This window comes from Tamandua tetradactyla, chromosome 1 (genome assembly GCF_023851605.1).
Source record: "Tamandua tetradactyla isolate mTamTet1 chromosome 1, mTamTet1.pri, whole genome shotgun sequence".
NCBI classification, from domain to species: Eukaryota; Metazoa; Chordata; class Mammalia; order Pilosa; family Myrmecophagidae; genus Tamandua; species Tamandua tetradactyla.
Genome location: NC_135327.1, coordinates 42,417,687 through 42,561,865, shown reverse-complemented (window position 1 = coordinate 42,561,865; position 144,179 = coordinate 42,417,687). Strand labels below are relative to the sequence as shown.

Here is a 144,179-nt window from a genome sequence, read left to right as displayed (position 1 = left end):
GAGGTGGTGGTACATGGGCCAGGTATCAAACCAAGGTATTCTGCATCACAGGTGAGAATTCTACCATATCATTCACTCTTATGGCTTTATGTTCCATGTACATAACAATTCACAAATTTATATACCCCATCCAGACTTCAATTCTGAATTCCAGACTTGTGTACCCTAATGTTTACTTGACATCTCACTTAGATGTATAACACATGCTTCACACTTAACCTGTACAAGGTGAACCACTTATCTTCCCCCCAAGCTCCTGCAACCATGGCCTTTACCATCCCAGTGGATAGTGACCTCATTCTTATAATTTCTCTAGTCAAAATCCTGGGAATTGGGCAGGCCACGGTGGCTCAGCAGGCAGAGTTCTTGCCTGCCATACCAGAGACCCAGATTTGATTCCCAGTGCCTGCCTATGCAAAAAAAAAGAAAAAAAAAATCAAAACTAAAATCCTGGGAGTCATCCTTGATGCTCTCTTTTTCTCACATCCCATATCAATCCATTAGCAAATCTTGTTAGTTCCAATTTCAAAACTTGCTTAGAATTCCCATGCTTCTCATCATCTCCACTGCTGCTGCCTTGGAGCCAGCCATCACCATATGTGGACTGGATTTCTCAAATAGCCTCCTCCTAACTGGTCTTTCTGCTACTACCATTACTCCCTATACTCAATTCTCTGACCAATTGCCAGAGTGATATTTTTAAAAGGTAAATCAGATCGGATCAGCCCTCTTCCCAAAACTCTGTAATGGCACCCATTTAATTCAGAGTAAAAGCCACAGTCCTTAATATGCTCCTCAAGGTCCTAAATGATCTGGCCCCGCAATTACCTCTATGACTGATCCTCTCATACCATTCTCTACCCTGATAACTCTAGCCACACTGCCCTCTTTATTAGGCATGTTCCCTCCCCAGAGCCTTTCCGCTGGCTGTTTCCTCTGCCTGGAACATTATTCTTCCACATATCAATACAGTCAACTCCCTCCACTCATTTAAGTCTTTGCTAAAATAGCATATTATCAATGAGGCCTATCCCGACCATCTGTGGTCGTTAGATTCAGTTGTCAACTTGGCCAGGTGAAGGCACCTAGTTCTGTTGCTGTGGACATGAGCCAATGGTATGTGAACCTCATCTGTTGCTGATTACATCTGCAGTCGGCTAGGCGTGCCTGCTGCAATGAATGACGTTTGAGTTAATTGGCTGGTGCTTAAATGAGAGAGCTCAACATAGCACAGAAAAAGCAGCTCAGCATACCTCATCTCAGCATTCGCAGCTCAGCCCAGGCTGGATGCAGAAAGAAATCACCCTGGGGAAAGTTGTTGGAACCCAGAGGCCTGGAGAGAAGGCCAGCAGAGACCATCCTGTGCCTTCCCATGTAAGAAAGAACCTCAGTGGAAAGTTACTGCCTTTCCTCTGAAGAACTAACTAAATAAATTCCCTTTTATTAAAAGTCAATCCGTCTCTGGTGTGTTGCATTCCGGCAGCTAGCAAACTAGAACACTATCATTTTATAATTGCAATCTGATTTCTCATCCCCAGTCCCTCCTGGCACTCGCAATCTTCCAACCCTGCTCTACTTTTCCTTATCACTTTCTAACACAAAGTACCATACATTTATCAGGTCTATTAATGCTATCTCTTTTGTCTCCCACTAGAATCCATGAAACAGGGTTTCTTTCTGTTTTATAAAAACAATGCATGGAACATTGCAGGCACCAAACAAATAATTGTTGAATGAATGAATGAATAAAGGTAAGACTGAATGAGAAATCCCCAGAGAATCTGTACTTGTAGAAGTAGTCTATCAGCAAGCTGGGATAATAGGGGGACAAGAAGACATTACCAATTGTGAGCAGTGTCGATTGCGTTTGGTTGGAAAAAGCCAAAATAATTTAACTAGCCATGAGCCCTATGTCATAAATAGAATTCCTGATATCACAGAACATGGAAGATGTAGAGTTCTCACTAGAAAAATGTTGTCCAGGAATAGATGAAAATTTGACCAAACATATTGTCATGACTTTAAACAGTTTCCGTAATAAAACAAGAACAGAAATTAAAGCTACAAAAGACTAAGGATGCTATATTGAGACAACAAGAAAAGAGGAAATGTGAGCTAGTAGCATTACAAAACTAGATTTTAAAAAAAGCATCCCCCAAATTAATGTCAAATGAAATTTGAAAGTGCAGCATGTAAAATGCTGAAAATAAAGCAAGAGACCTAGTGAATAGAGGTGAGCACAGTTTAAAATAATTAGAAAAGAAATTAGAGATGTGAAAAGCAGACAAGGAGAGCCAACATACACTCAGTTGGTGCCCCTGAAGAAGAAAATGGAATAACAGAGTAGAAAGATTTTTAAAGATGTAATTTAAGAAATAGCAGAAATAAAAGAAATATGACTAAAAATTAAATAGGTAAATCATCATGTCCAAGAAAAAATGGACTGAAAGCACATTCTAGTAAAGTTATTAGTCTACAAAGATAAAGAAGATATTCTTTCAGTATGCATGCAAATATATAAATACCTGAATAGGAATAATTAGGCTGGCCTTCAAGTCCCCACAGCTATGTTTAATGTTATAAGACAGATGAGAAAAATCTGTAAAGTCCTTGTTTTGGTTTGCAATGTTGCTGGAATGCAATATAACTCTATAATCAGGATTTATTAAGTTACAAGTTTACAATTCTAAGGCCATAAAAATGTACTAACTAAGGCATCCAGAGATAGATACCTTGACTCAAGAAAGGCTGAAGGCATCTGGAACACCTCTATCAGCTAGGAAAGGCTGGCATCTGCTGGTCCTTTGGCACCTGATTTCAAACAGATTTCCCAGGGGCATTTTCTTTCTGCATCTCCAAATATCTCTGTCTGTGTTGTCTCTGAAACTCTTTCCAAAACTGTTCCCTCTCAAAGGACTTCAGTAAGCAGATTAAGACCCACCTTGAATGGGCAGAGACACATCTCCATGGAAATCACCTAATCAAAAGGTTCCACCCACAATTGGGTAGGTCGCACCTCCATGGAAACAACTTAATAAAAAAAGTCCCACCCTGAACAATTGGTCTGCTTCCACAAGACTGAATTAGGAAAAAGAACATAGCTTTTCTGAGGTACTTAACAGTTTCAAAATAGCACAGTCTTCATGGAAAGAAAGTGTGAACTGATGTTGTAGTTAGGGTACTCTAGGGAAACAGAACTAACAAGAGATAACTGTAAAGATGAGTTTTATAAAAATATATCATGCAACTATGAGGATGCACGAGTCCAATTCCATATGGCAGGCTGTAAGCTGGCAACTCCAATGAAGATCTTTGATGGATTCTCCAGGAAAGGCTGACTGGTTGAAGTACAGATGAAAATTCTCTCTTCTGTGTGTATTGACACTCTCACCTCTCCCTTAAAAGTCTTCAACTGACTAGATTAAATTCAACTGATTGGATTCTCTTATTGCAGAAGACATTCCTCTTAGCTGGTTGTAGATGTAATCAGCCATAGTTGCAATCAACAGACTGATGATATAATAAACCAGCCTTCTGGTTTATTAACCAGCCATGAATTGTCCTTGAAGTAACAATTAGGCCAGTGCTTGCCTGACTAGACAACTGGGTCCCATGACCTGGCCAAGTCGACACATGAACCTAATCATAACACCTGGCCAAACTGTGCCTTAATTGCAAAGGCAGCACACACACACACACACACACACACATACACAAATAGTTTTGAATATGCAAGAATGCAATAGAATATATTTCTATAATCCCTTCTTAAAGTCCTAATAGAGGATAAATGAAGAAATGACACTGAAAGGACCAGAAATAAGCAATGACTCCATTCAAATCATTTAAATGTGGGACTAAGATTAAAACAAGTGGGAAATTATGGTTACAGAACAAAATGTAAATATTTTAAAAATCTGACACTGAAGGAATGACATAACTGGTAGAAGACAAAAGTTGAGAGAGAAAGAGAAGGTGGGAAGTAGAGTAAGAATGCTGATTTCCTCAGGGTTTAGAGCTACAGCCAGAAAATATCATTTAAAGCTGATAAATCAAGTACAGAGGTCTAGATATATGTAAAGATGTAAAGGTAAAGAATAAAAACAATATAATTCACTACAGCTGGGTGGTGTGAGAGTGGCTATATGCTGGTTCTCTCATATTTATAGAAAGGAGCCAAAATATTGTCAGGAAGATCCCAGGAAAGAATGCAGATTGTGAGAAGAGGATACAACAGTTTTACCAATATATGAAGCAACCTCACTGAAGGGGGTGGGGGAAAAGATGCTGACTTAAGGAACTTTGAAAATGAATAAAGTCTATAAGACTAAAGGCGAAAGAACTGCATGAAATTATAGTGCTCTAGTTGATATTGTTTCCCAATGGGGTACAGGATAGCAATCTGATGCTGCTATATATGTATACTGGAATTGAACAGTTAGGTAAATGGATGGTGGATGGTGGGATCCAGGTTTCTTACAGTTAGAGTGGGAGTTTACAGATAAGTAAGGGGAGAAGGTTAGAATGATCCATGTGTGAATGGATTATATTTTGAGATGTCAGTAAGAATTCATGCTTAATTTAATTAGATACAGATGTCACATATAGAAATATTTATTGATGTGTGTATATATATGGTATACAAACATTTCTTCGCTATGTCAGCTGGAAGGGTCCAGAAGAAACAACTTCCCAGTAGCACTGAACACACCTATTGCCCAGATCTTGTTTCTGATACTATTCTCTGATAAAAGGAGCCAGAACTCTTTGGAGAAATGGTTGAGTCTAGGACTGGGGCAGGAAACATGTAAGATGAGCCTGGAACATCCTGTAGTGCCAGAGAGTGAGTGTTCAAAAATTAAAAAAAATAAATAACCCTACTACGACGGCATAGGTGAAGGGCACACAGGAGCCAATTGAAAGATCTCCCAATAGCCAAAGCAGGAATAATTTGAGCATCACAGAAAAAGTACTGTTGGTTTATAACCCCAAATATAAAAAACACCCTTAAGTCCATAGTGAAATAAATTTAGGGGAGCAGAGACAAATCTTCTGTGCAGAAGAATTCACCCTAAAGAAGGAGAATCAAAATTGTCCATTGCTTAAGTGTGGGCTATGCATCGCGACTTCCTTCAAAAAAAGTTCAGCACAGAAAGAAAAACGAATTATTTTACAGTGAAGAAACCTGGCAAGCACTATCTCAACCAGGTGATTAACATCAAAAGTGATACTGCACACTGTGTTGCTAGTGTGCAGTAAGATAAAAAGTTGAGAAGATGCAATAGAAATGGCACTTTACCTCTGTGGTCTTCCCCCCAAATCCATAACCACAGTCTAATAATGAGAAAAACATTGGGTAAATCCAAGTTGAGGAATATTCTATAAAATACCTGACCAGTATTTTACTGGTCACTTATAATAAACAAGGTAAAGCTGAGAAATTGTCCCAGCCAAGAGGAAGGAGCCTAAGGAGACATGATGACAAAATGTTATGTGGTGCCCCAGATTCGATCCTGGAATTGAAAAGGGACATTAGATGAAAAGTAAGGAAATCTGAAAAATTATGAATTTCAGTTAATAGTGATGTATTTTTGATGGACACTTGGACTGATTCCATCTCTTGGCAATTGTAAATAATGCTGCTATAAACATTGGTGTGCAAATGTCCGTTTGTGTCCTTGCCCTCGTGTCCTCTGAGTAGATACCTACCAAAGGTATTGCCAGATCATATTGCCTATTAAGTTTTTGCCCTTCCTTTTATCATCAAACTTTTTTGGTCATTTTTTGGGAATGTATCTCTGGCATTCCCAAAAAATCAGTTCATTAATTGTAGCAAATGAACCATACTAGTGTAAGTTGCTGATGACAGGGGAAACTGAATGGAAGTTATATGGGAACCCTCTGTACTATCTGTTCATATGTTCTGTAAGTCCAAAACTGTTCTGAAAATAAAGCCTATTTAAAAGAGAAAGAAAGAAACAGGAAAAAAATACTGTCAGTAGAAACTGCTAGTTTCCAATCAAAATCTGGTCTTCCTTCTTCCACAGTGTAGCTGGGCAAGTGACCAACCCAAGTAGAGATTACATTTCCCAGCCCTCTCTGTAATTAGGTGTGGCCATATCGCTAAGATTTGGCCGTGCAAGTGAAGCATGCTGAAGGCCTGGGTCTTAAAATACAAAACAGCTTCGACTTTGCAGAAAAATGATATTGAAAATGTCAGAGCTGCCCACCTAGACTGGATGACTTTTAGGAGCATATCCTAGCAATGTACTTTGTGCTGTTACATGGCAAATAAACAAGTAAGTGTCAGTTCAGTTTGAGTGATTGAATGTTTGAGTTTGTTTCTACAGTTTAGTCTTTATCCTAAGTGACATACTGTCAAGATAAATGGAGGACCAAGAGTTTTATATAAAGTTATAGTCTCTTTTATAGGTAATTTATAGACAAGAGTACAAACCTTCCAAATTATCAGAGTATGTAAATCAAATTTAAAAATAAAATTAAAATATTTTGGTAAATTATAAATATATAAAAATATTAAGAAGCAAAACATAATAGGTGATAAAACTAAGACCAACCATACATTGCATCAATAAATACATTTACTCTTTAAAATATAAAGGCTCTCTGATTGGATTCCAAAGTAACATTCAAACAAACAGTGCATGCCAGAGACACATTCCCAAAAAATGAGAAAAAAGGTTGATGATAAAAGGAAGGGCAAAAACTTCATAATAGGCAATATGATCTGGCAATACCTTTGGTAGGTATCTACTCAGAGGACACGAGGGCAAGGACACAAACGGACATTTGCACACCAATGTTTATAGCAGCATTATTTACAATTGCAAAGAGATGGAATCAGTCCAAGTGTCCATCAACAGACAAGTGGCTAAACAAACTGTGGTATACACATACGACGGAATATTATGCAGTTGTAAAACAGAATAAAGTCAAGAAGTATGTAACAACATCTTCAAGAATGGACCTTAAGGACATTATGCTAAGTGAGATTAGCCAGAAACAAAATGACAAATGCTGTATGGTCTCACTGATATGAACTAACATTAATGAATGAATTTGGAGAATTTCAGTTAAGAACAGAGGCCATCAAGAGATAGATATATGGTAGATATTGGGTAATTGGAGCTGAAGGGATACAGATTGTGCAACAGGACGCTGTAAAAATTCAGAAATGGATAGTACAATACTTCCTAATTGTAGCACAAAACGTTAGTACACTGAATGAAGCTGAATGTGAGAACGATAGAGGGAGGATGGCTGAGGGCACAAATGAAACCTGAAGAAAAAATGATGATAAAGACTGATACGGTATAATCTAGGAATGCCTAGAGTGTACAATGATAGTGACTAACTGTACAACTTAAAAAATGTTTTGCATGAGGAAAAATAAAAATAAAAAATTAATCAAAATTCTCTATACTAGCAATGAATAACCAGAAGATGAAATACAAAAATAACATTCATAAAAGCATCAAAAAATGTTAAAACACAGGGATAAATCTCATAAAACTTGTTTAAGGCCTATTGTGCTGGTTTGAAAAGGTTTATGTACCCTAGAAAAGCCATTTTAATCCTAATTAATCTTGTGGGAGGAACGGTTTCTTCTAATCCCTATTCAGTACCATAGGTTGGAAACTTGATTAGGTTATCTCCATGGAGATGTGACTCAATGAACTGTGGGTATAAACTTGATTAGATGGAGACATGTCTCCACCCATTCTGTGTGGGTCTTGATTAATTTACTGGAATCCTATAAAAGAAGTATTTCTTTTATTAATAAAAACAATCAACATACAGATACGAACATTCTTAATGTATGAACATTCCATACCTGGTGTGCAATCAATGGCTCACAACATCTTCACATAGCTGTATATTCATCACCATGATCATTTCTCAGAACATCTACATCACTCCAGAAAAAGAAAAAAAAAGAAAAAAAAAAAACCCACACATACCATATCCCCACTCCTTCCCTTCACTGATCACTATTATTTTCCTCTATCCAATTGTCATAGCCAGGTTCATGTGTCAACTTGGCCAAGTGGTGGTACCTGTTTGTTTGGTTGGGCAAGTGGTGGTCTGTCTGTTGCAATGAGGACATTTCATAGAATTACATCATGATCACGTCAGCTGCATCCACAGCTGATTCCATTTGTAATCAGCTAAGGGGAGTGTCTTCTGCAATGAGTGATGCTCAATCTAATCACTGGAAGCCTTTTAAGGAGGATTCAGAAGAGACAGCCTCTCTTCCTGCTTTGGCTGCTGAGCCTCTCCTGTGGAGTTCGTCCAGACCCTTCATCGGAATCGTGGGCTTCACAGCCTGCCCTGCGGATTTTGGACTCTGCATTCCCATGGTCACGTGAGACACTTTTATAAATTTTATATTTGTGAGTGTTCCCTGTTTTATTCTGTTTCTCTAGAGAACTCTAATTAATACACCAATGTACTCTCAACATTTGTTCCCCTATTATCCATCCATTTTTAGCAGTTGTTCTAGTTTGCTAGCTGCCAGAGTGCAATATACCAGAAACAGAATGGCTTTTAAAAGGGAGAATTTAATGAGTTGCAAGTTTAAAGATCTAAGGCCGAGAAAATGTCCCAATTGAAACAAGTCTATAGAAATGTCCAATCAAAGGCATCCGGGGAAAGATACCTTGGTTCAAGAAGGCCGATGAAGTTCAGGGTTTCTCTCTCATCTGGAAAGGTACATGGCGAACGCAGTCAGGGCTTCTCTCTCAGCTGGAAGGGCACATGGCAGACATGGTGTCATCTGCTAGCTTACTCTCCTGGCTTCTGGTTTCATGAAGCTCCCCGGGAGGCGTTTTCCTTCTTCATCTCCAATGGACTCTCCACTTCGTGGTGCTGTAACATTCTCCACTCTCTCTGAATCTCTCATTCTCCTCTTTTATAGGACTTCAGAAACTAATCAAGACCCACTCAAATGGGTGGAGACATGTCATCCCCTAATCCAGTTTAACGACCACTCTTGACTAAATCACATCATCGGGGAGATAATCTCATTACAGTTTCAAATATACAGTATTGAATAGAGATTATTCTACCTTTATGAAATGGGATTTATATTAAAACATGGCTTTTCTTAGGGGGCATACTTCCTTTCAAACTAGCACAGTAGTGCTCTTTTTTTATCTTTATTTTTTTGCATATGCAGGCACTGGGAAATGATCTGGGGTCTCTGGCGTGGCAGGCTGAGAATTCTGTCACTGAGCCACTGTTGCACCATTTAAAAAATAATTTTTTTTAAATACCAAAAAACACCAAACAAACACAAACATTCTTAACTTTTGACCATTCCGTTCTACATATATAATCAGGAATTCACAATATCATCACATAGTTGCATATTTATCATCATGATAATTTCTTGGAACATTTTCATCTATTCAGAAAAAGAAATAAAAAGAAAACAGAAAAAAAATTCTTACATACCATACCCCTTACACCTCTCTTTCATTGACCACTAGCATTTCAATCTAAATTTATTTATTTATTTTTTTCCATTTTTTAATTTATTAATTAAAAAATTAACGACAAACAAAAACTTTAACATATTCCATTCTATATATATATAATCAGTAAATTCTTAATATCATCACATAGTTGCATATTCATCATCTCTTAGAACATTTGCATCGATTTAGAAAAAGAAATAAAAAGACAACAGGAAAGAAATAAAACAATAACAGAAAAAAAAGATTATACATACCATACCCCTTACCCCTCGCTTTCATTTATCACTAGCATTTCAATCTAAATTTATTTTAACATTTGTTCCCCCTATTATTTATTTTTATTCCATATGTTTTACTCATCTGTTAATAAAGTAGATAAAAGGAGCATCAGACACAAGATTTTCACAATCACACATCACATTGGGTAAGCTATATCATTATACAGTCATCTTTAAGAAACATGGCTACTGGAACACAGCTCTACATTTTTAGGCAGTTCCCCCCAGCCTCTCCATTACATCTTTTTTTATTATTATTAATTTTTAAATTAAAAAATATAAGAAAGAAACAAAAACATTCTTAACATAGGATCATTCTGTTCTACATACACAATCAGTAATTCACAATATCATCACATAGTTGCATATTGATCATTATGATCATTTCTTAGAACATTTGCATCAATTCAGAAAAAGAAATGAAAAGACAACAGAAAAAATGAAAACAGAAAACAAAATTATACATACTATACCCCTTACCCTTCCCTTTCATTGATCACTAGGATTTCAAACTAAATTTATTTGCTACCCCTATTATTTATTTTTATTCCATATGTTCTACTCATCTGTTGACAAGGTAGATAAAAGGAGCATCAGACACAAGGTTTTCACAATCACACATCACATTGTGAAAGCTATATCATTATACAATCATCATCAAGAAACATGGCTACTAGAACCCAGCTCTACATTTTCAGGCAGTTCCCACCAGCCTCTCCACTACATCTTGACTAGCAAGGTGATATCTACTTAATGTGTAAGAATAACCTCCAGGATAACCTCTCGACTCTGTTTGGAATCTCTCAGCCATTGACACTTTGTCTCATTTCATTCTCCCCCCTTTTGGTTGAGAAGGTTTTCTCAATCCCTTGATGCTGAGTCTCAGCTCATTCTAGGATTTCTGTCCCACGTTGCCAGGAAGAGCCACACCCCTGGGAGTCATGTCCCGCATAGACATGGGGAGGGTGGTGAGTTTGCTTGTTGTGTTGGCTGGAGAGAGAGGCCACATCTGAGCAGCAAAAGAGGTACTCTTGGGGGTGACTCTTAGGCTTAATTTTAAGTATGCTTGACCTATCCTTTGTGGGGTTAAATTTCATATGAACAAACTCCAAGATTGGGGGCTCAGCCTATAGCTTTGGTTGTCCACACTGCTTGTGAGAATATCAAGAATTCAACTTGGGGAAGTTGAATTTTCCCCCTTTTTCACCATTCCCCGAAGGGGACTTTGCAAATACTTTTTTATTCATTGTTCAAATCACTCTGGGATTTATCGGGGCATCACTCTGGACAAATCAACAAAATCTCATGTCCTATTCAAGGTTCCATGTACTTATGGTGTTGCACCATTTTTAATCCACATTTTTTTTACTCATCTGTCCACACCATGGACAAAAGGAGCATCAGAACAAGGTTTTCACAATCACACAGTCACTTTGCAAAAGCTACATTATTATACAATCATTTTAAAGAAACATGGCAACTGAAACACAACTCTACAGTTTCAGTCACTTCCTCCAGCCTCTCTAATACAGCTTAAACTATAAAGGGGATATCTACATAATGTGTAAGAACAACTTCCAGGATACCCTCTCAACTCTATTCAAAATCTCCCAGCTACTGACACTCTACCTTGTCTCATTTCCCCTTGATGCTGAGTCCCAGCTCTAGGATTTCTGTCCCATGTTGCCTGGGAGGTTCACACCCCTGGGAGTCATGTCCCCAGCGAAGGGGAGGGCAGCAAGTTTGCTTCTCATGTTGGCTGAGATATAGGCCACATCTGAGCAACAAAGAGGTTCTCTGGGGGTGACTCTTAAGCCTAATTTTAGTAGGCTTAGTTTATCCTTTGTGGGGATAAGTTTCATATGAAAAAATCCCAAGATTGAGGGCTTGGCCTTGATTTTGTTGTCCTTACTGATTGCGAGAAATCAGGCCTTCTCCAAATAGGGAAGTTGAATCTTCCCCCTTTCTCACTATTCCCCCAAGGGGACTTCACAAATACTTTGTTATTCACTGTTCAAATCACTCTGAGATTTATTGGGGTGGACAATCTTACACTATCTCATGCCCTACTCAAGTTTCCATGTACTTATGGTATTCAGTTAAACTGTCCACATAAGTTATAGTAGGAGATGCACTAGTCAAAATATAAATTTTGTACCAAGTAAACATTTCTTGCTTTAGTCCCACACATAAGTTAAAGTTTTAAAATATCAATTACCATCTACTTTCAATACCCTGCAATATTGACATTTCTTTGTTCTTCCTCATTCAAAAACATTTTTTAATTTATACATTTAGTCACTATCATTGTACACTCTAGGCATTCCTAGATTATACCATCTCAGTCTTTATCGTCTATTTTTCCTCTGGTTTCATTTGTGCCCCCAGCCGTCCTCCCTCTGTCATTCTCATATTCAGCTTCATTCGGTATACTAACATTATTGTAATACAGTTAGGTAATATTGTGCTATTCATTTCTGAATTTTTAATATCGGTCTTGTTGCACAATCTGTATCCATTCAGCTCCAAGTACCCAATTTATACCCTATTTCTATCTCCTGATGGCCTCTGTTCTTAACTGAAATTTTCCAAGTTCTTTAGTTAATGTTAGTTCACATCAGTGAGACCATGCAGTATTTGTCCTTTTGTTTCTGGCTAATCTCACTTAGCATAATGTCCTTAAGGTCCATCCATGTTGTTACATCCTTCATACCTTTATTCTGTCTTACAGATGCGTAAAATTCCATCAAATGTATGTACACAGCTTGTTTAGCCACTTGTCTGTTGATGGACATTTGGGCTGTTTCCATCTCTTCACAATTGTAAATAATGCTGCTATAAATATCAGTGTGAAAATGTCTGTTTGTGTCCTTGCCCTCATGTCCTCTGAGTAGATACCTAGCAATGGTATTACCGGGTCATATGGCAATTCTATACTTAGTTTCCTGAGGAACTTCCAAACTGCCTTCCACAGTGGTTGTACCATTTTACATTCCCAACAACAGTGGATAAGTGTGCCTCTTTTTCCACATCCTCTCCAACACTTGTCATTTTCTGTTTTATTGATAATGGTCATTTGGTGGGTGTGAGATGATATCTCATTGTGGTTTTGATTTGCATTTCCCTAACAGCAAGGGAAGTTGAGCATCTTTTCATGTACCCTTTAGCCATTTGTATTTCCTCTTCTGAAACCTGTCTATTCATGTCTTTTGCCCATTTTGTTATTGGATTGTTTGTCTTTTTGTTGTTGAGCTGAACAATCTCTTCATATATTCTGGATACTAGACACTTATCTGATATGTTGTTTCCAAACATGGTCTCCCATTGTGTAGGCTGCCTTTTTACTTTCTTGACGAAGTTCTTTGATGCACAAAAGTGTTTAATTTTGAGGAGTTCCCATTTATCTATTTCTTTCTTCAATGCTCGTGCTTTGGGTATAAGATCTAGGCAACTACCTCCTGTTAAAAGATTTATAAGATATTTCCCTTCATTTTCTTTGAAAAGTTTTATGGTCTTATATCTAATGTTTAGGTCTTTGATCCATTTTGAATTAATTTTTGTATAGTGTGTGAGATATGGATCCTCTTTCATTCTTTTGCATGTGGACATCCAGTTCTCCAAGTACCATTTATTGAAGAGACTGTTCTGTCCCAGATAAGTTGGCTTGCCCGCCTTATCAAAGATCAATTGTCCATAGATGAAAGTGTCTATAACTGAATGCTTTATTTGATTCCATTGGTCAGTATATCTATCTTTATGGCAGTACCATACTGTTTTGACCTTCATAATATGCCTTAAAGTCAAGTAGTGCGAGACCTCCACCTTCATTTTTCTTTCTCAGGATATTTTTAGCTATTTGGGGTACCCTGCCTGTCATGGTGAGGTTCATGTGTCAACTTGGCCAAGTGGTGGTACCTGTTTGTCTGGTTGGGCAAGTGCTGGTCTGTCTGTTTTAATGAGGACATTTCATAGAATTAGATCATGATCATGTCAGCTGCATCCCCAGCTGATTCCATTTGGAATTGGCCAAAGGGAGTGTCTTCTGCAATGAGTGATGCTTAATCTAATCACTGGAAGCCTTTTAAGGAGGATTCAGAAGAGACAGGCTCTTCCTTCCTGCTTTGGCTGGTGAGCCTCTCCTGTGGAGCTCATCCAGACCCTCCATCGGAATCGTCTTCACAGCCTGCCCAGCGAATTTTGGACTCTGCATTCTCAGGGTCACATGAGACACTTGTATAAATTTTATATTTGTGAGTGTTCCCTGTTGATTCTGTTTCTCTAAAGAACCCTAACTAATGCACTGCCCTTCCAGATAAATTTGGTTATTGTTTTTTTCTATTTCTGAAAAGTGACTTTTTGGATTGTAATTGATATTAAATTGAATCTATAAATCAATTTAGGTAGAACTGACATCTGAACTATATTTAGTTTTCCAATCCATGACACAGTATGCCCTTCCATTTATTTAAGTCTTCTGTGATTTCTTTTAGCAATTTCTTGTAGTTTTCTTTGTATAGGTCTTTTGTAAACTTAGTTAAATTCATTCCTAAATATTTTATTCTTTTGGTTGCAATTGTAAATGGAAGTTTTTTCTTGCTTTCCCCCTCAGATTGCTCATTACTAGTGTATAGAAACACTACAGATTTTTGAGTGTTGATCTTGTAATCTGCCACTTTGCTGTACTCATGTATTAGGTCTAGTAATTTTGCTGTGGATTTTTCAGGATTTTTGACACATAGTATCATATCATATGTAAACAGGGAGAGTTTTACTTCTCCTTTCCAATTTTGATGACTTGTGTTTCTTTTTCTTGTCTAATTGCTCTGGCTAGAACTTCTGACACAATATTGAATAACAATATGACAGTGGACATCTTTGTCTTGTTCCTGATCTTTGGGGGAAGGTTTTCAACTTTTCCCCATTGGGGATGATGTTAACTGTGGGTTTTTCATATATTCCCTTTACCATGTTGAAGAAGTTCCGTTCTATTCCTATACATAGAAGTGTTTTCAAAAAGAAAGGATGTGAATTTTGTCAAATGCCTTTTCTGCATCAATTGAGATGATCATGTGGTTTTTTTTGCTTTGATTTGTTGATATGGTGTATTATATTAATTGATTTTCTTATGATGAACCATCCTTACATACCTGGAATAAATCCCACTTAGTCAAGGTGTATAATTCTTTTAATGTGCTTCTGGATTCGATTTGCAAGAATTTTGTTGAGGATTTTTGCATCTATATTGATGAGAGAGATTGGTCTGTAATTTTCTTTTCTTGGAGTATCTTTGTCTGGCTTTGGCATGAGGGAATGTTGGCTGCACAGAATGAGTTATATAGCCTTCCCTCCTGTTCAATTTTTTTGAAAGATTTGAGCAGGATTGGCACTAATTCATTCTTGAATTTTGGTATTATTCACATCTGAAGCCATCTGGTCCTGCACTTTTCTTTTTTGAGAGCTTCTTAATGACTAATTCAATTTCTTCACTTGTGATTGGTTTGTTGAGGTCATCTATTTCTTCTTGAGTCAATGTTGGTTGTTCACGCCTTTCTGGGAGGTTGTCCTTTTCATCTACATTGTCTAGTTAATTAACATAAAGTTGTTCATAATATCCTCTCATTATCTCCTTTATTTCTGCGGGGTCAGTGGTTAGGTCTCCTCTTCTGTTTCTGATTTTAGTTATTTGCATCCTCTCTCTTCTTCTTTTTGTTAACCTCACTAAGGGCCCATCAATCTTATTGATTTTCTCATAGAACCATCTTCTGGTTTTGTTGATTTTCTTGATTGTTTTCGTGTTCTCAATTTCATTTATTTCTGCTCTAACCTTCATTATTCATTATTTCTTTCCTTTTGCTTGCTTTGAGGTTAGTTTGCTGTTCTTTCTCTAATTCTTTCAAGTAGACAGTCAATTCCTCGATTTTTGTCCTTTCTTCTTTTTTGATATAGGCATTTAGGGCAGTATATTTCCCTCTTAACACTGCCTTTGCTGCATCCCATAAATTTTGATATGTTGTGTTTTCATTTTCATTTGCCTTGAGATATTTACTGATTTCTCTTGTAATTTCTTCCTTGACCCACTGCTTGTTTGAGTGTGTTGTTGAGCCTCCATATATTTGTGAATTTAATGGCCCTCTGCCTATTACTGATTTCCAACTTCATTCCTTTAAGATCTGAAAAAGTGTTTTGTATGATTTCAATCTTTTTAAATTTATTGAGACTTGCTTTGTGAGCAAGACCCACATATGACCTATCCTTGAGAATGATCCATGAGCACTTGAGACATAGGTGTATCCTGCTATTGTGGGGTGAAATGTTCTATAAATGTCTGGTAAGTCTAGTTCACTTATTGCATTATTCAAATTCTCTGTTCTTTATCCATCCTCTGTCTAGATATTCTGTCCATTGATGAGAGTGGGAAATTGATGCTTCCAACTATTATGGTAGATGTGTCTATTTCTCTTTTCAGTAATCTCAGTGTTTGCCTCTTGTATTTTGGAGCACTCTGGCTCAGTGCATAAATATTTATGATTGTTACTTCTTCTTGCTGAATTGTTCCTTTAATTAATACATGGTGTCCTTCTTTGTCTCTTTTGTTTTAATTTGATGTCTAATTTGTTGGATATTAGTATAGCTACTCCTGCTATTTTCTGATTGTTGTTTGCATGAAATATCTTTTCCCAATCTTTCACTTTCAACCTATGTTTATCCTTGGTTCTAAAATGCATCTCCTGTAGACAGTATATAGATGGGTCCTGTTTTTTTTTTTATCCATTCTGCCAGTCTGTCTTTTGACTGGGGAGTTTAATCCATTAACATTTAGTGTCATTACTGTAAGGGCAGTACTTTTCTCAACAATTTTGCCTTTTGGATTTTATATGTCAAATCTAATTTTTCTTCTTTTTACCTTTACCTTTACTGATACACTCTTCTCCACACCTCTCTCTGCTGTCTTTTCCTATCTGTCCCTAGTGCTCCCTTTAATATTTCTTGCAAAGCCAGTCTCTTGGTCACAAATTCTTTCAGTGATTTTTTTGTCTGAAAATGTTTTAATTTCCCCCTCATTTTTGAAGGACAATTTTGCTGGATATAGAATTTTTGGTTGGCAGTTTTTCTCTTTTAGTATCTTAAATATATCACACCACTGTCTTCTTGCCTCCATAGTTTCTATGTGCGGTTTTTTTTAAGTTTTTATTAATTAAAAAAAATTACAAGAAAGAAACACAAACATTCCCAACACATGCACTCAGCAATTCACAATATCATCACATAGTTGCATATTTATCATCATGATCATTTCCCAGAACATTTGCATCAATTCAGAAAAAGAAATGAAAAGACAACAGAAAAAAATGAAAACAGAAAACAAAATTATACATACTATACCCCTTACCCTTCCCTTTCATTGATCACTAGGATTTCAAACTAAATTTATTTGCTACCCCTATTATTTATTTTTATTCCATATGTTCTACTCATCTGTTGACAAGGTAGATAAAAGGAGCATCAGACACAAGGCTTTCACAATCACACATCACATTGTGAAAGCTATATCATTATACAATCATCATCAAGAAACATGGCTACTAGAACCCAGCTCTACATTTTCAGGCAGTTCCCTCCAGCCTCTCCATTACATCTTAGTTAACAAGGTGATATCTACTTAATGCATAAGAATAACCTCCAAGATAACCTCTCGACTCTGTTTGGAATCTCTCACACATTGACACTTTGTCTCATTTTACTCTTCCCCCTTTTGGTTGAGAAGGTTTTCTCAATCCCTTCATGCTGGGTCTCAGTTCCTTCTAGAGTTTTCCTCAATCCCTTGATGCTAAATCTCAGCTCATTCTGGGATTTCTGTCCCGCATTGCCAGGAAGATCCACACCCCTGGGAGTCATGTCCCACATAGACGGGGAGGGTGGTGAGTTTGCTTGCTATGTTGGCTGGAGAGAGAGGCCATATCTGAGCAACAAAAGAGGTTCTCTTGGGGGTGACTCTTAGGCCTAATTTTAAGTAGGCTTGACCTATCCCCTGTGGGGTTAAGTTTCATATGAACAAACCCAAGACTGGGGGCTCAGCCTATAGCTTTGGTTGTCCACACTGCTTGTGAGAATATGAAGAATTCAACTTGGGGAAGTTGAGTTTTCCCCCATTCTCACCATTCCCCGAAGGGGACTTTGCAAATACTCTTCCACTCACTGATCAAATCACTCTGGGATTCATCAGGGCATCACCTGGACAAACCAACAAAATCTCATGTCTTGTACAAAGTTCCATGTGCTTGAGGTGTTCAACCAACTATCTACATAAGTTATATTAGGAGATGCACTAGTCAAAGTATAAATTTGTACCAAATAAACATTTTTTTCTATGCGCAGTTTTATTGGGCTTTCCTTTTATGTGCTGGATTGCTTTTCTCTTGCTGCTTTCAAAATTCTCTCTTTTTTCTTTGACATCTGACATTTTGATTAGTAAGTGTCTTGGAGTACATCTATTTGGATGTATAATGTTTGGGGTAAGCTGAACTTCTTGGATCTGTAATTTTAAGTCTTTCATAAGAGTTGGGAAATTTTCAGCGATAATTTCCTCTGTTAGTTTTTCTCCTCCTTTTCCCTTCTCTTCTCCTTCTGGGACACCCACAACACATATATTCATGTGGTTCATGTTGTCATTCAATTCTCTGAGTCCCTGCTCATATTTTTCCTTTTTTTCCTTGCATTTTCTTCTGCTTGTTGGATATCAGATATCCCATTCTCCAGTTCACTAATCCTATCTTCTGACTTGAAATCTAACATTATAGGTTTCCATTTTTTTTTATCTCTTCTACTGTGCCTTTCATTCCCATATGTTCTGTGATTTGTTTTGTCAGACTTTTGATTTCTTCTTTTTGTTCATCTCTTGCCTTCTTTATATCCTCTCTCAACTCATTGATTTGATTTTTGGTGAGGTTTTCCATGTCTGTTCAAAAATCCTGAATCAATTGTTTTAACTTCTGCATCTCATTTGTTGGTTTGTTCCTTTGACTGGGTCATATCTTCAATTTCCCTAGTATCATTTATTATTTTTTGCTGGCATCTAGACATTTAATTTTCTTAATTAATTTATTCTGGAGATTGTTTTCATTTTTTTTTTACCTAGGATTTTCTTGCTGGATGGCTTTTTTCTCTATCTGTTCTTTGACATTCAGTTCAGTTTATTCTAGTCCTCTAGCTTAGGCTTTGTTTAACAGATCACATTTTTCAGTTCTTGTTTTGTTGTTTCTTGCCCTGCCTGTGTGGTGCTTTTTTTCCCCCTTAGGAGGGTGTACTTAGGTATTATAGACCCCAGTCAGATTTTCCCAGACCAAACTGGCCTTCTCTCAGGAGGAAAGAGTCACCTGTGTCAGTTTTCCCTCAGGATGAGACTCAGCAGGTTGAAAGACTTTCCTGTAAGGCCTCTAGACTCTATGTTTTTCCTACCCTGCCCAGTATGTAGTGCTTGTCTGTCAGTTGGTCCCACCAGCATAAAGTGATGTGGTACCTTTAACTTTCAGTGGACTCTCCCTGCTAGGGGTGTGGTTGAGACAGAAGAGAGGTTGTAGGTTGGGCTTAATTGCTTCAGTTTTCCAGACCCTGGGGTCTGAATTCCTTGAGGGAGGAATTCCACCTGAGCTGGGCCCCACCCCTCTCCTGGGGAAGGCACAACCTCCAGATAAGCTCTCAGACAGGATTAATTCTGCCCTTGCCTGGGGCAGTTGGAGCCTGAGAAGCCTTGCAGTTGTATGCAAGAGCAGTCAAGCCGTAGAAACACAGCCACAAAAAAGAAAAGAAAAAAATCATCTTCAGAGCAGGACCCCCATTCCTTGGGTCTGCCAATGAAGAGCTTAAGTTGGTACATTGCTCTGTGTATCTTCGGGTCCTATGTTCCCCCTCCTTTCCTTCAGGGCCCAGACCCTTTCAAGTATTTTGTGCCACTTGATCCAAAACAACCTGTTTTTTGTTTTTTCTTTTTTTTTTTTCTGTCAGCCCTACCCCCTCTGTGGGGCAAAACCAGCAACCTCAGCTTTTACTCCAGGTTCAGCTGAGCTGGGGCTTATTTTTAATAATCATAATTTGTTAGTTAATTCCACAATTGGAGCTTGGTTGAGCTCAGCCCCTTCTTGTTAGTAAAGTCTCTTTCCTTCCCCCTCTGGGAACCAGCCTGTAGGGGAACAGCACTGGCCCCCATGTCTTGGGGGAATCATGGTTCTTGGAGGGATGGCAGCTGGTCCAGCTTGTCCAGACTGGGGTACGCTGTGTGTCCAGTCAGTGATGTTGCCCCAGCAGTTGTTGTGTACTATTCCTGGCTATTTATTAGCTGCTCTGGAGGACAAACTAAATTCCACACCTCACTAAGCCGTGATCTTAGACCATAAGAAGAAATATTTTGGAGAAAGCTAGAGCACAACAAAGAACCACAAAGCAGAGAGTAAACCAGCCAGCAACTTTTCGAGATGAAGAAGGAACACCTCCTGGGGAGCTTTATGAAACAAGAAGCTGGAAAAGAAAGCTAGCACACTTCACTATGTGCCCTTCCAGCTGAGAGAGGAACCCTGAACATCATCGGCCTTCTTGAATCAAGGTGTCTTTCCCTGGATGCCTTAGGTTGGGCATTTCTATAGACTTGTTTTAACTGGGAAATTTTCTCAGCCTTAGAACTGTAAACTAGCAACTTATTAAATTTCCCTTTTTAAAAAGTCAAAACAACAACAAAACTTATTAGGCAAATGCTAAAAAAATTTTTTAAATCCTGGTTTCTATCTTAATAGGACAAAGTTGAATTTGGAACTAAAACTACAAAATGAAAAAAAGAAGGGTATTTTTTTATTTTTATTTTTATTTTTTTTAGACAGGTATTTTTTTAATGCTAAAGCATGCAGTATACAATGGGACTCCAATGGCTATACATATGTAAGAACCCCCCAAAATAAAGTCTATAAGAAGTATGAGACTATTTGAACAGACACTTTACTACTAGGTAAATTAAATTCATTTGCAATCTGTAAATTTTAAAAAAACAGAAATAGTATAAAAACCTTCTCAATCATGATGTGTAACTAGACATTCATAATAAATCTAAAATAAACAAATTAAAAGCAACAACCAAGAAATTTTAAAGCTCTGTCTTAAATAACTCTAAGTGAAAACAGTCAGAGCCTATCAAAATTGAAATTCCAAAGCATGTAAAAAATAAGATTAATGAACATAGTTAGAAAGTAGCAGATATGGCCAAAGCAGAGCTCAAAGGAAAATTCATAGACCTAAATACATATAATAGTTAACAAGAAAATAAAAATAAATGAATTAAGCTTCCAAATGAAGAAATTGAATAACAAAGTAAACCTAAAAAAGGAAAAAAAGAAATATGGCAGAAATCATAGCAGAACAAACAAATAATACTAAGAATTTGTTCTTTGATGAAAAGATATTTTTTTAAGCAGAGAAGAGTAATGAGTTATAAGGACTTCTGGAAGGAGGTATCATTTAAACATGTAGCCTGCTTAGGAGCAGGAGAAAGACTTAAATATCTTTTTCAAGGCAATTTCCAGCTCTACAGTGCTAACTCCCACCGCCAACTTTCTTGTTTAATTTTTTCTCTTAATATACCTCTCCGAAGTCATGGTATTTTGCTCCTAAACCATCCCTCTATTATAACCTAAGAAAAGAGAAACCGTTCTTTTCCTTATGGCATGCATTTTCAACAGTGGCAGTATTCCCAAGTGGGTCCAAACAGGTTCCTTTTTTTTGTAGGCTGTATGGCGAGGTCAGATTTCATTCTTTTTCCATGTGAGTATCCTGTTATTGCAGCACTGTTTGTTAAGTTTTTGTTCGTTTTTTTGTTTGTTTATTTGCTTGTTTGTTTTGGATAGTGCATGTCCAAATAGGTCCTTAAGGGGTGGTCAAAAAAATCTTAGATATTGCAATGCTTTGTGACCTGTCAAAGGGCCATGGCATATGACAGGTATAAAGTATATCTACGGTGTAAAATGTCATTGGGAGTGGGGGAGCAAGACAATTCAATGGGAAAAGAATATTCTTCTCAACAAATGGTGCTAGGACAACTGGAAGATGGACCCTTACCTCACCTCACATAAAAACAACCCCTAATAGGTAAAAAACATAAATGCAAGGCCAAAACTAAAACTATAAATGTTTAAAAGTAAAATACAAAAATATAACTATAAAAATTCATAGAAGAAAATACAGAGGCAAATTTTTGTGATTTTATGTTAGGCAATGGTTTCTTAGATATGACAAAAGCACAAACAACAAAAGAAAAAAGAGATAAATTGTACTTCATCAAAAGTTCACTCTCTTTTTTTTTTTTTTTTTTTTTTTTTTTAAAGAGAGAGGGAGGAAGGGAAGGAAAGACAGAGAAGGAAGGAAGGATGGAAGGAAGAAAGGGAAACATCTTTAAACATTTTCTTGTTTTATTATATTTTGTTTGTTTGTTTGTTTTTTTTACATGGGCTGGGGCCGGGAATCGAACCGAGGTCCTCCGGCACGGCAGGCAAGCACTCTTGCCCGCTGAGCCACCGCGACCCGCCCAAAAGTTCACTCTCTTGATCTTCAAAGGACACCATCAAGAAAGTGAAAAATAGGCAGGCCATGGTGGCTCAGCAGGCAGAATTCTTGCCTGCCATGCCAGAGAACTGGGTTTGATTCCCAGTGCCTGCCCATGCAAAAATAAAAAGTGAAAAACAATCCACAGAATTGGAGAAAATATTTGCAATTCATATACCTAAAGGATTTATATCCAGAATATACAAAGAATTATTACAATTCAATAAAAAGACTAACACCCCAATTTTTAAATGGGCAAAGGATTTGAATAAGCATTTATTTAAAGAAGATATTACAACTGGCCAATAAGGACATGTGCTGGCTTGAAAGGATTTATGTACCTTAGAAAAGCCATGTTTTAATCCTAATCTATCTTGTGGGGGGCAACTATTTCTTCTAATTCCTCTTCAGCACTGTATGTCGGAAGCTTGATTAGTTTATCTCCATGGAGACGTGACTTACCCAATCATGGGTATGAACTTTTGAATAGAGAGAGATGCAACTCCACCCATTTTAGGTGGGTCTTGATTATTCTACTGGAATCCTTTAAAAGAGGAAGTATTTTGGAAAAGTTTTGAGATTTTGAGAGAGCAGAGAATGACAACAAAATGACGAGAGCCACAGACACAAGAACTACAGAGTCCTCCAGCCTTTGGAGATGAAGGAGAATGCCCCGGGGTTGTTTCATGAAGCAAGAGGCACGGAGAGGAATCTAGAAGACGTTGCCATGTTCACCATGTGCCTCTCAAGTTGAGAGAAAAACACTGACCATCATTAGCCTTCTTAAACCAAGGTATCTTTACCTGGATGTCTTAGATTGGACATTTCTATAGACTTGTTTTAATTTGAACATTTTCACGACTTTATAACTATAAACTTGTAACTTACCAAATTCCCCTTTTTAAAAGCCATTCCAGTTCTCATATTTCATATTCCACCAGCTAGCAAGCTAGAACAGCACATGACAAGATGTTCAACATCATAGACGTTTGGGAAATGCAAATTGAAACTACCCTGTCACACCAAATAGGTTGACTAAAAATAAAGAAATAAATAAAAAACAGAAAATTACAAGTGTTAGGGAGGATGTGGAGAATCAGAAAGCTCATTCAATGCTGGTGGGATTGTAAAATGGTACAGCCACTTTGAAAACAATCTGGTGGTTCCTCAAAGAGTTAAACATAGAATTACCATATAAGTTATCAATTCTACATATATACACAAGAAAAATGGAAACACATGTCCACACTAAAATCTGTACGTGAATATTCATGGCAGCATTATTCATCATTGCCAAAAGGTGGAAACAACCCAAATGTCCAATAACCAATAAACTGATAAACAAAATGTGATATATAAATACAATGGTTACTACTCAGCAAAAAAAAAGAAAGTACTGATACATGCCATGACATGGATGAACCTTGAAACCATTATGCTAAGTGAAAGAAGCTAGTCACAAAAGATCACGTAGGGTATGATTCCATTAATATGAAATGTCCATAGAGACAGAAAATGGATCAGTTGTTATCAGGGATTGGGGGTGGGTAACGAGAAACAACTGCTAATGGACACAGGGCTTCTTTGTGGGTAATAAAAATGCTCTAAAATTGATTGTGGTGGTGGTTGCACAACTGTGAATATACTAACAGCCGCTAAAATTGTACACTTTTTTAAAGGGTGAGTTTTATGGTATGTAAATTATATAAATAAAACATATTAAAAAGTGTTACACTAAAGATTAGGAAGACAATTCCCCAGGGAGAGGGGGTCAACAATGGAATAAAATATTAATATCGTCTTTCTGTGATGAGTAAAGTTCAGAACCTTATACTAAATAAAGCTCAGCTATGCCTGCTTGGATTCTCGCCATCATGATGAGGGGGTTGCATAGACCTGTCCCGGTTTCTAGTGGCTTTCTTGGGAAAGGGTCTGTGTTAGTTTCCTGCTGCTGCGATAACAAACCACCACAAACTTGGTGGCTTATAACAACAGAAATGGATTCCTCATAGTTCTGGTAACAGTCTCAGGTTTGGGGAGTAGATCATGAATATTACATGATTCAGCCTACCTGAACTTTTGAGTGGGTGGGCCAGATATGGGGGATGTAATTTGAGGAGGATTCCATTATTTATATAGCCTTGAGACATATAAATAGAAACATAATATATTTCATTTTGAAAAGCAGAAAAAAAATTAAAATATTAACCATCGATGAATTATGTATTTTATTTCTGTGATTTTTATGTGCCCTATTTTTCTTTTTCCCTTTTGGAGAAAGTTGCTTGAGGAGAAGGACTAAGCTTTTACATTTGAGGTGTGCAACACATGCATTTACTTTTTGTGACTTCAACATTAATTTGATGCTAGGAGAGAAACAGAAAACAATAGCAACCTAAATGGTGCTGAAAACCCTTTGCCCTTGCAACAAGCTAAGCCTCCTGGTGGGTGTGAGTGGGGACAGGGCATCCAATGTTTCCTTAGTGCCTATCTATCTTTCATTCTCTGGGCATCTCTGGGCTCTGACATGCCTCTCAGAACTCCAACATAAGCAATTTATGTAAATTAGTTCATTTGATCCTTACACAAGCCCATGGAGGTGGGCACTCTTATTATCCCATTTTAGAGAGGAAACTGAGGAACAGATAGGATTAAGTGCACAAATTTCACAACTAGTAAGTCCAGCGGTTCTCAGCTAGTGACTATTTTGTACCCTCAGGGCACATTTGGCTGTCTGGAGAAATACTGGACTGTCAAAACTACAGGGACTGCTACTGACATCTAGAAGATAGAGGCCAGGGATGATGACAAACATCATACAATGCCAAGGACAGCTCCTCATAACAAAGAATTATCCAGCCCAGTATCAATAGTGCCAATGTGAGAAACCCCACTCTACTAGAATGAAGGCCTCATTCTCACTGCTGCTGCAGAGACCTGCCTCATCCTCGGTCATGTCCACTTCATGGGGTGGCCCGTCCAGTGACTGATAGACAAGGGAATGCAGAAGCCAAGTCCACTCACCTCAATTCACATCAGCTTAGAAGGGCCATCCTCTCTCCAGAACTTCCCAGGGGATTCCTGAGACTTCCGATGAGAAGACACTTCTCCTTCTGCCTTCCCTTCTCCTCTCCCCTCCCTTTCACAGATGTGTTTCCCAAAAACACTCCCAACAGACCTCCTGCAAGCTCATCTCCACCTCAGAGTCTGCCTCCTGAGAACCCAACCTGAAGCAGCAGCGTGTCTCTGAACCAAACGTGAATCTTTTTTTTTCCTGTATAAAATGAACACTAAACCCAAGACAATGACATCATTTGGTGCGCCAATGATTTGAATTGACAGTGATTAATTCCAGTGCCTGGGGAAAAACTAGCTGCAGTGGATTTACTGAGAGAAAGTTCATTTGTCTTCAACATGCCACCTTCCTAAGGGATTATAGATCTTTGTGACTTTGGTACCTGACTCTGAAGAAGATGGGGCTGGCTCCATCCAAGGCCTGCTTGTAGAGCCCACTAAATGACCACACCCAAGGCAGGGCCACTGGTCTGCTTTTCTAATGTCACATGTACTATGCAGAGTGCTCTGTGGCATGACGTTCCCACAATCATTTATGGCTAGGAATGAAACATTTACACAAAAAAATCAATGAATGGTGCCAATTAGCTGCCACCCTCCACCTTCTTCCTAAACAAACCTCCCCCTCCCGGCCTCCTTCCTTTCTTTCTCAGCTCCACCCCACACAACCTTAACTTGTAACCTTCCACCCTCACCTGTAACGTTAAACCTATCCATGTTAGACCTGTGCCTCCCAAGTAATACCTCTCAGTAGGGTACTGAGGGTCACTCCTCCTTGGGACAGAAATGGTTTTGAAAGCTAGATCTTCCATAATGCCTGCAAGGACTTGGCCCCTTTTCAGCCCACATAGTGCAGCCAAATTATACACTTGGTGAATGCATTTTTTTCCAAGTCCGCACCCTCGGATAAGTGAACAATGTAGAACAAGCATTATGTGACCACGTTGTTCAAATACAGGGAGAGAGAAGACTGTGCTCACCTCCACTTAGCTTTCATCTCTTGATTCTTCTCCAGGGACCTGATTTCCAACTGTTCTTTTGGACATTACCTCTTACTTGGAGGAAGCTGAGGGACATGCAGAGAGTGCTACACTATTCTAGAGAGTTTGGGACTTTTTAACCTATTGGCAAAGGGGAGCCACTGCAAAGTTTTGTTGTTGTAATTGTATTGTTTCTTTTTTTTACATTTTCATGGTGCTAACATACAAACACAAAATTTCCCATTTTAACCACTTACAGGTATATTATTCACAATAATGTGCTAAACCATTATTATCTTCATCATCAAAACTTTTTCATTACTCCAAATGAAACTTTGTACCCATGAAGCAATAACTCCCCATTCTGTCTCCTCCTCCCCTTCTAAACCCATGATAACCTATAATCTTTCTGTCTCCATGAATTTGCTTATTCTAAATATTTCATATGTGAAGTCATACAATATTTGTCCTTTTATGCCTGGTTTATTACATTCAACATGTCTTTAAAATTTATCCATTTTGTAGCCATGTGTCAGAACTTTATGCCTTATATGGCTGAATACTGTTCCACTGTATGGATATACCACACTTGTTTATCCACTCATCTACTGACTGGCACTTGGGTTGCTTCTACCTTTTGGTTATTGTGAATGATGCTACTATGAATATTGGTGTATAAGTATTTGAACCCCTGTTTTCAATTCATTGGAGTGCAATTGCCAGGTCATATGGTAATTCTGTGTTTAACTTTTTAAGAACCACAAAATGTACTAGCAGGTTTTAAGGATAGTTTCACATTTTTTTGCCTTAGAGGGTAAGTTCACTCTGATGGCAGTGCAGGGGTTATGCCTCCCCATGATTTTACATATAGAAAGAATTATCTTTTCTAGCCATTAATTTATAAGGAGCTTCTAGCCATTAATTTATAAGGTGTGAAAACAACTCAGCAGAGGCAAATGACCTTGAAGGCCCAGGCTCTCAGTGCACCTGGATTTAAGCAAGTTTACTTCTGGGGCCTCTGGTTCTAATGTCACCACTGGACCCTTCTCGATCTCACCATCAGAACTGAGATTGAAATGGTGGGAGTATGGCTGGAGCATCCCTTGTGCCCTCCTCGAGGAGAGCAGCTGCCACTCTGGGCATATCTGGACAGGGCAACGCTGAGAAGGGCAGGAGCTGATGTGATCTTGGGACACCAAGCAGAAACACACAGTTCAGAAGTTCTGTCCTAAAAGGCAAATTGTGTTCAGGACAACTGTTGATGCCATATTGAATGGAATTTAATAAATAAATTGCTCTGGAAATCAAAACATAAAAAAATTTTTTTTTAATCAGTCATGCTTCCTAATCTTTGTCCTGTGCTAGTAATCATAAACAGGGATGATATTTGTGTAGTTCTCTGGATTCAACTGGAGAGAATTTGTACATTTCTAAATGGAGCTTGGTGGAAAATAATTACAATTTTTTTATATGTGACAGACTTATAAAGAAAACAAAAAGTATACGATACAATATAATTATGAGAAGAATTTATGTAAAATTTCCTGATAACATGCCTGTGATTTTTTAATGCAACTTTATGGATATATATTCACATACCATGTAATCATCCAAAGTGTACAATCAATGGTTCACTGTATCATCATATAGCTGTGCATTTATCATGTGATTTTTGTTTTTAGATGAAAATCTAGAGCTTCCTCCACCAAGTCTCACTTTTTTATATCAGATCTTATGTTTAACATATATGCACACAGTTCCTGAGCAAGACATTTTTAATTGGAATATCTTTAATTCTTGATAATCATCATAGGGAGGAAAATTTCTTGGCATGAGAATGGATGAAAAAATGTAAATCCTTTTTTTCTGTTCATATTTTAAGTGAGATTTTGTATTGAAGTATATCAGGTATATAGATATCAACATGAAACATAAGCATGCCACTCAATTCTCATGATTCTCCAGTGCCAGTCCAGGGCAAGGTACAGGACCACCCCAGTACCCTAGATTCCCTATTCATGCCTTTTCCCTGCATTGCCGAGGTAACTGCCATCGTGACTTCTATTAAGTGGAATGTATACACATGTAGACTTCTATAGAATTTATGCACATAGTCTTCTAGAAGAAGTGCTTGGCTTCTTTCTCCTACCATGCTGAGATGAATCCACATATTGTTTCCTTTGCAACAGTTCATTCGTTTGCAAGATTGTATAGTATTTTATTGTATGAAAACACCACAATTTATCTGTTCATTCTTCTGCAGATAGATATTTGGGGTGGGTGAGTGGTATTATGGGTTAAATCGCGTCCCCCCAAAAGATCTGCTGAAGTCCTAACACCTGGTTCCTGTGAATGTGACCTTATTTGGAAATCGGGTCTTTGGAGGTGTAATCCAGTTAAGATGAGGTTATATTGGATTAAGGTAGGGCCTGATCCACTATGATTGGTGTCTTTATAAGAGGGAAATTTGGACAAAGAGAGAGGAGGTGACAATGCCATGTGAGAGGCAGAGATTAGTGTGATGCAGCCACAGACAGAAATGTCCAGGATTCCTGAGTCACTGGAACCTGGAAGAGGCAAGGAAGGAGTCTTTCCTAGAGCCTTTGGAGGGAGCACAGCCCTACTAACACCTTGATTTTGAACTTCTGGCCTCTGGAATGTGCGAGAATGCATTTCTGTTATTTAAGCCTCCCAGTCTGTGGGACTTTGTTACTGCTGCCCTTGGAAGATGTCACAGGTGGTTTTTGGATATTGCCTACTGGGGTTGTATAGTTCTGCACACTCTATGCATCTTTTTGCTGCACACATGTGCGCAGCTCTACTTGGCATGTATCTGGGGGTAAAATTTCTGGGTTACAGGGTATGTAAACATGCAGCTCCGCAGACAGTGCTAAAGTGGTTCCACTTGACACTCCCACCAGGAGTACAGAGAGTTCCAGCTGTCCCACATCTTTGCCAACACATTGTATTGTCAAAGTAATGCTTTTTAACAATTTAAAAATTTATAACAGTGGAAATTATATTTAAAGGATCTGACAGCTCTTTTCTTCTATTAACAATAGTGATGTTGAAATTTTTTATCTGACAATGGCAATGAATTTTGAATACAAAAGAACTTAGTCACATCAAGCGTGCTGGTTTGAATCTATTACATACCCCGGAAAAGCCGTGTTTTAATCCAGAACCAATCTTGTGGGGATAGTGCTTTCTTTTAATCCTGATTCCATATTGTAGGGCAAAAAACTTTTAATTAGGTTATCTCCAGGGAGAGATGACACACCCACTTGTGATTAGATGGAGATGTGACTCCACCCATTCCAGTTGGGTCTTGATTAGATTACTGGAATCCTTTAAAAGAGGAAACATTTTGGAAAGAGCCAGAAACGATAGAAACCTCAGAGCCAACAGAGAGAGCAGAGCTGACACAGATGCCGACTACTGGACAAGAGACATGGATGTGTGGAGATGCTTAAGCATCGCTATAAGATGTTAAGCAAGTCAGAACCTGGAGAGAGCCTATGGAAGCCAAGAGATGAAAGCCAAACCTAGAGAAACAAAGTGAGGAACTCCCACAGTAACAGAGGCTGAAAACAACAGAGCCCAGAAGCAAGGAACAAGCAGAAGCCAGCCACATGACTTCCCAGCTGACAGGTGTTTCAGACCCATTGGTCTTCTTTGAATTAAAGTATCTTCTTCTGGCTGCCTTAGTTTGGACAGTTTTTATAGGCTTAGAACTGTAAAACTGCAACTTAATAAATTCCCCTTTTGAAAGCCATTCCATTTCTGGAAGATTGCATTCCAGCAGCTTAGCAAACTAATAGACCCAAATTTTCAAAATAATTATGAAGCTCATAGCATGAATCATTAGAGTGATTATCCTGTTGCCAGTTTGAATGTCACCAAGGCCCACCTAGCTGCAGAGACACATTTCCAAAATATGTGGAGACTAGTAGTGATAGACACCCTCTCCTTAATTCTCCCATTGTCCTGCCCCCAGGGTTAGGGGGTCTATTCCTTGTGACTCATTGGTGATCCCCACTGGTTAGGATCCTCCAAGATCAGTTATTGCCACATGCCTTACTTTGGAATAGTCATGCTCTTAATCAACTCAACCAGCACATCAAAGAATTAGAAGGCATATTATTATTCCCATAGTCTAGAGGAGAAAACAGAAAACAAAGGTGAAGGACTGTCCCCAAATCATGCAGCAAATGAGCTGCTGAGTGAAGCCAAAAGCCCAGCGTCCCACCATTTTCTTGAAACAGAGCTTGGCTTACAGTGATCAACTTCTGAAAGTAATATCCCACGGGAGGGCTGCCGTCTCTCTTCTACTCAAAGGGAGAAATTAAAGACATGAAAACAATTTCACAGGGCAGATCTCTTGAAGTCCACTTTCAGGATAGCAACCCTGTGAGGTGTATGTTACTATTTCAGAACCTACCAAGCATTTCTGTTAGTTTTTCTGTTCTCTTCTATTTCTCTCTCTCTCTCCTCTTTGATCTAGTCATGTCCCTCTCCCTCCTCTTTTCTGTCCAATTTTTTAAGGAAACAAAATTGCATGAACGTGCTAAATATAGATATTCTCTTGTATTTATTGACTAAAGCAATATGTTCCTTTTCTTAATCTCAAACCAGGTGACTTTAATCTTTTATGCTTTCTAAAACCAAAACTAAAATTAAGTCCTCCAGCTCTATAGCTTTCTGCGTTTGTTTCTTCGCCCGTCAAATGGGAATAATGACAGCACCTACTTCATAAGGTCATCGTGGAGATTAAACGATGTGATGCATATAAACAGCTTAAAAATGTGCCTGGCACCTGAATGAGCTCCTTAAGTTTTTGATAGCACCTTGGCACCTTCACCCCACAAGGGGCAATAAGGGGCTACGTTTAAAGGGAAAGGCGGTTTTAGGCAGAACACCGGCGTCAGCCAGGCGCTCAGAAGCAATGCGGGTGGCAAAGGGGCCAGCAAAAGAACCCCAGTGGGAATCTCGCCCCCGCCCGCCCCAAAACATCTAGGCCCTTTGTGTATGCGGGTGGCGATGCTAGACTGAGGCCGCTCAAACCTGGAAGCCCCCTCCCGGCTAGGTGTTGCGGCCAGTCTGGGCCCGGCTTTTTAGAGACTTAACTGGGAGAGCTTCGCCCGTAGGAGGGGCAAGGGTGGGATGTTCCAGCGCTCCTCGCCCCCCGCAAGTAGAGACAGGGGACCCTTCTGTCCTAGGGCCGCTTGGGATAACCAGCGCTCCCACCTCCTAGCTAGTTCGGGAATCGCTGCTCGGCTCTCCATTGCTCATGCCTGGGGACCGCAGGCGACACGCGGACCGCTGCGGTTCTGCGCTCGAGAGGTAGAGCCTGGCGCGAACAGGCGGCGTCGCGCGTTTAGTGACTGCCCGAGCGAAGACGTCGGGCAGCCGGGAGGAGGCCGGGAGGGCCGGCGCGGGGATGTCGAGGAGCTCGAAGGCGGTGTTGGGCCTTTCCGTGCTACTGACGGCGGCCACTGTGGCCGGCGTGCACCTGAGGCAGCGGCAGGACCGGCAGGTCGGTGTCACGTGACCATCTCTTCCGAGGCCCGCGCCGCGGCTGCGGCAGCCTGGGACCTTCTTCCAGTCTCCGCTTGGTTCCCCTGCCCCTTCTCGTGGGTTTTTCCCTTGGTCTCTTCTCCCCTCTCGCGACGGCGACGCTCAGCACCTTCATTCACTCGCGACTGCGGCCCGGCCGCCGCCCCCTCCTCCGCCCTGCGTTCAGCAGGTCCCGCTGCGACCCGTGTACATCCTGGAGGCCCGGGGTGACCCGCCCCAGCCGAGCTAGCGCCGGGAGCCCAGGCGCTCCGGGCAAAAGTTGTCTTACTTCCCGCGAACGCTAGTTCTTGGTGGGGAGTAAGGGGTTCTGCTTTAAAATTGCAGCCCACATGCAGTAATATGGATCTTTCAGCATCTCACTTGAATCGCTAGGAAATAAAGGGCCGAGAAGGTGTTCCCTTGTGGTGCATTCAGCAAGTTAGCGGTCTCTCCCCAACCCCACGCCCAAGGTTGGGGCTAAAGCTAATGAGTTCAAGTCCTAATGGTTATTTCTCATGATAAATGAGGCTTCCCTCCACTCACCTTACATTTCTTTTTAGTCAAGGAGATTTGGTAAGATAATTTAATTTCGTTTTCTTAAAGGAACGCCTTGCTGTGGAAACTAGTTTGGAAACGATAGCAGTGTCAGCCTCCCAATTTTGTTTTTGGTACGTCTATATCTGGACATATCCATACTCACTGATCAGTGCTGACTGTCCGTTCTGTCTCTAATTTCATATTAGCTTTCTTGTTCAAATTGGCCAGTAATGACTGACTACTTCGGGAATACGAAAATATTTGGAAATACAAAGTGGGTCCCATACACCTTGCTTTGGGAGTACAAAGATATGGAAATTGAGACTGTACATAATTCATAACAGTGCTGAATGTTGAGTGTGAAAACGGACAACTAGGTCTTTGGTGAACTTTGAAAGCACGTCTTTGCAGGTATTGGAGTTGAACCGTTTTAAAATGGAAGTAATGAAATGGATTAATCAAGACTAAAAGTCTTCCTTAGAATGGCTTGCTCAGTGCTTTGGACTACGTATGTGCTCATTATGCAGAGATGAAGCAGATAAGATCTTTGTCCTAAGGGTGGACAATCTGTAAAAATCAGGGGAGAGGAAGCTGTGGGTACAAGAATATTGTGGAGGGGTGAATAAGATGATTATGATGAAAGGGCACGGAAAAGGTGAGTTTCAAGTACAGCCTGGGAGGGGACAACTCTTGGAATAGAAGAGGGGGACTTGCTCCTCTAAAAAAGAGAAAAGAAAAGATGGTGATCCAGAGAAAAGTTAAGATGGAGTAGAGAACGGTGCAGATGTGTCAGATGAAGTTCTGAGGTTAGTGATGTCAGTGATTTTCACACAGTATGGGGTAGGTCAGGGTTAGAGCTTGGTTCTGAAACTTGCTACTTATGGGATGTTCCTGGAAAGTTTTTAACAGTATGTCTAAGGCTTGGGTTTCACTCCAGATCTATTAAATCATAATTTCTTGGGGACCTGGTCTAGGTATGCTTTAAAAGTGAGCTATGTCATTCTTACATGCAGCTGGGATTGAGAACCACTCTGTTAGAGAGCCATAGAACAGAAAGACTTAACACCCTGCTGTGAGATATTTGGAAGTTGGAGACGAAGAAGAGATTGAACCTGTGTTTATTTTACATCTAATCTTTTATTACGGACGTATTTTCTGGCAGTGGAAAAAAGAGTAAGACAAATGATTGGCAGTGTGGCAGTATCAGAAGGCTCGAGGAAGCAAATATAATGATGACTGTCTTGCCCCTTGTTTCTTGATTTTTTACCATGTGCCAGGCACTGTACTAAACACTTTGGAGGAATGATTTTTAATCCTCAGGTAAGTCCTACGTGAGGAGCCAGAGTTCAAGATGTTGGAGTTGTAATGGTGAAGAGGTCTTGGTTGGTTGGTGAGGGAAGCGAGGTGGTGTTCAATGGGAAGAGTGCATGAGACTGTCAGCATAAACTCTGAGACCTGGAGGAAGGTTGCAGATGATGGAAAAGAAGAGCAAGAGAGTAAGTGCCAAAAGCTCTGAGGAGGGAAGGGTAAAGTCCAAGGCAGATGAGGAAGAGCAATTCCAGTGGGCCTGGGGTGGGGTGGGGTGGGGTAAGTATGTCATGGTGTAAGGTATACTGGACAGGAAGAAATGTGGATTGAGCAGGCTGGAATATAAGCCTCTCCATTTCTTGTCTCTGCTAGGGGAGATTTTTCAAGGACATAGGGTTCGAGAAAGTTGGTTTTCAATTGAATTGTCTGTCTTGGGATCCTTAAATATCTCGCTCTCCCATGATATCAAGGAGTCCAGTAAGTTCTTGTTGAGTCTTAAAAATAATGTAATAACAATAAAAAGGAGACAAAGAACACCCATGCTTTGGCCCCCAGTCCCAGTAATTCCACCTCAGAGCCACTGTTAAAGAGGTATTAGATAATTCTGTGAGCTATAAACTATGAAGTATTATTAGTAATTATTGAATTACTGTTTTAAAATTTTTCATCTTAGGTACCAGGTCCACATTCTAGAATTTTCTACCTGTCTTTTTAGTGCTTATCAAGGTAACTGCCATTAATTGGCCTTTATTTTTTTCCCCTAATAGGAGCAATCTTTTTTTTTTCCTTCTCTCCCTGTTATGTAATTGATTAGTAACTTTTGTATAATTCTTTACTTTTAATCTCTGTATAGTAGAAGAAGCTAAGTTCTTTATTTTCTTGCATCTTCATAGGTTATTCAGATTTTAATAATCTGCTTCTCTCTCTCAATGTTTACTATTCAGCTAGGATAATTGCTGACAAGAAAGTAGTTAACAATTACTGTATTAACTCTCTTCAAGTATTAAAGCATCATGTATCCATTAAACGTTTTTTAAAATTCAACATAGAACCAGGTTTTTCTTTTCTAATTGTTATTTCTCATTAACTTCTGTGTACTAAATGTCCAGGAATTTCCTAAAATACGGTGATTTCATTTTACATTTGTACAGAAAGTTAAAATAGTAATTCAGTATTTGGAATCTGAAAGTTTTAAATGTATTTTGGTAGCACTGTTACTTGGATTCGAATGGCACAAGGATGGGAACCACCTGTTCAGGGTGTTGCTGAAATCTGTTTCTTACGTTTTTAGAGGCTTCGTGACGGAGTGATCAGAGACATTGAAAGACAAAATCGGAAAAAAGAAAACATCCGTCTTTTGGGAGAACAGATTATTTTGACTGAGCAACTTGAAGCAGAAAGAGAAACGATGTTATTAACAAAAGCATCTCCAAAAACATGACTTGAAATGAATATTACAGATTGAGGGGACAGACATGATCGAAAGAGTATGTGTGTTATGTTGATGAATAGCTTAGTGGAATGGTCAGCGTTTCTTTTGTTGCTGTCCTTTTAAACTTGATCAAATAAATAAAGGACAATGTATCATATATTCTAAATTACTGCTTTAAAAGTCCCATAGTCCAAATAAAGAAGTCGAGGCAGGTGCTCTTCTAAAGATTTATCACAGTAGAAGCCCCTTAGAGCTTGGCATCTAGAGCTTGGGATTGTTACTTCTGAGCCTGTGAGAAGGGATGGATAGTAACATCCATCTGAGTAGTTTGATAAGTCGGCATGATGATGAAGCCACAAGAACTTCTGCCTCAGAAGGGCTGGAGGAGGGCGAAGTGGAGGGGGAGACCCTCCTGATTGTCGAATCGGAGGACCAGGCCTCCGTGGACTTGTCTCACGATCACAGCGGGGATTCCCTCAACAGTGACGAAGGAGATGTGTCTTGGATGGAGGAACAGCTGTCCTACTTCTGTGACAAATGCCAGAAATGGATACCAGCCAGTAAGGAACATCTCGATTCCTTTGATTTGTCAATTCCTGTGTGAAGTTTGTTTTTCCATCCTGTGAAGCAACATGAATGGAAAATAGACTTAAGTTGAGAAATATATTTATTATTATCAATTTAGTTGAGCAACTACAAATTCATATAAAACATGGCCAGATTTGTACTAATAAAAATTACTGTTAACCTCTAGCATTTTGTTAAATTAATGTTCTTGATGGTAACCCTATAAAAATCAGAAAATTGGAAATCCAATGTGTTACTAAAGAATTAGCCACATTTTCTAACACAATCATGCTATTAAGGATTTGGGGCCAACTTCTAGCCCCAGGGTTGAATTCAAGTTCATAAAAATTACCCTGTTAATATTTAATTTATTTGGAAAACTGCTGCTCTTATATGGTGAAATGAGGTTGAAATAAGCAGGTTGAAGGTTTATTGAGCCCTTTTTCTAGGTCTAGTCTTATTTTCCACTATTTTGCTGATCTGATCAGGTACACAACATGATCACTTGAGGTTTTCAGCTGCCAGCTTTCCGGCTCTCGAGGAGGAATGCTCTGCCAGCAGTCATATGATTCTGACTAAGACGAGATTTTTCTAACAGGCAGAGACTGAGTAGTAGAGATAGATCTACTAGAGGAATTCTTTAATAGATTTCGTAACTAGGTCAGAAAATTTTGTATGTATTTTGCTGTTGAGTCTTTTTCTGGTATGTGGAAATGTTTTTGTTAAAATAAATTCAACTGCTTCTACCAATAACTTAATAGTAATGTTTTCATGGAAAACAAATCTAAAATTTACTCTTTATTAGCTAGTTTTTGCTTCTGAGCTATCTTTTTCTGCTTGTTAATCACTTGTTAATCACTCTAAAGTTCTACTTGAACAGTTCAGTGATTTTTCACTTGTTCTCACAGGATCAATTCTAAACTGCCTTATTGTCATTTAAAAAACCCTCTGTGATCAGACCCCTACTAACTTTTTTAGCCTCTCTTCCCTGTACCCTTTCCCATCCCCAGCATAAGCCAAACTTTGTATTCAGATGGAACATGTAATTCCCCGCAAATGACTTTCTTTCTATGCATTTGCACATTTTTATTTCCTCTCCGGAATCTGCATCTCCTGCTCGTGCACACAGGCACCCCTCTTCACCTGTCCAGTTCCTAGTCATCCTTCAGGTCTTCCTGGAGATCCTACCTGCCCTTCTTATATGGGTTGGGTGCCCTTTTATGTCCCCTCGATTACCCTGTGGCACCCATCACATGCCACTGTGGCATTTTCAGTTCTCAGAGCAGCAGCATTGCCTGGGAACTCTCAACAATACAGAGGCCCAGGACCCGCTCCCAGAGCTTGAGTCACTTCATCTGGGGTGGACCCAGGCATATTAGAAAAAGCAAAGGGAACCCACTGCTGGGGTGATCCTGATGCTCAGTGAGGTGGGAGATCCACTGGGCTATTGAGATCACTGATTTTCTTCTAAGTGGCCCCATAACTTATAAACCGGTGAGAACAGGCACTGTGTCTTGTGCATTGTATTCCCAGTTTCTAGCCCAGTGCCTGGCAGCAGGGAAGGTTTCAGATATTTTTTGAATGAATGTATGAAGAAACTGGAATATAACCATTGACAAGTTCAGTTAGAGCAAGAATGCCTACTCTTCCTGTACCATTCTCTCAGAAATTAAGGAACTGTAGCTCTTCGCGGACATTATACTTGGTGTTAGAATAAAAATATTCTTTTTCTTACTTCCTTCCCCATCCCCATCCCCTAACATGGATTGGCTTAAAGAGGAAAACCACATCATGGAACCTTTGGGAAGTCTGGTTGATAAACTGATTAGTCCTCTGGGTTATGCTGATCTAGATAAATCTGTGATGTGACTTTTTGTTTTTCTCCTAGGTCAGCTGAGGGAACAGCTCAGTTACCTTAAGGGTGATAATTTTTTTAGGTTTACTTGTTCAGATTGCTCAGAAGATGGCAAGGAGCAGTTTGAAAGGCTGAAGTTGACATGGCAGCAAGTAAGTAAAAAGCTCTTCTCTAGAATTCATGTAGTTGATCCCCAAAGGAATTTGTTCGAATAACTATCTAGAGAATAAGAAATTTACATATAAGCTTTTGAATTGTTTTGAGAGACAATTTTTATTTCACAATGAAAATTGTATATTGAATATGTGGAGAAAGGAGTTCTTAGTAAAAATGCTTGCTGCTAAAATAGTGAATTGGGTTTGAGAGTCTTGAAAATATTACATGCAAGATTTCATTTATATGTAATACCAAGCTCTGATTTTAATTAAAATGCAGTTCACATTTTTCTGGCAACCATTTTTAGAACAATAAAACCAATATTAAAAATCTGAAGAATACCACATTGGAAATGGATTTGGAAGAAGTAATATGGCTGATGGCAAAAACCAAGTAACTTAGCTCTTCTGCATACGAACTCAGAGATGTTTGAATATTTTTTGTTTGATGAATAATGTTCTAGTTTGCTGCCTGCTGGAATGAAATATACCAGAAACAGATGGCTTTTAAAAAGGGGAATTTAATAAGTTGCTAGTTTACAGTTCTAAGGCTGAGAAAATGTCCCAAGAAAATGTCCCAAGTCTATAGAAATGTCCAATTTAAGGCACCCAGGAAAAGATACCTTGATTCAAGAAGGCCAGTGATGTTCAGCGTTTTTCTCTCAGCTGGAAGGGCACATGGCGAAAATGGAGGTGTCTGCTGGCTTTCTCCTGGCTCTACGAAAAGGACTCTCTCCAAAATGTTTCCTCTTTTAAAGGATTCCAGCAAGCAACTCCACCTTCAATGGGTGAAGACACCTCTATGGAAATCATCTAATCAGAAGTTAGCACCCGCAGTTGGGTGGGTCACATCTCTATGGGAACAATCAAAATGCTCCCACCCAGCAATATTGAATGAGGATTAAAGGACATGATTTTTCTGGGGTCCACCACAGATTCAACCCAGCACAAATACTTATATCTACTTTTAACCTTTAATATCAGCACTCTAATACAAACCAGCTATAGCCTTGACAATAGTTTTTTACTACTTTCCAGTTATATTAATTTTTTTTATATTGCTGTGTATACTGACAAGCTACCAGTGTATATAGTCTTTAACTTCAAGAAACAAGTGAAGTACACCTAACAAACTTGGTTTTTTTGATCATCCATTTAACAAATACTGAGTACCTATAATGGACCATTGTACCACTCGAGGCCTGGAGACTACTCTGGTGAACACGACAGTAAGGCCTTGGACCCCAGGCAGGTGATACTCTAGACACTACATGGAGAGATAAAATAATTGCCCATAGCACGTTGAAGGAGATAAACAGGATAATGAGAAAAAGATTTTACATGATACTATTTTAGTCACTTAACATATTCCTTGTAAATTATAGGTGTTCTAGCAGACTTCGACTGTTGTCTCAATTATCAGTGCTTTATTGGGATAATTTCTAATGAAATCTGTTAACAGTGAATTCAGGGAATTTTTTTTTTTGGCTTGTCTGAAAATACATAAAAAGTGAAGGAAAGTTTGTACTGAGCATATGTCGTGAATATTATAACTGGGCTATTTTTCTTAATGTGTACATGAGATAGATTGCCTAGCAAGGGCAAATTAATATCGATAGATGATGCTAAATTGTGCACACAGGGGCACATTTGCATTTGACATGTGGGCAACTTCTCACGAAAGCTGTAAAATGGAAGAAGAGCAAATGTCTGTAATTTATTTATTTATTTATTTTTGTTTGTCTGTCTGTTTGTCTTTTTTCTTTTTCCTTTTCTTTTTTTTTACTATTATTATTATTTTTATTTTTTTCTCTATATTAACATTCTATATCTCTTTCTGTTGTTTTGCTAGTTCTTTTCCTAATTTATTATTTTTGAGAAAGAGAGTTTTTCTGTGGAGGTTCTCTTTAAAAGATGAGCTAGCTTTTAATGCTGTCACTCAGAACACATAATACTGGCTCAGTTTGCATATTTAATTAGACTAACGTCACTCAAAAATTCTTTTTTCACTTCCAAAAGATATGTTGGTTTTGGATAATACTCTGGTCGAATAAAGTTGATATCTGAAATCAAACAGGCTGGGTTCTCAGTAAACTACTGAGCAGTGTGTTTCCAGTTGGGTCTGAAGAAGAACCAGTCCCTCACTGAAGCCCTGAAGTAAGCACTTGGTTTTGATTAAACTCTGTTGATGTCTCCAAATACTTAGCCCATTGGTATGTGGTTTTCCTGTCTTCTTAAATCTTAAACTTAATATTCATTGATTTACCAAAGTAAAACCTAGAAATGTAATAGAAATAGTATTTAGTTTGTATTACAAAATACAGACCTCAAAGAAGTCTTGTTTCCTAACAAAGGCCCCTCCTATCGTGCCCTCTTTCTGTGTCCTTTTCTCCCTGTTGGCGACTCTTGTGAAGAACAGTTTGCTACGTAGGGGAAGTTGCCAAGAGTTTGGGAAGTATAGGGGAGTTGAAACCCACCTTTTTTTTTTTTTAACGTTCTTGTCCAGGAGACTCATTCTCATGCCTCAAGGTGCAGATATCCTGACATGCACTCATTATTTTTTTCTAGATGTTCTTCCAGAGGCACTCATCAACTGCCTGGTGCAGCCCTGAGCTAGACCCTGTGGGAATCTTGGCCTTGATGGGCTGGGGCTGGTAGTAGGATCCTGGCCCTTTAGAACAGAAAACTAGAAAAAATCCCAAGTTCCAGGAGAGAAGGAAAACTATGTCCTTTATATATTGGGTATATAGTTTGTCCAGTAAATATTAAGTGATAGTGGAAAAAGTTACTTTTAGATAAATATGTGAATTTCTTTGACTCTTTAAACTTATGAAATGTTCAAATATATAGAAAAATATGGAAATAATATAGTAGATTCTGTACCTACCACTGAGATTAACAGTAAATATATGTTCTTGAGGGGCTCTGGGTGTTTGAGAGAAGAAGAATGAATCATATCACTCTTTTCTTCTTAAAGTATTTATTGAACAATAACTGTTTCAAGGAAGACTTGTTGACTAATATAGACCTGATGCAGGAATAAGTGGAAGACATTTGAAAAATCTGTTGATGGGATTAATTGTATGGTTGACTGTCTGTAATAGAGGTCTAAGGATGGGAAGAGTGAAACTTGGTTCATACATGTACCAGAATTTCTTGGAGTGATGTAGTCATAGGCCTTTCCACGTTACCAGAGACGATTTAATGCTGGAAGCACAGATGCCGAGGGCATGGTTGCAGTTTACAAGACTCCTGCAGCTTCAGGATGCCCCTTATAGAAAGAAGAGTTATTTAAGAAATATTTTCTTGGATTCTCTGACCTCTTTTTAGTTTCATTGGCCAAACAAATAATTATTTTTATTAGGTTTAAAATGGGCTTTTGAACTGCTTGTATAGTTTTTGTCCATTTATCTGAGACCACATATATAAACTATATGTGTGCATATATATGCAAAGAGAAATGTCTGAAAGGACAGTCACCAAAAAGTATTTCTTGATGGTGAGATTTCAAGTGATTTTATTTTCTTCTTTTCTCTTTTCTATATTATTGAAGTTTGTTTGTTTTACATTGGCAGGCACCGGAAATCGAACCCGGGTTTCCGGCATGGGTTTCAGGCAAGAACTCTGCCACTGAGCCACCGTTTCCCACCCTATATTATTGAAGCTTTTTGCAAAGAGCTTGTGTTAGTTATATTTCTGGAAAATCCCTCCCCATTTCGGGCCATGCATTCCTCATGTGTAGAATAACAAGGTGGGACCAGATGAGATTTCAGACTGAGCTTGGGGGAGGTTGTGTGTGTGTGTGTGTGTGTCTTGGAGCCCTCAGGGTGGGTGGAGCCTTTGCCCTTTCAGTACCTTGACCCTTTGTCTAACCCTGATTTCAATTTAAGAAAGGTTTCCATAGCTAAATCACTGAGTAGTTGGTTTCTAACATTATCTTCACCTCTGAAATTCTTAGAGTCTTTGATTTCTATAGCTAAATCACTGAGTAGTTGGTTTCTAACATTATCTTCACCTCTGAAATTCTTAGAGTCTTTGATTTCTGCCCTCTAATGAGCTTTTAAAAAAAAGCATATATATGCACGGGTGATTTTTAAAATATTTAATGAAGCATAACACCATCAGGCAGAAACTGCTGGCTAGAGCAGGCCCCTGGAGGTCTCCTGCTGGGCCAGTAGTTAACCCTTTATTTAGTGCTGGATCCTGAGGGAGGGGCCTAAGGATGGGAGGAGGTACTTACAACAGTGGCTGTTTATAACCAGTTCAAAGGTAACTGTTTTAACCCGGCTCTACCACACATCAGCTCTGCATGTGTAACACATGAAGAACAATTGCGCATAACTTCATGGATTAGTGAATTCATTTAATGAAAGCAAAAACAAAGTAAAATGCTAAACCAAAAATATCCCAATATATTATTTCCTTGTCCTCTCTCCCCTACACCATTCCTACTCAGAATATAAAACAGAACAAACTTCTTTCCCCTAAACATTAGCATTCCTAATCACACTTTCTCCTGGTCCTTGTTTCCTTTGTTTTTCAGGTTGTCATGTTGGCAATGTACAACTTGTCTCTGGAAGGAAGTGGGCGCCAAGGTTACTTCAGGTGGAAAGAAGATATCTGTGCTTTTATTGAGAAACATTGGACATTTTTACTTGGGAATAGGTAATATGATTTTTAAAAATTTTATACTTTAAGGAAGATATTAAATATGAAGTATATGAAATATGAGATAACCTAATGTCACTATAGAGAATTATAATGACTTGTGCCTTTTATAAATAATTTCTGCATTCTAAAAAGTTACTTTTTTGAGATAAAAAGACTTATGAAAAATGTAGAATTATATACTTCTTCCAAAAGGAACTGAGGTTCCTTTTGGAAGAAGAAAAAAGGTTTCTTCTGAGCATTCAGAACTGTTGGTTTTGAAGCATTTTCTTAGAATGTTAAGAAAAAAATAGAGTTTGATTAGTAGTTGGATGAATAACTATTTCATTTGCAGAGAAAGGATTAATATATCTTTCCAGGGTCAATGCCTTGTAAGAGGTTAGAAGATGAAAAATAATGGCAGTTACTGACTACATCCATTTAAATTATCCTTCATTAGATAGAGCCTATTACTAGTATTTGCAGCTTATTAATTTTGTAAGGTTGAAACTTTTATACATTTTGGTGTTATTCACAGTGCTTAGCAAAATCTAGGCACATTGATAATGCATTTGGTTTATTCATTAATTATTGTTCCTCTAATAGTGCTTTACTTTGCTGCTGAGCTCTCCTCCTTGTTTTGTCAGATTTGGTGCATAGACATTGAGACCATGTGTTAACTAAAGGTCTATGTGGATCTTACAAGATTTTGTTACTACTAAAGATTAATGAGTTTGGTACCACCTTGGTGAATTTTGTTTGAGATTCTTAGTGTTAGTTGCCGTCTGAAGTTCTGTGTGGGATTCATAAATTGTGCATAATTGTTTCAGTGTAGAGCCAGCAAAGGTACATGAGGGCAAGTGCTCTTACTAGTTCTCACTTCCAACTTGTAGCCTCTGTTTCCTCAAGGAGTGAGAAATACAGCTTTGCTTGTAGCCAGCAAAGGTACATGAGGGTAAGTGTTCTTACCAGTTCTTACTCCCAACTCGTAGCCTCTGTTTCCTCAGTGAGTGAGAAATACAGCTTTGCTTGTGTTACTGTGAGCACAAGGAGAGGAGTCAAAAGGCGTGGATTTCCTTCTCAAAGGCTTGTTGTGAGAAAAAAATTGAACAGATTGAAGGCATTAGATCCAAGGCATTTTCACAGAAGAGGTTATATTAGTTATTTAGTTATGCTAAGAACAGAATTGATAGTATAACCGGTTCTTTTTCATGAAAAAAAGGAAATTTGTTGTCTTACTTTAATAGTCTAGTACTATTTATGGAACTTAATATATCCCATTGATAAGGGAAAAGCTGGTAAAATTAGATCTTGGAATATTTTCATGATCTCTGAGCTGCTCTGTTTAGTGGATTATCTTCTAGAAGAAATTGGATATAAATTGCCTGTTTTTAAGGATATTGCCAGATTTTAACAGAAGTGTTCAGTTGTTTCATTTGTTTATTTCTAAGGCATGTTCTGAAAGGCATCAGCTAAGCCTCTTTTTTTTGTTCTTTTAATACTTCTACTGAAAAATATTAATTGCTTTCCAGCTTTTATATAGTTTAACCACTAAACTGGTACATTTTGTCCATATTGTTGTATCACCTGAATTATTATTTACTTATTCTTACCATTTAAATCAACTACCTTTTTAAAAAGAGTACATGTATTTAAAAAAAGAAACTTCACACTATGAAGTAGAAAGCCCATATCATTTACTATAAATAGAATATAGCTGAAAATAAGTAGACTAAAAATAGAACAGTGCCATTAAATTGTAACTGGGTCCTATGGACTGTCAAAAGCAATCTGAGGTTTTCTCTCCTGGTTAAAAAGGGAGACTACAAGTGTATTAGTTTGTTAAGCTACCGGAAAGCAATATACAAGAAATAGAATGGCTTTTAAAAGGGAAATTTAATAAGTTACAGATTTGCAGTTCTGAGCCGATAAAAATATCCAAACTAAGGAACCCAGGGACACATACCTTAATTCAAGAAAGGACAATGGATCTGTCAGCTGGGAAGGCATGTGGCTGGCATCTGTTTGGCCCTTGCTTCTAGGTTTTGTTGTTTTCAGCCTCTGTTCCCTTGGGGGTTCCTCACTTTGCTTTTCTGGATCTAGCTTTCATTTCTTGGCTTTCGTTGACTCTCTCCAGGTTCTGGCTTGCTCAGCTTCTCATGGGAAGGCACATGGCAACGTCTGCTGGACTTGAAGCATCTCCAAACATCTGTGTTTCTGTTCTGAGCTCTCTCCAAAATGTTTCCTCTTTTAAAGAATTCCAGAAAGCTAACCAACCCCACCTGGAATGGGTAGAGTCACATCTCCATCTAATCAACACGTTACATGCATAGTTGGGCACCTCACATCTCCGTGGAAATAGTCTAATCAAAAGTTTCCACCCTGTAATGTTGAATTAGGATTAAAATCCCACACAAGAGGTTCACTGGGTAGAATGCTCGGCTTCCATACGGGAGACCTGTGTTCGATTCCCGGACTGTGCACCCCCTCCAAAAAAATCCCACACAAGATTGAATCAGGATTAGAACATGCCTTTTCTGGGGTATGCAGTACTTTCAAAGCAGTATAAGTATTAGTGAGCTGTTAAAGCAATAAGCTTTCTCCTTGATCTATCCAGAATGGGTGAAAGAGAATTAAAAATCAGTCTGTGATTCCTTGTCACTCAGTTTCCTCTCTAAAATGTCCCTCACTCTGGGTAGACATCAGTAATTGGAAAAGTCACCCCAAACCACTCACTGGTTTGTTTAAGGTGAAACACTGGGAACATTTTGTTGAACATACAGTCCTAATTCTCTGTATATGGACGTAAACAAGATCATTACATGCTTCAGAAGCATTCTGTAAAGAACATTTAAATTTAAGTTAAACTTTTCATAGCCACTTAAGATTTTAATTCTGCTATCTATAGGTCATACTTTAAATTCTTAACAGTGATAACTATTTCTCATTTGTTACTGAAATAGGAAAGAATATTTTGTGTAATAAAGTTCAAAATTTGAATATATTAAATGTCTAAAGGTCTTTCTTTAATGTGTTATTAAAAGTTAAATGTGTAAAGGTTTACTTAGGACCAATCTAAATATCTTTATTGTGGAAACAAGTTAAAAAGTATATGAAAATTTAATTACTGTAGTTTAATTGCCATTTTGTGTGTGTGATCATTTAATCTGTTCTTATACTCCTGGCCTTGAATTCCTTGGGAAGATATAATTTTGATTAACACAGAGTAGTTTGAATACTCTATTCCACTAAAAATTTGTCCAGCCACACCCTTCACGTTTTCTTCAGAGTATGCTTTGGCATCTTTTACAATATGGATAGGCTGAGAATTTCTGAATCAGCAAGTTCTGATTCCTTTTTGCTTAATAGTTCCTTCCTCATTTGTATCTTTCCTCCTGCATTTTACTATAAGCAGCAAGGAGAACCCAGGTCATGCCTTCAGTACTTTATTTGTCATTCACAGCTAATCTCCAAGTTCATTGCTTACAAGCACAACTTCCCACCCTTCAGCAGTACGTGGGTCAGCCACATTTTTTGCCACTCTATAACAAGGATTGTCTTTCCTCTGGTGTCCAAAATCATGCTCCTCATTTCCATCTGAGACCTCACCAGAACGTTCATATTTTTAGAAGCATTCTGTTCCTGACAATGTATGTATTTTCTAGGATGATAGAAGTTTTTTCTATAGTTCACCTCACTTATTTCTGACTCTTTACCCAGACTTGCTGTTTATATCCATATTCCTACCCACAGTCTCTTTATTTCGTTGATATTTCTTAGAATCCTCAGAACCAAATTATAGAAAACCGTCTCTGGGCAGAATGATTTTCAAGTTACAGGTGGGGTGAGAAAGCACAACAGATAGTTTCTCCTCTGGCCATATTCTTTGTGTAGGCGTTTGGGGCCCCTAGGGAGATTAGAAAAAGGTGAGAATGGGCGAGGTCCTCTGGGACTAAAGGGCGGGGGTAAAAGCTAAGTGTCATTCTCTGCATCTCAGGTAGTGCTGCACCTATTTCAGTTTATTTTTATTATTATTATTTGTTTTTTTCTGTTTTGTTTTGTTTTTTCTTTCTGGTGCACCTCAGTCCTATGAATGCTTTTTTCTTTTGCCTCAGCAATATTTTCTAGTTGCTAGGCTGGTCTTCTTGTAAAGGATTTTTTTTTAGAATTTCTGGTAATTGATTTATGTTTTTGAGGTATATAACAGTTGCCTTTAAAATAATTTTTACATTAACTTCAAGAGTTGGTATTTTACATGTCATTTTGTTACTTTGTTATATGCATTCTTATACAGTTATGTTGAAATGCTTGCTCCCCCCCCCCCTTTTTTTTTTTCCAAGTTTGGTTTGTTATTCTCCCAAGATTCAACTCTGTGTTTGCGAAACACATCATGTAATGTTATTACCACTCCAGTATGTAAAGTCAGATAGAAGCAATTTGAGGTACCTCTGCTTCTTAGGCAAAATGAAATATTTACCAGGCCTAGTTATTCACCTCCGTCCCCAAACGCCCAGTCTTGCAGTTATGCCTCATGTTTGCTTTATTTCTTGAGAGCTGTGTTAACTGCACATACAAAAACAACTCAGGTTCATGAAAACTGACCCCTAGAACCCTCATGATGATCATAATAATAAATTTTTGTTCTTTACTTGAATTATTTCATTTGATCTTCACTGCATCCTGGACTTTACAGGTGCAGAAACTGAGGCTGCTAGTAGGTGGTAGAACCAGGATTTGAAGCCAGGCAGACAGAGTTCAGAGTTTTTCTCTTGACTCTTAGGCTGTGTTCCTTAGAAAATTGGAGGTTCCTTAGCATACTTTGGGCTTTGAGTCAGAGAGTACATACATTGACAAGTCTTTAATTTTACATTCTTGATCTCTTTAGGAAAAAGACTTCAACCTGGTGGAGTACCGTAGCAGGTTGTCTCAGTGTGGGAAGTCCTATGTATTTCCGCTCAGGTGCTCAGGAGTTCGGAGAACCAGGATGGTGGAAACTTGTTCACAACAAGCCTCCTACAATGAAACCTGAAGGAGAGAAGTTGTCTGCCTCTACTTTAAAAGTAAAAGGTACTGGAAAAAAAAAAGAGGTAAAAGGTATTGTTAAGAGAATTCTTCAAGAGGTGCTAGCCAGGCCAGTGCCAAACAGTAGTTTAGGAGACGATCCTGCTTTGACCAGGCATAGCTTGCTGGTGCCTCTGGTGCTGTTTGGCTTGGCGGTTTTATTATGACAGTTTTTGTATTCTGTAAATAAATATTGAATAAAATTTTTATTATTTACTAATGAGGATACCAGTTTTATAAATTTTCGTTAGTATCGGAAACATTCTCTAGTCTCATTGTGTTTTTAAACTTTTCATGGTAAAATTTTTAAGCATATACAAAAGTCGAGAGAATAATGTAATGAATTCCCAGGTCTATCTCTTCCCCCTCCAACAATTAACTCCTGGCAATCTCTTTTTAATCTAGACCTCTGGGTACTTTTCCCCAACTCTCCACCCATCCCCACCCCCGAATTATTTAGAAGCAAATCCTAGACATTAACATTTCATTCTTAAATATTTCACTATTATTCTCTAAGAGATAAGGACTCTTTCTGAACTTATTGTTATGAGTCACAGTGATCTGACTCTTTTTACCTAAAAGGTTTTTAATGGGCTTTTAAGTTTTTAAAAATATATTTTGGAAAAATTCCAATAGTATTAAAGGGTTTAAAACCAAGTTTCTCCCCGACACCTGCCCCTGCCTACAGTTTCATGTCCCAGGACAATCACTACTGTCTCTTGTGAAAGTTTTCAGAAATTATCTCCATATATTTAAGTACATATATATTTTCTTATTTTCTTTAAAAAAAAACATAGTTGGAATCATACTATAATATTGTTGTTGTTCTTTTTTTTTCCATGTACTAGTATACTTGAGTATCTTTCCATAATAATAATACATGTAGATCTGCCTTATTTTCTTTTATTTCATGCATTTTACCATACAGCTGTAATGATAATTTATTAAACCACTTCCCTATTAATGATCATTGTGGTTGTTTCTATTCTTTTTTGTTGTCATGTTATAAACAGTGCTACAATTGTACATATTTGTGTACATGTGCAAATGTGCTTGTGATCCTGTATCATAGGGCATATTCATTTAAAATTTTAATTTATTTTGCCAAATTACCCTCCAGAAAGTTGAAATAAGATTTATTCCCTACTAACAATACATGAAAATACCTTTTTCCCCATATTCTTTTTTTTTCCTTTTTTTTCCCTTTTTTTCCCCCATATTCTTGCTGAACATTATCAAACTTTTAATGTTTGCAAATTCCAATAGGTAAAAATAGTGCTTAATTGTTTAAATTTGCTGTATAGTTCCTTTTTTAAAATATTTTTATTGACAAATCTTCACACATTCATAGTCCCTACATGGTGTACAATCAGTGGCTCACAATACATAGTTATGTATTCATCACCCTGATCATTCTTAGAACTCTTGCATCACTCCAGAAAAAGAAATAAAAAGAAAAAAGAAAAAACTCATACATACCATACCCCTTGCCCCTACCTCTTATTGACCAGTAGTATTTCAATCTACCCGATTTATTTTACCCCTTATCCCCCCTATTATTTATTTATTTTTTTATCCTAATTTTTTTTACTCATCTGTCTATACCCTGGATGAAAGGAGCATCAGACACAAGGGTTTCACAGTCACAGAGTCACATTATAAAAGCTATTTCATACAATCCTTTTCAAGAATCAAGGCTACTGAAACATACCTCAACAATTTCAGGTACTTCCCTCCATCCACTCCAATATACCATAAACTAAAAAGGGATATCTATATAATGCATAAGAACAATCTCCAGGTTAACCTCTCAGCCACTGACACTTTATTTTTTCTCATTTTTCTCTTCCCCCTTTTTAGTCAAGAAGGCTTTCTCCATCCCCTGATACTGGATCCTGGCTCATCCCAGGAATTCTGTCCCATGTTGCCAGGGAGTAGTTCTTTTTTTCTTAAGGGCATTCATTGAACATCTGCTTTATGTAGAACCTGGTATTAGGTTCAGAGTAATAAATTAGTAAAAGAAACCAAATTTTAAAATTTAGATGTTTGTTCTTTTCTAGCAGCCTCAAAACCAACTTTAGATCCCATCATTACTGTTGAGGGGCTTAGGAAGCGTGTGAGCCGGAATCCTGTGGAATCTGCCATGGAATTAAAAGAGAAAAGGTCTCGAACTCAGGAAGCAAAAGACATTAGAAGAGCCCAGAAAGAAGCAGCTGGCTTTCTTGACAGGAGCACTTCTTCTACCCCAGTAAAGTTCATAAACCGAGGCCGCAGGCCTGACATGATTCTTGAAAAAGGAGAAGTGATTGACTTCTCATCCTTGAGCTCCTCTGATCGCACGCCACTCACAAGCCCATCTCCCTCTCCATCTCTGGACTTCTCTGCCCCTGGAACACCTGCCTCTCATTCAGCCACTCCCAGCTTACTGTCAGAAGCAGACCTTATTCCTGATGTGATGCCCCCACAAGCCTTGTTTCATGGTAGGATTTGCATCTCTTGAGCCTTTTATTTTATATTTGGGCCATTATTCAAATGTATACCTTCTCACCCGGTAGGCCTTCTTCCTCTGTCTTGATTCCACTGTTTTATTCTCTGTGCAGATGATGATGAGGTGGAAGGTGATGGACTTATAGACCCAGGGATGGAGTACGTCCCACCCCCTGCTGGCTCAGCAACCTCTGGGCCTGTGGTTGGGGGCAGGAAGAAAGTCAGAGCACCTGAACAGATAAAGCAGGAGGTGGAGAGTGAGGAGGAAAAACCTGACAGGACCGACCTGGACAGTGAGGATTCAGATTCCAACACATCTTTGCAAACAAGGCCTCGAGAAAAAAGGAAGCCTCACTTGGAAAAGGACCTGAAATCTAAAAGTCCCAAGTATACACCTGTGAGCATCTATGAGGAAAAGCTGCTCCTGAAGAGGCTGGAGGCTTGTCCCAGTGCAGTTGCGATGACACCAGAAGCTCGGAGACTGAAGCGTAAGCTGATCGTCAGGCAAGCGAAAAGAGATCGAGGATTGCCCCTTTTTGACTTGGACCAGGTTGTGAATGCGGCACTTCTGTTAGTTGATGGGATTTATGGAGCCAAAGAAGGACTTTCCAGACTTCCAGCCGGACAGGCCACCTACAGAACCACCTGTCAGGACTTTAGAATCCTTGACCGCTACCAGGTAAATATCAGCATGTGCTCTGCTGGGGATGAAGGTGGTGTGGGCAGCGCTGCAGAGTGGATAGTGGCAATGCTTTGACTTCAAAAATCCCAACTAATTTTGCTAGAGAGAAGAGAATGACTTGAGGAAAAAAAAATACTAGGCTTTATTTTTTGAAATTATTCAATATGAATGCCATTCGAAACATAACCTAGAAATTTTCTTTCACCAAGTCCTTGATGGTAACTGCATGGTGTGTGCCATTGCTTGACTGACATATTTGTTCAGCACGTGCAACATTTCAGACACTGCGCTGAGCAGATCTGAAAACATACAAGCACCAGGAGATAGCAACCGAGTGATCTGGGTGTGTTAGTGTATGCCCTCCCACCATATCTTTGCCAGCCTTTAAATTTTGCTAATCTGGTGGGTATAGAGTGAAATCTTGTTTTTCATTTGCATTTATTTGATAACGGGTGAAAAACATTTCTCCATCTGTGAATTGCCTATTTGGATTCCTTGCACATTTTTCCATTTTCCCCTTCTCTGGAGGCTGGTAGGATCTTTTCTGTATTGTTAATTTTCTGATATTCAGTCATGTGCCATGTGCACAAGGATTTTTCTCTTTCATTGTGCAGAACATTTGGTGTGAGTGTCTTTTCAGTTTGAAAACTTTCTTTCTTGAGTTCTTGGAAATGTTCTTGATTCCCTGTTTCCCATTTTCTCTGCTCTCTCTTTTGAGAATACCCCTGTTACTTGGATGTTGTGCTCTGTAGATCAGAGGTTGGTAAAGTTTATGAAAAGGAACAGATGGTAAATATTGTCAGTTTTGTGGGCTGCATAGTCGCAGTTGCATCTACTCAACTTTGCAGTTGTCTTGGGAGAGCAGATGTATACAATATGTAATAAATGAGTGTGCCTCTATTGCAGTAAAACTATTTAGTAAAACAGGCAATGGGCTAGATTTGGACTGTGGGCTATATTTTGCTGATCCTTGTTCTATATAGATCCTCTTAGTATTCTTTTCTATTTTTTTCTTCCCTGTTTTCTATCATTTCTTTCCTGGGACATATTAACCTGCCTGCCTGTGTTCTAGGAGCCAAGTGGGGAGGGGCCAGGAGTCTGCTATTCAGTATGTAAACTTCCAGTCTCACAATTTTCTCCCCCTTGGCTGTGTTTGGTTTTCCAGCATGCAGAATCTTTCCATTGAGTCTTTCCAGTTAATCTAGTCTTCTGCCCAAGGAGGGAAGGCCATTTGCTGGATATGGGCACTATGGGTATAATTGGAGGCTTCCACCTCTTCAGTAAGAGACTCTTTATCCATAGTCCTGCTGTCCACTCTCAACTTGGGCAGTTTCTCACACCTCCCATGGCTGCACTTTCCTGTTTTGAAAATCCCATTCCTGGCCTTTCTCTGCTGGTTTAGCTGTGGCTTTCTCTGATCTATTAAGACATTTGCCTCTTGTTATTTGTTTTTATTGCTGTCATGTGTACGGCTGTTCTTTTTTCTTCGAGTTTGTCCTTTTAATCCCTATATTTTACCTGTTTAGTTGTGAAATTCTTCATACATATTGAAGAATGCCTAGAACATATGGGTGAAGTGAAGAGATTAATAGAATAAAGGCCCATATACCTGTCTCCTGGGTTAAAAAACTACTTACAGGTCTCCCCTAAGGGGCTATTCTCTGACTTGCATTTTAATCATTCCTCTGCTTTTTAAACTGTTTATATCCCTAAACACTGTTCTAGTTTTTTTAAACTGCGCATCTAGCACACATTTGGCTGTGTAAAGAAAGCGCTATAGTGTTACTGTTTAATGGAGGCTTCCATGAGAAGATAACAGGGTCTCTCTGAGTCATGTTGTGGCTTCATTTTCCATGAGCCCTTTCTGAGGAAGTCTGGTCAAGGTCATTACAGAGTCCTCGGACCAAAGCGACTCACCTCAGTCAGAGCATCAGGTAGAACTGTAGTACGTGCCAGGGAATGTGGCAGCAACATGGGCAGAAGCAGTGGAGTCCTTTGTGTTTCCTGCCTCTGACATGGCCTACCTCCAGCTTGCGGGACAAGATCAAAGCAGTTATTTGTGGGTTGAATTTCCCTTAGGGAGCAGTTTGGAGAGAAGACAGGGATCTCATCGTGACTGAGACAACTTGAGCACAAGTGAGATTCTGGGCCAGGACACCTTAGGTTTAGAAGTTGGTACAGTGGCAGCAGTGACTTAGTGATTACAGCCCTCTGTGTTGTTCTTGTCCACTCTGTGTTGGCTGCCCTGTGTGTATGATACTTACCAGTGATCCTGGGACCTCTCCTCACTGGGGTCATTTGCCCTTCCTCTGTATTGGATCTCCTGTTTCCTGGCCCCATCTTTACCTTTTTGAAGGTTTCCTCCCTTGTTTCAGTGGAGTACATCCCAAAGCTGCAGAGGAGTAAAATTGGAGACCATGTGTCTCTGAAAAGGCCTTTGACTTAAAGCCAGAATCACAAGCCAGCTTTGGGTGAAGCTGAGTACCAACTTTTAACAGCAACTGGAAGCAAATAGACAATGGAGCAATGCTTTCAAATTTCAAGGAAAAATGAGGTCAAACCTAGAATTCTACATATAGCCAAATTACCTGTGGGGTATGTAGCAGAGGGGTGCACTGGACTTACTTAACCTAGGTTCCTGTGAAGTTGTATGGATTGGAGCTGGGGGCAGCACATATGGGTCCCAGGCTCTTTCCTTTTTTGTGACCCAGAGGGAAGTGGTAGGGCTTTGCTGCAAATTATAGGGATTGAAAGTTTCAAACTACATGGCATGAAAAGCAGAAGTGCTGTTTGGAGTAGCCATGGGCAGCTTTTTATCATCCAAGCCATATGGATATACAGGCCTTGCTAGTAAATTGCATGCATGAAGGGGCAAGGGGCCATTCAGAGAAGCTAGCAGTGACGCATCATCCTTACTGGTTGCAGTAATGTCCAGGACAGGGCTAACTGGGGTGCTCACTCAAAAGGGGAATTTAGAGCTAAGCCAGCCAGGATGACGAGGCACCAAATATAATTGTTGCCATTACAGAGTCCTGTCTTGAAGACCCCCACCGTCATTTCCTTTAGATCTTTTCTTGGACTAGTCAGAGACCCCAGAGAAGGGTCTTCAGTCTCAGAACCTGGTTGCTAAGTAGGGGAAGAGAGATCTTAGCATTCAGCCTCTCAGGTACTTGCCCCTTGCTCCATCTGTGCCACCCATTCCAGAGACTTCTAGTACCCTCTCTGCAAATTGAGCCTCCAGACTCCTGCTTAGGCAGAGAGCCATCCCCCTGGAACGTGGTGTTGAGGAAGGATCCAAGGATCTCACTTGCTTTTCATTCACCGTTATTACCTGGTTCTTATCTTACCACTCCATTTGTTTCCAGTTCTAGAGAAATCTGGTGCTGCCACCTGGGTTCTAGGAGAGTTCTGTAGTATAAATTGGGTTGGTTCTCATCTTACTCAGTGACAGCTTGGGATTTTAGCTTTCCATCATTTATCACTTGTCCGTCTGCTTCCTGGATGCTGTTATGTCTTCTGATCTTTCTGTTCTTGTATGCTTGTCTTTTTTTTTTTTTTTTTAATTAAGTCTGTTTCTGTACTTGCAGTGATGTTTTCAGAGGGAATGTAAAATTAGATGCTTGTGTTTAATCCCCCTTCTTAACCTGGAGTTTTTAGTATCATTTTAGGCAGTTACAGAGGAGAGCATTTGTTCAATCCGTAGTCTTGCCTATTTTCTGATATACTGCTTTAGCTATGACTCATAACTTTTGAAATGTGATTTTATTATCAGTCTACTTAACATTTAGTAGTTTTTCTCATTGTTTCCTGTTTATCACAAGAATTGTTTAGTGCCTTTTTTAAAATTTTCAAACATGGGAATTTAAAGATATTTATTATAACTGACATGATTTCTACTTTAATTAGTTGTCAGTACATAGTCTTATATGATGTTGATTCTTCTCTGTAAAGTTTAGTTATATATTTTTTTGTTATTATTAATAGTCTATTTTTCAGAGCAGTTTTTGGTTTATAAGAAAAATTGAGCAGAAAGTACAGAACTCCTGTATTCTCCCTATCCTCTTCTTGCGCATATACATTCTTTTTTAAAAAAAATTTTGGTAATGTATATATAAAACAGTTTCCAATTTTAACCACTTTTAAATGTATATTTCAGTGATATTAATCATATTTTCAGTGTTCTTTTACCAGATCCTCCAGTTGTGAGGTTAGATATCTGATTTGAGATTACTGTACTCTTATGTGCAGTAAGCCTTTAGAGTATATATTTCCCTCTCAGCATTGCCTTTGCTGCCTCCCATAAGTTTTGGTATGTTGTGTTTCCATCTTTTGGCAATTGTGAATAAAGCAGCTATGAGCATTGGTGTGCGAGTTTCTGCTGTGTCCTTGCTTTCAGATCTTCTGAATATATACCAAGTAGCAGGACTGCTGGATCATAAGGCAACTCTGTATTTAGTTTTCTGAGGAGCCACCAAACCATCCTCAGTGGGCTGTACCATTTTACATTCCCACCAGCCCTGATTAAGTGTTTCTATTTCTCTACCTTCTCCCCAATACTTGTAGTTTCTTGTTTGTTTAATAGCAGCAATTCTGGTAAAATGATATCTTACTGTGGTTTTGATTTGCATTTACCTAATAGTAGTGAGGCCAAGCATCTTTTTGTGTGCTTTTTAGCTATTTGTATTTCCTCTTTGGAAAAATGTTTGCTCATGTCTTTTGTCCATTTTTTAATTGGGCTGCTTGTCTTTTATTATTGAGTTGTAGGATTTCTTTATATATTCTGGATATCAAACCCTTATCAGATATATGGTTTCTAAACATTTTCTCCCATTGAGTCAGCTGCCTTTTCACCCTGTTGACAAAGTCCTTTGAAGCACAGAAGTATAAAATTTTGATGAGGTTCAATTTATCTGTTTTTTCTTTTGTGGCTTGTGTTTTAGGTATAAGGTCTAAGAAGCTGCCTCCTATCACTAGGTCTTAAAGATGTTTCCCTATATTTTCTTCTAGGAGTTTATGGCCCTAGTTCTTATCTTTAGGTCTTTGATCCATTTTGAGTTAGTTTTTATATTGAGTGTGAGATAGGAATCTTGTTTCATTATTTTGGATATGGAGATCCAGTTCTCCCAAAAGTATGTATTGAAGAGACTGTTCTGTCCCAGTTGAGTGGCTTTGGGGACCTTGTCAAAAATCAGTTGACCATAGATCTGGGAGTCTGTGTATGAACTTTCAGTTTTATTCCATTAATCAATATGTCTGTCTTTTTGCTAGTACCATGCTGTTTTGACCACTGTGGTTTATAACATGCTTTAAAGTCAGGAGGCATGAGTCCTCCCACTTCATTCTTTTTTTTTTTTTCAAGATGTTTTGCTATTCAAGGCCCTTTTCACTTCCAAATAAATCTGATAAAGCTAGGTCTTCCATTTCTGCAAAAGTAGGTTGTTGGAATTTTGATTGGTATTACCTTGAATCTGTTGATCGATTTGGGTAGAATTGATATCTTACTGACATTTAGTCTTCCAGTCCATGAACATGGAATGCCTTTCCATTTATTTAGGTCTTCTTTGATTTCTTTTAGTAGTGTTTTATAGTTTTCTGTGTATAAGGCCTTTATATCCTTGATGAAGTTTATTCATAGAATTTTAAAATATATATTTTTATTAGTAAGTCTTCACACACACACATTCCATACATATTCATAGCTATTTGATTCTTTTAGTTGCAGTTATGAATAGAATCTTTTTCTGAATTACCTCCTCCAGTAGCTCATTACTAGTGTACAGAAACACTACTGATTTTTGTGTGTTGCACTTGTATCCTTTCACTTTGCTGAATTCGTTTATAAGTTCAGGTAGCTTTGTCATAGTTTTTTTGGAATTTTCTAAGTATAAGATCATGTCATCTGCAAATAGTGAGTTTTACTTCTTCCTTTCTGATTTGGATACCTTTTATTTCTTTTTCTTGCCTAATTGCTCTAGCTAAAATTTCTAGTACAATGGTGAATAATAATGGTGATAGTGGGCCTACTTGTCTTGTTCCTGATTGTAGAGGGAAAGCTTTCAGTCTCTCATCGGTGAGTACAATGTTAGCTGTGGGTTTTTCATACATACTCTTTATCACGTGGAGGAAGTTTCCTTCGATTCATACCGTTTGGAATATTTTTATCAAGAAAGGATGTTGAATTTTGTGGAATGCCTTTTCTGCATCAAGAGGGCCATCTCTTCTTGTTTCTCCTTTTGTCTTGTAAACTATTGTTGCACACTATATGTTTTAATATTTTAATGTTGTACTTCTAGGATTTAGTCCCTGAACTGTCTGTTCCTTAATTTTTATCCAGCTAAAATGATATGACAGAGGTTTCCTTGAGTGTCAAAAGGTAACAAAAACAAAGAAACCAGTGCAGAAAACACTGTCTTTGCAGGCTGGCTCTGTGTTGGCTAGTGTTATCCTTCAGAGTTTAGCCCTTTTTTAGCAAGATCAGCCTGAAGCGAATGTGATCCTCTCTGAGCCTGTCTTTTCCTTGACTTTGCTTACTCACGGCCCTAGGAATTCCCCTATTTGTAGCAATCTGAATGTGCCTTCTACTCTCTATGAAACAGACTCCCTCCTACCCTTGCCCCTGTTGTTCTCTTATATGCCTGAAAGCAGGTAATCTTTTGCTCCATCTGATTTAACTTATTGCTTTCTCATACTAGTTTAACTGTCCACAAGCACTTCTGCCTACAGGGCATGTTCTAGGAGGCTAGGCCAGAGACCAGTTTCCTGGTTCAGTCCTTCAGGGACTGAACTACCTGATACCTTGGCAGGGAAATACCGGCACCACAGTATGAGCATAGGGGTAACTCTGCTCCGGAACAAGCCAGAGACCCAAATTCAGAGTGCAGGCTGCCACTATATCATATAAGGTAAGGAGGGCCCAGCAAGGGCACTGTAAGCATCTACCATTTTTAATGTTGCATTTTCTTGATTTGACACTCATCTAGTTACTCTGTTTTCCGGAAGATAGCTCTGCTAATTTTTGCCATTTGTTCAAAGATCTATGGGAGTTTGCTTTCTGTAGTCCTGGAGTCTTAAACCTCCATCTTAGTCAGCTGGCCATGTACAGCATCATTCTCTTAAAAAATGTGTCCCCTGGGTAGGCCATGGTGGCTCAGCAGGCAAGAAGGCTTGCCTGCCATGCCAGAGGACCCGGGTTTGCTTCCCGGTGCCTGCCCATGTAAAGAAAAAAAAAAAGTGTCCCCTCTCTCCCTCTCTATTTTTTTTTTCCTTCTCCTTTCGGACTCCTAATATATGGATGTTGATACCATTACTTTTATCTCTTCCTGTGCTTTTTTTTGAAGAGATCCTTGACTGCCCCTAGCATCATTCATGACTGCTTTATTTCAACAATCAAGTTTTTAATATCTTGTATTTCTAATTTCTTCTTCATAACTACTCATTCTTGTTTTCAGAATCCTTCATTACTTTGGAGTCTTTTTTTGTTAATAGCTTTATTGAGATATAACTCCCCTACCATACAATTTTCCCATTTAAAGCATACAATTCAGTGGTTTTTAGTATAGTCACAAAGTTGTGTACCTATTGCCACAATCAGAAATCATTACCCTAAAAAGATACTCTGATTGTCACCACTCAGTCCCCCATCCCTTCACTAATCTACTTTCTGTCTGTATGACTTTGCCTGTTTTTGACATTTTATATTAACGGAATCATGTACTATGTAACCTTTTGGAGATTGACTTCTTTGGCATAGCATATAGCATAATGTTTTCAAGTTTCATTCATTTTGTGGGATGTTGTTTACTTTATTCCATTTGATTCATTTTGTATAGATTGTATACATTTTTGTTTATTCACTCTTCAGTTGATGGACATCTGGATTGTTTCCACCTTTGGCTATATGAATAATGTTGGAACGCTTAGCCAAGTATAATGCTATGTTTGCTTCTTTGAGAAGCTGCCAGACTGTTTTCCAAAGTGGCTGTGCCGTTTTACCTTCCCATCAGGAAACATAAGGGTTCACATTTCTTCACATCCTGACCAATACTTATTTCTGTTGATTATAACCATCCTAGTGGATAGGAATGAATCTCCCTGGGTTTTGATTTGTATTTCCCTGATGACTTTTTGTGGTTTTTAAAAATCCTTGTCTGGTAAATTCTGCTTTTTCTGTACAATTTTGTTTATTATACATCTTTTATTGTCTTTCACTCCCTATTTACATGTCTTGTTTGTCTTGTGATCTCATATTTCCTTAGTCTTATCAGCTGTGTTTGCTGGTAGCATATACCTGTGAGAGAGACAAAAGCCTAGTTTCCAGCTGTGATGCTTCTTGTTATGTTTAGTAAAGTCCGAGCCTCTGGGCTCAACTATTTCCCATCCTCACCTTTTTTTCATGGAACCTTCCATGACATCTGACCTAGGTGCTGCTGTTTTCCCTTCTCAGCTGTTATTGTCTGGCTTATGAAATGAGTGCTCAGGGCTGTCCAGGCTGTTACGCTGTATCCACTTCCATCTCAGGAAGACTCCAGCACTGCTGACATGATCCCTCCAGTAAACACTTGGCTGGCAAAGTTGACTAGCAGTGATCTATCCAGGGCAGAGCCTGGGGAGGAAGTGGCTTGATCAGAAAGCTTCTCCCTGTCCCCATCCTTGATGCAGAACCTTTCTCTGGCCGAAGCTGCTATTGCTGCTTCACTGATACTCAGTCACCTTTGGTCTCCTTGGGGTTTCTCACAGCCTTGATACTGTTCCATCATCCCTCTCATTTCTGTGGCATTTCCATATTCAGCAGCCCACCTTATTCTCCATTTTCTCTAGAACTAGATATTTGAAAAAATTCACTTCACATTTTTAAACTTACTGGACTTTGGGACACTTTTTTCTCAAACATTTAGTCATTCAACAAATTAAATTGAGTACTTAGTATGTGCCAAGCACTGTTCTAGCTGGAAATTCTACAGCTGAAAGATTCCATCATTGAGCAGGAGATGACGATAGCTAAGTAACTCAACACACAAGGTGACCTCCTATGAGGCAAGTGCACTGCAGACAGCAGGGTCCAGTGCTGGGACAGAGTGCAGGAATAGGGGCAGTGGCTCTCCATTGTACTGTGTAGTTGAGGACAGCTTTTTTAAACAAGTCACAAGGAAGGACCCAGATTTAAAAAAGTTTGGGAGTAGAATAGCCCAAGTGCAGGCCCTAAATCAGGATTAATTCTGGTGTGTGTGGCTAGAGCGTCATGACAGTGGAAGAAGGGGGTGGTGAGAGACAAGTTCACAGAGGTAACAGGTCCTGCAGATCCTGGCTAAGGGGCTAGAATTGTATTCTCAACACACAGTATGAAGCCACCTAGGAGGTTTGATCAAGGGAAGGGAATTTTATCAGGTTTTTTTTTTGTGATACATAACCACATACAAACACAAATATTTTTAACATATGATCATTCCGTTTTACATATATAAACAGTAATTCACAGTATCATCACATAATTGCATATTCATCATCATATCATTTCTTAGAACATTTGCATCAATTCAGAAAAAGAAATATAAAGAAAACAGAAAAAAATTCATACATACCATAACCCCTTACTTCTCCCTTTCATTGATCACCAGCATTTCAATCTAAATTTATTTTAACATTTGTTCCCCCATTATTTATTTTTAATCCATATGGTTTACTCATCTGTTCGTACCGTAGATAAAAGGAGCATCAGACACAAGGTTTTCACAATCACACAGTAACTTTGTGAAAGCTATATCATTATACAATCATCTTCAAGAAACATGGCTACTGGAACACAGTGCTACATTTTCAGGCAGTTCCCTCCAGCCTCTCCATTATTTTACCAGTTTTTATAAAAAGAATCTGGTTTCTGCTTGGAGAATGGATGCTATGGGGTAAGAGCGGCAGCAGGAAAGCAATGAAAGGCAGTGGTAGTGGTCCAGACAGAAGTTGAGGGTGACTTATTTGAGGAAGAAAGTGGAGGTGGAAAAAAGTGTGGTTCCATAGAACTTGCCTTGTTTCATGGCCCAGGTGTTCAGTGGCTTGTACTCCAGTTATCTTTTGCTGCTTTACCAACCACCTGAAAACCGAGTGGCTTAAACCAATGACTATTTAATATTTCTTCTGATCTATTGATATTGACTGGGTTCAACTGGGTGGTTTTTCTACTCCATGTGCTGAAGGCTGGGTCACTTAAGTGGTTACATTCAGTGAACTGCCCAGCTAGCCTTGTGTCCTCCAGAGTTTCTCTCTTTGTGGCCTCTAGTCATTCAAGGCTCTAGCCTGAACATCACGGTACCAGAGCTCCAAGAGGGAGAGGGTGGAAGCTGCAAGTTCTCCTAAGGCATGGACTCAAAAGTCCCAGGATGTTCCTTCTCTCCCACATTCCAATTGGCCAAAACCAGTCACAAGGCCAGCCAAGATTCAAGGGGAGGGAAATAGACATGAGGAGTCATGTGCCCCAGGGATGGGAGGAATTGTTGGTGGCCATATTTGGAAACCATGTACCACTGCTTTGAATTTCACTTTGAAACTTATTTCAAAGCCCTGGTAAAATTTCAAAGTTGGCCTTTGAAAATTTTAGTGTCCAGTTTGGGAAAATAATGAGTATAAATTATAAAAGAAGGAATGTTTGCTCTTCTTCCAAAAAGTTATTTTCTGAGTAGAGAGCAAACTGATTCTACAAAAACAACTCTGGTTTATAAACTTCATCCAACCCTTGCCAAACCACTTTATACATGTGCTTTTTAATCTTCCATCTGAAGCTCTTTGCTGTGAAACCCTAATTGCACATGTGCTGTTGCTACATGACCAGGCCCTGGAGCAGCACTCAGTGAAGAACAGCACTTCTCCTTTCAGGCTCTTGGGGTACAAGTATGGGAAACCCACTAGTTCTGTTAGGGGGACTTCCTCAAGGAACAAAGGTATACCCTGATTGAACCTTCTGGCAGGGTCTCTCTAACATTCACAATTTGCTTTAGGCATGATAACCTAAAGCAGTCCCAGTTTTGTCAAATTTACTCATTTGAATAGAGACATATTTTTTAAAAACCCATATAGTAATAATTGGGCCCATATGGCTATTCGGATAGCATAGTAGTTTTATAATATCACTTATTTGATACCAGTTAATATTTAGGAAATAGTTTTATAATATCACTTATTTGATTGCAGTTAATATTTAGGAAATATTTAATATTTAGGGAATGGTTAATATTTAGGGAATGGGTTAAGGGCATAATACAGACATTTAAAATGAAACCTAGAGAAACTATAAATTTTAAGAAAATTGAGTTGTAAATGCTTAACTCTAACTTTCACTTACCTTAAAAAATAACTTTTTTAAAATAACAATTTTTAAAAACTTTAAAATATTTTATATTATTTTCATTTTAAACTATTCCAACTGGGTTTAGTTTTTCATACCTGGTTTCACATAAAGATCCCTACTAGGTTTGTATTGAGCCTTGAGCTTTCCAAATGAGTAATGCAAAAAGACCTGTTTTCTGACCTTAAAATGTCATAAATTTAGGGGTGTGAGGGTAGTTCAGTGATAAGAGTTCTCACCTGCCATGCAGGAGACCTGGGTTCAATTCTCGTCCCATCTGCTTGCCAAGCAAGTGAATGAAAAATCAAACAAAAGATGCTGCAATAAGGTGATACTCACATGGAAAAAAATGAAATGTGACCCCCACCAAACACCATATAAAGAAAAAAAAACGTCGTAAGTTTCATTTTATGTGGAAATTAAACCAATCCTTAGGGTAATTTTACTTTTATATAACCAGTGTTTATTTCTCCTAGACTGCTTTGCCATCCAGGAAAGGATTTCGGCACCAGACCACTAAATTTTTATATCGATTGGTGGGATCAGAAGATATTGCTGTGGACCAAAGTATTGTCAGCCCTTACACATCTCGAATCTTGAAACCTTATATCAGGTATACAGAGAAGCAGTCAAGTGTGTCATAAAGGATGATGTTTGTGGTTTCTGCACCCCATTCCCTTGTTGGAGTGAATTAAGACCCAAATTTGTGAGTGGGCATTGGCAAGGATTGATTTCTGTGTTCTAGGGCCACTTTCATCCTTTGATGGTTCAGCTGTACTTTTTTGCAGAAAAGATGATTCTTTGATAGAAAAATAAAAGGGAAGGATAAGTTACCTCTTAACTCTTATTATGATAATCACAATCACTGTTTTATTTTAAACTATTAAAGTTGTATGTATTTATTAGTCTGTGGAATAAGGAAGTAGGAGAATGGGGAGCAGCTTCTCAGCCACGCATATGCTGGGATGGTTTCTTGTGACAAGTGTCATTGTGTAGCGGTGCCCTGAAGCCATGCATACTTTCAAGGCCCTGGTGGTGCCTTCACTGAGAGCTCCATAAGCACACTGGCCTTCCTTGCCAGCACCATGTCCTGGCAGAGAAGTGGGAGACTGCTCAGTCACCACCCTGTTCTGGTGCTCTCAGCAGGACAACATTCTCTCTTCTGGGCTCCACTGGCACCAGAGGTACATCCCTCCAATGAAGGAGGTCACTCTCCTTGGGTGACCCGGGATACTTTTTCTGCTTCCTCACTTGGTGGCTATGGACCCACCCTGTTCATAAAGGCTCATCAGCACTTAGTTCACTTCCTGCCCTGTACAGAGGAATCTGCTTTGATGAATGTTTGCAGAGTGAATTTTGAATTCTGAACCAGGAAAGTATCATAGCTATTATCAAATTAGCAGCATAAATTTGTTTAAAATTTCAAGCAGATCAAAGAGTATATGAATCATATAGCTAATATGTGAATAGTCCTAGGTATATTTCTTGACTTGAATTTGTTTATTTTCTGTGGTACTGCAGGCGTGATTATGAAACAAAGCCACCCAAACTACAGCTCCTGTCACAGATCCGTTCCCACCTGCACAAGAGTGATGCTCATTGGACACCTGAGCCTGACTCACCTCTCGATTACTGCTATGTTCGGCCAAACCACATCCCAACAATAAACTCTATGTGTCATGAGTTTTTCTGGCCTGGTATGTTTCCTCTCCCAAACTAGGCAGATCCATTTTCTCTATCGTTCACTCTGGTATTTTTAACTAGTGTATGTTCTGTAACTCTAAAACCTTAACACCTATAATTTTATTTAGTTTGTGTCTACTAACTTAGAAAAATTTATACAAATATCTCTTGCTTCCCTAAGATGAAGAAACCAGCAATTAAAGTAATAAACAGTGTTTCTGTTTGTTTCTCTTCCGTTTGTCTCTGCTTCCAGAATAAAAGATCCAGTTTGCTTTTACATATGTTTAGATACGAGGTAATGTCTATAAACAGACTGGTGCTTGGGCATGTTTGGACACTCATGTTTTTTGCCTAATAATTCTTGGTGCTTTGTTTATGTAACTATTCCCTAGAGAGTGTTAGTACAGCCAAAAGTGTTTTAATAAATCAGATTCCCTGATCATGGACTTTGAGAATAAGAGTGAACTCAGAATAGTCTATCATTTTATTAGCCTTAACAAATTGTCTCAGAAGACCAAAACCATCAATTAAAGGAGCACATTTTAATTGCTAAACAATATGTGTTCTTTGTGACTCTTCTTCACCTTTGCAGTGTAAAGGAAATAATCTATGTTTTCAGATGTTAAGATTTCATCAAGTTTAAAGCTGAACTATCTTTTTTGTATGATAGTTGTATGGCAGTCATGTGATAGTGCTGTGGTGGCAGAGTTGTACTTGTTCTTTTGGGAGTAGTATGGGAACCAAAAAGAACATTCTGGGAGCACCAACTACTTGTGCAAAGTGCTTTCTGTACATTATGTACTTTTTTAAATTTCATTTTTTTTGTGGAGTGTAGCATTTGTACAAAAGGGCATTTAAATTGTGTGAGTATTGGGTAAATAACTCAACAGTGTGACACCATTGGGGTCTTTATACCAACCCTCTGAGGTCTAGGGCTGTTCCTCATCTCATGCAATGCAGAACTGATGGCCTGAGACATTTGGAAACAAAGTCACAGGCATGTTAGAGGAGGCTGAGCTCAAAGCCAGGGGCGTCCACTCTTTACTCCCCATCCGTCTGCCTCTCTCTTTATAACATATGTACTTAGAAAAGACTATGTTAATTTTGATATTTTCTAAAACTCATTTTTATTTTTGTGATCCGAATGTGTGGTATCTATGGTAATATCTTTGTCTTCATGTTTGGGTTTTTTAGCCTGCAGGTATAGCTCAAAATTCAGACTGAACAGCTTGGTGTTCATTACTTCTAAAAGGCACCAGAGTTTGAATGTCTGATTGTTTTCTTTTTTTAGGCATTGACCTGTCTGAGTGCCTGCAGTATCCAGACTTCAGTGTTGTTGTTCTTTATAAAAAAGTCATCATAGCCTTCGGCTTCATGGTCCCTGATGTGAAATATAATGAAGCTTACATTTCATTTCTGTTTGTCCATCCTGAATGGAGAAGAGCAGGGATTGCGACTTTCATGATTTATCATCTGATTCAGGTGAGTTGTCTGTGCTCACGATTTATCAGCTTGCCTCTGGGCTTGCTAGCAAGACCTGGGGGAGGAATGAAGCTGGTCTAGTCCTCCCAAGCATGGCCCGAGGGAATGGGTGGCTTCAGAAAGGAGGTCGGAAGGAGCCAGCCATTAGTATGCATGAGGTTATTAAAACACCCAGACAAAAACCTCCACCCTCTGAAATGAAAGATTACTATGCAAACCCAGGTTTCAAAGAAACCAGTTTGTGAACAGTATAGTAAATAAAATGGGAAAGTTTTGAAAATGAGACCCTAAATTATCTGAAATGTAAATATCAGTATCCGCCTCTGCTTTTAGAACCAGCACTGTCTCACTCTGAAAAGTAGAAATGGAACTACACGATTGTTAGTTCTGAAGTATTTTTAATCCTCTTAGCTAAACTGAATCAATGAGTAGTCAATCCATATTTTATTATTGCTGATTTTTTGAAATGTTATTATCACTGTAGAAGTTGGTATGAGGCTTCCGAGACTTGCTTCTCATAGTTATACTTCATTCTTTGATTTGTCTGTATCACCTTTGAAGAAAATACACCATATATTTATATGCCAGAATTTTTTTCCCAGAGTTTTTCTGATAACTTTCATTTGGGATAGGGGATTGTATGGTATGTGGGCAAGATTCCTTTTTTTCAGAGAAGATGGTTATGATGAAATGTTTTTCCAATTTTTAATGAAACTTGCAAAATAATTCCCAATGGTGGCAGGAACCTTGAGAACCATCTTCCTAGAAATTGCTTTCTTCTGGCTTCTTAGGCAGTGACTCTGTTAATCACCCACTTGGCAACTGATACAAGCTGCTGGTTGTTGCTGTTTTCACCCGAGGCCTTCTCAGCTGCTTATACAATTTGCCTCTCCTTTTTCCATGCCGCCCCACCTATGGAATCATCTCCATACTTTCTGTCTGCCTTTCTAACCCTAGCAAAGCATTTATAAGTATTTTCTTCCCTTTTCTTCACTGGTGAAGGACTAAGGACCAGGGATGATACTTTAATGTGTGTGTCCCTTGTGCCTAACATGAGACCTTGTGCCTAACATGAGACATCTGCTGCCTGTTTACTGAGCAGATGAAGGAGTGGCTCATCTTGGTTTGTGGATGTCCTGCTACCCAGCCAGACCATAGACCCCAGGGCCCAGAGGAGGTGCTCAGTTACCAGTACTTCATGGGGGCATGGTCAGACTGTGTATATATTAGCAGTTTAAAGAACACCACCAAATTTGCTTTATACACTTTTAACACTCTGTTGTCTTTGGGATATTATAGTTCTTGCATCCAAAATATGCCTTTGGATGCAGAATGTGAGTTAAACAGAGAAATGGAGATAACTGTCAGATTGCCTTCGATGGAGGAATTCTTGAATAGAGGCCACTGATTATAAAATCTCAAGGACCCTATCAGCTTCAGTATTTCAGTGCCTTCCTCATTAAAACAAGTTCATAATTTATGTGACTTTTGGGGTACCTTTTTCTGGGTAGCTGGTTAAAGAATTTAAAAACTACCTTGTATTGATATAATTATTATTCTTTTCCGCTAGGATTAGGCCACTGCTACCTATCAAGAAATATTCTAAATCTCACTTCTGAGAACTAATTCTCAGCTTTGGAGGTGGGGTGAAAGGGAGACTTTGTGATTCAGAAGGCCCTCAATTGTTAGAATTAAAGTCTTAATGTTTCATATCTGTGCAGACAATTTAGCGTCTTTTGCTAGGAGACCTAGGAAGGGAAATTTTACAAGTTTGGGAATGTATAGAATATCTAGTTTTAAAAAAAGGATTTCTTATTTTATTCTCTTTATTTCTTCAAGCTTGTCACAACTGTTTGATATTGACGTTTGGCATATTTTAATGTAATAAAATTATAGATAAAATAATAAAGTTGACAAAGTACCCCTCCCCTCTTAGCCATTCGTGTCAGGGGGAAAAAAACGCCCCAAAATACCATCACTTACCTTAGTCTTGGGAATGTTTTGATAAGCAGCAAGATGCCGTTTGCTTTCCAGCTGTTGTTAGGTGTTGCAGCATCTTGTTCTCAGCCCTGATTCCTCCCATTTTCTTAACTAACCACCTATACTTGAAAGAGTTTCTTCACCCACTCATTTTCCCTTCAGGCTGTTTCATTTTCATCTGGTATTTTTCCACTCTTTTGGCAGACCTGCATGGGCAAGGATGTGACCCTTCACGTCTCAGCAAGCAACCCCGCTATGCTGCTATACCAGAAATTTGGATTCAAGACTGAAGAATATGTCTTAGATTTTTATGATAAATATTATCCCCTGGAGAGTAAGGAGTGTAAACATGCATTCTTTTTGAGGCTCCGACGCTGATGTGATTCTGGCTCTTTCACAAGAGAAATGCATATGCTGTCAGAGAACAGGTCTTTACAGAGACCTGAGGCAGTTATTCACGTCACTGTCAGTTCTGCTCTCTTGGACATTAGACAGTCATTCAAACTTCCCAACTGTGTTGAGAAGAGCAGTGAGCAGTGAGCAGTGAGCAGTGGAATGAGTAGTGAGCAGACTTCCAGTAAAATAACACCACAGTCCTCTTTTTGGGGAGGACTTCACCAAATATCTTGATATTCCACAGTTAACTAAAACTTGATACAGCTGTCCTTCCACCTGAGTAAAAGAGATGGAAATTGATATTCTTGGTGAGAGCGACTCTGTCCTGATTTAAAGGATGAGAAAATGTGATCCCTATTAAAGAGAGATGCAGTGCCCGTCTCCTACAGAAATTGTCTTGTGTCCTGGAATGGTGAGAGGATATTATGAGATGATTACATAAAGGGATTTCATCCCTTTGCCTAGCCATTGAAGTTGTGTTGTCAATGAATCCAAGACTTCCAGGGCTGAAGTTCTGTTGTGTTTCTTGCTGACTTTCATCACAGCCATTAAAAATAAACTAAATAATTTTGTCTACCTGAGTTGCTTCACCTATTCTACCGGTTAGTATCTCCCTGACTGGAGCTTGGGCCTGGGAGTGGTGAATCTCTCTCTCAGTGACCTGTGAAAGTCCGTTTGGGGTTGGAGCAGCTGAGTAGCCTGTGGTTAGATCGCTCTCTCTGGCCTTTGCTCAGGCCCTGAAGCAAAGTTGACCCAGCTGGAGCCGAGAAGGAGGGTGGTGGAAGTAGAATCAACTGTGGACAGGATCCGTAGTATCTTTGCAGGACTAGGTTGCTTGGTGTGTTTGTGGAGGTTAGAGATGAACTGTTGGTCATTTTCTGTCAACCAGGTTTTTTTTGTTTTTTTTTTTTTTTTTGATCCAGCAGAAGCATTCATTTCCCAAAGTGTCAAATATCTGCAAATAAAGATCTTTCCTTGTAACAACCTATGGCCAGAATTTAAATCTAGTCAGTTTGCTTCCACACCTTCTTTAATTAAGAGCAGTCATTCCTTTTTGGGGGGTGGGGATATGGATCCCTTTGAGAATTTGAAGCTGAATACTCTCTTTAGAAAACTATCCATGTACTTTCAGTATCTTGCATCATGTATCTGTGGCCCATAAATGAAGAACCTCTGTTCAACAGACTGTACTTAAAGCCAGTTCCTATGTTAAAACAGTCTAGAAGTTATTCTGTCATACAGGAAACTGAGTTCAGGCTCCATTTCACTTTGTATGAAGAACTTGTAGCATCATTTCATTTCTTTTTTCTTTTATTTTTGGAAAGGGTTTTCTACCTTTTAAAGACTTTTGCTTGACAAAATGTATTGCAATCCAATGAAGTGAAGTTGAGGAAGCAACATTTTCCAAACTTGGAAATCAGTGTATGATTGTTGTATGTGTGCACATCAAGCATTTGTTGTTGCAAAGGATGTATGAAGCAGTTGTCTCCATGACTTTAAGGAGTTAAAGAAACTATGCTTGACTCTTTTCTACATATTTTAATTATGAAAAATTTAATTCATATATACAACAGTTATCAAGACTTTGTATTTATCCGTTTGTTTCTTTGAGTATTTTAAAATTAATCCCAGATACATGATTTCACCCCTGCCTACTTAAGTAGATATTTCTAAAACAGATGGACTTTTTTGCATAACCTGTGAAAGCCTATTATCAGTCCCAACAAAATGAACAACACTTTGGAATCATTTAATATTAAGTCTTCCAAATTTGTCTCAGAAATGCCATTTTACAATTTGTTTGTTTAGGTATGCATCCAGAAAGGACCCACATCTCGTGACTGATTGTCCTGTAGCCAGTCTTAATCTAGAGTCACCCCATTTTTTCCCTTGCCATTGATTTGTTACAGAAACCAACGTGGTTGCTCAGTAGTAAGTCCCCACATGGTGGACTGTCTGTTGCTTCCTTGTGGAGTCCTGGACAAGATGAGAGATGAGAGTATTTCTTTTCTCCCTTAGAAAGAGGCCTAGATGACGCTGACTTTTCCTGCTCTGTCCACCCCCCACCTTCCCTGGAACCCTACCCAGTTCATGCTTGGAATCTGGGCAGGACCATTGCCCAAGGGCAGAGCCTGGGAGCCCTGGATAGGAGGGGCAGTTGGTTTTGATGTGCCTTCCTCTGGCCTTTGTCCTGGGCAAGCCCCATAATAAACCCTTAGCTTACCCTTTAAGAGTGATGCTTAATGATGTAAGCCTTGGGGGTTGAGATGTAGAAGACAGAAGCCCCCAGTCAGCAGAGCTGTATAAAATGCAGGAGAAAATCTCCCTGAGGGTGGAGAAGCCCTGGAGCCCTGGATAGCAATCCATGATTCAGAGCCAAGCCATATTACTTCCTGTCATGCACCATATGTTGGACTTCAACCTTTTGTGTGTCTGGATATTTGTTTGCTGGTCTCTCAGGTTGGGATTCTTAACTTGAGATGGATGTATGCAAAGGTTAGTGTGTATGTGATTACAAGTGTGTATGTGATCTGAGGAAAGGACCTAAAGCTTCATAAGATGTTTCAAGTGATGTGTAAGCTAAAAGGAGTTACAAGCCCTGTTCAGTGTAGGAGAAACTGACTTTCTAAGGTGCTTAGGACACCAAATATAGAAGAAATGACTCATTAAACAATAACTTTAATTTTGACATAATTTCAAACTTAACAGAAAAATTGCAAAAAAGTATAAAGAATTCCCAGATACCTTTCACCCCAATTCTCCAAATATTAACATTTTACACGTTGCCTCTTTCTCTCTTACACATGTGCACTCACACTTTTTTTCTGAACCACTGAAAAAACTTGCAATCATCATACCCCTTTTACCTTTAAATATTTTGGTATGTATCTTAAAAGCAGGGAATGTTCCAAAAGCAGGGTAATTAACATTGATACCATACTGTTATGCAATCTACAGACTTAAATCAGATTTCATGCATTGTCAAAGGAAAATCGAAGATCAAGTGTTGTGTTCAGTTGTCATGTTTCTTTAGCCTCCTATAATCAACAACAGCTCTGAGTCTTATCGCTGTCATTTTTGAAGTGTAATAGCTAGTGAGTTTGCAGAATGTCCCTGAATTCAAGTCTACTTGGAGTTAGCTAAACTACAAAGTTTAAAGGCACAGTACCCAAGACCACTCTTACCTCTGACACCAATTGCTGGATTGAGGGGTTCCCAAAAAACACTTTGAGGTCCATTAATTCACCAAAAGGAGTCAGAACTCACTGAAAGTTACTCATAGTTACAGCTGATTACAGAGAAAGGATGTAGATCACAGTTGGCCAAGGGAAGAGACATTCGGGGCAGAGACTGGGAGGGTTCCCAACGTGAAGCTTGCATTGTGCTATAGAGTCAAGACGTGCTCCCCTCTCAGCATCTATGTGTGACACACGTATGGAATATTGTCAACCAGGGATGCGCCATCAAGCTTCCGAGTTCAGAGTTGTTACTGGGGTTCCATTACTTAGGCTGATTGATTTCCCACCCATGCAGTTGATCTCAGCCTCTAGGCTGAATGGTAACTAAGATACAGTGTATGGCTGGCTCCCACTTTAAACCAAGACACTCCTAGCTGGTATGAAACAGGTTACCTCCCAGAAGTCCAGGACAAAGGTCCAATTCTGTACCTATACGGGATCTGTCTGCAGTTTCCTCAGATTTAGATTTATTTTAGGTACTTTAGGCAGACATGCTACAGATGTGATGCTGAGTTCTGGTCACTGAATATTCAGAAATTATGTGCTGTCCACTACTCCTATTTCCAGCAAAGTTAACTGTAATCCCTTAGTTAAGGATGGAGGGTCCCTTTGTGGGGTGGTACACCGAGACTATAAATATCCTGTTTCTCCTCAAACTTTCAACCACTAATTGCTAGCATCAAACAATGTCCTTTTAGTCTTCAAGACGTGAAACAAAAAGCCTCTCAGGCTTCCGTGAAGAAGCAGCTTCTAGAACTGGGTTAACAGGGTTCAGCACTTTTGGTTCTTTTATGTTGCAGTGCTCTGAGCTTAAAAAGAGCCTGAGTAAGTAGATTTTTTTCACTCGTCACTCTTCAGAAAAATGCCTGAGAACCATTCTTCATGCTCACTGCTATTGCAGGAGCCTGCCAGGAGAGGCTTAGAAGAGCTCTGCAGTCTGGTGCCCATTACTCTGAGTGTGTGATAAGCTTACCAGAGCTTTTTTGATTACCAAAAGAATCAAAGATATCTCTATTATCAATTACTATGTAAGAAACCACCATGAAATCTAGTGGCAAACAACCACAACTGTTTTCTCTTGAGATCCTGTGGGCTTACTGGATGGTTCTCCCCATGGTGCTGGCTGGGGATTTGGGGTGGTGATGCCTGGGAGCTCAGCTGGGGTGGCTAGCCCAGGGCCTCAGTTCTTTCTCAGGATCTTCTCCACGTGGCTGCCTGGCCTGCTTCCTGGCGTAGCAGCTGGGTCCATGAGGACAAGCCCTGATGGTAAGTGCTTCTCAAGCCTCTGCTTGCAGCCTGCTTACTAATGTGCATTGGCCAGGCGTAGTCACGTGGTTAGCTCTTGACCCACTTGGAGGGCTGTGTAGGGATAAATATGGTCCTTTGGGGGGCACCAAAGTGGAGTCCCAAAGGCCAGTATAGCAAAATCATCTCTAGTTCTGACTCCCAGAAATCAACTGCCCAGTGTGGACGTTTCCCTCTGAGGGAACTGGGTGGGCCACAGCTGATGAGCATCTCATGCTAGGAAATTGTCATGAGGGTGTTACTGGTGGTTAAAGTGTGGGAGTACTGGCATGCCCCCCCCCCTTTTTTTTCTCTTTTTTGTGGTCTAGTGTGCAGAGAGGAATGGAGCAGGGTGAGTGAGCCAGGCTCAGTCAGCCAGGACAATGGGGCCTCTCCCTGAGGTTTGGCTGCCATTCCTCAACGTCTTGAAAAACCTCCCTATATACCTACCCCACTCATAGAATATTATAAGAATTTTATTTTTTTCTACCCCCTCCTTTTTTAAACACTTTTATTGAGGTACAACTTACATACTATAAAATTTACCAATTAAAAGTGTAAAATTCAGTGATTTTTAGTAAATTTATGAAATTGTGCCACCTTCACCAAAATCCAGTTTTAGAATATGTCCATCAACCCCCCACATTCCTGCCACTTGTTTGCAGTCAATCCTCACTCCGTAACTCCAGTCCCAGGCGACAAGTAATCTGTTTTCTCTATAGATTTGCCTTTTCCGGACATTACGTATCAAATTACTTTAAATATTTTGGTATTAATTCCCCAAGACTTTTTTTTTCTTATGCACATAGATATGTCCTGCATGCACTAATTTATAAATTAAAATGTGATTATATTGTATGACTTGTTCTATAACCTTTTTTCTTTAACTACAAAAAGCATTCCAAGTTATCAGATATTGTTTTGAAAACATGTTTAATGATAGAATTGTATTTCCTTATATTGAGTGTGCCAGTTTGAAGCTATTATGTACCCCAGAAAAGTCATGTCTTTTAATCCTCATTCAATAGTGCTGGGTGGGGTCTTTTTTGTTTGCATGGAGATGTGGCCCACCCAACTGTGGGTGGTAATTTTTTAGTTGGTTTCTTTGGAGATGGGTCTCCACCCATTTAAGGTGGGGTTGCTTACTAGAGCTGTTTAATTTCTCCCTCATTTTTGTAGGATGGTTTTGCTGGATATAGAATCCTTGGTTGGCAGTTTTTCTCTTTTGGTATCTTAAATATATCATCCCACTCTCTTCTCGCCTCCATGGTTTCTGCTGAGAAATCTATGCTTAGGCTTATTGGGCTTCCCTTGTATGTGATGGATTGCTTTTTTCTTGCTGCTTTCAAGATTCTCTCTTTCTCTTTGACCTCTGACATTCTGATTAGTAAGTGTCTTAGAGTATGTCTATTTGGTTCTATTCTCTTAGGGGTAACCTGCACTTCTTGGATCTGTAATTTTAAGTCTTTCATAAGAGTTGGGAAATTTTCAGTGATAATTTCCTCCATTAGTTTTTCTCCTCCTTTTTCCTTCTCTTCTCTTTCTGGGGCACCCACAACACGTATATTCATGCGCTTCGTGTTGTCATTCAATTCTCTGAATCCCTGCTCATATTTTTCCATCCTTTTCCCTATATTATCTTTTGCTTGTCAGATTTCAGATGTCCCATCCTCCAGTTCACTAATCCTATCTTCTGCCTCTTGAAATCTGACATTATAGGTTTCCATTGTTTTTTTCATGTCTTCTACTGTGCCTTTCATTCCCATAAGTTCTGTGATTTGTGTTTTCAGACTTTCGATTTCTTCTTTTTGTTCATTCCTTGCCTTCTTTATACCCTTCCTCAGTTCATTGATTTGGTTTTTGATGTGGTTTTCCATGTCTGTTCATACATTCTGAATTAATTGTTTCAACTCCTGTATCTCATTTGAATTGTTGGTTTGTTCCTTTGAGGGGGACATTTCTTCAATTTTCCTAGTATGATTCATTATTTATTGCTGGCATCTAGGCATTTAATTACCTTAATCAGTTTATTCTGGAGATTGTTTTCACTTTTTTTTCCTAGTATTTTCTTGTTGGATGACTTTGTTGTCTGTCTGTTCTTTGACATTCAGTTCAGCTTATTCTAGTCCTCTAGCTTAGGTTTTGTTTAATAAATCAGAAATTTTCAGTTCTTGTTTTCTTGTTCTTGCCCTGCCTGTATGGTGCCTTTCCCCCACCCCTTAGGAGGGGCTGCTTAGGTATTATAGACCCCAGTCAGATTTTCTCAGACCAAACTGGTCTCCTCTCAGGAGGAAAAAGTCATCTGCATCAGTTTTCCCTGAGGGTGAGACCCAGCAGATTAAAAGGCTTTCCTCTGAAGTCTCTGTATTCTGTGTTTTTCCTATCCTGCCCAGTATGTGATGCTTTTCTGCCTGCGGGTCCCACCAGCATAAGGTGATGCGGTACCTTTAACTTAGCAGACTCTCCCTGCTGGGGGCATGGTGAAGACATAGTAGAGGTTGTAGGCTGGTTTTAATTGCTTCCCTTTTCCAGACCCTGGGATCTGAATTCCTTGAGGGAGGGATTCCAGCTGAGCTGGGCCCCACCCATCTCCTGGAGAAGGCACAGGCTCCAGAGCAGCTCTCAAACAAGCCTGTTTCTGCCTGTGCCTGTGGCAGTGGAGCTGGAGAAGCCATGCAGCTGTATCCAAAGAGTAATCAAACCATAGAAACACAGCCACAAAAGAGAAAAAGAAATATCCTTTTCAGAGTAGGACCCCGTTCCTCGGGTTTGCCAATAAAGGCTTAAGTTGGTATGTTGCTCTGTGTATCTCCAGGTCCTATGTGCCCCCTCCTTTCCTGCAGGGCCCAGACCTTTTCAGATCCAAAAAAACCTCTTTTTTTTCTTTTTCTCTTTTTCTGTCAGCCCTGCCCCCTCTGTGCCGAGGCAAAAACCAGCGACCTTCACTTTTACTCAAGGTTCAGCTGAGCTGGGGGCCTATTTTTAGTAGTCAGAATTTGTTAATTAATTTCACATTTAGAGTTCTGTTGCACTCAGCCCCTGCTGCTGGTAAAGTCTCTTTCCTTTCCCCTCTGGGAAGCAGCCTGTAGGGAAGGGGCGCCAGCCGCCATGGCTTGGGGGGAACCAATTCACAGTTCTGGGGGCGGCTCACAGCCGGTCCAGCTGGTCCAGACTGGTGTACGCTAGGTGTACGGTCACTGACGTGGCCCCAGCAGTTGTTCTATACTGTTCCTGGCTATTTACTTGCTGCTCTGGAGGATGAACTAAATCCCACACCTCGCTAAGCCACCATCTTGCCTTCAATCCCACTAGAGCTGTTTTAAGAGGGAACCATTTTGGAAAAAGTTTTAGAGCCAACAGAAACTTCGGAGCAGAACTGACACATGCTGACACTTGGAGAACAGAGATGCAGATATTTGGAGATGCTTGGAGCCCTGGAGACATAAGCAAGCAACAACCTGGGGAGAACCAAGGGAAGCCAAGAGATGAATGCCAGCCCCAGAGATGCAGAGTGAGGAACCCCCATAAGAACAGGCCAAAAGCAATGGAGCCCATGAACAAGGGGCCATCAGATGCCAGCCATGTGCCTACCCAGCTGACAAAGCTGTTCCAGACCCATCAGCCTTCCATGAATTAAGGTATCTTTCCCTGGATGCCTTAGTTTGACATTTTTATAAGTTCCGAACTGTAAACTTGTAACTTATTACATTTCCTTTTTGAAAGCCATTTCATTTCTGGTATATTGCATTCCAGCAGCTTACAAACTAAAACAATGAATATACCATAATTTAACAAATCCCCCTTGTTTTCAGTTTCTCTGTTGTAAATAATACCACATTAAAAATTCTTGATGCTCAATTTGGATGCAGATCCATGACTGTTTCCTTAGAATACATTCCTGGAAGTGGAATTGCTGGATTAAAGGAGATACAAGGTCTTAAAATACACTCAGTATTCATCATAATAATGCCTGAGCATTTCTAAAGTGCCAGGCACCATTCTAAGAGGCTTATGCATATTAACTGAGAAGCTTATTTAAATCTCATAGCAGCTAGTGAAAGAGGTACAATTATGATGTCCTTTTTTTTTTTTCCAATTAAAACAGGGGCACACTTGATATATCCCAGAGTAATTGAAGCAAAGAATAAAAAAGTATTTGCAAAGTCCCCTTGGGAGACTGAGGAAAAAGGAGGAAATAATAAATTTCCCCCTGTGGAGAATTCCTGATTTTCTTGTAAGCAGTGGTGACAACCAATTCAATAGGATGAGCCCTCAATCTTAGGTCTTGCCCCTATGAAGTAATAAACTTTTTTTTTTTTTGCAGGAATAACCTGCAAAGGAGAGGCTAAGCCTACTGATCATTATGCTTGAGAGTCACCCCCACAGAGCCTCTTTCATTACTCAGATGCAGGCTCTCTCTTTAAGCCTTCTTGGCAGGTGAACTCACTGCCCTCCCCTCTGTGTGGGACATGACTCCCAGGGGTGTAAATTTCCCTGGCAATGTGGGACCTGACTTCCGGGGATGAGCCCGAACCCAGCATCATCGGAATGAGAAAGCCTTCTTGACCAAAAGGGGGAAGGGAGAAATGAGACAAAATAAAGTCTCAGTGGCTGAAAGATTTGAAACAAAGTTGGGAGGTTATCCTGGAGGTTATTCTTATCATTATATAAATATCCCTTTTTAGTTTATAGTATATTGGGGTGTCTAGAGGGAAGTACCTGAAACTGTTGAACTGTGTTCCAGTAGCCTTGATTCTTTTTTTTTAATTGATAAAACTTAACATGCAAACATACAAACATTCTTAACATGTAAGCATTCCATACATAGTGTACAATCAATGGCTAACAGTATCCTCACATAGTTGTGTATTCATCATCATGCTTATTTTTTTTAACATTTGCATCACTCCAGAAAGAGAAATAAAAAAGAAAAAAACTCATACATCCCATGCCTCTTATCTCTCCCTCTCATTGACAGCTAGTATTTCCACATACCCAATTTATTTTAACCTTTGTCCCCCCTATTTGTTTATTTTTTACTCACCTGTCCATACTCTAGATAAAAGGAGCACCAGACATGAGGTTTTCACAATCACACAGTCATATTGTAAAAGTTGTGTCATTATACCATCATCTTCAAGAAACAAGGCTACACCTCTTTTGTTGCTCAGATGTGGCCTCTCTCTCCAGCCAACACGACAAGCAGTCTCACCACCCTCCCCCTCTCTGTGTGGTACATGACTCCCAGGGGTGTGGACCTTCCTGGCAACATGGGACAGAGATCCTGGAATGAGCTGAGACTCAGCATCAAGGGATTGAGAAAAAACCTAGAATGAGCTGAGAATTAACATCAAGGGATTGAGAGAACCTCCTCAACCAAAGGGGGAAGAGTGAAATGAGACAAAGTGTCAATGGCTGAGAGATTCTAAACAGAGTCAAGAGGTTATCCTGGAGGTTATTCTTACGCACTAAGTAGATATCACCTTGTTGTTCAAGATGTAGTGGAGAGGCTGGAGGGAACTGCCTGAAAATGTAGAGCTGTGTTCTAGTAGCCATGTTTCTTGATGATGATTGAACAATGATATAGCTTTCACAATGAGACTGTGTGATTGTGAAAACCTTGTGTCTGATGCTCCTTTTATCTACCATATCAACAGACGAGTAGAACATATGGAATAAAAATAAATAATAGGGGAACAAATGTTAAAATAAATTTAGTTTGAAATGCTAGTGATAAATGAAAGCAAGGGGTAAGGGGTGTGGTATGTATAATCTTTTTTTTTCTGTTATCGTTTTATTTCTTTTTCTGTTGTCTATTTCTTTTTCTAAATCGATGCAAATGTTCTAAGAAAGGATAAATATGCAACTATGTGATGATATATTGAGAATTGCTGAATGTATATGTAGAATGGAATGATATGTTAATATTTTGGTTTGTTTTTTGTTAATTTTTTAAATTAATAAATAAAAAAAATTAAAAAAAAATCAGTTGGCCAGGGTGGGCCATGGTGACTCAGCAGGCAGAGTTCTTGCCTGCCCTGCTGGAGACCCAGGTTTGATACCCAGTGCCTGCCCATGCCAAAAAAAAAAAAAGGAAAAAAATCAATTGGCCAGAGATGTGAGAGTCTATTTTCAGTTTGGTTCCTTTGACCGATACATTTGTCCTTACACCAGTACCATTCTGTTTTGACCACTGTAGCTTTGAGTGTGAGTCCACCAACTCTGTTCTTTATCAAGATTGTTTTGGCTATTCAGGGCCCCTTACCCTTCCAAATAAATTTGAAAACTGGCTTTTCCATTTCTGAAAAAAAAAAAAGAAAGAAAGAAACAAGGCTACAAGAACGCAGCTGTACAGTTTCAGCCACTTCCCTCTGATTCTTGAAGAAGACTATATAGCTTTTACAGTGTGACTGTGTAATTGCAAAAACCTTGTGTCTGATGCTCCTTTTATCCAGGATGTGGATAGATGGGTCAAGAAAAAAAAAAGATGAAAAATAAATAAATAATAGGGGGAGATAAAGAATTAAAATTGGGTAGATTGAAATACTGTGGGTCAATGAGAGGGAAGGGTAAGGGGTAGGGGATGTATGGCTTCTTTTTTTCCTTTTTATTTCTTTTTCTGGAGTGATGCAAATGTTCTAAAAATGATCATGGTGATGAATCCACAACTATGTAATGATATTGTGAACCACTGATTGTATAAATATGGTTGAACTGTACATGTGTGATATTTCTCAATACAAATATATTTTTAAAAAATGACACAGGGAAAGGGGCTTTGTTCCATCTTAGAACACTTGTCCTCAGGACTTTGATGATCTTGTCCCTCTGGGTCAGGATGGTTTGCTGAGCCCCATCCCATTCCCCTGGTCCCTGCAAAATAATACAGGTATGGAGAGCATGGGCTGAAGAAAATATCTTTGCCCATCTTTGTATCTGAGAAGAATAGGGTGAGAAGGTTGTTTCACTCCTGTTTGAGGCAGTTTAATCCATTTATTTCACATATGGACTTTTCAAGAATCTGAAACCAGAAGAGAACAATCAGAAACCCCTTGCCAAATTCTGCTCCCTCTCCTCACCTACAAGTACTGTTTCCCTTTCTTACACCACATGGAGCTTGGTGTATGGAGAAGCTTAGCTCAGTTAAGCCCACTTTTCATGCAAATGAGTTGGGTGAAATAAAATAGCTGTGTTCAGACTCACATGTTCGTTTCTATCTTTTAATAATTGCTGGAGTTATTTAATAGTCATAAACATGTGTATGTGAATTTTTGGCATTTTCATGGGTTATTCTCCTTTTCTAGTTGCTGTATTTTGGACCATTTCACTTTGTCCCAAAGTTGGTTGTTACTGTATCATAGGAAGTCACCTTGGTCTTTAGGTGCTGATACATGAATTATGAGAAGTATAGATTGGGTGCAGAAATAAGATTCTTGTGTTGTAGCTTAGCTCACATAAGAATGGAATTAGCTTGTCTTAAAATTTCCTTGAAATATAGTTTTTCTTTCTCCTTTCAGACTTAGCATATGTTCCTGGAGTTTGGGTTTTCCGTGTACAGATAATTTGATATGTGTGGAGAATCTCAGCAAGCTCTAAGCCTACTCTTAATTTTGACCTTGGAGAGAAAATTTCCACTGTGATTAACTCCACCTAGAAGTTTCTTAACTCATACCAAATAACAAATTATTTTTCTGGGAAAAAAAAAAAACAACTGAGGCACCGAGAGATAGACTTGGCCAAACTCTCACAGCTAGTAACTGACAGAGCCAGAATTCAAACCCAGGCTGCCTGGCTCCAGAACCTACACTGTTAACCACACACATATGTAATACGGACTCACTTTATAATTCAAACCATTTGATTATATGTACTTTTATCAGTATTTCTGTTAATGTTGAACATACAACTTGAGAAATTCAAGAAGAAATTCAATTCAGGGTAAAGGATAATATGTTCTGTATTTTAAAATTGCAACTCTTATGTGAGACCAAAGAAAGAGATGTTTATTTGGTACAAAATTTGTATTTTGGGTAGTGCATTATCTAATTTAACTTGTATGGTTAGTTTATTCAAACACCATAATGACATGGAACCTAGGGAGTGAAATCTTGTTGGTTTGTACAGGTTAGTATGATACCCTGATAAATCCCATAGTAATTTGGGCAGAAAACAAAGATGTATTTGCAAAGTCCCCTTGGGGCACTGGGGAGAAAGGAGGAAATAGTAAATTTACCCAGCTGGGGAAGAGTTGATAATCCTTCAAGCAGTGGGGACAACCAATTCAATATGCTGAGCCCTTGATCTTGGGGCTCACCCCTATGAATTTATTCTTGCAAATGGGGAAGTGTTCTAGTTTGCTAGCTGCTGGAATGCAATATACCAGAAACGGAATGGTTTTTAAAAGGGGGAATTTAATAGGTTGCTAGTTTACAGTTCTAAGGCTGAGAAAATATGTCCCAGTTAAAGCAAGTTTATAGAAATGTCCAATCTAAGGCATCCAGAGAAAGATACCTTGATTCAAGAAGGCCGATGAAGTTCAGGGTTTCTCTCTCAACTGGAAGGATATACGGCAAACACAGTCAGAGTTTCTCTTTCATCTGGAAAGGCACATGGTGAACACGGTCAGGGTTCCTCTCTCATCTGGAAGGGCACGTGGCGAACACAGCATCATCTGCTAGCTTCTTCTCCTAGCTTCCTGTTTCATGAAGCTCCCAAGGAAGCATTTTCCTTCTTCATCTCCAAAGGTCGCTGGCTGGTGGACTCTGCTTCTCCTGGCGCTGCAGCATTGTCTACTCTCTCTGAATCTCTCTCATTCTCCAAAATGTTTCCTCTTTTATAGGACTCCAGAAATTTATCAAGATCCACCCAGGGTGGAGACATGTTATCACCTAATCCAGCTTAACAACCACTCTTGATTAAATCACATATCCAGGGAGATGATCTGATTACATGTCAAGCATATAGTATTGACTAGGGTTTATTCTGCCTTTATGAAATGGGAATTAGATTAAAACATGGCTTTTCTCGGGGACATACATCCTTTCAAACCAGCACAGGAAGCTAAACCTACTTATAATTATGCCTAATAGTCACCCCCAGAGGGCTTCTTTCATTGCTCAGATGTGGCCTCTTTCTCCAAGCCAACTCAGCAGGTAAATTCACTGACCCCCCCCCCCCCCATGTGGGACATGACTTCCATGGGTGAACATCTCCCAGGCAATGTGCGAAAGGACTCCCGGGATGGGCCAGGATCTGGTATCATGGGATTGAGAAATCCTTCTTGACCAGGAAGGGGAAGAGAGAAATGAAACAATAAAGTTTCAGTAGCTGAAAGATTTCAAATAGAGTCAAGAGGTTAAACTAGAGGTTATTCTTATGCATTATATAGATATCCCTTTTTAGTTTACAGTATATTGGAGTGGCTAAGGGAAGTACCTGAAACTGTTGAACTGTATTCCAGTAGCCTTGATTCCTGAAGATGATTGTATAACTGTATTGCTTTTACAGTATGACTGTGTGATTATGAAAACCTTGTGGCTGACGCTCCTGTTATCCAGGGTTTGGACAGACAGTAAAAAAATGAGGACAAAAAATAAGTAAATAATATGGGGGGGATAAGGGGTAAAAAAAAAATTGAGTAGATTGCAATACAATGAGAGGGAGGAGTAAGGGTATGGATATATGTGTTTTTTTCTTTTTATTTCTTTTTTTGGAATAATGCAAATGTTCTAAAAATGATCACAGTGATGAATATGCAACAATATAATGATACATGAGGCATTGTATACTTGGATGAACTGTATGGTGCATGAAGATATGTCAATAAAAATATTAAAGGGAAAAGAAGAAATTCAAGAGCAGAGTTGGAGTATTTACAGTTCTCATTTTCAAAACTTACTGCAAAACTTCAGCGATCGAGATGGTATAGTGATGGTATAAGTAACAACAGAACAATAGAATAGAATTGAGAACCCAGAAATAAATTCTTATGTTTACAATTAAGTGATCAATGGGAAAGGAATAGTCTTTTCAACAAATGTGCTGGGATAACTGACTAGCGGCAAGCAATAAATTTGGACCCCCTACCTCACATACTGTAAAAAGTTAGCTCAAAATGTATCACAGACCTAAATGTAAGCACTAAACTATAAAGCCCTTAGATGAAATCATAGGAGTAAATCTTCATATCTTGGGTTTGGAGATGATTATTCTTAGATACATTATCAAAGGCACAAGTTATAAAAGAAAAAAAGGATAAATTGGACTCAAAATTGAAAACATTTTGCTTCAAAAGACACCATCAAGAAAACGAAAATTCAACCCTTTGGGAGAAAATATTTGGAAATCACATACCTGATAAGGAATTTAAATTCGGAGTATAAAAAGAGATCTTACAACTCAATGATAAGACAACCCAACTAGAAATGGGCAAAGGACTTAAACAGATGAGTATCCAAAGAAGATAGAAATGGCCAATAAGCCCATGAAAAGATGCTAAACCTTATTAGTCATTAGGAAAATGCAAATCAAACCTGCAATGAGATGCCCCTTCATATTCACTAAGATAGTTACAATCAAAAAGACATACTTAGTATCGGTGGGGCTGTATAGAAATTGGAACTTGAAAACATTGCTGGTAGGAATATGAAATGGTGCAGACACATTGGGAAAACAAGTTGGCCATTTTTCAAAATGTTAAGCATAGAATGATGATATGATTCAGCAATTCTATTCCTAGGGTTCTACTCACAAGAAATGAAAACATGTGCCCACCTGAAGACTTGTACATGAATTTCATAGTAGCGATATTCATGGTAACCCCAAAGAGGAAATGACCCAAATGTCCACTAACTGATGAATGCATAAACAAAATGTGGTATATGCAAAGAATGGAATTACTGCTCAGCAAAAAAATGGAATAAAGCACTGAGAAATACTACAACATGGATGAACCTCAAAAACATTATGCTCAGTGAAAGAAGCCAGGCACACAAGAACACATATTGTATGATTCCTTTGAAAAGAAATGTCCTGCAAAGGCACATCTATGGAGAAAAAGTGGGTTAGTGATTACCCAGTACCAGGGATTGAAATGCATACCAGGTTTCTTTTGGGAAATGTCCTAAAATAAAACTTATGGTAGTGGTACAAGTTTGTAAATAAACTGAAGATCATTGACTCATATACTTAAAAAGGGTGAATTTTATAGTATGTAAATTATAGCACAAGGCTGTTAGTTAAAAAGAAGAGAAGGAGGAGAAGAAAAAAAGAGAACTGCCCTTTGTGCTTACAATCTTTTGCCCTGGCTGTGTTTTCTGGCTCAGATAGCACTGGCTCTTCAATGCCATGCCCAAACTAAAATCCTCAGCTGCAATTTACTCCATCCCTTTCCCTCCTGACCTAGCAAAAGATTGTCATTCAGGCCTCTGACTATTGACCCAGACAACTCCTCACTCTACCCCCCCCAAACCCTCTTTCTCTCACCTACCTCCTCATTCCTTGCCTGAACTGCGGGCTAATTGTCCTCCTGCTTTCAATCCATCTTCCGTACTGTTGCCAGGTAGTTGTTTCTTTAAAAAATAAATAAATAAAATGTTTTGTATATAAATTAATGTAAACACAATGTAGAAAAATTTTTAAATAGCGGAAAAACCAATTTTACACCCTGAAGTTACTTTCATTTTAGCAACTTTACTTTCAATTGTTTTGTTAGCTTGTTTTTCAAGCATAGTTTAATCCAGGTATACATGAAGTTTCATATCCTACTTTTATCATTTCATGTTACATCACAATGATTTTTTTCAAGCTGTTAAAAATGGTTCTCAAGACCTTTTTTTCATTAGCTTTATTTTCTTAGGTATTCTTTGATTTCTGATTTTACAAGTAATATTGCAGTGAACATATAAATCCCTGAGGTTTTTGCCATGGATTGTTCTTTTCCCCTCTGTATTTCTACAGACAGAAAACCAGATTCTCTGGCTTTTGTGGTCCAAAAATCTAAACCTTTGGGCCTTAGAGGAGCTAATTTTTAGGAAAAGCAAAACTTTCTCCTCGGACTAGTCAGAAACTCCCTGAGGTTAGAGAAAGTGAGGCAGGGAGTGGAGGTAGGAGAAGGCTATGCACATACATCAGACAGGATACTTTAGGCTGCAATTAATATAGTCTTCAACTTAAAATGGTCTAAACAACCACCACAAATTATCATCTCACCTAGTATAATTTTAAAAGTAATAAATCCCATGGTCACAAAACTTATTAACTTACTAGCTATGTGACATTAGGCAAGTTATTTGGCCTCGGTTTCCTCATGTGTGAAACAGGACTGTTAAAAGTAGGTACTGTATTGGTCAGCCACGCTGTGTAACAAAACAAATACAAAATCTCAATGTCTGCAACAATACATACTTCCTTTTTGTGAGTCTCCAGGTTGGCAGAACTTGGCTGGGCCTCTTAATTCGATGTGTGTGTGCAGCTGGGATTAGTTCCTTGAGCTGTGGGCTCAGGGCTGCTCTGGGCATGTTCCCTCTGGTCCCAAGGGTGGCAAGGCAACAGGCACTAGGGGAGAAGTTCTTTCTTTATATGGCAATGGCAGAGGCACAAGAGAGTGACCATCACGAGGCTTGGATCAGGAAATGGCACATTATCACATCTACCCCCTTTCCTTTGGCCAAAGCAAGTCTCATGTCCCAGGCCATTATCAGCAGGAAGGAGAAATGACCTCCTCCCATTCCGAAGGGTGAGAGTATGAAGTCCCATGCGAAAGGACAGAAGAATCATAAACAGTGCATAAAGGAAAAGTGAATCAGTGGATTAAATGAAAGTATTTTATTATTTAACATTGTTCAATTCAATTCAAAATAATTTCTGATTTCTCTGTGACTTCCTCCTTGACCCATGGGTTATTTAGAAGTGGCTTAATTTCCATATGTCTTTCTATTAGTGGTTTCTAGTTTAAGTCTTTTGTAATAAGAGAACATATGGTAACATTGTGTAAGATACAATTTCCATTCTTAAGAAATACATTGTTGAAATATTTAGTGGTAAATTGCCGTGATGTATATAACTTACCATTAAATGGGTCAGAAAAAAAAGTGTGTGTGTGTGTGTGTGGAGAGAGATTGAGAGACTGAGAGAATATGCAAATCAGAAATCTAATGGATAAACTGTTAACAGTTGGTGAATCTGAATAAAGGGTATACAGGAGTTCTTTGTACTGTCCTTATTTTTGAAGCTTTCCTTTATTTTCAAATTACTATCAAATGAAAAATAAAATAAGAAAAAGTTTAGAATTTCCCCCACCCTCTTCTGTGTGAATCCTTCTATACTTTCTCCATGGCCATACATAGACACATTAACATTTATAACCTTAGATGGGCTTCTGTTGTTTTATAAAACGGGATCATTCTATGTGTTAATTATTGGGCAGTTTGATTTTTCTCTCTTGACACTGCATCGTAGACATCCCTCTATCAGAAGAGGTGGACTTAATTTACTTCTGAACGGAGCTGCATAATATGCCATGGTGCCTGTCACAGTTTCTTCAACCATCCCCCTATTGATGGTGTTCTGGTGGTTTCTGGTTTTTTTGTCACTATAAAACAAGGTGGCCAAAAGCATCCTGGTACATAAAACCTGTTCTGTTGGTGATGAATCTGTGCCTCGCTTCTGAAATTAGAATTCCAATCAGCACCAAGTAACACCACAAATTCTTCAAGATCCATTAATCTCAAAGCTGTTCTGCAATGGCAGAAAGGTTGGTCTCCAGAGGCCATCTGCTCACAACTCCTGTCCAGTTGGATGTGAGCCCAGTAACTTCCAGATAAGGGTTTGCACATCCTTTGGGAAGCTGGGCACACAACCAATTATTTTCTTAAAGTTTCTCCTTGGACATGAAGAGACTATACAAAACCACCTGCTGGCAGGTGTCCCATTTCTGGCAGGTGGGTTCAACGTTTCTGTACATTGACCAAACTTCACACATTTGTTCTCAACTAGTTCTTGGTGCCATTAACTTTAAAAGGGGTTTGCTAGAGATTTTTCTTAATTTTTAATTTTTTTTAAATACCAAAACAACACCAAACGCAAACAATCGTAACTTTTGATCATTCCGTGCTACATATATAAATAGTAATTCACAATATCATCACATAGTTGCATATTCATCATGATCATTTCTTGGAACATTTGCATCTATTCAGAAAAAGAAATAAAAAGAAAACAGAAAAAAATTCATACATACCATACACCCCCCCTCACCGATCACCAGCATTTCACTCTAAATTTATTTTAACATTTGTTCCCCCTATTATTCATCTTTATTCCATATGTTTTACTCATCTGTTGATAAGGTAGATAAAAGGAGCATCAGACACAAGGTTTTCATAATCACACAGTCACATTGTGAAAGCTATATCATTATACAATCATCTTCAAGAAACATGGCTACTGGAACACAGCTCCACATTTTCAGGCAGTTCCCTCCAGCCTCTCCACTACATCTTGACTAGCAAGGTGATATCTATTTAATGTGTAAGAATAACCCCCAGGATAACCTCTCGACTCTGTTTGGAATCGCTCAGCCATTGACACTTTATTTTGTCTCATTTCACTCTTCCCCCTTTTGGTCGAGAAGGTTTTCTTAATTCCTTGATGCTGAGTCTCAGCTCATTCTAGGGATTTTCTCAATCCCTTTGATGCTGAGTCTCAGCTCATTCAAGGATTTCTGTCCCACGTTGCCAGGAAGGTCCACACCCCTGGGAGCCATGTCCCACATAGACAGGGGGAGGGTGGTGAGTTTGCTTGCTGTGTTGGCTGGAGAGAGAGGCCACATCTGAGCAACAAAAGAGGTTCTCTTGGGGGGTGACTCTTAGGCCTAAATTTTAAGTAGACTTGACCTATCCTTTGTGGGGTTAAGTTTCTTATGAACAAACCCCAAGATTGCAGGCTCAGCTTATAGCTTTGATTGTCTGCACTGCTTTTGAGAATATCAAGAATTCAACTTGGGGAAGCTGAATTTTCCCCTTTCTCACCATTCCCTGAAGGGGACTTTGCAAATACTTTTTTATTCACTGTTTAAATCACTCTGGGATTCATCGGGGCATCATTGTGGACAAACCAACAAAATCTCATGTCCTACCTGAGATTCCATGTACTTATGGTGTTCAATTAAGCTCTCTACATAAGTTATATTAAGAAATGCACTAGTCAAAATATAATTTTTGTACCAAATAAGCATTTATTGCTTTGCTTTCACACACAAGGTAAAATTTTAAAATATTAAGTACCATCTATTTTCAGCACCCTGCAGTAATGACATTCCTTTGTTCTTCCTCATGCAAAAACATTTTTTAAATTTGTACATTTAGTCACTATCATTATACACTCTAGGCATTCCTAGATTATACCATCTCAATCTTTATCATCTATCTTTCTTTCTGATTTCATTTGTTCCCCCAGCCCTTCTCCCTCTATCATTCTCACATTCAGCTTCATTCACTGTTTTAATATAATTGTATTACACTTAGGTTGTAATGTGCTGTCCATTTCTGAGTTTTCACATTTAGTCCTGCTGCACAATCTGTATCCCTTCAGCTCCAATTACCCAATATCTTACCCTATTTCTACCTCCTGATGGTCTCTGTTACCAGTGAAACTCTCCAAGTTTATTCACTAATGTCAGTTCATATCAGTGAGACCATACAGTATTTGTCCTTTTGTTTCTGGCAAATCTCACTCAGCATAATATCCTTAAGGTCCATCAATGTTGTTACATCCTTCGTAACTTTATTCTGTCTTATAGCTGCATAATATTCCATTGTATGTATATACCACAGTTTGTTTAGCCACTCTTCTGTTGATGAACATTTTGGCTGTTTCCATCTCTTCACAATTGTAAATAATGCTGCTATAAACATCAGTGTGCAAATGTCTGTTTGTGTCCTTGCCCTCATGTCCTCTGAGTAGATACCTAGCAATGGTATTACCGGGTCATATGGCAATTCTATATTTAACTTTTTGAGGAACCGCCAAACTGCCTTCCACAGTGGTTGTACCATTTGACATCCCCACTAACAGTGGATAAGTGTGCCTCTTTCTCCACATCCTCTCCAGCTTTTGTCATTTTATGTTTTATTAATAATGGCCATTCTGGTGGGTGTGAGATGATATCTCATTGTGGTTTTGATTTGCATTTCTCTAATAGCCAAGGAAGTTAAGCATCTCTTCATGTGCCTTTTGGCCATTTGTATTTCCTCTACTGAGAAGTGTCTGTTCAAGTCTTTTTCCCATTTTGTAATTGGGTTGGCTGTCTTTTTGTTGTTGAGTTGAACAAACTCTTTACAAATTCTGGATACTAGACCTTTATCTGATATATCGTTTCCAAATATTGTCTCCCATTGTGTAGGCTGTCTTTTTACTTTCTTGATGAAGTTCTTTGATGCGCAAAAGTGTTTAATTTTGAGGAGTTCCCATTTATTTATTTATGTCTTCAATGCTCTTGCTTTGGGTGTAAGGTCTAGGAAACCACCTCCTAGTATAAGATTTATAAGTTATTTCCCTACATTTTCTTCTAACAGTTTTATGGTCTTAGATCTAATGTTTAGGTCTTTGAACCATTTTGAGTTAATTTTTGTATAGGGTGTGAGACATGGATCCTCTTTCATTCTTTTGCATATGGATATCCAGTTCTCTAGGCACCATTTATTGAAGAGACTGTTCTGTCCCAGGTGAGTTCGCTTGACTGCCTTATCAAAGGTCAATTGTCCATACATGAGAGGGTCTATATCTGAGCACTCTATTCAATTCCATTGGTCAGTATATCTATCTTTATGCCAGTACCATGCTGTTTTCACCACTGTAGCTTCATAATATGCCTTAAAGTCAGGTAGCGTGAGAGCTCTGACTTCGTTTTTCTTCCTCAGGATACTTTTAGTTATTCGGGGCACCCTGCCCTTCCAGATAAATTTCGTTATTGGTTTTTCTAATTCTGGAAAGTAAATTTTTGGGATTTTAATTGGTATTGTATTGAATCTGTAAATCAATTTAGGTAGAATTGACATCTTAACTATAATTAGTCTTCCAATCCATGAACACGGTATGCCCTTCCATCTATTTAGGTCTTCTGTGATTTCTTTTAACAATTTCTTGTAGTTTTCTTTGTATAGGTCTTTTGTCTCTTTAGTTAAATTTATTCTTAAATATTTTATTCTTTTAGTTGTAAGTGGAATTCTTTTCTTGATTTCCCCCTCAGATTGCTCTTTACTAGTGTACAAAAACACTATAGTTTTTGAGTGTTGATCTTGCCACCTGCCACTTTGCTCTACTCATTTATTAGCTCTAGTAGTTTTGCTGTGGATTTTTCAGGGTTTTTGACATATAGTATCATATCATCTGCAAACAGTGAGAGTTTTACTTCTTCCTTTCCAATTTTGATGCCTCATATTTCTTTTTCTTGTCTAATTGCTCTGGCTAGAACTTCTAACACAATGTTGAATAACAGTGGTGATAGTGGACATCTTTGTCTTGTTCCTGATCTTAGGGGGAAAGTTTTCAGTTTTGCCCCATTGAGGATGATGTTAGCTGTGAGTTTTTCATATATCCCCGTTATCATTTTGAGGAAGTTCCCTTCTATTCTTCTCCTTTGAAGTGTTTTCAACAGGAAAGGATGTTCAATTTTGTCAAATGCCTTTTCTGCATCAATCGAGATGACCATGTGGTTTTTCTGCTTTGATTTGTTGATATGGTGTATTACATTAATTGATTTTCTTAAGTTGAATGATCCTTGCATACCTGGAATGAATCCTCCTTGGTCATGATGTTTAATGTGTTGCTTCATTCGATTTGCTAGAATTTTGTTGAGGATTTTTGCATTAGAGAGATTGGTCTGTAGTTTTCTTTTTTTGTAGTATCTTTGTCTGGCTTTGGTATGAGAGTGATGTTGCTTTTTAGAATGAGTTAGGTAGCTTTCCCTCCTATTCAATTATTTTAAAGAGTTTGAGCAGGATTGGTACTAATTCTTTCTGGAATGTTTAGTAGAATTCACATGTGAAGCCATCTGGTCTGGACTTTTCTTTTTGGGGAGCTTCTTAATGACTGATTCAATTTCTTTACTTGTGATTGGTTTGTTGAGGTTGTCTGTTTCTTCTTGAGTCAAAGTTGGTTGTTCATGCCTTTCTAGAAAGCTGTCCATTTCATCTACATTGTCTATTTTATTAGCATAAAGTTGTTCATAATGTCCTCTCATTACATCCTTTATTTCTGTGGGGTCAATGGTTATGTCTCCTCTTCCATTTCTGATCTTACTTATTTGCATCCTCTCTCTTCTTCTTTTTGTCAATCTTGCTAAGGGCCCATCAATCTTATTGATTTTCTCATAGAACCAGCTTCTGGTTTTGTTGATTTTCTCAATTGTTTTCATGTTCTCACTTTCATTTATTTCTGTTCTAATCTTCATTATTTCTTTCCTTTTGCCTGCTTTGAGGTTAGTTTGCGGTTCTTTCTCTACTTCTTCCAAGTGGACAGTTAATTCCTCGATTTTTTCCTTTCTTCTTTTTTTGATATAGGCATTTAGGGCAATAAATTTCCCTCTCAGCACTGCCTTTGCTGCATCCCATAAGTTTTGATATGTTGCATTTTCATTTTCATTTGCCTCGAGATATTTACTGATTTCTCTTGTAATTTCTTCCTTGACCCTCTAGTTGTTTAAGAGTGTGTTGTTGAGTCTCCACATATTTGTGACTTTTCTGGCACTCTGCCTATTATTGATTTCCAACTTCATTCCTTTATGACCTACGAAAGTGTTTTGTATGATTTCAATCTTTTTAAATTTATTGAGACTTGCTTTGTGATCCAGTATATGGTCTATCCTTGAGAATGATCCATGAACACTCAAGAAAAAGGTGTATCCTGCTGTTGTGGGATGTCATGTTCTATAAATATCTGTTAAGTTTAGCTCATTTATTGTATTATTCAGCTTCTCTGTTTCTTTATTGATCCTCTGTCTAGATGTTCTGTCCATTGATGAGAGTGTGGAATTGAAGTCTCCAACTATTATGGTAAATGTGTCTATTTCTTTTTTCAGTGTTTGCCTCATGTATTTTGGAGCATTCTGGCTCGGTGCATAAATATTTATGATTGTTATGTCTTCTTGTTGAATTGTTCCTTTTATTAATACATAGTGTCCTTCTTTGTCTCTTTTAACTGTTTTACGTTTGAAGTCTAATTTGTTGGATATTAGTATAGCTACTCCTGCTCTTTTCTGATTGTTATTTGCATGAAATATCTTTTCCCAACCTTTCACTTTCAACCTATGTTTATCCTTGGGTCTAAGATGTGTTTCCTGTAGACAGCATATAGATGGGTCCTGTTTTTAAATCCATTCTGCCAGTCTGTGTCTTTTGATTGGGGAGTTTAATCCAGTAACATTTAGTATTATTACTGTACGGGTAGTACTTTCTTCTACCATTTTGCCTTTTGGATTTTATATGTCATATCTAATTTTTCTTCTTTTTACCTTTACTGATAGTCTTCCTTTCTACACTCTTCTCCACACCTCTCTCTGCTGTCTTCATATCTGTCTCCAGTGCTCCCTTTAGTATTTCTTGCAGAGCTGGTCTCTTGGTCATAAATTCTCTCAGTGATTTTTTTGTCTGAAAATGTTTTAATTTCTCCCTCATTTTTGAAGGACAATTTTGCTGGATATAGAATTCTTGTTGGCAGTTTTTCTCTTTTAGTATCTTAAATATATCATCCCAGTGTCTTCTCGCCTCCATGGTTTCTGCTGAGAAATTAACAGATAGTCTCATTGGCTTTCCTTGTATGTGATAGATTGCTTTTCCCTTGCTGCTTTCAAGATTCTCTCTTTCTCTTTGACCTCTGATATTCTGATTAGTAAGTGTCTTGGAGAACGTCTATTTGGATCTATTCTCTTTGGGGTATGCTGCAGTTCTTGGATCTGTAATTTAAGTCTTTCATAAGAGTTGGGAAATTTTCAGTGATAATTTCCTCCATTAGTTTTTCTCCTCCTTTCCCCTTCTCTTCTCCTTCGGGGACACCCACAACATGTATATTTGTGCATTTCATATTGTCATTCAATTCCCTGAATCCCTGCCCATATTTTTCCATTTTTCCCCTATATTTTCTTTTTCTTGTTGGATTTCAGATGTTCCATCCTCTAGTTCACTAATCCTATCTTCTGCCTCTTGAAATCTAACATTGTAGGTTTCCACTGTTTTTTTTATGTCTTCTACAGTGCCTTTCATTCCCATAAGTTCTGTGATTTGTTTTTTCAGACTTTCAATTTCTTCTTTTTGTTCATTCCTTGCCTTGTTTATGTCCACCCTCAATTCATTGATTTAATTTTTGGTGAGGTTTTCCATGTCTGCTGGTACATGCTGAATTAATTGTTTCAACTCCTGTATTTCATTTGAATTGTTTTTTGTTCCTTTGACTGGGCCATAGCTTCAATTTCCTAGTATGGTTTGTTATTTTTTGCTGGTGTCTAGGCATTTAATTCCCTTAATTAGTTTATTCTGGAGATTGCTTTAGCTTCTTTTACCTAGGGTTTTCTTGCTGGATAAATTTGTTGTCTGTCTGTTCTTTGACATTCAGTTCAGCTTTTTCTGGACCACTAGCTTAGATTTTGTTTACCAGAGGAGAATTTTTCACTTTTTGTTTTCTTGTTTCTTGCCCTGCCTGTATTGTGCCTCCCCCCCCACCCTTAGGGGGTTCTATTTAGGTATTATAGACCCCAGCTGGATTTTCCCAGACCAAATTGGCCTCCTGTCAGGAGGAAAGAGTCACCGGTGTCAGTTTTCCCTGTAGGTGAGACCCAGAAGTTTGAAAGGCTTTCCTGTGAAGTCTCTGGATTCTGTTTTTCTTATTCTGCCCAGTATGTGGTGCTTGTCTGCCTGCAGGTCCCACCAGCATAAGATGATGTGGTACCTTTAACTTTGGCAGACTCTCCCTGCTAGGGGCATGGTGGAGACAGAGGAGAGGTTGTAGGCTGGTTTTAATGGCTTCAAATTACCAAGACCTGGGGTCTGAGTTCCTTGAGGGAAGGATCCACCTGAGTTGGGCCTCACCCCTCCCCTGGGAAAGGCGCTGGCTCCAGACAAGCTCTCAAAGAAGCTTGTTTCTGCCTATGCCTGGGGCAGTTGCAGCCTGAGAAGCCCTGCTGCTGTATCCAAAGGCAGCCAAGCCTCCATAGAAACACAGACACATTTAGCGCCAGGGCAAAAATCAGTGACCTCTGCTTTGGCCAGGTTCACCTGAGCTGGGGGCCTATTTTTAGTAGTAAGAATTTGTGAATTAATCCCACACTTGAAGCTTAGTTGCGCTCAGCCCCTGCTGCTGGTAAAGTCCCTTTCCTTTCCCCTCTGGGAAGCATTTGCTAGACATTTTATGCAGGGTCCTGGCTTTTGTAGGTGGGGCCAAATATAAGCCATGTTCAGATGCTCAGGTGGACTCACTTTCTAGCACAATTAGCTTGGCTGAGACCACAGTTTTGATTTCCACATGGGACATAATGCCTCACACCATGAACAACTTGACATTTATGGAATGTTGCCTCTGGCCAGGCAGTGAGCTAAGCACCTGTACCTAGACCGTCTCATTTAATTCCTTCCATAACTCTGTGAGGTATGAGGGGGGTGCAAGCACGACCCTATTGTATCAGTTACCTACTGCTACAGCAGTTCTGCATACTAACAACCCCAAAACTTAGCAGCTTAAACAACTACCAAGTATGTTCTTGAAATTTGGGGAGTGGATAAGGGAGTGCAGCTCAATTGGTCAGTCCTTCTGGTTTTGGCTGGGCTCCCTCACATGGTCAGCTGTGGGTCAGCCATGTGGCCTCTTTTAGGGCCTTCAGATTGGTCAAGATGTTCTTTCCAACCAGGGAGACATGATTAACCTTGGACTGCTAGCTGGGCATAGTGAAAGAGTGCCAGAAGTCATTTTCAAAATTGTTATTTATTTCCAAGTTTTGGGTCCAGCACTTTCCATGTGTGCTAGCTTGAAAGGATTGTGTACCCTAGAAATTCTATGTTTTAATCCTGATCCATCTCATGGAGGCAGCCATTTCTTTTATCTTTATTCAGTATTATAGGTTGGAAACTTGATTAGACTATCTCCACAGAGATGTGACACACCCAATTGTGGATATTAACCTTCAATTAGAGGAAGATATTACTTCACCCATTCCAGGTGAGTCTTGATTAATTTACTGGAATCCTTTAAAAGAGAAAACATTTTAGAAAAAGCTTCAGAGCCACATGATCCCACACAACCAGAGACCTTTGGAGATGAAGAAGGAAAACACTCCTGGGGAAGTTTCATGAAACAAGAAGCCTGGGGAGAAAGTTAGCAGATGTTGCCATGTCTGCCATGTGCCCTTCCAGTTGAGAGAGAAACCCTTAACGTCATTGGCCTTCTTGAACCAAGGTATCTTTCCCTGGATGCCTTAGACCAGACATTTCTATAACCTTGCTTTAATTTGGACATTTTCACGGCCTTAGAACATATAAACTTGCAACTTAATAAAGTCCCTTTTTTAAAAGCTGTTCTGTTTGTGGTATATTGCATTCCAGTAGCTTGAAGACTAGAATACCATGTCTGTAACCCTGTGCAAGGCATTGGGAATCCCAAAAGGGCTCATCCTAAAGCCATTCACAATTTGGATTTCCCTTCATAGGGTCTCAGTCGAGGTCAGGAACATGGCTGGAGGGCTCAAGTCCTGCCTAGTTTCCAAAGAGGCTTTCTCCATCCTTCCTGCTGGGATCGCCTGGGACTCTAGGTCTGCTTGGTGAGTGGGGCCATCAATTTTACCCCCTAATACTGATCAATGGCTTATGTCATCATTTATGAGCCCATTTCTATCCCATAGTCCCCTGAGGGGATGACACTGGGGTTGAGAGCCCCTCCAGAACCCAGAAGGGTCTGCTGTGACAGTTCCAAATGAGACCTTGGGAAGCTACAGCCTGAGCAACAAGTCTCCCCACCCTGACCCAACATCTGCCAGGTTCCTCCCAATGTCCACTCATGGTTCTTACTTTCAGCCAAGGCCATGATTCTATAATCCAGCTAGGAGGGCAGAGTGACCTTAAATATTCTGCCCGCTGGCAAAGCCACTTGTCAACTCATTGTTGGCAGGAACCAGAATTCCAAGATTGGAATGTTTTGGGGTGAAGGGAAATGGTAGGGCCTGAGAGCCTTCCCTGGGTGTTCTAGTTTGTTAGCTGCCAGAATACAATATACCAGAAACTCAATAGCTTTTAAAAAAGGGAATTTAATAACTTGCAAGTTAACAGTTTTTAGGCTGTGGAAGTGTCCCAATTAAAGCAACTCTATAGAAATGTCCAGTCTAAGGCATCCAGGAAAAGATACCTTGATTCAAGAAGGCCGATGAAGTTCAGGGTTTCTCTCTGAAGTGGAGGGACACATGGCGAACATGGTCAGAGTTTCTCTTTCAGCTGGAAGGGCACAGTGCAAACACAGAGTCATCCCCTAACTTCCTCTCCGGCTCCCCGGGATGCATTTTCCTTCTTTATCTCCAAAAGTCACTGACTGATGGACTCCGCTTTGTGGTTCTACAGCGTTCTCTGTTGTGGCTTTCTCGTGGCTCTGTCATTCTTCTCCGCTCTCTTCAAACTGCCCATTTTCTCTAAAATGTTTCTCTTTTTTGGATTCCAGTAAAGTAATCAAGACCCACTTAGAATGGGTGGTACATCTCCACCTAATCCAGTTCAACACCCATTCTTCAGCAAGTCACATCTCCAGATAGATGATCCAACTAAAGTTTCAAACATACAGTACTGAATAGGAATTAGAAAAAACAGCTGCCCTTAGAAAATGAGACTAGGATTAAAACATGGCTTTTCTAGGGTACATACATCCTTTTGAACCAGCACACTGGTCCTTGTTTTCCCCTCACCCCTGTTTCTGGATATCAGTTGCTCTAAAAGCAAGGAAAAGGCCCCTCCCACTGGCATGTTCTAGTGCTTACCCATGCAGTGCACTCTGCCTGGGACAACCCCAGTCCCCACCCCTACCCCAGCAAAGTCTTCCAACAAGACTCAGGTCATCTCCCCACTGAGCCCTTTCTAATGCCACCAGATGGAGCTGATCAACCTCCCCTGGCTACTGTCAATCAATATTTATAAAGATCTGGCAAATGCCTGGCACATATGTTAAATGAAGTGTTTGTTAAATGAAGACATGGAAATACATATATTTTCCATTACAGAAGTTGAGGCCGGCCAAGGCTTAGCCTTCATTTTAACCACCCCTCCTGAGTCAGGGGCCAGCAAACTACGGCCTGCCCACCACCTGTCTTTGTAAATAAAATTGTATTAGAATAGATACACACATTAGCTTATGCGTTGACTGTGACTCCTTTCCACTACAATGGCAGAGTTGAGAAGTTGCAACAGAGACAACATGGCCCACAAAGCTGAAAGTATTCACTATCTGGCCCTTTCCAGAATAAGTTTGGCGACCCCTGCCCTGAGTTTTTAGATTCTTCATCAACAATGCTATACTGTGTATTTAATGCAAACCTATATGACTGGGAAAAATGGTTTCTGTGGATGTTGCATGTTTAAATGCAACACCCATCCTGTGTGAAAACCTCCTTAACTCCCCGATGATTCCTTGGCCTTTGTCTTGGTCCCTGAGAGCCCCTTGTGGGCTAAGTAGGGGGAGGTGGGGTCGATTTAAATGTGGGATCTCTAAGAGTGGGGACAGGTGAGAAGAGAGCATGTGAGCTCTCTTATGATTAAAGGCCCACCCAGCAAGAGGCCGCCTGTTACTTCTGCAGTCACAAATTCCTTTTGAAGTGGGTTATGAAGTGCTGGCCTCAGGGCTCAGCTCTAGCAAGCCTGCCATTTCATCCAGCTCTTTACACCAAGCTTGCATTGGAGATTACTCAGGAAGGCGCCAGAGAGAAGATAATGAGATCCAATTTATTATGTAAATCTGGGCTGGTTTTAGCAGGCTGTGGGTTTACTAGGGCTTTAGCTGAAGGCACCCCCTAATGTTATTCTGTGGAAATGAACCTACCCGCAGTTCATATCATTTAACAGACAGCTGGCTTCACAGACTGTCTTTACCCAATTTTCTGGGTCCTGTAACAACTGGAAAAAAAAAAAAGCAAGGAGGCAAAATTTACTTGGGAGGAGTGGAGGAAAGAAAGACCACAGCATTTCAGTAGGAAAAATCTGCACACATATCATTGGGGGTGGAAAGCAACTTGACAATATATATTAAGAACTTTTAATGCAGTTAGAGTCTATAACCAAGTCTGCCAAATTATACTAACAAAATGAGCCCTCTATTAGTCAGTTATTGCCACAATCATGCTGTATAACAAACTGCCCTGAAATTCAGTGATTTACATAATAAAGAGTTTTCTTGCACAGTGGTGTCAAGAACTGTGAAGGGGTCTAACATTTTATCCTACCTGTGGTTTAACAAGCTATCCCACTGGTTTGATGGAAGCTGGTAGAAGACATGAGTCTTCTGGGTTAAAGAAAAGGGAAGTTTATTATTCAAGGTGATAGCAGTAGACAAAGCATCGATATTTGCACTAGTTCCTCATGTGCCAGTTTGTACAGGGCAATGCAAATAGGGTCAGATGGTTCCTGCACAGAGAGTGGATTGCGTCATAGAAGATGAATCCTAAGCTTGGGGGAACCAAGTCTTTTATAATGGACAATACACTTGCCTGCTCTGTGCTCCAGAGGGAGAGACTATGACTGTCTTCCAAGGCTGTTTGCTATATAAACAACCTTGAAAAGTGTGGTATATTGAATTATGTATCCAAACAAAAGACATGTCCTTAATCTTAATCTGCATTCCTGTGGATATGTATCCATTTCTAATTTGTACTCTTTGAAGAGGTATTATTATCAATGAAGATGTGGGCTCATTGGTACACAGGCTGTTCTAGGACTCCATTTAGGTGAGGCCCAACTGCATCAGCATGGGCCTTAATCTTTATTACTGGAGGCTTTTATAAACGGATGAAATTCAGATACGGTCATTCTGAGAAAACTAGGGGGAGGAGAAAGGGACATTGCCACATGACTGGAGGCAGAAATGCAAACCAAGGAAGCCCAGGGATTACAGTAAGCCAGCAACAGAATGCTACAGAATTTAGGGACAATGCATGGCCTGGCTGGTGTCTTCATTTTGGACCTCTAGTCCCCAGAACCACGAGCTAATAAATTCATGTTTAAGCCAACCCAGCCTGTGGTATTTGTCATAGTAGCTCTGGCAGACTAAGATGAAAAGAGGCACTTAGAACACTCAGGACAAGAGGCCCTTTGTGTCTTGCTCCCAAAACACACAGAAACACAAGAGACTCAAAGTTGTCTCCCTACAATGGTTTTCAGGTCAGCTGTTGAAGCTGTGAGAATGAACAAACTGCTACACAAAAAACATGGATGAATCTCACAAACATAATTTTGAGCCAATGAAGCTAGTGTAGGGGGCAAGAGAGTCAGTGATGAAGTGTGAGAAACACTTGCCCTCTCATTATTGGTTTTGAAGATGGGAGGGGGCCACCAGCCAAGGAATGTAGGAAGTCTTTAAAATTAAAAAAGGCAGCTGCAGAAGGATGGCAGCCTGCTTACACATTGATTTTAGACCAGTGAGACCCATTTTGGACTTTTGACCTCCAAATCTTGTGTTATTTTAAGCCACCAAGTTTGTATAATTTGTTGCAACAGTAGTAGGAAACTATTTCATACACACACATACCTATAAACATATATTTATGTAAATATAATACTATCTATCTCTGGATATTATCCCAACTCTGGGAAGACAAAGGTATCACGGGTTGCCTCTGAGGAGGAAACTGGTTGGCTGTGGGGCAGGATGGGAGGGAGGCATTTCTCTACCTTATACACCTTAGAATCTCGTGCAACTATTATCCATTGAAAAATAAATCGAAAATTAAAACTTCTGAAGAAAACGCTAAAAATAAAAACTAAACTAAACAATAAATCATTAAAAAAAAAACATGTATTAAGTTCATCCCAATCTAAGTTATAATGGGAAATACCCATGTGGTATTGTGGCTTATATTATCACAAAATTTTTTTTTAAAGTTCCTCTCAACCTCAATCGTAAAACCTCAAATACACAATCCAGAAAGAACCAAATTAAAAAAAAAAAAAATCCAGAGCTGGATGGTTCTTTAAATGCTGCCCCCAGAGATCCTTGAGTCTAACAACCTTCCAGGCTTAGGTTCCTGGGCTGAGTAAGCTGGCCGAGGAACCCTTGGCTGAACTTTGCCACAGAGTGAGGTGTTGAGGTCATCCTCAATTTTCTGAGCCAGGTCATGTGCTGTCTGGCCTCTCGTATTCCTCTTTTGAGTGCTTGCATTGCATCTAGAAGGAAATGGACATAAGACTGAGGGCCCAATTCTCCCCTGTCCTGAAGGCCAGTCTGAGTACCTCCTGGCCCTACGTCCTCAAACCTGTCCCCAAAAGGTCCCCATGACCCCAGCTCTCAGGGGTGGTCCTATACCCTGAGACCTTTTGAAGGGCTCTGTGATTTCAAAATGTTCAACTGCCAATCCTGGCCACCGGTCCTCTGCCTGAGCCTGTGCAATGGGGGCAACGTCTGCATTGTGCTTTTCCAATCCCTTAGTGCCCTGGGAGTCGGGGGGACGGAAGTTTAGGCTCCTCTGAAGTCATCACATGTCAGCAGGGGGATGTTCTGTAGCAACTAATCTCTAGAGACCAGTCTTATCATCATCATCATCATCATCATCATCATCATTGTATCAAAATCATCAAAAATCCTCTATATCCAACAGCGATGGGAGGCTATCTCCCCACCAAGGGCCATGTTAGGTTTTCTCTTAAAAACTCAAAGTGTAATTGAACATTTTTGCATTCTCACAACTCAAAGTATGGGCCCAGACTAGCAGCATCCATAGCCCTGAGAGCCTGTTAAAAATGCAGAATCCCAGGCCCCTCCCAGCCCTCCTGTAACTGAATCTGCATTTTAACAGGCAGGGGTGGGGACAGGGAGATTCAAGTGCACACTGAAGTATGAGAAGCCCTGGCCTAGTTCATCTGCCCTGAGGTGAGGCATTACAAGTACACTTTATACCCCTTTATCCTATTTTTCTCTCTCCTGCCTCCCCTTTGGCACCATCCCTGTGGCCACCTTCAGAGCATTCCTCTCTCACACTGTCTTTTAGATGACCCCACCTGGCTCTCAGTCCTTCTGGCGGCTCCTTCACCTGTTCAGCAAATGTTCCTTGAGTGCCGGCCTGACGGCCCATCTGGGCCAGGGCCACCTGGTAGCAGGTGAGCCGCACCTCCTCCTCCCCGGGCTTCCTCCCTCATGCAGAGGGCGCAGCTCCCTACCTGGGTCTTCCTGAAGCGTCCCTCCCCCCTTGAAGTTGGTGTGTTCATGATGGTGGCCTATTCTATTATGGTTATTATAGCTGTTAAAATAGTGAATGATTTGATGCAGTCTGGCCAGCCCATTTAGCTCTGGACATCAGAACTTCAAATATCATGTGGCATCTCTGCATTAGCTGTTCAGAAGCTCTTTGTCTTAGATCAGGTGTCCCAGAAGCAGACACTGAATTTAGGTGTTGAGTGCAAGTGATTTATTTAGGATATGCTTGTCAGAAAGACTGATGCAGGAGCAAAAGAAGCAGAGCAGGGAAGGGAAAGAAGCTCAGCAAATATATGATTTCAGGCAAAATCCTGCATCTTCAGTCTGATCCATAGGGGAGCTCAGGGGTGTGAGTTTTGCCTCAGAGTTTTCCCAACTCAAGGCAAAGGAACTGGCTGTTGTCCTCCTTCACGCTTTTGCTATGCGCTGCTCTGGGTGGAGGATAACAATCTCCCAAACAGTTCTAGCAACCTGAATGTGTGGGAAAACTTGCTCCAGTAGCTCCAGGGTAGGCCGCCAAGGAAGAATCTCAGGTGTAAGCCCTTGGAAGCACATTCAATGAGGGATGGCCACAGATAGCTAAAGGGAGTTAAGGGAATCTGGGCAGAGGCTAACAGTGTCTGCTATGCTCACTAGTATTTATTATGCTAAATAGACATTAGGTCAAAGGCTTTCAGTGAACGCCTAGCTTGCCAGCTAGAAGGCAGGATTTTCTTTTACATTTCTTGGGAGAGGAACCATCTGTAGGAAGGCTACCATGTTTGAGACTCACAGCAGACATTTTAAAACATTATCTAGTTTAATCTCTAAATTGCCCTAATAGGAAAGTTTCATTAGCTTCATTTTAAGGATGAAAAAAGCTTCAGAGAGATTTAGGAACTTTCCCACAGTCACACAGCCAATAAAGTGTGAAGCTGGGATGTGTACATGAATCTCTCTCTCCTTCCTCAGAATTTGCTTGGAAAATAGAAGACTTTATGGAATCCTCAAAGAGCCTGGAGACTGTCTAATAAATGTGATTTTACAACTAACCACAGTGACCTTTCAGCCTTCCAGCACTGCCCACACTCCCAATGGTTTCAATTCATTTATCTCATCTGGTTCTGGTTTCCCAGAATTGTAGATGTAAAAGATTATAGGGATGTAAGGGTGCGTGGGTGGTTCTGTGGTAGAATTCTCACCTTCCATGCAGGAGACCTGGGTTGATTCCCCGACCATGTACCCCCCACCTCACACAAAAAAAGGGTTACAGGGATGTAAAGAAACACAAGAATTTTTGTAAGCTCCTTTTTACTCCAATTTAAAAAACATTTAAGACAATATTTCCTTTGGGCCAGGTTTTCTCTCCACCAGAAACCCTCCCTTTATCTGCATTTGGTAGTGTGATCCTAGGAATTCGTGATCTTGCTATGCAACTTCCTATTGACTAACAGGACACCAAAGAAATCAATTCCAGAGACTCAGAAAGTAGGTGGTATCATTGCCTGGCGTTGTCACTCAGCCACTCTTGCTTGAGTCTTCGTGGTTTTTGTCTTGGCTTTGCTTCTGGTGGACCTCCACCTGACTTTTCTGTTCACCTTCACGGTGAATGTGCCCAGCAGTGCCTGGTCTCCAACTCCCAACAGTTTTACAGGGAATGGAGGCACAGCTGCAGACTAAGGGACCTAAGGATTGGGATTAAACCAACCTCTAACTTCTTCACCTCTGTTTGCAAAGTGGAAAAACCTGTGAGCCGAAGGGCGGCAGGTCCTGGCCATTTGTGTTGATTTCTTGGATTATATATGTTTTACTCGGCTTGAGTGCCAGGGCCAGGGAGCATGGCAGGGAAAACTTCCTAAGTTCACTTCTGTGCTTTCTTGTTCTCTTCAAGATTTAAACCATGCTGGGGTTGAGATTGAGTACATTGCAGGAGGGGGGGCAAAAAACCAAACCAAAACAAAAACCTTCCCCATGGCAGATAAGCAGGCATGCCAATGGGCTGGGCAGGCTTGGCAGCCCTGCAAGGGTGAGGATGTTGGCTTTTCCACCAATCCCCTGAATCCTCCATCTTTTCCCTTACCTTCCCCATCCTGGGTTCTGCAATTAAGGTCCAGAATTCAGGACTGGCCTGAGCATAAGACCTAAGGTGAGGAGAGATGTGATCCAACTGTGTTCCCCAGTATCCTAAAAGAAGAGAAACCTAAATGTGGCCTTGTGGATAATTTTTCCAAGGCCAAGAGAGAAAAGTGACTTCCGGAGAAGATGGCGGCTTAGTGGGACGCGCGGGTCTTGGTTCCTCCTCCAGAAAAGCAACTAGGGAAGCAGAAACAATGCGAGGCAGCTCCTGGAGTCACGACGGAGACCAAAAAGACAGCGTACCCCATTCTGGAACGGCTGAACGGGCAGAGAGAATCCGCTGCGGTGAGGTACCCGAGGGGCGCGCGTTTTCCCGGCCTGGGCGGCTGGCGACTGGGGTCCCCTCCATGCACGTGGCTCCTCGGTCTGACTGGGAACGTTGGATAGCGGGGCCCTCCCGTCACGCTTGGCGTCTCGGGCCAGCTGGGCAATTTGGACCGGCACTCCCCCAAGCCGCGGCGGCCGGCGACCCCCCCTCCACGCGCGGTTTCCCGGGCCGACTGCACCGCAGACAGACGAGCACCACGAGCGCCACCTACTGGACAGGAAAAGAAAAACAGAGCCCAGAGATTTCACAGAAAAACCTTTCAACCAGCCGGGTCCCACACCCAGGGAAATCTGATCAAATGCCCAGACACCAGCAGAAAATAATGGATGATGCTCAGAAAATTGAAGATATGGCCCAGTCAAAGGAACAAACCAATAGTTCAAATGAGATACAGGAGCTGGGACAACTAATGCTGAATATACGAACAGAAATGGAAAAACTCTTCAAAAACCAAATCAATAAATTGAGGGAGGACATGAAGAAGACATGGGCTGAACAAAAAGAAGAAATAGAAAATCTGAAAAAACAAATCACAGAACTTATGGGAGTGAAGGACAAAGAAGAAAAAATGGAAAAAACAATGGATACCTACAATGGTAGATCTAAAGAGACAGAAGCTACAATTAGTGAACTGGAGGATGGAACATCTGAATTCCAAAAAGAAACAGAAACTATAGGGAAAAGAATGGAAAAACTTGAGCAGGGGATCAGGGAACTGAATGACAATATGAAGCGCACAAATATACGTGTTGTGGGTGTCCCAGAAGGAGAAGAGAAGGGAAAAGGAGGAGAAAAACTAATGGAAGAAATTATCACTGAAAATTTCCCAACTCTTATGAAAGACCTAAATTTACAGATCCAAGAAGTGCAGCGCACCCCAAAGAGAATAGACCCAAATAGGCGTTCTCCAAGACATTTACTAGTTAGAATGTCAGAGGTCAAAGAGAAAGAGAGGATCTTGAAAGCAGCAAGAGAAAAACAATCTGTCACATACAAGGGAAACCCAATAAGACTATGTGTAGATTTCTCAGCAGAAACCATGGAAGCTAGAAGACAGTGGGATGATATATTTAAATTACTAAAAGAGAAAAACTGCCAACCAAGACTCCTATATCCAGCAAAATTGTCCTTCAAAAATGAAGGAGAAATTAAAACATTTATAGACAAAAAGTCACTGAGAGAATTTGTGACCAAGAGACCAGCTCTGCAAGAAATACTAAAGGGAGCACTAGAGTCAGATACGAAAAGACAGAAGAGAGAGGTATGGAGTAAAGTGTAGAAAGAAGGAAAATCAGATATGATATATATAATACAAAAGCCAAAATGGTAGAGGAAAATATTATCCAAACAGTAATAACACTAAAAGTTAATGGACTGAATTTTCCCAATCAAAAGACATAGAATGGCAGAATGGATTACGACCCAGCAATACCACTGCTAGGTATCTACTCAAAGGACTTAAGGGCAAAGACACAGACGGACATTTGCACACCAATGTTTATAGCAGCATTATCTACAATTGCAAAGAGATGGAAATAGCCAAAATGTCCATCAACAGACGAGTGGCTAAACAAACTGTGGCGTATACCTACGATGGAATATTATGCAGCTTTAAGACAGACTAAACTTATGAAGCATGTAATAACATGGATGGACCTAGAGAACATTATGCTGAGTGAGTCTAGCCCAAAACTAAAGGACAAATACTGTATGGTCCCACTGATGTGAACCGACATTCGAGAATCAGCTTGGAATGTATCATTGGTAACAGAGACCAGCAGGAGTTAGAAACAGGGTAAGATAATGGGTAATTGGAGCTGAAGGGATACAGACTGTGCAACAGGACTAGATACAAAAACTCAAAAATGGACAGCACAATAATACCTAAGTGTAATGTAACTAGGTTGGAACACTGAATGAAGCTGCACCTGAAATATGGTTTTTTGTTTGTGTGTTTGTATCTTTTGTTTTTGTTTTTTCTTTTTCCTTTTCATATATATATATTTTTTATTAGTATTATTATTTTAATTCTCTTCTCTGTATTAACATTCTATATCTTTTTCTGCTGTTTTGCTAGTTCTTTTCCTAAATCGATGCAAATGTACTAAGAAATGATGATCATGCATCTATGTGATAATACTAAGAATTACTGAGTGCATGTGTAGAATGGAATGATTTCTAAATGTTGTGTTAATTTCTTTTCTTTTTTTTGATTAATAAAAAAAATTTTAAAAAATTAAAAAAAAAAAAAAAAAAAAGAGAGAAAAGTGAGCATGCAGAACACGCTTTCTCAGAGAGGTTGTTTTCTTTTGCCAAGCTCGGGGGTGGGGTGGGGTGGGGTGGGGGGAGAAGGAGGGTTGTGTACTTACCAAGCCTCGATTATGCACTGGGCTAAGACAGAACAGAGCTGAGCACAGTGTTGGCACAAAGTGGTTGTATTTATTGAACACCTACTATGTGTCCTGCACTGTTTGAAGCATTACTTAAATGAACAAAAAGTAAAATAGCACCATAGTATCTAAACGAATTACAGAGTTTCTAGATTGTAGTGATCAAGAGGTCTGGGATGTTGTTTAATTCTGTTGTGTGGATAGCAATAATAATGATTTGTTTTAATCACTGATCAATTAGACAGCAATATAATTTGTACTTCTCTTCTAGAGCCTGGGCAGGGAAAATACAAGATGAGCCTGAAGCATCTTGTGGTACCAGAGAGTAAAGAAGCTTGAGAATGGGTGGGGACATGTCAAAAGGCTCCGCAATCAACCTGAAAGAGCTCCTAGTTGCCAAATCTGGAAAAATTTAAGCAATAAAATAACAATAATGGTGGATTGTGATTAAAATAATTTATTAAATTATTTAATTTGATTATTAAGAGAGGACCCACAGAAAACCTGAGAATAAAAATAAACCTCCATGAGTCCATATTGAAACAAGTAAATGAGTAAATAAATAAATAGGAGAAAGGACAGTTCTTCTTTACAGAAGAATTCCAATTGGAACAAGGAAGATAGAAAATTGTCTTGAGAAAACTGCAGTAATAATTGTTGCAGGCAAGATTCCTACTAATGGATTCTAGAAGAAGTGGGCAAAGTTTGAGGAGAAACAGGATATATCTCAACTAAATCCTTCAAAATATTCATTAATTACAAAGAGAAAAATAGTAATTTACAGTGGAGAAATCCAGCAGATTCCACCGTGACCAAGTGATCAAAGGAAACACTGCCACCACGAATAAGAAGATACACTGACATGATGTTCCCTTGGTAGGAAGCCCTGAGAAGAACACAGCATCCTGAGAAGACTATATGTTTTGTGGTCTTCCTGCCAAAAGGCATAACCTCAATCTAATCCCGAGACACACCCACATTGAGGGATATTTTACAGAATAACTGTGATGGTGTGAAGCTGTTGTTGTACCCCAGAAAAGGCCATGTCCTTTTAATCCATTCCTGTTGTGCGGGACCTTGGGTTAGGTTATTTCAATTGATGAGTTGCCTCAAGGTAGGCATAAATCCTTATACTGGAGTCCTTCAAAAGAGATGAAATTAAGAGAAGCTCACAGAGAAAAGTGCCAGAGAAGCTAAGAGAGGACCCACAGAAAACAGAGAGGAAGACAGTGACGCCAGAAGCTGAAAGCTACAAAACCTGGGAAAGAAGGATGAGCAGATGCCAGCCATGTGCCTTCCAATGTGACAGAGGAGCCCTAGTTGCCAGCAGCCTGTCTTCAGAGAAGGGATCAATCTGTTGATGCCTTGAGTTGGACATTTTCACAGCCTAAGAACTGCAAACTGTAAGTTAATAAATCCCCATTGTTAAAAGCCAGTCCATTTCTGGTGTATTGCATTTTGTCAGCTTTAGCAAAACAAAGCATAACTGACCAATACTTTTCAATAATACCAAAGTCATAAAAGAGAAGGAACAACAAAGAAGAACAAAGATCCATGACACCTATAAGCAATAGCAGAAAAACTATTGTAATACAAATAAAATCTGTAGATTGGTTAGTAGCATTGTACCAAAGTCAATTCCTTAATTTTGATATGGTTACAAGATGTTAATATTTAGAGGAAGGTGGATGAAGGGAAAATGGGAACTGAGTATTATATTTGCAACTTTTCTGTAAGTCTGATTTTTTTTTAAAGGACAGAATATATATTTTTTTCTCTTAAATTTTATTTTGTATTATAGAGTTATAGGTTTACAGAAAAACATGCAGAAAATGTGCACTTCCCATATGCTCATACACACGGTTTTCCCTATTATTAACATTTTGCAAGTTATTTTTCCCTTGCTGCTTTCAAGATTTGCTCCTTATCATTTTTTCCATGATGTGTCTTTGTGGATTTATTTGTATTTATCCTACTTGAAATTTCTTGAAGTTCTTGGATGTGCAGATTAATGTGTTTCATCAAATTTGGGAAGTTTTAAGCAATAAGTTTTTCAAAGATCTTCTCAGGTGCACTCACCCAGAACTTAGCTTCTGCAACAGGTAGTTGGGAACAGGATGAGAAATTTTGACATCCTACCCTTGCTGGAAAAATATCTAGATCCTGGACTAGAAGCTGGAGGGGAAAGAGAGCCCTGTGCTCTTTATTTATACCCTTATGGAGTGGAGTTTCCATTGAGCTGGGCATGGAGGAGGGAGGGAGAGACTGGCTCCAACACCACAAACTCTCATTGTTTTTACTGAGCTCTAATAGATTTTCTGAAATAAATATTTCTTAACTTCTTGTATGCTCTGAGGACCACTTCCAGAAATTTTAAATATTATTTATTATTTTTATTGTTAATAAGTGTTCTAGTTTGCTAGCTGCCAGAATGCAATATACCAGAAATGGAATGGCTTTTAAAAAGGGAATTTAGTATGTTGTTAGTTTATAGTTCTAAGGCCGAGAAAATGTCCCAGTTAAAACAAGTCTATAGAAATGGCCAATCAAAGGCATCCAGGGAAAGATACCTTGGTTCAAGAAGGCCGATGAAGTTCAGGATTTCTCTCTCAGCTGAGAAGGTACATGGCGAACACAGTCAGGGCTTCTCTGTCAGCTGGAAGGGCACATGGCGAACACGGTGTCATCTGCTAGCTTTCTCTCCTGGCTTTCTGTTTCATGAAGCTCTCTGGGAGGTGTTTTCCTTCTTCATTGCCAAAGGTCACTGGCTTGTGGACTCTCTGCTTCGTGGAGCTGTAGCATTCTCTGCTCTCTCTGAATCTCCTTCATTCTCCAAAATGTTTCCTCTTTTATAGGACTTCAGAAACTAATCAAGACTCACCCAAATGGGTGGAGACATGACTCTACCTAATCCAGTTTAACAACCACTCTTGATTAAATCACACCTCCAGGGAGATTATCTAATTACAGATTCAAACATACAGTATTGAATAGGGATTATTTTGCCTTTACAAAATGGGATTTAGATTAAAACATGGCCTTTCTAGGGGACATACATCCTTTCAAACCAGCACAATAAGTAAACAATTCTCCCCGTCTTCTCCCACAACTGGGGAGAATGTCCTCAGAGCTCCTCATGTTGTCATGCTCCAGAGTTTTTATTTGCGGGGGTGGGGGGGGTGGGGTGGAGTGAGGGGGTAGGCAGGGCGTGGTCTGGGAATTAAACCCTGGTCTCCCACATGGAAGGCAAGCATTCTACCACTGAACCACCCATGCACCCCAACCCCAGAGTTTTGTTTTGCCTTGTTTTTAACTTTTTAATTGTATAGTACAACATATATACAAAGAAAAGAAAGAAAAAAGCAATGGTTTTCAAAGCCATTGAAAAATGGTCTTCAGCAAGTAGTTACAGGACAGATCCCAGAGTTTGTCATGGGCTACCATACCATCCGCTCAGATTATTTTCCTTCTAGCTGCTTCAGAACATTGGAGGCTAGAAGGAATATATATATATTTTTTATCATCTCTTTTTTTTCTTTTTTGTGAAAAATAACATATATGCAAAAAAGCAATAAATTTCAAAGCACAGCACAACAATTAGGTGTAGAACAGATTTCAAAGTTTGCATGGCCAACCCCTGGGTTTTTAATAAACTGAATTCATCTCACATCATTATCTCTTCTCAACCACATGAAAAATTTTTGTTCTTAATGACAGCAACGTAAATATTTATTTGGTTTATCACATTATAACACAAAGCAGTCATAATAAAAACACCAACATCACCACCAATATTATGATTACTCAAAATAGTTTAAGATTTTTGGGCAGTTTTTTTTTGTCCATACGGTAGTTTTCATTTGGAGCATATAGTCTTGTGAGAAAGGCAAATTACAGTGCTCAAGCACAGTACTTTAAAGGCGCTCAGAAATGGTTTCTCTCTGTGTAGTTTTGCTCCCAACTTGAAGCCGAGGTAAACTCATTTGATTTTTAGGGGTTACTTTTGAAAATTTAACCTAATTTAAAATTATGAAAAACATTGCATTGTTGCAAATTATATTCTAAAAATAAGTTAGATTCAAGGAGTCTAGCTTCCATCCTATCTTTTCCACCAATTTAAAGGACAGAATACCTTTTATCGCAGGTCTGTGTAAGTTCCACAGAAAAAAGGAAAAAGGTTGAGAGTAGTCTGGTTTTGTAAAGCACCTTTTTTATCATGGACTCAGTGTGCACTGAGAGAGACCGCGGTGTCTCTGGAGGAAGAACCAAACACTAGCTGTTGAGATGACTGGGTCTTTGTTCTTGTTTTGGCCCTTGCCATTGGTGTTACCAGGTCATTTTCATTTTCCAGGTTGTATGAATGAATACCTGACCCATGAGTATCACAAATAATTACCATTCTTTGCACGGGATAATATGACTTGAACAATACTTTGTTCTAAAAAACAGAGCGATTTACAAAATGCAGTTGGTTTGAACATTGTTTACTTGAAATCAGTTGTCACATTGACCTCATAACTTCTCATCTGGGTCCATCAATGTCTTCAGATCACTTCTGGAAAGACGACGTTTCTTAATACAAGGCTTCGGTTACGGGGACACAATCGGTAGGAAGGAAAATAGAGAACAAAGGATTTCTCCCTATCTAACTGAATTCTTTTGACTTCAGAGAGAAAGAATCACATTTCAAGGACTCAGAAAGCCTTGCGGGCCATCGTGATCATGAAAATCACAGGAACTAATTGCAGGGCATTCAGACGGTGCCTTTGTACTACATGCATGAAATGAAGCACGACGGACACTAACTGGTCAAACCAAGACTTCCTACTTCCAGCTATTGCGAGCTTTGGGACTGATTTTCAAAGAAACCTTTATTTATAAGGAAACTTTATTTTTAACAACAGGTGCCATGTATTCTTTCTCGGTTTCTTGATAACAGTGGGTGAGTAGGAAATACGTGACCTCAGGCAGTCCCGCCACGTACAGTTGTGTATGTTGTGTAGCACACAAAGGCACACAATTGTGAGGCAAATGGGAGCCAAAATCTATCCTTCTCTCTGTGCTCCAAGCTGCCTGCCTATAGGACTCTATTCTCCCTGAGGAAGGCGATACTTTCTCTAATTATACGAACGTACAGATTGTGCTAGTTTTAGCTCTAATGGTAGATATTATATTTATGTGTGATGGGGTGGGGGTGGAGCAGGTTAGGGAGAAACAAATTTAGTGTGGCAAAGGGGATTTTGATGACCCACGATTATTGGAAACTACTTACCATATTATGGCAAATTAGTTTCCTTTCTATATCTAGTGTTTTTATTGAAAAATTCAATCTGTCATTCCAGAAACCCATTGTCCCTCCTTTGTGGGAAATTTCCTGTACACATATAAATAAATATTCGTGTATACACATACTAAGTTATAAAAATGGGAGTTTACTATTCTATCCTTTTTTTTTCTTTGTATGCTGTATGGTGGGGCTCATATTTCATTGTTTTTCCATGTGAGTGTCCCCTTATTGCAGCAGCATTTGTTGAATTTTTTGTTTGTGTGTTTGCTTGTTTCTTTGGTAAACTGCATGGGCTGGGAATCGAAGCCGGGTCTCCATCCTGGGTCTCCAACTCGGGTCTCCCACATGGCAGGCGAGAATTCTACCACTGACCTACCCTTGCCCCCCCTCTATCCTTTGTTCTGTTTGTTTGTTTGTTATGGCATGGGCAGGATCCAGGAAATGAGTATCTTTTGGTTATTAAAATGTATGTTTTGAGGATGTTTCCATACAATCAAAATTTAGACATATTTCACAATCCCCTGGATAGCACTGCATTGTGTAGATATTCTAGAACAGAGGTTAGCATACTGTGACTCACAGATAAATCCATACCATTGCCTGTTTTTGTCCCTGAGCTGAGAATGTTTTTTTAAATGCAATTTTATTGAGATATATCCACATACCATATAATCAGCCAAAGTATACAATCAATGGTTTACAGAATCACCATATAATTATGCATTCAACATCACAGTTGATTTTTTTGAACATTTTCATTACTCCATAAACAACAAAAATAAGAATAAAATAAAAATAAAAAAAAGAACACCCAAAATAATCCATTCCCCCAACTCTTCTATCATTTATTTATTTTGTCTTTATTTTCTTACTTATTTCTACAAACACTGGATAAAGGAAGTGCCAATCACAAGGTTTTCACAATCACACGTCACACCATAAAAGCTACATAGTAATACAGTCATCTTCAAGAATCAAGGCTACAGGATTTCAGGCATTTCCCTTTAACTACTCCAATACACCAAAAACTAGAAAGGATATCTATTTAATGTGTAAGAAAAACTTCACAATGACCTCTCAACTCTATTTGATATCTCACAGCTATTGAAATTTAATATTTTGTTTCATTTCTCTTTCCCTTTTTGGTCAAGGAGGCTTCCTCAATCCCACGATACCTGGGCCAGGCTCATCCCCAGGAGTCTTGTCCCACGTTTCCAGGGAGATTTACAGTCCTGCGAGTCCTGTCCCACGTAAGAGGGAGGGCAGTGAGTTCAAATATTTGAGTTTTTCTTTGAAAAAGAAACCACATCTGAGCAACAAAATAGGTTTTTTGGGGGTGACTCAGGCATAATTATAAATAGTCTTAGCTTCTCCTTTGCAAGAATAAGTTCCATAAGGGCAAGTCCCAAGATCGAGGGCTTGGTCTATTAAACTGATTGTCCCCAGTACTTGTAAGAATATCAAGTCTTCCCCAAGTGGGGAAGTTTAATGTTTCCACATATTCCCCCAGGCCTTCAAGGGAACTTTTTAAATACATTCTTATCTTCTGCGCAGATTACTCTGGGATATATTAGTCCATTGTGCTGGTTTGAAAGGATGTGTGGCCCCTAGAAAAGCCATGTTTCAATCAAAATCCCATTTCATAAAGGTAGAATAATCCCTATTCAATACTGTATGTTTGAAACTGTAATTAGATCATCTCCCTGGATGATGTGATATAATCGAGTGGTTGTTAAACTGGATTAGGTGACGACATGTCTCCACCCATTTGGGTGGATCTTGATTGGTTTATTGGAGTCCTATAAAAGAGGAAACATTTTGAAGAATGAGCGATTCAGAGAAAGCAGAGCAGAACAAAAATAGCCACGAGAAGCACAGTTCACCAGCCAGCGACCTTTGGAGATGAATAAGGAAAATGCCTCCCGGGGAGCTTCATGGAACAGGAAGCCAGGAGAAGAAGCTAGCAGATGATGCCGTGTCCACCATGTGCCCTTCCAGATGAGAGAGGAACCCTGACCGTGTTCACCATGTGCCCTTTCAGATGAGAGAGAAACTCTAACTGTGTTTGCATGTGCCTTCTCACTTGAGAGAGAAATCCTGAACTCCATCAGCCTTCTTGAATCAAGGTATCTTTCCCTGGATGCCTTAGATTGGACATTTCTATAGACTTGTTTTAATTGGGACATTTTCTCAGCCTTAGAATTGTAAACTAGCAAACTAGAACAGCCATCATACTAAGCTGCACAAAATAAGTACTCACTCACTATTCAAGGTTCCATGTAATTAGGGTGTTCGAAGAAGCTGACCATGCAAGTTAAATTAGGTAGTGTGCTACAGAAAATAAGTTTTGCACCAAATAAAAATCTCTTCCTTTGGTGAGTATGGTTTTTACATTTTTTAATTGTTACGTTCTAAGTGGTTTATATAAGTACCTACATAATAACCTCTATTGTGCCTCTTGCCCCACAAGGCCCAAAATACTTACCATTTGGTCCTTTAAGAAAAAGTTTCTTGACCTCTATTTTAGAATATGCTTGACCAGTCTCCTATTAAATGGCCATTTGAATGGTTTCCAATATCATGCTATTATAAACAATGTTCCTGTAATATTCTTTATTGATTTTTGCCCTCAGGAATATCTGTAGGATAAAAACCTAGAAGAAGAATTGCTGGATTTAACTCTCCTTAGAAGTGTGAATCATCAAACTTTCTATATTATTATTTTGTTGTTGGATTTCCATTTCTTTAATTATAAGTTAGGTTGATCCTCTTTTTATTCATTTATAAACTTCCTGTTCCTGTCTTTCCCTCAGTTTTCTTTTAGATGGTTGGATTATTGATAAGAGCAGTTCTTTATATATTAAGGAAATTGGGACATCAGTGGCAAATGTTTTTTGCAAGACTGTCACTTTAAAAAGCTGCAAAAATAAATATTTTCCCCTAAAGTAATTTTATATACACAAATGTATCTATCAGTCTTTCATGATTTCTGGGTTTTACATCTTAGAAAGATCTACACCTGGAGGTGATTGTAAATAAAAACAAAACTTTGTGTTTTCTTCATGTTTTTTTATGATTTTTTTTTAATTGTGATGTGACTGTTGCTGTCTTACATTTTAAACTCAAAAAGGAAACAACTGTGTTCCAAAACAGCTAAATATGCAGGTCCAAAAATGAACTGCCACATTCACTCCTGAGGCCATCCATCTTCTCAGCATCCAAAGATTAAGCACGTTCTGCTAAGCTACGTCATAAAGTGGCAAACACATTGCACTACGGACCTCACAGGGCACTTGCCTGTAAGACTGGACTTCTGGCGCTGGACTCCAGCTTCATTTCCTCACAGGTCGTCATCCTCAACCGGCAGAGCAGTCGTCTGAGCAGCCTCTAAATCATGTTCATACTGTGCTGCCAAAGCTCGGCCCATGACAACCTCTGGTGGGGCAGGAGCAGGCGGCAATAAACTGCAAATTATGGTCTCCAATCAGTTTTCCAGCAAGTGAAAGGAAAGGCTTTTCAAAGTTGTACTTACTTTTGGCAGAAACGTCATAATACTGAAGATCTTCTTTTGGTGGAAGACAATGAAGTTTGCTTTAACTTTCCTGTCCTTAATAGCCACTTTGTAGCCACACAACATGATGGGGATGTGTTTGCACACTCGTACCAGGTCTCTCTGCCGGTTAGACACATTCTTGTAAGTAACTCTTGATGTCACATCAGACATTATAATAGTACAATGAGCTTGGATGTAATAGCCATCTCTGAGTCCACCAGATTTCTCCTGACCAGCGGTATCCCACCCGTTGAATTTAATAGGTCCATTTTTAGTATGGAACACAGGGGATGGGCCTCAACGCCTACAGTGGCTACATACTTCTCAAATTCAACACATGATATTTCATGCAGTTTTTCCAGTATCACCATCGCCAACCAATGCAAGTTTAAATTGAATTTGGGGTTCTCCTTGGGCGGCTGTGGCGATGGTTCTTCCAAATGTGTCTCTGTCCCTCATCTGATTGACTCTCATGATTTTTAAAGTAAAGGGATCCATCTGGAATTTTCTTTGGAGTGAGGTCAGTGAGTCCAGCTGGCAGTCAGCTGTCCCAAACCCATAGATTGAATCATCCATCTTTTCTTCTCTGCTTTGAAATGCCGCTTTTCCATATGTGGTTCTATTTCTGGGCTCTTTAATTTGTTCCATTGATGTAGCTGTACATTCATGAACAATTTTCAAACTACAAAACTACATTCCAAAACTATATAAAAAGATTATAAAACTATATTCAATTAAATATAGTTTTATAATGCCTTTCATTATGTGGAAAGGATATTCTCCCCTTATTAACTTTCTTTTGTAGAATTTTCTTGGCTATTCTTGCATGTTTTACAATGCTATTTTCATTGAGATTGCATTAAATTTTTAGATAAGTTAAGGGAGAAAAAATATATAATATTAGATCTTCCTATTCAAAAGCAGGACATCTTGCTATTCATTCAAGTGTGTTCGTTTTTAAAGAATTGTTTGCTAGTGCTTTTAAGTTTTGGTTCATATAAATTCATTTTAAATGAGTTTATTCCCTGGTATTTTATATTTTTGTGCATACTGTACATGGAATTTTTCTTCTATTATATTTTCTAACCAGTTCTTTGCACATCAAAGAGTTACTGCTTTTTGTATATTAAATTTATAATTAGCTACATGACTGAATCTCATTATCTTAACTTTCGGTTGTAATCAACTGATTCCCATTTATGCAATCACATCACCCACAAGTAACAGTAAAAGTACTGTTTCTCCTAAAAGTTCATCCTACACTTACTCCGACTGTAGGATTTCACCGTAGGGCCATATCAGGAGCTCGTAGCTCTGTCCAGGCATCTGTCACTACTCCTGGGATGTGCCATCTCTCTATTCTGGGGCCTATGGACTGATTTCCCACAAGTATAAAACTTAATGGATAAATGTTTAAGCAGAGGAGTTCAGGGACATATCTGGAATTCAGAAAGCCCACCAGCTGCAGTGTGGAGAAGAGGCTGCAGAAAGGCAGAGATGAGACCAGGAGCCTCCTTGGGAGATCAGCACAGCTGCCACGGAAAGGTAAATGCAGCCTGGACGAAGCAGCAGGGTTGAGGGCCACATGGGAGTGAGATCAAGGAGGCAGAATTGGGAGGACCCAATTCTGGGATGGGGCTGAAATTTAAGGAGCATTTACTGTGTGTCAAGTATTCACACTTTGCATACAGCTGGCCTACGGTCATTTCCCACCATTTTACAAAGGAAGAAGCTGAGGCTCAGAAAGGTAATGTGCCTGTACTGAGGTCACCCTGCTGCAGGCAGTAGAACCAACACTGACACCTGGGTGCCTGCTAAGTCCCTAAGCGGGGCTGGGGGCAAGAGAAGGAGTCACGGATGGTTCCAGGCTTTGGGGGAGCCCCTCAGTAGGAGAGGTAGGAGAGGTGGAAGGAGGAGGGGAGAAGAAGATGACGATTTCCATTCTAGACATGCTGAAGGCAAAGTCCAGCAGGCAGATGACTCCACATCGCTGGGCCAGGAGCAAGGCTGCACATGGTCAGAGATTTGGGAGGTGACCTTAATTCAGAGATGCATTGAGACTGAAGTCCTGCCTCAAAACCCACGCCTAACAATGGGGTCTCTGCTGGGCACTGCAATTTCCCTAATGTTGATGCCTCCCTTTTTGGAGGCTGGAGGAGGGCTAACTCCTGGGTTGCCTGCTGTCCTCTCCCCAGCTAGAATGGCTGAGCTTCACACCTGCAGACATTTCTCTGCAGCATGCCCCGGGAGCTGGACCATCTGCCAGGCTGGCTTCCCTCATCACACTGCTACTATCTGGCTAGGCAGCCTTGGGTGAGTTTTTATACCTCTCAGGGCCTCAGTGGCTTCACCTGCAAAAACAGGAAGGCTGACGGGGTTGTTATGAGGATTAGATGAGTTAGCATGAATACTCATGAACATGCTATTTAAATGTTTGTTAAATAGGTAAATGTGATGATAGACTTTTAAGGAAGTTTCATTTGAGAACTGGGATGGGTCAGGAACGAGATGATTCTTGGGGTGCTCCCCCTGCCCTTACTTCCCTTGCTGTGGGCTGGTAGGACCCAGAGTTGATTTCTTCCCACCAGTCATGGTGAAGGGGTCATATGGTATTTCCCTAATTTCTTTAGCTCTTCTCCCAACAGCAGCTATGTCAGGTCTTTTGTAGTCACTTTCCTTTTTATGTCACATATGTTATCACGGAAACACTTTTTATCGAGGTATAGAGTCACCTAGGAAAGTGTACAATATAATGAATTTTCACCAGCTGAACACAACCTGCAACCAGCCCAGACCAAGAACATGCATGAGCGCCCCCTGCTGGCCACCCCAATCCAACAGCTGAGATGCCCTTCGCCTGTTTTCAGACTTGGCATAAATGGAATCTTATAGTGTGCATTCTGTCCTGTGTACCTCTTTTGTCTCCATATGATCTTTGTGAGTCTCCCTGAAGGAAGCAGGAATACATTGATTCTTGTGTGAACATTTCTTTCATGTGCGTTCATTGCTATAAAGTATTCCACTGTGTGAATAAACCAGTTGCTTTTTTTTTTTTTTTTTGGCTGGTCTATTGGGTTGGTTCCAGTCTGGGGGCAGTACAAACAGAGCTGCAGAGGACATTTCTACACGTGTCTTTAGGTGGCCCAATACTTTCATTTCTCTTGTGTATATAGATATACTTGGGAGTAGAATTGCTGGATCGGAGGGCATGGCTGTATTCGGCTCTAGGAAATTGTGCCAAACAGGTTTCCAAGGTGGTGGTGCCAATTTACACTCCTGCCTGGAATTAGTGAACTTTAAGAGCTAGGGACATTCCTTCAATATTGAGATATTTCTGGTACTTGAATAAACTGGACCTGGCATGGCTCATTGTGGTCTGAACCATCATCATTTTCAACAGAGGATTGCCAAATGCTACTCAAAGAGTGTAATTTGCTTTCCATCTGTTGATAGTAAAAGAGGGAAACTAACTTATTCCCCCAAAGAACCAGAGAATGATGGAAACCAGCATTCTTGAAGCTCTCCTCACTGCATTAAACTATTAATTAACAGTATGCAGGCCCGGGGCCCCTCCAGCTAGGGCGGTGACCCTCCTGTGCTCCTGGTCTTTGGTTGTAAAATGGAGATAAGACAGTACCTACTTTATAGGGGCTGAATGCCCGTGTGAAGTACTTAAAACCGGGCATGGCATGTTGTAAACACTCCAGAAACATTAGCTCTTAGGGTTTTGATAGCCTCAAAACAGTAACCATAATCTAAAATTGGGTGTGTTCGAAATTTATTAAAATAGTGTGGTTAGCTTGCTTTCAAATTACCCACCAAACCTCTGAGAAAGAGTCTGGTTACTCACAACTACCACCCAGGAGAAAACAAACACAAACAGGGCATGAGAAGCCAAAGATGCTTCACAGTCCCTGCACCCCAGCTCAGGTGTGAGCCCCACCGGAAAGGCTTTCCCCGCACGCTGCAGGGGAAGCGAGAAAAAGACCCGCTGGGGAAGGGGGGGGAAGGCGCGGGGGTGGGGGCGGGGGTGGGGAGGCGCGGGGTGGGGTGGGGAGGCGCGGGGCGGAGAGGGGAGGCGCGGGGTGGGGGGGAGGCAGACCATGAGAAGTGACCGACAGGTAACACAGGCAGAGCCAAACAAATGTGAAAAGATTCACGTGACCTCAAACAGCTCAAAGATTTCCGTGTGGCCAAGCCCTAAGAGGATCACCATGGTAGCAGAGAACAGTAACTGACATTTTAAATGATGATCCCATGGCATTAAGAAAGTTAACTTTTTCTCCACTCTGTCTATAAAGTAAGGACTAAATAAGTAATTTTTTTCCGATAGGAAATTCTCCAACAAGTAAATTGTAAGCAAAGAAGAAATGGAGGGCAAACCTTTAGATTTAGGGCATTTGAAATTCATATCACAATGGCAGTGTGAGGTCTTTATTTGAATCTTTACTTTCTAAAAAGAATGCTAAAAATGTCTGAATTTGTGATACAATTGAAAATTTGAACACAACTGGATATATGATAATATTAAATTAATTTTAGATGTAATAAAAGTAGAGTAGTTAATGTTTTAAAAGAATTTTATCAAGAGAAACATATTGAAGCATCTAAAAGTGAAATGACCTGATGCCTGGGATTTGGAGCAGAATTAGACTGGGGGAGGGGGCAATCTGTCTGATGGGTGTGGAGGGACAGTACTGGCCTTGGCTGATGGTTGTTGGGGGCTGGGTGATGAATACTGTGCCAATTTGAATCTGTTCTATACCCCAGAAAAGCCAAGTTCTTTAATCCTCATTCAATATTGCTGGGAGGGGTCTTTTTTATTGTTTCCATGGAGATTTGGCCCACCCAATTGTGGGTGGTAACTTTTGGTTAGATGGTTTCCATGGAGATGTGTCTCCACCCATTCAAGGTAAGGTTGCTTCTTGGAGCCCTTTAAGAGGGAACCATTTGGGAAAAGCTTCAGAATCAACAGAGCCAAGAGAGCCACACAGCCAAAGATCTTTGGAGATGCAGAAGGAGAACACTCCAGCAGCTTTAGCAAACTAAAACAGGTGTTATGTGTTCATTCAACTCTGAACTATTTTTGTGTATCTTCAAAATTTTCTATTATAATAAATTTTTTTTTTTTTTGGCATGGGTAGGCTCCAGGAATTGAACCCAGGTCTTTGGCATGGCAGCTGAGAATTCTGTCACTGAGCCACCGTCACACCGCCCATAATAAGTGTTTTTAACCTGCTTTGGGAAAAGAAAAATAGGCAAATGTGTAATTTTTAGAAAAAAATCCATCTAAAATCTATCATCAAACATATAGAATTGCAAAGAGCCTCAAAGAGTCAAACAATTTTGAAAAAGAAGAGCAGTTTGAGGACTCATATTCCTTGATTTCAAAACTTACTAGAAAGTTACAATAATGAAAATAATGTGTACTGGCATAAGGATAGACATGGAGTAGACTTGGAAGTCTAGAAACAGACTCACATGTCTATAGCCAATTGCTTTTCAACAATGGTGCCAAGTACATCCAATGGGGAAAGAACAGTCTCCTCAACAAATTGTGCAGGGAAAACCTCTTGTCCATTTTCAAAAAAATGATGTTGGACCCGTACTTCAGACCATATATAAAATCTTAATTAAAAATTTATCAAGGGGCAGTGCAACAGTGGCTCAGTGGCAGAATTCTCGCCTGCCATGCCAGAGACCTGGGTTCGTTTCCTGGTGCCTGCCCATGTGAAAAAAAGAAAAAAAACCATTATACTGTGTGAAATAAGCAAGGCACGTAAGTACAAACACTGATTTCCCTTATGTGGAATATCTAGAAAGAACAAATCGAAGAGAAAGAAAGAAATTAGAGGTTATCATGGGGTGGGAAGGGGTAAGGAAAGGAGTTGTTATTGCTTGGTTAAGTATAGAGGGTAAATTCTGAAAATTAAAAAATAAAGTTAATTTAAAAGTTGCTAAAATAAAACTTGGCAGCTGAGGAAGCAAAAAATGCAGAAAAAATCTAGTAGTTTACAAAAAAATGTGTAATCCAAAATATTAGTGTTCAAGAAATGTTTTTTTTTGTATGGGGTTGGGGGGTCAAGGGTAAAATCATCTATTATATAGAGAAGTAGACAATCTGTACATCACAGATACACTTTTTCTCCCATCAGAGATTTGCTGGTGACCCACTGTGATGCCTGGACTGCAGCCTGCCTGCTCCCCACCCCAGGCATGTCCTGGCCACTTGCTAAAGTGCTCTAGGTCTGTGTTCTCCAAAACATGGGAGATAGTCACCCTAGAGGAGTGCCCACTTCACTGTGCTGTGTGAATAACGGGCATAGGTGATCTTGCAAAATAAAAGGGACATGGGGGACAGATTTGCTTCTGGGATGATGCGATATGTTACCTAGTCAAAAGAACAGGCTCTTGTGATGGCTTCCAGCAGCCTCGACTGCTTTGTCCAGGAGTTCAGTAGGACTCCAAAAGGTGAGAACTGAAAGGGTTAAAATATGGACTGGGTTTAGAAGAGTGATTGACAGTCCTTGGCACTTGCTGCGGGTGCTCAGTAAACGTTAGCCAGCACTACTATAGTAAGAATCCAGCTGGCTGCTAGTCTGACAGCCAACAGCCCCTTAAATATTTCTGGGGCCAGACCTACATTTTAAATTGAGGAGAGTCTGCCATGGGCAGCTTGAGCATTTTGTTCCTAAAACCACAACTGATTCAGATTCTATGTAATCAACTTACCTGGGAAATTTGAATTTCCCAATGGCCAAATAGACTTTTTTTTTTTTTTAGGTGCATGGTCCAGGAATCGAACCCAGGTCTCCCACATGAAAGGCGGGCATTCTAACCACTAAACTACCCGTGCACCCCGAATAGACTTTTTTTTTTTATCTTTCTTTTTAACTTTTTTATTAATTAAAAAAATTAACAAACAAAGCATTTAGATATCATTCCATTCTACATATACAATCAGTAATTCTTAATATTATCACATAGTTGCATATTCATCATTTCTTAGTACATTTGCATCGATTTAGAAAAAGAAATAAAAAGGCAGCAGAAAAAGAAATAAAATGATAATAGAGAAAAAAAAGACTATACATACCATACCCCTTACCCCTTGCTTTCATTTACCACTATTTCAAACTGAATTTATTTTAACATTCGTTCCCCCTATTATTTATTTTTATTCCATATGTTCTACTCTTCTGTTGATATAGTAGCTAAAAGGAGCATCAGACATAAGGTTTTCACATTCACAGAGTCTCATTGTGAAAGCTATATCATTGTTCAATCATCATCAAGAAACATGGCTACTGGAACACAGCACTACATTTTCAGGCAATTCCCTCCAGCCTCTCCACTACATCTTTTTTTTTTTTTTTTTTTATTAATTAAAAAAAATTAACAAAACATTTAGAAATCATTCCATTCTACATGTACAATCAGTAATTCTTAATATCATCACATAGTTGCATATTCGTCATTTCTTAGTACATTTGCATCGATTTAGAAAAAGAAATAAAAAGACAACAGAATAAGAAATAAAACGATAATAGAGAGAAAAAAAACCTATACCTCACATGCAGCTTCATTCAATGTTTTAACATAATTGCATTACAATTAGGTAGTATTGTGCTGTTCATTTCTGAGTTTTTATATCCAGTCCTGTTGCACAGTCTGTATCCCTTCAGCTCCAATTACCCCTTCTCTCTCTTTTTTTTTTTAATTAACGGAAAAAAAGAAATTAACCCAACATTTAGAAATCATACCATTCTACATATGCAATCAGTAATTCTTAACATCATCACATAGATGCATGATCATCGTTTCTTAGTACATTTGCATCGGTTTAGAAGAACTAGCAACACAACCGAAAAAGATATAGAATGTTAATATAGAGAAAAAAAATAAAAGTAATAATAGTAAGAACAAAACAAAACAAAACAAAACAAAACAAAAACCTATAGCTCGGATGCAGCTTCATTCAGTGTTTTAACATGATTACTTTACAATTAGGTATTATTGTGCTGTCCATTTTTGAGTCCGAATAGACTTTTAATAGCACTTTTGGTTCATGTCCAAGGTCACGTTGCAACTGTGAAATGAACCCTCATTTTCTCCCCCTGTGACATGGGCAACATCTCACAGTGGTAAGAAGGAAAGGCCACTGTCCACTCTGCTGTTAATATGGATACTTCCTTTGCAGGAGGGTGAGCCTGGGACGTCCCAGGAATGTGATCTCAGGGGAGAGGACACTTTTGTGCTTGCCTTCCTGGGTGATTCACCGGGCTGAGTCTGGCAGGAGGTGTGGATGACTGGTTGGAGCCAAACCCCAGGATCCTGCCAGTCTTTCCAGATATGCAAGATCCGGGGAGGCGTCTCCCGGTCTTGGTGTCCTCAGCCAAAGTTCTGGGTCCTGGCTGCAAACCATGGGAGAGTTGGGCACTCACCGGCTCCTCCCAAAGGGCATTGTTAGGGCGTGAGTCACCCAGCAAAGCTCTCATGTATCTGCTTGGTCGATGTAGCAATACAAAGATTACTCACTGGCAACTTCTTGGGCATTCCAGACTCTCACCTCAAAAAAGTCCTGTCAGTCAAACTGCCATTTACTCCAACGTGCAGTGCCCAGTAAAGCACAATGTGCGATTGTGGGCTGCATGCCCGGCTGGGCCATGCCCAGAGTCCCTCTTTGTCTTACACAGCCTCTGGCAGCCCTTTCTGAGGTCACTGGGGCTCCAGATGTCACTCCCTGGTCACACCTAGATTCTTGACTGATTAAGGTTCATGGGGAAGGGCTCCTTTCTAGTACTTGCTTGGCAAATGCTCATTTGGCTCCTGTTCAGAGATGTTTATAAGAAGTTTGTAGGGAAGAAGTGGAGGCCCCTTTCAGATGTGGCCCTCCGAGCTGCTCCAGCAGTTTTCTGTAGGCCTGAGGGGCAGGGCGGGAGGTGTGTGAGGCTGGGAGGGGATGAGTTGTTTGCCTGAAAACCTGGACACCCAGACCGGCTGAGGGTGGTGGCGAACCGCAGAGGGTCACAAACCCCTGTGCCCTCATCAGTCGGGTAACAGGGAGGAGTGGGGACTGTGGTGAGCTGGAGCACGCCTGCCCCTCCTGGAGGGCAGACCCGTTCCTCCAGCTGAGTATGGCATTGGGGGAATGAGTGGATGGCTTTGCCGGATCTTTTTATTTGCAAGAGAACCCAGGAATTTGGAGTTTTTGTAAAATCTTCATGGTTTTCAGTGTTTGCAACTAACTTTTAGAAAGCATTGTAAGCACAGCGCAGGCCAAACAAAACTCGTCGCTGGGAGGTTTCAAACAGAATCAGGAGGTTATTCTTATGCATTATATAGATATCCCCTTTTTAGTTTATAGTGGAGTGGAGTGGCTGGAGGGAAGTGCCTGAAACTGTTGAGCTGTGTTCCAGTAGCCTTGATTCTTAAAGATGATTGTATAATGATACAACGTTTACAATGTGACTGTGTGATTATGAAAACCTTGGGTCGGGTGCTTCTTTTATCCAGCATACAGACAGATGAATAAAAAATATGGATGAAAAGTAAATAAATAAATAAATAATAAGGGGGACAACGGTTAAAATAAATTGGATGGATGGAAATACTAGTTGTCAATGATATGGAGGATTATGGGGTATGGGATATATGAGTTTTTCTTTTTCTGTTAATTTTTTTTTCTGGAGTGCTGCAAAGGTTTAAAAAAATGATCATGGTGATGAATATGATGAATACACAACTATGTGACATATTGTGAACCATCGATTGCACACCATGTATAGAGTGTTTGTGTGTGAAAAAGAAAAAGAAAGAAATGTGTCACTGGGCCCAGTGGGGCCTGTGGTTGGGAACTGGGCCTGTGCTGTATGCCACGCTCCTCCACGGCAGCCCCTTGGCTGTGCCCACTCACCCGCCCAGCCGCCTGGCTTTGAATCCTGGCTCCCTTTCTTGCCAGGTGTGAAATGTTGGCTAATTCCGTCGACAGAACCGGGACCACTAAACCTGTGACTTGTGTCTACACCCTGGTCTCAGGGGTACAAACACCTCCGCCCTGGAACTCTGCCTTCGCTGGTTTGGGGACAACATCTACCGTGCCATACCAAAGATTAGCCTGGCTCCTGGCCACACGCGCTGGCTGTCAACACACTGATTCCAAACAGGACTTGAGAATAAGAAACTCTCTTCAAACCCATGTTTAACATTGCAAGAGGAAGGCAGCAAATTTGCCGAAGCCAGCTGAGGGCAGGTGTCCACATGGGCCAAGCTAAACAGTGTGAAGAAAAAGAGTGAGTGGGCGGGCCACCGTGGCTCAGCAGACAAGAATGCTCACCTGCCATGCCAGAGGACCTGGGTTAGATTCCCGCTGCCTGCCCATGTGAAAAAAAAAAAGAGTGAGCGAGAGGATGTATTAGCAAAACAATTTTTATAATATCATTCCCTCCTCCCACAGCTTTCTTGTAGAGTTTTAAATCGTTATTGTTGTTATTGTCATTTATACTATCTGAAGGATTCGGGCAGACTTGCTTTTTTCTCATACTGGAAAATATAGTAAAAGTAAATTAGAAAAAATTTTTTAGTAATCTCAAAATTTACCACCTCTTCTTGAGCATGTACTGAAGATTCAAAAATGAGTAAGTTGTGTGGGGAGCTTACATTCTAGAGGAGAGGACAGAAAATGTAAGTTCCAGGCAAGAGGGTAGAGTGAAGGAAGGTACGTATAAACTGTTTCAGATTGGCCCCACTTAAGCAAGAGAAGAGTTGCAGAGAGCTCAGGGAAGGCCTTCTGCTGGAAAGATGAGATGACCAGGGGTCAGCGCCGGTGGAGGCCCACTGAGATGAAGCCCAGGTGCCCCCGTCAGCAAACGGATGGTCACTGAGAAAGGGGCGGAGACCAGTTCAGGAAAGTTCCAGTACCTTCATCTGGCAGTCTGGCCTGGTGCAGGGAGCCCTGAGGGTGCTGAGTGGAGGAGAGAACTGGGCAGGCCTGCGTTTTACATGGGTGGCTCTGGACATCTGTGAGCTGGGTTTGAAGGGGATGAGACAGAAGGTAGAAGCCTGCCTCAGGGGCTACCAGTTCTGGCATCCAGGCGAGAGCTGCAGAGGACCACAACTAGGACCAGAGTGAGGGCATGGAGAGGAAAGGGGAATTGGGAAGAGCCTGTAAGGCTGAAGATGCAATCCAGTTGCTCCATCTCCTCAAAGGGCGGCAACTATTTGTTGTGTAGATAAGTGAATAGAGGGATGTTACCTGAGCTCTCCCAGGCCCCCTCCCCCACAGGGCTGCAGGGTATGGCTGTGTCAGGTGAGTACTTCCCCGGGGCAGCCAGCCCTGGAGATGAGGGAGGGCGGTGGGGGCCACTGTGTGCTCTGTTCACATACATAATAGGAGGTTGGTAGGGGTGATGAGGAGATCTAAGACAAAGATATGTCCCTGAGGCAGTGGTTACTCAGTGATTACTCTGTGATGCGGTGCTCCCCACAGAAGGAAGACAGGACTGTGATCATATGCTAAACGGCTCTTTCAGGCTACAGGGGAGTTCTGCAAAGGCAGACACCATCTCTCTCGTGATTTCACTTGAGATAATAGTTGGGCCTCTTGAGAAAAGGCTTCCATTTCTCCCCTTTGGGTAAGATTAACTTTCAACGTGTTGACTCAAGTATGGATTAAACAATGGATCTAAATTTAGGATTTTCTTTCACCAAGGTTAGGGAGTGCAGTTTCTTCAAGTGAAAAGTTAGAAAGATGAGACAGACATGCAGTGTTTTATTAAACCCAAAAGGACTTTATGCCAGTGGCCCGCAATCCTGGCTACTCCTTAGAAATATCTGGGGAGCTTTTTTAAAACACTTAAGCTCACCCCCAGAGATTGTGATTCAGTGGGTAAGGGGCTGCCAGGAATGTATCTGTAATTACATTTTTGTCCCAGAACAGCTGTAGAGGGAGGAGCCTGCAGCACTCTTAAAATTACTAGCTTTTTCTACCTTATTTTATTGATATATTACATTAAATCAATGCTCAAAAGTCTTGCCCATGGTGAAAATATGGAGAAAGAGGTATATCTATTCACTGTTGGTGGTGATATAGAATTGGGCAGCTCCTCTGGAGGGCAGTGAGGTGGTTCCTCAGGAAGTTAAATATGAAGTTGCCATATGATGCAGCCATCCCATTACCAGGTAAATGTGCAGAAGAACTGAAAACCGGGGCACAAATAGATATTTTCACACTGATGTTTATGGCAGCATTATTCACAATTGCCAATATAGGGAGGTGGCCCAAGTGTCCATCAGTGAGTAGAAGGGTGAATTATGCAATATACATATGATGGAATACTGTGCACCTGCAGGAAGGAATGGAGTCATGATACATGAAATGACATGAATGAACCTTGAGGACATTACGTTGAATGAAATAAACCAGAAACAAAAGGTCAAATATTGTATGGTTTCACTAATATGAACTAACTATAATGAGCAAACTCTAAGAGTTAAATTTGAGAGCATAGGTTATCAGGAGATAGAAAAAGAATAGAGATTGGGTAATTGATGCTTAAGAAGTACAGAATGTTTAATAAGATTGATTGTAAAGGTTCGGAAATGGATAGCACAATACTGTGGGATGTTAAAGCAATATAGTAAGTGTAATTAACAAAGCTGAGTGTGAGTATGGCTGAAAGAGGAAGATTAGGGCTGCATATGTCACCAGAAGGAAAGCTAAGGTTTCCTTACAAACTAGGACTGTATGACATAGCAAAACTTAGAATAGATGATAACGGTGGTTAATTGTACAAATAAAGTTTTTATATGAACTAGAACAAGGCATTAATAATGGGTTGGGGGCACTCGGCCAAGATGGTGGCTTAGCAATGTGCACGTTTTAGTTTGTCCTCCAGAACAACTACTAAATAACCAGAAACAGCACAGAACAGTTCCTGGGGCCACGTCAGTTACCGGACACACAGCATACCCCAGTCTGGACCAGCTGACCCACTGTGAGCCTCACCAGAATCGTGAGTTCCCCAAGCCGTGGCAGCTGGCGCCCCTCCCCAACAGGCTGCTTCCCAGAGGAGAAAGGAAAGAGACTATACCAGCAGCAGGGGCTGAGCCCAACCAAATGCCAAGCTCATTTGAGGGCTTGTCTGGAGCCTGTGCCTTCCCCAGGGGAGGGGTGGGGCCCAACTCAGGTGGAATCCCTCCCTTAAGGAATTCAGACACAGGGCTTGGTAATTTGAAGCCATTAAAATGCAAATCAAAACCACAATGAGATATCATCTCACACCCACCAGAATGGCCATTATCAACAAAACAGAAAACGACAAGTGCTGGAGAGGATGTGGAGAAAGAGGCACACTTATCCACTGTTGGTGGGAATGTCAAATGGTGCAACCACTGTGGAAGGCAGTTTGGTGGTTCCTCAAAAAGCTGAATATGGGAATGCCATATGACCCGGCAATACCATTGCTAGGCATCTACTCAAAGGACATAAGGGCAAGGACACAAATGGACATTTGCACACCAATATTTAAAGCAGCATTATTTACAATTGCAAAGAGATGGAAACAGCCAAAATGTCCACCAACAGATGAGTGGCTAAACAAAATGTGGTATATACATATGATGGAATATAATACAGCTGTAAGACAGAATAAAGTTATGAAGTATGTAACAACATGGATGGACCTTGAGGACATTATGCTGAGTGAGATTAGCCAAAAACAAAAGGACAAATACTGTATGGTCTCACTGATATGAACTGACATTAGTGAATAAATTTGGAATGTTTCGTTGGTAGCAGAGACCATCAGGAGGTAGAAATAGGGTAAGATATTGGGTAACTGGAGCTGAAGGGATACAGATTGTGAAACAGGACTGAATATAAAAACTCAGAAATGGACAGCACAATACTACCTAACAGTAATACACTTATGTTAAAACTCTGAATGAAGCTGCATGTGAGAATGATAGAGGGAGGAGGGCTGGGGGCATAAATGAAATCAGAAAGAAAGATATTTGATAAAGATTGAGATGGTATAATCTAGGAATGCCTAGAGTGTATAATGATAGTGACTAAATGTACAAATTAAAAAAATGTTTTTGCATGATAAAGAACAAAGTAATGTCATTACATGAAAAGTCTTTTTCATGTTCTCTCTCCAGCCAACACATTACTGCAGGGTGCTGAAAATAGATGGTACTTAATATTTTAAAATTTTACCTTATGTGTGAGACAAAGCAAAAAAGGTTTATTTGGTACAAAATTTATATTTTGACTAGTGCATTTCCTGATACAATTTATGTAGATAGCTTTATTGAACACCATAAGTACTTGGAATCTCAGGTAGGATATGAGATTTTGTTCGTTTGTCCAGAGTGATGCCCCAATGAATCCCAGAGTGATTTGATTAGTGAGTGGAAAAGCATTTGCAAAGCCCCCTACGGGGAATGGTGAGAATGGGGAGAAATTCAACTTCCCCAAGTTGAATTCTTGATATTCTCACAAGCAGTGTGGACAACCAAAGCTATAGGCTGAGCCCCCAGTCTTGGGGTTTGTTCATATGAAACTTAACCCCACAAAGGATAGGTCAAGCCTACTTAAAATTTAGGCCTAAGAGTCACCCCCAAGAGAGCCTCTTTTGTTGCTCAGATGTGGCCTCTCTCTCCAGCCAACACAACAAGCAAACTCACCACCCTCCCCCTGTCTATGTGGGACATGACTCCCAGGGGTGTGGACCTTCCTGGAAATGTGGGACAGAAATCCTAGAATGAGCTGAGACTCAGCATCAAGGAATTGAGAAAACCTTCTCAACCAAAAGGGGGAAGAGTGAAATGAGACAGTGTCAATGGCTGAGAGATTCCAAACAGAGTCGAGAGGTTATTCTTATGCATTAAGTAGCTATCACCTTGTTATTCAAGATGTAGTGGAGAGGCTGGAGGGAACTGCCTGAAAGAGTAGAGCTGTGTTCCAGTAGCCATGTTTCTTGATGATTGTATAATGATATAGCTTTCACAATGTGACTGTGTGATTGTGAAAACCTTGTGTCTGATGCTTCTATCTACCTTGTCAACAGATGAGTAGAACATATGGAATAAAAATAAATAATCAGGGAACAAATGTTAAAATAAATTTAGTTTGAAATGCTAGTGATCAATGAAAGGGAAGGGTAAGGGGTATGGTATGTATGAATTTTTTTTCTGTTTTCATTTTATTTCTTTTTCTGAATAGATGCAAATGTTCCAAGAAATGATCATAATGATGAATATGCAACTATGTGATGATATTGTGAATTACTGATTATATATGTAGAACAGAATGATCATATGTTAATGTTTCTGTTCATTTGTTGTTAAATTTTTTAAGTTAATAAATAAATTAATTAAAAAAATAATAATGGGGTGGAAGATGGAAAAATACAATTAATGCAAACTGAGGTCTATAGTGGACCATTAACATTTAGCCAGGGCTACATGTAAAAAAAATATGGGGATCTAAGGGAGGGGTATGGGATTATTTTTCTTTTTGGAAGAAATGGGAATGTACTCATATAGATTGTGGTGGTGAATGCATAACTATGTGATTATACCAGGAGTCACTGATTGTTTAGAATGGATTGTAAGGTGTGTGAATAAAACTGTTTGAAAAAAAACACCACCCCCAGCAAGTCACTTCCAATTGACTTTGAAGAAATGTCTGTTAATTTTTTGAAGAGAAAGAAAAAGTCTTTTCCATGTTCTCAAACAAAGCATTCAATAATTTTTTAAGTATAAAGAAGTTTCAAGTGGAAAAAAAAATGATATTCAAGAAGATTCCGTCTTTTTGATTCAAACTTAAGCACATTATCAAGCACTTTGAAAGGCTGATTGCTATCTGGTGTATTGGATGGATCTAGAAAACCACCAAATAATCATACATACCAATTCGGTTCAGAACCTTAAAGCCCTCATAAGTTAATTACATTGGAATCTTAAGTTCTGATGGCAATTTTTCTTTTCAACTTCTCCCTGCCCCAAAGTAAACCATTGAAGTCAAGTTAACAAAGACTTAGAGGGATGTTCCCCTAAAAAGTTTCTAAAAAGCTGTGGTAGAGTCTGGAGAAACCTGCTTTTCATCTGCTCCTTGGTTCAGCTGTGCACTCTCCCTGTGGCTTTTAGAACTTTCTCCCACATAGTTTTCTCATCAGTGTAATTAGTGAAGGGTACCACATCCCTATGGTGGACACCACCAACAGCACAAGATTCTGCAGTAAGCATTTTCTAAACACTCAGAAAAGACACCTACTCTTCCCAGACTTGCTTAAACTCCAAAACAACTCATTGACTTATACAGTAGTCTAGTGACCCAACAGAAAATTATGAACTCCAAAGTGAAACCTGGCTTAAGACATCTATATATTACTCGTGGATTAACTATCTAGCTGTGACCCCCAAGTTTCTCAGCTTACACTGACCTAAGCATCTCAGTAATTTTTTTCACAGCACTCCTAGGCCAAAAAGAATACTTAATACTTCTACTTATTAGGTTCACATAACACAAGCATTTATGTACTCACAACTTAGTAGCCATTTTAAAAAAATAGAAATAAATTGAAAACAAAATTTTATTACTGCCTTAAGCAGATACAATTACATATTAATGTACTTGTTGAGCACTGCCCAACTTCTCAAACCTTGGAGTTAGATGGAATACTGCCACCCTCACATCCTGTACCATGTTGATCTTTAAATGGTACATTTTTTTTTTAAATCACAGCAACACTGAAAACTCAGCTTTGCAAAGATATAAAACAACTGAAAAGAATGGGTGTGATTTAATGTTGAAAACTGAACTACCTTGAGCTAGTCTCTACCCTTCTGAACCTCAGTTTACTCACCTCTGCAAAGCAAATAAAATAAATGCATGTGCTAAGTAAAATGAAATGGCTGCCTGTTGGGAACAACCCTTTCCAAGAAATGACAGGGACTTTCCAAAAGTTAAAATAAAAACATGAAATGTGTCCCTTCTCAGTAAAACTGTACTTGGTCAAAAAATAAATAAATAAATAATGAAATGAAATGAAATAAAAACATGGGTTTTCCAAGAAATTGAATGTACTGCAAATGCTGCAGTTTAAGCAACAACTGGATATAAGCTGATTTCAGTCCAGTAGAGATAACCTATCAAAATAGGCAAGTATGTTATAACATCCAATCTATGATAATTTCCTGTTTTGTAATACCCTCCTTTGTAATAAGGAAAATAAATGTCAACCAAATATTTTCATTTCCCCTTTGGAAATCACTTAAATCCCTTTATGAGCCAATGCATCTTACTAACAATTTGTGAGTCTTACTTTGGTATGAAGTCTCCTTTCTCTGTTCAGTTTCTCTTTCAATAAACCCACTATATTGATAATTGATTACCAGTGGTGACTCAGTTTCTTTTGAGAGATACTGCTGTCAGAAGTGGGATCTGGAGAAGATTGCCTGATCATTCCTGCAGCTGGTAAGTGACAGGTGTTCTACCAATGGAACCCTTTACATCCAGTGCTCTCTTGCCACACACAAAGCATGAGGGCTGTTTCAACTGGATCTGAGCTCCACATTTTTGTGTTGAGCTCTTTGGGTTTATTGTAAGACTTGTTTTTTGTCTGTGCCAAATGTCTCCTTTGGAAGTTTCTTGCTCTGTGTGTATGTGTGTTTGTGTGTGTGTGTGGGGGGGGCGCTGGCTAATGGAGGTTCTGGGATACCTTTGTCTCTGTATTCCTATATAAATTTTGTTTTTAAATCTTTTGATTGAACATGGGGTTAAGACCCCAGCCTGCATCTAAATCTCTTTCTTCTCCTCTGGCAAAGAGTACAGCCACATTCATGATTTTTCATTATGGGCCCAGTTCATCTTTGTTTTTAGATAAATGGGTAAATCTCATCAATGAGGATTTGAGTTTGCAGTAGAGGCTTTGGTGAATATTTGAGCTAATTAAAATAGTACTTGAGGGGTTTACTTGAAAGAAGAGGCTTCCAGATTCCAAAGAGTATCACAAATTCACAATCTCTTTCTTGGAGTAATTAAATAGTAACATTGACAGTTTTAATCAATCAAAATCCAGACATTTTTTCATAGCAATAGGTCCACATTGAACATTTCCTTCTGCTTTAGAAGATGTCTTCAGAAAATATTTTTGGAAAAGATCTCCTCATAATTTCTATTGTAAATTAGATTTCACATCAGGAGGAATATGTTAGAAATTCAGATCACCAGTGATACATGACACAAGCCCAACTGGACTTACTGTCTAGAAAACTATTAGCTAATTTGAACTCCTTTGACCAACAGCTTTCTGAACTACTAAATTGTCTTTGGGCAATAAATGCCACTGATTTGTGACACGTCAAAAGTGCTTACCCCCAAAATACATTTCAACTCTTCCAAGCCTTTACCTACATTTTCCAGTACCCTATTATGCCAGAAGCAATACATGGGTTAATTCCAGTTGTTGGAGAATTCATAAATAAGGGTCTCATTATTCCTTGCACTATCCCTGTAATAGCCACATGCTTCCTGTCAAAAAAGCCAATGGATAAGGCTACCACTTTATATAAGAACTCAGAGCAATTATCAAAATAGTCATCCCTCAACGTCCTGTAGTCCCTAACCTCAATACAATGCTGGCCTAGATTCCAACAAATCCCAGATGGTGTTTGGTTTTTTATCTTTGTTCCACCTTTTAAAAAATACCTGTTCATCCAGATGGTCCATATTTCTTTGCTTTTACCTGGATGGGTCAGCAGTATACCTAAACAGTCATGTCTCACGGGTTCACTGAGGCCCCTTCATGTTTCTCACAAATATTTCAACAAGATTTAAGAGATTTAGGGTTCCTTAATGGTCTATACTCCCCCAATATGTTGATGATTATTGCTTTGTTTCAGAATTAAAAAATTGCTTGTCATTAGAATTCCTTATATTACTTAGTCATCTCACACTCTAAGGACACAAAGCATCCAAAGACAAATTATAACTAGCTAACAAAAAGTTCCTTACTTGGATCATGAGTAAACCCTTGAATATTCCCATAATTGCCTTGAAACAATCCAGTTTTCCCTGACCTATAATAAAAAGACAAGTTATAGGATTTGCCAATTACTGTCACCTGTGAGTCCCAGATTTCTCTCAATTGGTTGCTCATCTCTATAAAATAACAAAAACCTGAGCCCCAAAGCCATTACAATGAGAAAAATGGCACAAATAGGCCTTTACCTAAATAAAAGAATTAGGCTTTTATTATCTTAGGCTTGCTTAATTACAATTATCCTTTTCACTGTGCATAATTACAATTAACCTTTTCACTGTGCATAAAATAAAAATCAAGCATTTGGAGTTCTCATTTAAAAGCATGGATGTCAACAGAGACCCACAGCTTGCTAATCTTCAGTTGAATTCAGTAGCAAAAGCATTTATTGCTTATTTAAGGGCAGTGGCTTCCACTTCCAAATAAGTTGAGGCATGGCAAGTTAAGTACAAAGACACCTCTTGCACTTAAAAGTACCATATGCTGTCCATCAGCTTTTTATTTCAGGAAAACTGAGCACATATCAGTTAGCATATTGACGTCTATGAAATTTTATTAATTTCCCCTTCAAGCATCCATGTCCATTGCTGCAATGTTTTTTTAAAAATATTTTTATTGAGAAATCTTCAGACACATAGTCCAACCATATTATACAATCAATGACTTACAATATCATCACATAGTTGTGTACTCGTCACCATGAATATTTTTCAAACATTTGCGTCACCCCAGAAAAAGAAATAAAAAGTGAAAAGAAAAACCTCATTTGTCCCACACACCTCATCCCTCCCTCTCACTGATCACTAATATTGCAATCAACTCAATTTTTTTTTACCCCTTATCCCCCTTATTTATTTATTTATCCTTATTTTTAAATTCATCTATCCATACCCTGGGTAAAAGGGGTATCAGACATAAGGTTTTCACAATCAAACAATCATATTGTAAAAGTTATATAGTTACACAATTGTCTTCAAAATCAAGGCAACTGGAACACAACTCAGCAGTTTCAGGTACTTCCCTCCAGCCACTCCAATGCATCACAAACTAAAAAGGGATAACTATATAATGCATAAGAATAACTTCTCAAGTCTGTTTGAAATCTCTCAGCCACTGAAACTTTATTTTGTCTCATTTATCTCTTCCCCCTTTTGGTCAGAAGCCTTTCTCAATCCCATTATGCCAGATCCTGGCTCATCTGTCCCATGTTGCTAGGGATAGGTATACCCCTGGGAGTCATATCCCACTTACAGAGCAGTGAGTTCACCTACAGAATTGGCTTGAGCAACAAAAGAGGCTCTCTGGGGGTGACCTTAGGTAGAATTACCAATAGGATTGCCTCTCCTTTGCAGGAATAAGTTTCATAGGGTTGAAACCCAAGATCACAGGCACAACCTATTGAATTGATTGTCCCCGCTGCTTACAAGAACATCAGGAATTCCCCAGATGGGGAAGTTGAATATTTCCTCCTTTCTCCTCAGTCCCCCAGGGGGACTTTGCAAATACTCTTTTGTTCTCTGTCCAAATTACTGTGGGATATATCAAGATATCACACTAACCTGGACAAACCAACAAACTATCATACCTTATTCAAGATTCAATGTAATTATGGTGTTCAAATAAACTGACCATACAACTTAAATTAGGTAATACACTACCCAAAATATAAATTTTGCACCAGATAAACATCTCTCCCTTTGGTCTCACACAGAAATTGGAGTTTCAAAATGTGGACCACACACACACACACACAAAAAAAAATAAGGGCTACATCATCCTTTACCCTGCTGCAATGTTTTAAACTTTTTTTTTTATTAATTAAAAAAATTAACTAACACAACATTAGAAATCAATCCATTCTACATATGCAATCAGTAATTCTTAATATCATCACATAGGTGTATGGTCATCATTTCTCAGTACATATGCATCGATTTAGAGAAAGAAATAGCACGACAACAGAAAAAGAAATAAAGTGATAACACAGAGAGAAAACACAAATAAAAATAAAAAGTACAAAAATATATAAGAGAAAAACAAAACAAAAAAAAACTATAGATCAGATGCAGCTTCATTCAGCGTTCCAACATAATTACATTACAATTAGGCAGTATTGTGCTGACCATTTTTTTTTTTTAGACATCATACCATTCTACATATGCAATCAGTAATTCTTAACATCATCACATAGATGCATGATCATCGTTTCTTAGTACACTTGCATCGGTTTAGAAGAACTAGCAGTATAACAGAAAAAGATATAGAATGTTAATATAGAGAAAAAAAATAAAAGTAATAATAATAAGAACAAAACAAACAAAACAAAACAAAACAAAAACCTATAGCTCGGATGCAGCTTCGTTCAGTATTTTAACATGATTACTTTACAATTAGGTATTATTGTACTGTCCATTTTTGAGTTTTTGTATCTAGTCCTATTGCACCGTCTGTATTCCATCAGCTCCGATTACCCATTATCTTACCCTGTTTCTAACTCCTGCTGAACTCTGTTACCAATGACATATTCCAAGTTTATTCTCGAGTGTCGATTCACATCATTGGGACCATACAGTATTTGTCTTTTAGCTTTTGGCTAGACTCACTCAGCATAATGTTTTCTAGGTCCATCCATGTTATTACATGCTTCATAAGTTTATCCTGTCTTAACGCTGCATAATATTCCATCGTATGTATATACCACAGTTTGTTTAGCCACTCGTCTGTTGATGGACATTTTGGCTGTTTCCATCTCTTTGCAATTGTAAATAACGCTGCCATAAACATTGGTGTGCAAATGTCTGTTTGAGTTTTTGCCCTTAATTCCTTTGAGTAGATTCCCAGCAATGGTATTGCTGGGTCATATGGCAATTCTATATTCAGCTTTTTGAGGAACCGCCAAACTGCTTTCCACAGTGGTTGCACCATTTGACATTCCCACCAACAGTGGATAAGTGTGCCTCTTTCTCCGCATCCTCTCCAGCACTTGTCATTTTCTGTTTTGTTGATAATGGCCATTCTGGTGGGTGTGAGATGATATCTCATTGTGGTTTTGATTTGCATTTCTCTAATGGCCAGGGACATTGAGCATCTCTTCATGTGTCTTTTGGCCATTTGTATTTCCTCCTCTGAGAGGTGTCTATTCAAGTCTTTTTCCCATTTTGTAATTGGGTTGGCTATCTTTTTGTTGTTGAGTTGAACAATCTCATTATAAATTCTGGATACTAGACCTTTATCTGATATGTCGTTTCCAAATATTGATTCCCATTGTGTAGGCTGTCTTTCTACTTTCTTGATGAAGTTCTTTGATGCACAAAAGTGTTTAATTTTGAGGAGTTCCCATTTATTTATTTCCTTCTTCAGTGCTCTTGCTTTAGGTGTAAGGTCCATAAAACCGCCTCCAATTGTAAGATTCACAAGATATCTCCCTACATTTTCCTCTAACTGTTCTATGGTCTTAGACCTAATGTTTAGATCTTTGATCCATTTTGAGTTAACTTTTGTATAGGGTGTGAGAGATGGGTCTTCTTTCATTCTTTTGCATATGGATATCCAGTTTCCTAGGCACCATTTATTGAAGAGACTGCTCTGTCCCAGGTGAGTTGGCTTGACTGCCTTATCAAAGATCAAATGTCCATAGATGAGAGGGTCTATATCTGAGCACTCTATTCGATTCCATTGGTCAATATATCTATCTTTATGCCAATACCATGCTGTTTTGACCACTGTGGCTTCATAATATGCCTTAAAGTCTGGCAGCGCAAGACCTCCAGCTTCGTTTTTTTCCCTCAAGATGTTTTTAGCAATTCGGGGCACCCTGCCCTTCCAGATAAATTTGCTTATTGGTTTTTCTATTTCTGAAAAATAAGTTGTTGGGATTTTGATTGGTATTGCATTGAATCTGTAAATCAATTTAGGTAGGATTGACATCTTGACTATATTTAGTCTTCCAATCCATGAACATGGTATGCCCTTCCATCTATTTAGGTCTTCTGTGATTTCTTTTAGCAGTTTTGTAGTTTTCTTTGTATAGGTCTTTTGTCTCTTTAGTTAAATTTATTCCTAGGTATTTTATTCTTTTAGTTGCAATTGTAAATGGGATTCGTTTCTTGATTTCCCCCTCCGCTTGTTCATTGCTAGTGTATAGAAATGCTACAGATTTTTGAATGTTGATCTTGTAACCTGCTACTTTGCTGTACTCATTTATTAGCTCTAGTAGTTTTGTTGTGGATTTTTCCGGGTTTTCGACGTATAGTATCATATCGTCTGCAAACAGTGATAGTTTTACTTCTTCCTTTCCAATTTTGATGCCTTGTATTTCTTTTTCTTGTCTAATTGCTCTGGCTAGAACCTCCAACACAATGTTGAATAATAGTGGTGATAGTGGACATCCTTGTCTTGTTCCTGATCTTAGGGGGAACGTTTTCAATTTTTCCCCATTAAGGATGATATTAGCTGTGGGTTTTTCATATATTCCCTCTATCATTTTAAGGAAGTTCCCTTGTATTCCTATCCTTTGAAGTGTTTTCAACAGGAAAGGATGTTGAATCTTGTCAAATGCCTTCTCTGCATCAATTGAGATGATCATGTGATTTTTCTGCTTTAATTTGTTGATATGGTGTATTACATTAATTGATTTTCTTATGTTGAACCATCCTTGCATACCTGGGATGAATCCTACTTGGTTGTGATGAATAATTCTTTTAATGTGTTGTTGGATACGATTTGCTAGAATTTTATTGAGGATTTTTGCATCAATATTCATTAGAGAGATCGGCCTGTAGTTTTCTTTTCTTGTAATATCTTTGCCTGGTTTTGGTATGAGGGTAATGTTGGCTTCATAGAATGAGTTAGGTAGTTTTCCCTCCACTTCGATTTTTTTGAAGAGTTTGAGTAGAGTTGGTACTAATTCTTTCTGGAATGTTTGATAGAATTCACATGTGAAGCCGTCCGGTCCTGGACTTTTCTTTTTAGGAAGCTTTTGAATGACTGCTTCGATTTCTTTACTTGTGATTGGTTTGTTGAGATCATCTATCTCTTCTTGAGTCAAAGTTGGTTGTTCATGTCTTTCCAGGAACCCGTCCATTTCCTCTAAATTGTTGTATTTATTAGCGTAAAGTTGTTCATAGTATCCTGTTATTACCTCCTTTATTTCTGTGAGGTCAGTAGTTATGTCTCCTCTTCCATTTCTGATCTTATTTATTTGCATCCTCTCTCTTCTTCTTTTTGTCAATCTTGCTAAGGGCCCATCAATCTTATTGATTTTCTCATAGAACCAACTTCTGGCCTTATTGATTTTCTCTATTGTTTTCATGTTTTCAATTTCATTTATTTGTGCTCTAATCTTTGTTATTTCTTTCTTTTTGCTTGCTTTGGGGTTAGCTTGCTGTTCTTTCTCCAGTTCTTCCAAATGGATAGTTAATTCCTGAATTTTTGCCTTTTCTTCTTTTCTGATATAGGCATTTAGAGCAATAAATTTCCCTCTTAGCACTGCCTTTGCTGCGTCCCATAAGTTTTGATATGTTGTGTTTTCATTTTCATTCGCCTCGAGATATTTGCTAATTTCTCTAGCAATTTCTTCTTTGACCCACTCATTGTTTAGGAGTGTGTTGTTGAGCCTCCACGTATTTGTGAATTTTCTGGCACTCTGCCTATTATTGATTTCCAACATCATTCCTTTATGGTCCGAGAAAGTGTTGTGTAAGATTTCAATCTTTTTAAATTTGTTAAGACTTGCTTTGTGACCCAGCATATGGTCTATTTTTGAGAATGATCCATGAGCACTTGAGAAAAAGGTGTATCCTGCTGTTGTGGGATGTAATGTCCTATAAATGTCTATTAAGTCTAGTTCATTTATAGTAATATTCAGATTCTCTATTTCTTTGTTGATCTTCTGTCTAGATGTTCTGTCCCTTGATGAGAGTGGTGAGTTGAAGTCTCCAACTATTATAGTATATGAGTCTATTTCCCTTTTCAGTGTTTGCAGTGTATTCCTCACATATTTTGGGGCATTCTGGTTCGGTGCGTAAATATTTATGATTGTTATGTCTTCTTGTTTAATTGTTCCTTTTATTAGTATATAGTGTCCTTCTTTGTCTCTTTTAACTGCTTTACATTTGAAGTCTAATTTGTTGGATATTAGTATAGCCACTCCTGCTCTTTTCTGGTTGTTATTTGCATGAAATATCTTTTCCCAACCTTTCACTTTCAACCTATGTTTATCTTTGGGTCTAAGATGTGTTTCCTGTAGACAGCATATAGAAGGATTCTGTTTTTTAATCCATTCTGCCAATCTATGTCTTTTGATTGGGGAATTCAGTCCATTGACATTTAGTGTTATTACTGTTTGGATAATATTTTCCTCTAACATTTTGCCTTTTGTGTTATATATATCATATCTGATTTTCCTTCTTTCTACACTCTTTTCCATATCTCTCTCTTCTGTCTTTTCGTATCTGACTCTAGTGCTCCCTTTAGTATTTCTTGCAGAGCTGGTCTCTTGGTCACGAATTCTTTCAGTGACTTTTTGTCTGAGAATGTTTTAATTTCTCCCTCATTTTTGAAGGATAATTTTGCTGGATATAGGAGTCTTGGTTGGCAGTTTTTCTCTTTTAGTATTTTAAATATATCATCCCACTGTCTTCTAGCTTCCATGGTTTCTGCTGAGAAATCTACACATAGTCTTATTGGGTTTCCCTTGTATGTGATGGATTGTTTTTCTCTTGCTGCTTTCAAGATCCTCTCTTTCTCTTTCACCTCTGACATTCTAACTAGTAAGTGTCTTGGAGAATGCCTATTTGGGTCTAATCTCTTTGTGGTGCGCTGCACTTCTTGGATCTGTAATTTTAGGTCTTTCATAAGAGTTGGGAAATTTTCAGTGATAATTTCTTCCATTAGTTTTTCTCCTCCTTTTCCCTTCTCTTCTCCTTCTGGGACACCCACAACACGTATATTTGTGCGGTTCATATTGTCCTTGAGTTCCCTGATACCCTGTTCAAATTTCTCCATTCTTTTCCCTATAGTTTCTGTTTCTTTTTGGAATTCAGATGTTCCATCCTCCAAATCACTAATTCTATCTTCTGTCTCTTTAAATCTATCATTGTAGCTATCCATTATTTTTTCTATGTTTGCTACTTTATCCTTCACTTCCATAAGTTCTGCGATTTGTTTTTTCAGTTTTTCTATTTCTTCTTTATGTTCAGCCCATGTCCTCTTCATGTCCTCCCTCAATTTATCGATTTCATTTTTGAAGAGGTTTTCCATTTCTGTTCGTATATTCAGGATTAGTTGTCTCAGCTCTTGTGTCTCATTTGAGCTATTGGTTTGTTCCTTTGACTGGGCCATATTCTCAATCTTTTGAGCGTGGACAGTTATCTTCTGCTGCTGGCGTCTGGGCATTTATTCAGATTTCTCTGGGTGTTGGATCCAGCAAGGTTGTAAGATTTTTCTGTGAAATCTCTGGGATCTGTTTTTCTTATCTTGCCCAGTACGTGGCGCACGTGGCACACGTTTGTCTCAAGTGTTTGGAATGGGTCTCCCCCAGTCACCGATCTCCGTGGCCTGGGGATTTCGGATCCACATCTCTCCGTTGGTTCAGGGGCCGCGCGTGGCGGGGGCGTCAGCTGCCGCGGCTTGAGGGGACCCTGTGGCTGGTTGCGGGCCGCAGCGGGCCTGGGGGATTCCCCACCGGACCAGGAAGCCTCCCATGGGGGGGGCTTCCGCGGCTTGGATAGCCCTCCTATCTGAGACTCGTATCCGCGGACTCGAAGCAGAGACTCGAAGCCGCCCACAAAAGAGGGGTGCCACCTGCCTCGGCTTGGGAAACTTTCTTCTCCAATACTCTCAGCCGGCCCGGAAAGGGGGGAGGGAGTAGCTCGGACCACCGCAGCTGCCGCTGATTGGGAAATCGCGCGCCGCTCGGGGGTCTCACTGCAGCTGAGTCTCGCAGTCAGTCTAGCCAGCCCAGACTTTGGATAGCCCTCTGATCCGGGACTCGTAGCCATGGACTCAAAGCCGAAACTCGAAGCCGCCTGCAAAAGAAGGGCGCCGCCTGCCTCGGCTTGGGGAACTTACTTCTCCGATACTCTCAGTCGGCCCGGGAAGGAGGGAGGGATTAGCTCGGACCGCCGCAGCTGCGGCCGCTCGGGGGTCTCACCGCAGCCAAGTCTCGCAATCAGACTTGCCAGCCCAGACTTTGGATAGCCCTCTGATCCGAGACTTGTAGTCGCGGACTCGAAGCCGAGACTCGAAGCCGCCCGCAAAAGTGTGGCGCCGGCCGCCTTGGCTGGGAAGCTTGTCTCTCCGAGTCTCTCAGCCAGCCCAGGAAGGAGGGAGGGATTAGCTCGGACCGCCGCAGCTGCGGCCGCTCGGGGGTCTCGCCGCAGCCAAGTCTCGCAATCAGACTTGCCAGCCCAGACTTTGGATAGCCCTCTGATCCGAGACTTGTAGTCGCGGACTCGAAGCCGCCCGCAAAAGTGTGGCGCCGGCCGCCTTGGCCGGGAAGCTTGTCTCTCCGAGTCTCTCAGCCAGCCCAGGAAGTAGGGAGGGATTAGCTCGGACCGCCGCAGCTGCGGCTGCTCGGGAAATCGCCTGCCGCTCGGGGATCTCACTCACCGCAGCCGAGTTTCGCAGTCAGACTAGCCAGCCCAGACTTGGTTACACTGTGTGTCCATTCCCTGCTGTAGCCCCGGGAGCTGTTTTGTACTGTTTCTGTTCACCTATTAGTTGATTTGGAGTCGGAGGAACTAAGACGCATGTACCTTACTAAGACGCCATCTTGGATCCCAGCATCTGTTTTAAACTTTTAAACATGTTGCCTTACATGAAGATGGAGAAACCCATCACTGTGAAATAGTGGTTTCTCAATTATTTCCCACATGCCTAGATTTATAAGAAACCCTTTTGACTAACTCAGACTAAATATTTTTGTATATGTTTTAAAGACAGAAACAGGAAACCATCAGACATGTTATGCAGGAACCACTACTACAAATAGCTTTAACTAGAGCTTGCTACCTAGCAAAAGGAAAACTGCCAATATTTATACTGATAGTAGATACACGTTTGGAGTAGTTCATGGTTTTGGAATGCTCTGGAACAATGGAGTTTCTGAACCTCTTCAAGATCCCCAATAAAAATTGGTAAACAAATAGAAGCAATAGTATTACCTGAGAAGTAGATGTAATAAAAATAGAGGTTCACTTCTCACAAGACTGGGTCAAAATATAGAGGAAATGCATTGGCTGACCATTATGCAAAGCAAACAAAACTCAACAAATTAAGCTAATAGCAAAATTTTGTATCACAAATAAAGTCCCAGATAAGACCAGTCAAAGGGAATTGGCAGGGTGGGCAACAGTGGATCAGTCGCAGAATTCTCGCCTGCCATGCTGGAAACCTGGGTTTGATTCCTGGAGCCTACCCATGCCAAAAAAATAAAAAAGAAAAAGTGGAATTGGCACACCCAGAGAACCTCTTTTGTTGCTCATATATGGCCTCTCTCTCTAAGTCAACTCAGCAGGTGAACTCACGTCCCTCCCCACTTCATGAGACATGACTCCGAGGGGTGTAGATCTCCCTGGCAACACAGGACAGAACTCCCAGGATGAGCCGGGACCTGGCATCAGGGGATTGAGAAAGGCTTCTTGACCAAAGGGGGAAGAGAGAAATGAGACAAAATTAAATTTCAATAGCTGAGAGATTTCAGAGCCGAGATGTTATCCTAGAGGTTATTCTTATGCATTGTATAGATGTTCTTTTTAGTTTATGGTGTATTGGACTGGCTGGAGGGAAGTATTTGAAATTGTAGAGCTGTGTTCCCATAGCCTTGATTCTTGAAGATGATTGTATAAAGATAGAACTTTTGCAATGTGACTGTGGGATTGTGAAAACAGTGTGCCTGATAATCCTTTAATTCTGGGTATGGACAGATGAGTCAAAAAAAAAAAAGGATAAAAATAAATAAATAATAGGGAGATAAAGAGTAAAAAATTGGGTAGCTTGAAATACCCAGTGGGAGGGAAGGGTAAAGGGTATGGGAAGTATGAATTTTTTTCTTTTTAGTTTTTATTTCTTTTTCTGGAGTGATGCAAATGTTCTAAAAATGATCATGGTAATGAATACACAACTGTGTGATGATATTGTGAGCCACTGATTGTGTAATATGGTTGGACTGTATGTCAGTGAAGATTTCTCAATAAAAACTTTTTTTTAACTTAATAAAAAAAGAATTGGTGGAAAACAAAACCACTGTAAAAGAATTGGCTAGTATCAATTGTCAGCTTCTGAATTTGGAAAAGATGATTGATGACTACAGGGATATAAAATAAATTCTAATAATAGATTTTGGGATGGCTTGGGAGGCTGCTGGTCACCCCAGAATCTTTAAAAGAACTTTAAACCAGAAGTTTCTATAAAATAACCCATCATAGAGTCAAAAAAAAATAACAGAAGTCATTGCCAAATACTGGTGGGGAAATTTTAACAAGGTTTCCAGGAAAGTGTATAATACATACTATATCTAGCTCACTCACAATCCAGGAAAAAACATTAAAGTGACACCTGGGATGTCAGATCTTGGCATGAGGCCATTTGAACACTGGCAGGTGGACTTTATTCAACTATTCAGATCTAGGGGATATAGACTAACTATGTGTTAGTAATAGTTTGTATGTTCTCTGGATAGGTTGAAGTATTTCCCTGCCAGAAGGCAGATGCAACTATGGTAGCTAAGAATTGTTAAGAAACAAAAACAAATATGTTTTCCACGTGGAGAATTCCCTCTGAACTCTCTAACAACCACAGCACTCATTTCTTTGGTCAAACAGAGAACTTTACCAAGTCACCCCCACTTGTCAGCACTTACCATCCCCAGTCCTCTAGCAAAGGAGGGAAAATAAATGTCATACTTAAATTAAACATGGCAAAATTATAAGAGTCTCTGGACT

The 144,179-nt window shown here is 39.6% G+C and overlaps 2 protein-coding genes across 6 annotated transcripts; both read left to right on the top strand.

Annotated features, from left to right (window-relative positions):
- Positions 1-31,769: 31,769 nt before the first annotated feature.
- On the top strand, positions 31,770-35,256 carry PET117 (PET117 cytochrome c oxidase chaperone). The gene is made up of 2 exons (XM_077114921.1): positions 31,770-31,948; positions 35,105-35,256. The coding sequence occupies exons 1-2, from the start codon at positions 31,853-31,855 to the stop codon at positions 35,252-35,254; spliced, it is 246 nt and encodes an 81-aa protein (XP_076971036.1). The 5' UTR covers positions 31,770-31,852; the 3' UTR covers positions 35,255-35,256.
- A 287-nt stretch (positions 35,257-35,543) lies between these two features.
- On the top strand, positions 35,544-105,728 carry KAT14 (lysine acetyltransferase 14). 5 transcript variants are annotated; one of them, XM_077114916.1, is made up of 10 exons: positions 35,544-35,805; positions 37,701-37,819; positions 42,366-42,487; positions 47,355-47,536; positions 49,591-50,010; positions 50,131-50,696; positions 62,508-62,644; positions 63,553-63,728; positions 65,006-65,196; positions 105,619-105,728. In XM_077114916.1, the coding sequence occupies exons 1-10, from the start codon at positions 35,547-35,549 to the stop codon at positions 105,643-105,645; spliced, it is 2,199 nt and encodes a 732-aa protein (XP_076971031.1). In that variant the 5' UTR covers positions 35,544-35,546; the 3' UTR covers positions 105,646-105,728. The 5 variants fall into 5 exon arrangements, with proteins under 5 accessions (XP_076971031.1, XP_076971030.1, XP_076971029.1 ...); XM_077114915.1 differs by lacking the exon at positions 105,619-105,728 and adding an exon at positions 67,381-68,153 and having other exon boundaries at positions 49,594-50,010; XM_077114914.1 differs by lacking the exon at positions 105,619-105,728 and adding an exon at positions 67,381-68,153.
- Positions 105,729-144,179: the final 38,451 nt, after the last annotated feature.

What these genes read in the sequence shown, in the direction of transcription:
- PET117 (XM_077114921.1), top strand. Translation starts at nt 31,853, where the DNA reads ATGTCGAGGAGCTCGAAGGCGGTGTTGGGCCTTTCCGTGCTACTGACG. An exon ending in GGCAGCGGCAGGACCGGCAG is followed by an intron (nt 31,949 to 35,104) that starts GTCGGTGTCACG and finishes TTACGTTTTTAG; the next exon opens with AGGCTTCGTGACGGAGTGAT.
- KAT14 (XM_077114914.1), top strand. Translation starts at nt 35,547, where the DNA reads ATGGATAGTAACATCCATCTGAGTAGTTTGATAAGTCGGCATGATGAT. An exon ending in TGAAGTTGACATGGCAGCAA is followed by an intron (nt 37,820 to 42,365) that starts GTAAGTAAAAAG and finishes TTTGTTTTTCAG; the next exon opens with GTTGTCATGTTGGCAATGTA. An exon ending in ATCTTGAAACCTTATATCAG is followed by an intron (nt 62,645 to 63,552) that starts GTATACAGAGAA and finishes GTGGTACTGCAG; the next exon opens with GCGTGATTATGAAACAAAGC.